Here is a 144,179-nt window from a genome sequence, read left to right on the forward strand (position 1 = left end):
CACAGTACATGTCAGTAGTTATACTTCCTTGTGTAATCACAGCTAGTTAGCCAAGTAATTAAAAGTTCTATGAACACTACCAATGTGATATACTATATATATATGTTAAAGTTCCTGTTAATTGTAGCAGAACACTTAGCTTACATAGATGCCATTATGGCCTGTTGAGTTTTTGTATATTGGCTACATTTTGCAAAAACATCTTTTAGTCAAGTGTTGAGACATATGTGCATACATCATGTGTTGAGATAGATGTATCATGTACGTACACATTGGAACAACACCTGCGTGATCTGACTGCGCGCCAACTAGTGTTATTGTTTTATATTCAATCTTTTGAAGATTTGCTGGAAGAATTATTTCGTGGTAACTTATACAACAAGGCGCATGTGGTGTATTAGTCTCTGAAGGCAGCCGAACCCTAGTTCTATTTTCTAAAGGAATAATAACTTTAGAAAATATATTTATGCGTTTCAAAAATATAACTATGAATTTCGAAAATGTGTTTGTTGCTGCCGCAATTCTAGAAGACCTAATTCTGACTTGAAACCCAAGCTATTTTACTGCTATAAATACGAAGACAAGCATATGGTTTCAAGCATCTAAAACCGTGTTTTTACAAAGCGTGTGTCTTAGGGTTTTAGAGTGTTAATTGTGAGTCTTTCTTGTATCTCATTGATGCAAGCTTAGGACCTGAGTTTATTGAGTTGTAATCGTGAACTTCTCCTAAGCTTTGAAGTACGGAGTTAGTTCTAGAGTTGTGTGTGATTTGCTCGTAAGCTTTTAAGCAAGAGTAAATCTTAGTTTCATAGGAGAGTGTCTCCACCATTGGTTCTCATTGTATTGATAACAACGCTGTCTGTGTTGTTAAGAGGGAATTGGGACGGGGTCTCATATCTAGAAGTTCCTAGGTAGAAGTTGCATTGGGTAGGGATTAAGTGAGGAGTTGTAAACGGGTGAGTTTAGCTTCGAATTAATACTGCTGATAGTGGACTCCATTCCTGGATTGGTATCCCCCAGAGTAGGTGACGTTACACTAAACTGGGTTAACAACTCTCTTGTGTTATTTATTTTACTGTCTTTGTTATTTGTGTTCTGTGTAAAGACAAGTGTTGATACACCTTGTTCAACACCTGTCTACTGCGTGACAGACAAGTGTTGACACACTTTGCGCAACACCTGTCTACTGTGTGCCAGGAATTTCATGGCCAATCACAGATCATTGCATCATTTCTCTAACTATCTCACTTTCTCTAGTATCCCTGACACTTTTAGGGATCAGTCCAACTGGCAGAATTTTATCGCAGCCTAAATAAAAATTAGGCTTGTATGGAAGCATCAATCAGAAGTCAAGGATCAACTGGCACAAAAGATTATGTTGTTACTTGTTTAAGGAGTTATGTAAGACTGTGATAACTGGTTCAGCATATTGGTGCCCAACAATTGCCAAACCAGCACAAGCATTGTATTTTCATACAATAGTAGGCAACATTTTTAGGATCTTTATATTCTACTTACTGTTACATAATTGACAACACCCTCTATGTTTGAAATCACACATATATATTGCACAACAAAAATTAGCATAAAGTTTGTATGCAGATAGTCCTTAATCAAGCACCATGGGAAATTAAGCGCATAATCAGACCACCAATCAACGTTTTTTGAATGGCTTACTAGGAGTTTAAGAGAATAGTCACCATCTCCAAAGACGGGATGCGATAGCCTGTTATGTCCTTCTCTTTGTCAAAGCTCTGCGAAAAAAGCAGATTGGAGATTTAAATGAAGTGCTTTAAAGAAACAGTTTGGATCCAATCCAACACATGGTATGAAAGATTAAGGAGCTAGAAACTGACACTACAAAAGTAATCACCTCATGGTACCAAGAGAACAAAGGAATGATTCCTAATGCACCCACAACCATCGGGTTTGTCTCTACTCCAATTCTCTTACATGCATCAAGTAACTTGTTAAACTTTTCAAGAGAATCAACCTGGAGAAAAAATAGCAAAATCTTTCTCAGAATACAAGGTACTGCAACAAAAATTATGGGAAAGACGATAGAAGCAAGTCTAGTGTCTAATATCATGTATAGCAAAACAGACAGACATGCACTAAGGGTATGTTTGATTGACTTATTTGAATTTTTCTACTGTCAAAAGCATTTTTTAGACTGTTTGGGAGGGCTTATGGAAACAGATTATGACACGTCCATAAGTTGTTTTAAGCTTATTTACATAAGCTCTCCAGGATAGCAGATAGCTAATGAAAAAGTTTATAAATTATATGAAAATAGTTTGACTTTAAATTATCTTGTTATATAAATAGCTTATTTAAACTATACTATAAATGCATAACTAAGCAGTTTATCCAAACATGACCAAGTTTTTTTTTTTTTGTGACAACCTAAGTTATATGTAATTTCAGGTTAAATTTTACCCAACAGAAAATCAGGATTCAGTGTAAAATATGAGGAAAATAGACCTAAAATAATGTTCATGGAATTAATGAAATATTATCATACAGCTTAACAAACATTTCCTTATTCATTTAGTTGTTCTGTCGGAAGCTGCTTTGATAGAAACCATGATCTGCCGACACCATTCAGATTAATAAAGTCACTAATCTTAATCTATAACTAAAGTTGATACCTTGAGTTTGCAGCTTCCCAGTTTAAAAATTAACAAATTATAAGGCGTTAGGTCAAGAGTTAATTTTTTAGAATAAACCACAACACAACCAAAGCCATATTTAATGAACAAGCTAGAATACATAAGCTTTTCAGAACCAAATTAAAAGCATCTATCATAAAACAATGGTTGCATAACTAATTGACATGGCAAATAAGTTTAACAGGATACGGCCGCAATTGTCTACTGTTGCAAGTCATATACACTCATTGTGTCTCAAACTATAATACATATATACAATCATGAACCGTGTGAAGAAGGTTACAGCCATCAACTTATCTATGCATTAGGTGTCAACAAGAATCAGTTATCCTAGAAGTTTTAGTTGTTAGGTGGAGGCACAGTCATAGTTTTTACTTTTTAGAGTAAACCCTCAACCCAATCCACCAAAGATAAAGGTGCTGCCAGCACATTAGTCTTTTTAAAACTGTTGTCACCAAATTAGTACCTCAAAGACTAAAGTAAAAGTATCACATATTTCACCAAATTGGTCTCTCCAAGATACAAAATTGTCACCAAATTAATTCTTTTTTGCATCATTTAAGTCCTCCATATGGATGCATTGGGCAACAATTATGTATCTTTGGGGAACTAGATGAAAATACTATAAAGCACAAGCACTAACACAATGAAACTTTAATCTTTAAGGAACTAATGGTGTTAAGAAGACTAATAAATTGAAAGCTTTTAAATCGCAGCAAAGATTGCAGTCAAATGTAGCTAATGTAGCCTTATTGCGGCCACATTGTGATAGTGGAGACATCAATAACCTTGATGTCAAGGGCCAAATCGCAAACAAATCAATATATTTAAAACCATGGACGATACCGTGATTTTCAAGAGACTTAATTGAGGGTTTACTCTATTATTATGCCTAAAAACTACGTGTCAAATAATCTACATAAAGCATGAATATGGACATCATGATTAGAGTACAATAACCTTACATAATTTTGTCCCTCGCGTCGACACCAAAGGTCATGATTACCAGGAACATAGAAAACATGCTCAAATCTTTCTCTCAAAAGAGACATTGTCACAATAAACATGTTATACGTCTCAGCAACATCACCAGCAACAATAAGTACATCATCCTTATAATTCACAGTTGACAAACACTCCACCCACTTCAAATTCTCATCATAATCAGTATGCAAATCCGAAACTACGAAAACACGCAACCCATCAGAGTTTCCTAAAGCCGAAGACAATATTTGTGGCCTACCACCAAGATCAAACCTTTTCATTCCATAACTGCAACTAACACTAACTTGTTTAGAGAAACATGAAGATTGATGATTATGAGGCTGTTGAGACAGTGTTAGAGAAAAAGGGCTAAACCTCACCACCATCAGCACAACCAAAAATCTCTAACCTACAATGATTCAAATTCAAGAAAAAAGTGCAACCAAGTTAAACAAATTGCAAAAGGGTAGTTGAAAATTGGAACTTAACAAACATCATAATTGAAAATTATGTTCAAGATTGGAACTTGAGTGAATACATTGAAAACATCGAAGAATATACTCAGAATCAAAACAAAACTAAATCAGAGTTGAGATAGAATACAAAAAAAAAAGGTACCTTTTTGTATATTGAACAATGATTTTGCGATAAATTACTCAAATTAATGATAATTTATCATGGGTCATGAATAAAATATGATTTTGAGAGGAGTAATTTGTATTAATTGCATACAAGATTGAAGAGCAAACCTTGAACCAGACATTATCCGTATATTATTGAAAACCAAGATTAATTGTTGTGAATTTTTATTGAACACTTTTTTTTCAAGCCTAATGTTAGAAAATTCATCTTAAATGTGAATAAGTGGAGTGTCCGGGATTCGAACTTGGCTCTGCACGTATAGTGCGATGTCCTTATCAACTGAACTAAATTCACATAAATACAAGATCCAGATATTATTGAACAGTTTTATGATATAAAATCTCAATCCAACATTAATACATTATTGAACAATGTAACATTACACCACATGACCAAGAGTACTCTACTATTTTATATAGAGAAAATTTGATCAGGAGGGAAGAACATATCTCGTGTATCTCACAAGTTATCTATAGATATCATTAATTATTAAATGATAAATGATGGTGAAAACATCATACCACTTTCAAAGTTACTGTGATATGATGTTTTATCGAATACTTTTTAATCTTGATTAACAATGAAATGCTATAGCATCTTTTTGTCAAAAACAAAAATGTAATATTTAAATATTCCTAACAAAATATTTAAAAAAACAACAAATCAAAATTTTGAGGTTTGGTTATTTGAAGCTCTGGGCGAAGGGTTGTGTTACCCTTGTTCAAGGTTGGCCTCGCTGACTAGCCACTATTTATATCCACGAACTAAATTTAATAGTGTTGAAATAGAATAGTGTCTTAAAAAGTTTCACATTATACAAGAGATGATCATAATATATATTTATAAGTGAAGATAATTTTTACCTACAAGTCAGTTTTTTAAGATTGCATTATTTTCCACCTAAAATTCTAAATGGATCCATATAAAAGATAAAGAACATAAAAATCTGAAATCGTATATACAACGAGTTATCCTACTTATAGAGCTAATTGTGCTAATTAACATCTTAACTTCTAAACCAACTTATTAACCTAAGTAACACAATATATTGTACTATTATTCTGCAACAGAAAACATAAAAATAGCCATGGTTGGTGTGTGCAAGTTTTCTACAATCCTTGGCATGAGTCAAAAAATAAAAATAAAAATAAATAAACCTCCACATGTCAAATTCCAGCAACTTGCAAGTAGTTATCCTTTGTTGGTCAACCTCGGATTTTCAGTTCTTGATACTAACAATGTGTACATTAACATTGTGTTTCCCATCATCATGATAATAAAACTTATAAAAAAAAAACTCAATGGCATTGTGTGTACACAATTTTTTTGTCCATGTTATTTTTCATATTTAATAGTTTGACTTAAATGTAATTTTCGTCTCATAGATTTCATAAATGTTTGATTTTGATCTTTTTTTTTTTTTTTTGAATCAAGGAAAACTTTGATTAATCAAAAAAACATCAAGTACATGGCAATCTCAAGGATTCAGCCCAAAATATCAATCATGGACAAAACAACCAAAAACTAGCCTATTTACATCATTAGTTTAGCTAGGTGTGTCCTTAACTTCCTATTTGTCCAACCTCTATACACTATATTATCAATTATTTTTTCATCAGTAAGCTGGTTCAGACCATTGTTGCCAACGCTGACAGCATTCCTATACCTCCAAATTTCATAAACACATTCAGTGAACGCAAGTTTTAGGATCTTAGCACGGCCACCCTTTCCCTTTGTTTGTTGAATAATCCAATCCACTTCGTGACGCCAACCCAAAGGATTGTGATCAACTTGTATCCACTGCAGGACTTTTCTCCAAATACCCTTTGTTTCACTGCAATTAAACATCAGGTGTTGTTGTGTTTCATCAGCATTGCAGAAGCAACATCGGGTTGTATCAATTGCTCCATGTTTGTGTAATCTGTCGCGAGTAGCCAACCTCTCATTACAAGCAAGCCAAAGGTTAACAAGAGCTCTAGGCCGGGCCACATTTCCATAGAACAAGGTTCTCCACACAACACTTTGAGCTCGATCATGAACTGCCATGTACATCTTTTTCATGCGAAATTTTGAGGCATTCAACATCTCTATCCACACTAGATTCTGATGGATACCATCGCGATGCTGCATAATAGCCTTCATAATCCAGGATGCGTTATCCGGGATGCAAACCTCCATAATCTGCTGATTTTGATCTTTAAGTTTCAATTATTCGATTTTAACTCCCATGAATTTCACAATTGCCCAATTTTCACCCCTTATTCTCCACAATTTCTCAATTTTAACTCACATATTTCAATTGCTCAATTTTGTCCCATAAATTTACCCCTTTTATATTTTCTGGTCCCGCTTTGACTTTTTATTATTTTTTTACGGAAGTTGACTTTTTGATTAAAAATTGCTTACATGACATTTTTCAGTATAGAAATGTATTAAATATATAAATGAAAATTTGTTTTTAATATAAATAGTTTCTAAAATTAGAAAAAAATTATATATACTCGGAAATTCATATCACTAAAGAGAACTTAGATAAAAAAATTTGAATTTATTGAAAATCTTCAATTTCAAATAATTTTTTTTTTATAAATTTAAGGGATTTAATTGCCTCACTTAGGGGTGTACATGGGTTGGGCAAATCCGGTCGATCCGGTCAAACCCACCCAATCCAACCCAAAAAAGTGGGTTGGGTCGGGCAAGTGAGTTGATATGGATTTCAAAAATGAAAAACCAATTAAAAAAGTCGAGTTTCGGGTAAAACCGGACCCAACCCAAAAAACCCACTAGTGCTATGTTTCTTGAATTTTTTTTATGAAAATACTAAAGATGTTTTCATTTGATTATTAAATATTTTTATATTGAAAATGAGTTATACTATTTTTTACGAAAATCAAAAAGATTGAATAATTTTTATGAACAAATATGATAATTTTTCGCATTATTGTACAAAAATTTTAAAAAATTGAATAATTTTCGTAAACAAATATAGTGATTCATGGTTTAGTCATTTGATATTAAAAAAAGCAAAAAAATCATTTGGATAACACGCTATCCAACCCGTAAATTAGTAGATTTACGCACAAAAAATGGGTGATTATTTTTTATAGTGAAAAAAAGTTACCCTATTTTTCAAGAAAATACATTGATTGAGTTATTTTTTATGAAAAAATATGATGATTCAACATTTAGATATTTAATATAAAAAAATAGAAAAATAATTTGGGTAACCCACAACCCAACCCAATCCAACCCGGAAATTAGTGGATTTACCCAACCCGGTCTAATGTTATAACGTTTGGTTATTTTACTAAACCCAACCCGAAGTACTATATGTGGTTTGAGTTTTGTTTTTGGCCAAACCCAACCCAATCCGGCCCACGTACACCCCTAACCTCACTCCTATAATTTAAAATCTCGAGTTTCTATTTGACGATATCCTTATCCATTGTTGGTATAGCTCCATATCATTATTTAAAAGATGTCATATGCTTTTGGTTTGTCCCAAGCTCATTAGTCATCACACAAAATGGTTGATGTAATGCAAAAACTTTTTTTTATAACTTTTAATGCAAAAATTTTATTGCACCATCAACGGGTATGAAAGTTATCCCTGCAACTGTGATCGGGGGACTGAAACCATTTGATACTAGAACTGACCCCGAATCAGATTAGGTAGTCCAGTGGACCGGATGGTGGTGAAAATAAAATAAAAAAAATATGAAAGTTAAGAGTAAATAACTGCATTTGATGTCCAATTAAAATTGCCCACATGCAATATATATATATATAACACCCGTCATAACTCAAAACCTTAAATACGTATACGCCTTCAAAGTCTTACATGAAAATGTTTAATAGAAAAATGGTATGAAAAAAAAAAAAAAATGGTATGAAAGTATATAATGTAAACATTTTTCATGACGTTATTGATCACCTAGTGGAAGTAAACATTAATTTTAGTCAATTTTTATCTTTACAATAAATATTTATTGTTGTATAAACATATGATTTCCTATTTTATATTTTTATCTACATATCTTCTAGTTACATTCACAACCAGTCAGATGTATTTTTATACAGTATCTAATACATAAAGATTTGTGAATTTGGAATGTTCAAATAACACTCTTTTCTAGATGGAGAATATTGGTAGGATAGGATAATTATGATTGGTTTATATTTAACCATGAGAGTTTTCTATGATCAAAGACCGATAAAGAATAAAGATGATTTTCAATGTGTTTCAAGTGTGAAACTAAGAATGAAATTTATGGTTCGGGTGATGAAAGTTAAGTGTCAAAATTATAGAGAATAAGGTTTAATATGTCTCCGGCTTTCAAAAAAGACAGTTTTCTTTGTATTGCATATGCGAGTCCTCAACTTAGCATACTCAAAGTCACTTTATATAGAATGCTACGATATGTCATATGTGCGGATCAAGACCCTAGATTTTCACATACGTGAATGGAACATGCAAATTGCACGTACGCGGGAGCATAATTCACACACACGAGTGTGAACATGCAAATTGTGCATACACGAGAGCACGCACGCACGTAACTTGACTAGAAAATATAATTTCTTTAAGAGAAATGTGTCTTTAAGGATATTGCAATGAACAAGAGGGCTAATTTGGGGAAAAAGGTTAAATCATGTTAGCCATTAATCACTAATAAACAATAATACCAAATTCTAATCTTTATCAAGTGAAGCAGAGCAAATAAAGTCAAATCAAGCACCATTAAAAAAATATAATATTCTTCATTAGCCAAATACTTCTTTATAACCAACAACTTTGCCAAATACACTTCATCTTGATGTACCAAAACCCAAGTGTGTAATGTTCAACAAAATATGCTTGAAAAAATAGCCAAGCATAAAATCAACATATATTAACTAGTATCAAAACAAAATTCACAAAAAATATGCTTCACCAAAATATACTTTGCCAAAATATGCTTTGTTATAGAACTTTTTTTGTGAATTTTGTTTTGATACTAACTAGTTATTGATTGAAGAAAATAATAAAGGATAAAAAGTATAATAAAGTAAGGGTAATGTTAACTTGTGCCCTAAGGGCACATGTTAAGCTACCTAAAAATAGAAATATAGCATTTAATGATACAAAGAATTTAATGTTTAGATAATTGAATACACCACAAGTACAATAAATTTTTTCCATATTTATCTTCTTAACATGTGCCCTTAAGGGCACAAGTTAACATTCTCCATAAAGTAATACAGTATATAGTAAATTACTACATTGTTATATCCGTGGAGCGGACAAGCTTGTCCATTATTATGATGATTCACCAAACCAAACCTAGCTCACTTATTGCTCTATAAATTGTAATTCACTCTTCCAACATTGGTCCATCCATTTTCATTATATATGTACTCTTCTGAGTTAACATTATTGATATCTATATCTTTGCTTTTTATCATTAATAATTATTTGAATTATATTGTAAGCCACCGGCCATGCTTTTTTCTTCTTCTTCTTCTTCCTTTATACTTCTATTTCTTCAATTCTTTGATATAACCTAACCTTCTATGTCTATGGCAATTCAATATTCATATTTAGGTTGGAGCTTCAAGATATCCATGATGAAAGAGCTTGTTTTGTGTCTTCTTGTGTTATTGACTAATGCAAGTTCTTCGTATGCTCGTTTATTATTGAACACAACCCAAGAAGAAGTCGTCGAATTTAGAGAGCAACATAGAAGAGCCATGCTTGCTAATGGACTTGGCCGGACACCCCCGATGGGGTAAGCATCTTTTTCTTCCTTTTTTTTTCATGAAATTTTCCATCTATTGATTTTTTTTGTTTTTTTGGTAAATCCTTTTATTGATTCTTTGAATGTACTAATAGAATATTTATGATCACCTATTGAAAAAAAATAGAATACTTATGATCTTCAATTAAATCATATAAGCTCTTTCCCTTGGGGGAACTTACTCTCTGGTCTCAAGTGTTTCGAGACACGAATTAAGTTGCAAATAGGTCGGCAAAGTTTGAAACCTCTATTGATCGTTCTACGCGGGAATTTTTATTATAATCACAAAGTCGTTTTAGATTTTGTCGTGGTTGACTCTTCAGCTGTCGTTTTCCGTCGCAGTCTTTTGGGTTGCTAGCCCTTTTGTTAAAATAAAAATAATCATATAAGCTCTATAATCTACAATTAGTGATTGCTTGAACATTTTTGAGCTAATGGAGATATTGATATTGCACGGAGAAGAGCGAATTAGATTAAGTGCAGTCACGTGTGAGTATAGTAAGGTGCAGTCAATATTTCAGAATCGTTCAGATCTTAAGACAATATTTTTACTTTTTATTTAATATTAAATTTTAAGATTGAAATCTGGAACGTCAAATTTTGATCAGACAACTACAAACTTGCGATTGCACCAGTTTTTTCACCCCACTCGAACCCAAAATTTAGGGTTTGAGATGAGATAAATTATTCAACAATGTATTAAAACATGAGACACATATTTATAATTGATCAATGATCAATTCTAATAGTGTTGGAAGAAAATTAAATCACTGAGAGATGAATGTGCCTAATCAAATAATTTTGTTATGAACAAAAAAATAGATGAAGAAGATCTGTATCAAATCTTGATATCTCTTATTTTATTTTTTTTTGAAAACAAGATATCTCTTATTCTTTAGCACAAATCTATAAAATATTATCTTCCTATATGTTGGATGACACCATTTCTTATACTACATCCAAGTTGGTGAGTTAAGTAGCACATGGTGTTGATGTAAGTGTTATCTTATGATGGTGGCATGTGTCTTGTAATTGATAAAGTTGCAATACATATTTTAGTTTTGTGTTTGAAGATTATTCATTCCTTGTTAAACTTAACCACCGACGGATATGAAAAGGACTTTGAGAACTTTATTCCACAAAATAATATGGTTCATGCTAGGAGTTATATACACCTATATATAGTGTATTGTTGGATATACATTGATTTCATCTAAACCAAAACTATAAGACATCAAATCAAAATAAAAACAATCTTTAGTTGGTTGGTTGGTTGGTTCTTGTTCCATAATTGTTTATTGCACTAACCCACATGTATTAATTCTTCTTTTTGTTTAACATGATTTAATTTATAAAGAAAAGTATATCATGATAATGCAAAGTTCAACAGGAAGATAATATTGATGATTAATATTTTTTTAATAAGATAAGGAAGATAAAAAAAAACTAAGGACTGACTACAGAGGAACATACTCCCTTTAAGTCTTTATCAAGAAGCAAATTAATACTAGGACTAATAACATCTAACATAGAAGGGAAAAAATTCGCTTGATGACCTTTTAATGCAAGAACATCGGCTAGGTGTTTACTTCACGATGACTAATTATTTTAGTTGGATACTATTAATCGGTTTGACCTACTATATCACTAAAAATACATTTAATATAATAGTAGTAATAAGACTTGATTAATTTGTTGGTCCCTTAAAGGCATTTTAGGTTTCACAATGGCCTCTTAAAGAAAAAAAATCTGGATTGATCCCTTAAAGACATCTCTGTTATTACATTCTTCTCTTTCGTTAATTTATCAACCACAAATGTATTAGGTGGACCAACATTGAAGGTGGTCCACCATATACCACAATATATTTTTTAATCTTAACAATTGAATCTTTTTGAAAGACAAACAACCATTAGATTTTACATGTCCACCAGATCCAAGAATGCACGATCACCAACAAATTTTTGTTTCAATTTCTTCATATACTTCCTCCATTCCCAACAAACCCAACCTTGGATTTCATCTTTACTTTCCAAATTCAATCTCATCAAACTCAACCTTATTGTTATTATTGATGATGGTGATGGAGTATGAGTGGTTGTGGCGGTTAGGTCAAAGAGACAAAAAAGGGAATTGAAGAGACAAATTGAGGAAGAAAATGATGATGAAAAATTGAGGAAGAAGATGAATTTTGGGTTTGTTTGAATGTTGATTGAAGATTTGAATATATTTTTTATGATGTTTACGAAAAAGATGAAGAAGAATGGAGGAAGAAGAGGAACAGTGTTTTTGTGCATCATTTAACGTTTTTTGTCAAAAATTAACGGAAAAGACCAAAATTACTAACGGAGATGTCTTTAAGGGACCAATCCGAACCTTTTTTTTCTTTAAGGGACCATTGTGAAACCTAAAATGTCTTTAAGGGGCCATTAAACTAATTAAGCCTTGAAATAATATTAAATGCTATTTTTTAAATAAAATGAAGCTACTCATTTTCAGTATTTAAGTGGACTTCACGTGTACACATCACTCATTTATAATTTTTTTAATAATAGTATCTAATAAGCACTCAATTCCTCCAACCCAACACCTCTTAAAAAAAATTCTAAATAGGTCCAACGAATAACACATCTCACCAATAACTCTACATCATTATAAATGGATCCCACAAAAATAATATAAGTATATAATTATTTATTGTAGAATCAGTAGGTACTTATTTGTGTTTTGCTCCAATGAGAATATTTATTAGATGCCGGTACTTAAAAAATACAATTGAAAATCATCTTGTTAATTCTTTTTTTTTTCTTCCCACTCATTTGACTACAGATAATAGATATTAGAAAAAAATTCTCTTCCCCCCACATTTCTTTTATTCTCCCTGAAATCCCAAATTTGCTCATGCATAAAAAGTTTGAAAAAAAAATTTCAAATTTTTTTCTAATATAAAATATTATTTTCCGGGCAAATTTTTTTCGAAAAATACATTCCAAACTTTCTTTACATGAACAAAATTGAAATTTCAGTGGGATAAAAGAAATGTAGGGTGGGAAGAGAATTTTTCCAACCTGCGACCCATAAAAGCTTTGCTATATAATTTCATTATATCGGAAAAATATCATTTGAGAGTTTTTTTCTTTTCTGCAGCATTGAAATTTCATATGTAAGTAAATATCCCTTTTTAAAAAAGAATATACTTCATTTAGCTTTAGCTGTACATTTCTTGCAAATATATGAATGACCAATTATTAATGTAAAAAATTAGGTGGAATAGCTGGAACCATTTCCAATGTGATATTACTGAGGACTTGATCAAAGAAACAGGTAACTTAACTATAAATTCTAAATTCACTAATAAAAGTTTTTTTTTTATTGTAATTGTAGACATTTTTTTCTATGACATATTTAATTTTATTTGTTACAGCTGATGCTATGGTGTCAACAGGCCTTGCTGATCTAGGTTATCAATATATTAACCTAGGTAAGACAATATTTTTTATTTTTTTTACGTATGTATTGTTTTGACAACATTATTGTTAATTTGTTATTATCATTATTTTTGTTATATTTCTATTTATTCTTCTATAAAATTTGTTCATAATTTATTTATAAAGAAATAGTATTGATGTATTTCTTTTTATTAACTTTCAGATGATTGTTGGGGTGAACTTAATCGAGATTCAAAGGTAATTTTTTCTTACTTTTGGATTGACCGGTAATATTAATATTTGAAAATTGCTTTTTAGACCCCCCCTATAATACCCCCAGACCCCATCTTGATCAGTTTGCCCTTAAAACCAATTCGGTAAGTGTAATACGAATTCGCTTACCTTCGTATCCTAGGTACCGAAATCACACAATAGATAATTTAGTGCATTTACTTATAGTTGAATCATGTAGTGCATGCCAGTAGAGTTCAAAACACCTATTCGACTCAATGAGTGCATGTTTAGCCATAAAATGTGGGTTCTTAAGCAACTCGAGAATCCTATTCAATATGTTGTGCAAGAGGCGAAGAGGGGGTTGGTGTGTGTTGTGAATGATGGTGGCAAGACAAAAAGCAGAAATACATTGAACGTGCTTATTATTTTGTTCTCCAACAAGAGCCTCAAAAATTGGACTAGCTAATAACACAAACACCTTATCTTCATTATTATTTTGATTACCCAATTTCAAAGCAAGAACTACAACTCCACACAACAATTCATAATAAGATACACAATAAAACAATACCCTTGAACCTAAAATTATATTTCAAGACATGATTTTCTTTAATTTGATCTCTTCTTTCTGAACCTGAACTTGATATTTCAGGACATGATTTTTTGTTTTAATTTGAGTTCTATTTTCTTCATCTTGTTGTTCTCGAATTTTGGTTTCCCCTGCTCTGTTCTTCTCCTTGTTGTTAACAGAATCGAAGCTTCGGAAGATAAAAACCGAATCGATGTGTTTTCTGGAGATAGAAGAGGAAAGGAAAAGGAAAAGGAAAAGTGTGATAGAAAGATGAAAGCTCTTCAATCCTTAGCAACAGATAAAAGTGGCTTCGGTTCCTATGATGATACTAAAAAAAAAATGAATTCGGGTTGTAGAACCCAAACTGAATTTAGGGGCATTTTGGGATTTGTGGGGGGTTTCAGAGCAACTAGGGAGGCCTAAAAAGAAATTTTCTTAATATTTTACGATTACATTAAACTTGAGATATCATCATTCAAGGAGTTGAGATCATTGTAACTTAATTCAAAAGACCCTGGTTCTCGATTAAAATCTAAGAAACAAGTAATGGTGTAATGTAACATCATTCTAGTCTAAAATCTAAGGTGCAAGTTGAGGAATTCTTACCTAGACACAACACTAAATAACACATGTTAGGCGCACACATATAACTTCAACATTAAATGATGTGACTAAATTATTTAATTTTTTTTTTTCATTTGTATTTGTGTATTTGGGGTTGTACCCAACTAATTTCTATTATAATTACAATTGACAATTTTAAAATGGTAGCAGGGTAATTTGGTTGCCAAATCATCAACATTCCCTTCAGGAATTAAGGCTCTTGCTGATTATGTACATAGCAAAGGTCTAAAGTTAGGGATCTATTCTGATGCAGGGTATTTATCACATGTTAAACTAAAACTTCAATTTTATTATGTCTATGACTTGCCAACCATTTTGACCTCTTAACAATTTCTCTGCAGAAATCTAACATGCAGTAAAAAAATGCCTGGATCACTAGGGTATGAAGATCAAGATGCAAAAACATTTGCTTCCTGGGTAATATGCATTCATATATATATATACACACACACACACTACCTCTAATCCTTAATATAAGAGAAAATTTACTTTTTAGATACATTGAGTAACTAATATATCTGACCTATTAAATACACCAGATGCATTAGTTACTCAATGTATATAAGTAAATTTTCGCTTATATTAAGAACCAGATGCATTATATTAATGTACATGCATATATACTATATGAATTTAATTAACATCAACTTTCATATTTACTTCAGGGAGTTGATTATTTGAAGTATGATAATTGTGATAATAATAATATAGACCCTAAAGAAAGGTACATATGTGGCTTTCAAATGCATAAAGAGACCAACTAAATGCTTAAAAAATCTATAATTCATGCATTTTGTAAAAATAGGTACCCGCGAATGAGTGAAGCTTTACTAAACTCGGGAAGGCCAATCTTCTTCTCTTTGTGTGAATGGTGAGTCAAATTGGTGATCCTGTTTCTCGTAGATGAAGGAGTTATCTATTTTGATAAACTTCACTTATTCTTTAAGGAATCACTATATTCATATAAAATGCAAGAGACATACAGTTTTTTCATGCTTAATTGCATTCTCAAACATAGGGGATCAGAAGACCCGGCAATATGGGGAAAAAGTGTAGGAAATAGTTGGAGAACAACAGGAGATATTGAAGATAAATGGGAGAGGTCAGAATCAATTATACGATTCACATTTATTTTTCTACAATGCAAATATCACATGAATCTAATTTGAGGAAGTTCATTATCTTGTACTCAATTTAGAACCTGGCAAATGTTTGCATCATATTCATGCTCTAATAAACACTTGACAATTTAGAACTATTCTGTTTCATTTCTTCTTTTTCTATTTGAGAAACATATCATACTTTCTCCGCAGTATGACAACTCGCGCAGATCAAAATAACAAATGGGCTTCTTACGCTGGACCTGGAGGTTGGAATGGTAATCCCACTAACAATATACTACATCTCTAGAACATATTTATCATGATAACACTTTTCAAGTACTCTAAATAACTGATTCTTTCACCAAAATAAGTAAAACAAACAACCTATTTACTGTCATACTGAAGAAATTAAACTTCAGATTCTGTTTTGTGGTGGACAGATCCTGATATGCTTGAAATTGGAAATGGAGGCATGACAACAGAAGAATATCGTGCCCATTTCAGCATATGGGCATTAGCTAAGGTAACTTGAAACAATTTTTTTAATACTTTCTGTTTAGATTACTCCATTTTCAATAATATCCTCGAAGAAATACATGTGCATCGTATAAGAACTACTTCATTTTTTATATATATAGGCTCCTTTATTGATTGGTTGTGACATTCGAGCACTGGATGACACCACAAAGGAACTACTAAGCAACTCAGAAGTAATTGCAGTAAACCAAGGTATGAACAAATTAAAAACCCTCTAATCTCTCTTAACAGTCAATGCTTTTAAGTTTTAATACTAATCACCTTGTGGTATCGCAGACAAACTAGGAGTTCAAGGGAAGAAGGTGAAAAGTAATGATGATTTGGAGGTTAGTGTCTGTTGTTCAATAAAACTAGGGATGAATTTCAGCATTTTTTTTTATAATACTTTTATATGTTGTCATGTAACTGCAAAACTATGATACAGCCACCAACCTAGTTCTAAAGTACAATTGTCTTGTCACACAAAAATATATGTTTCCTTGAAGATAAAATCACTTGTGCTAGTAATGTGAAATTTCTTTATAAACTTTTTGAAGCTATGTGTTTTTAGGGAAATCAAGGATACTCTTAGGTAGGAGATAATCTAAGATACTCTTAAGACTAGAAACAGATCCTAAGATATATACAAGAAAATGTGCAGGTTTGGGCAAGTCCTCTCAGTGGTAACAGGCTAGCAGTCGTTTTATGGAATAGGAGTTCATCGAAAGCAATGGTAACTGCAGCTTGGTCTGACCTAGATTTGGAACCAGGAACTTCGGTTGATGTAAGAGATTTATGGCTGGTGAGCGACATAGTTTGACTTATTTGGTTTTTTAAGATACTTGAATGTAGAACATCAAAGAACAAAGATGCCTATATGTTTTGAGTTTTTGACTATTTATATTGAATTTTGCAGCATTCAACACAATCATCAGTTTCAGGAGACATATCTGCTGAATTAGAATCACATGCTTGTAAGATGTATATCCTGACGCCCATCTAAGTTCTCAATATATTGAGAGGCAATCTACAATATAGAATGTTTAGTGGATATCCACATAGTTGAAATGTTCATCCATTCTTGATAGAGATTCAAATTCACTAATGTACTTATCAGTGTTTCAGTCACTATGTTTTTTTTATGGCTCAAGTAAATCATTCGATCCTTATGAGAGATTTAATTGCTTACCAAAATATTAGAAGCCTTCAGGAAGATAGATGGGACAGCCCCAAAATATGGAGCTCCTGTTCACAAACTTCAAGCTTTGTTTAAATCTCTAATACTGGATTTCCAGAATATTCCAATATTGCTCATTTCTATGCTCATTTCTTTTGGAAGAACCCTCATTCCAATGTTGCTGCAAAAAAAAAAACAGGACAAACCCACATGTAAATGCAAGCATTTTCCAAAGTAATGCCCTGCTCCGTTCACTGACCACATTGAAGAAAAAAACCTGAAAAAAGCCAAGCTGCTACATGTTTTTCTTGATCTACGGCAATATAGCAGATCGCTAAAGTAAACAAATAAACTCTATAGATGTATTTAAAAGGAATAGCACTTACACATGATTACTATATTAAGCAAAATAAGTATAGTTCCATCTGCACAAATAAAAAGGTTGCTAAAAGGATATTAATATGAGTTAGCACACTACACATTTTCTTATTTCTACGCGTTAGCACACTACACATTTTCTTATTTCTATATAAGACTCCATATTTCAGGGCTAAAATCTATAAAGCACAAACACTTCTCAAATTAGGAGTGTCCAGGTTCGACACCGACACGACACCAACACATATAATTACATTGAATTACGTCATTTTCTTAAATAATTCATGGTGTTGGCATGTCAGTGTCTCGGTCGTGTCCGTGTCTGTTGCGTTAAAAACACACTTAGAGCAAGTGTACTCTAGCGCAGAAGTAGTATAAAAGATTATCGTATCCACAGGGATTAATTAACAATTACCAAACTAGTTAAGATTGTTTATTATCTAGATGGACAAAGAGTTGAGTTGTTTATGATAACTAAAGAGAAAATAATGACGAGTACGAGTAAGAATAAGAATAAAAACGTGAAGTTGTAAACTAGTAGAGAGAGGCCTAGGGGTCATGGTTTCACTCGCAATCATTGATTCCCTATGTCTAGTTCCACTTGAATTCCATTATTTTAACTCAATTACCAATCCCTTTACTAAAACTATTAATCCGTTTGGTCATTCGTGATTAATATTCTTTTTTCCTAAATTAACCCTTGTTTGGTCATGCAAAGAGTTTAAATTCAAGAAAAGCATAAAGTGCAAAAAGGTTGAATGATTGGAAGACTAAGATTAAGGTTTGGTCATGCAATAATCTAAGTCTCATTTATCCTATAGGTCCACCAATTAACTGCAGTACGGTCGCTGATCAATCAATTGATTATAAACATTCATAGGTTGATCATTCCTAATCATGTGATAAAATCAATAGGATAAAATTAATTGAACTAAAAATAGAAATTCAAACAAGAAACTAGAACATAAAACTAAGACATAGTATAAGGAATTTCAATTACAAGATCTACCATAAACCCTAGAAGAGTATTTAGCTACATATAATCATGAAGAACACTAAAAGATTCATGAAATTAAGAGAAGAGAATAACCCAAAAATACTTCAATTGTTGTTGGTATTCTCCTCTATGTTCTTCAATCTCTGCCTCTCAAAAATTGTCTTCTATGTACAAAAGTGATTTTTTAATTGAAACCAAGAAGCTCTATTTATAGCTTCAGTTGCCGACTCTGTTCTTTGTTGATACAGGTCTCCAATTTCCTCATGCATTAAGTTTCTTTCTCCTTTAATCTTCACCGCCATAGACCACTTGTTCTTGAGCTGTCAGACCTTTTTAATTTGTAATCCCCTCTGGCTGATGTTGCCGCCTCAGTAACTTAATGTTAGCTTATTTCCTTCCAACTTGCATAACCTCCCTTTCATATAAATTGGGCCAGCGTGAGGTATTTTAATTGGGCCATTCATATCTACACAAATAACATAATAATATTAAGTAATATATATTTAAGTGATTAATATTAATAATTAGTAATATATATAATAATAATAGTTAGTAATAATAAATACTTAAGTGAAGCTAGTAATTTATATAATAATAAGTAATTATTTTAAAATACCACAAAAAGTATCTACATATAATACACTAAATTGGAGTTTATCAACTCCCCCACAGTTAACCTTTGCTTGTCCTCAAGCAAATTTCCTGGCTCAATACATTTTCAAAAAGGATAACAGAGATAGCCAATTGAGAGACCAAAAATTACAATCAACAATGACAGACAATATAAAATATATGGAATAGTCAAAAGGTTGCCCAATTAGAGTTTTATATGTCCATGAAGACTACCTTTAAATGAACAGGAGCTCTCTCTCACGATCTCTTTTAAGTGTTTAGGGACTTTGGAAAATAAGCACTCAAGTTTCCACAAAATGCACATTACCATAAGCTTGTAATTTGACCAAATCTCCACTAAATAGTCCATATGCATGCAAAAGATGGGGTCTTACGGGTTGTAACGGGGCCATGGTTAATTCGTGCAAGGTGGGATATAAGAAGAAATGGATAATCAAAGGGGTAAAAATACAAGAAACAAATAGCAACCTTTGAAACCAAAATGGAGCTCCTATATATACTTTTAACTGTTGCTTCAAACTCCAAATCAACCTCTCTTCCTTTCTTTTCTACAAAAGTGTGCTCTTTCAATTTTTTAATAATTTTTTTTTTCTTTCTATCATGCTCATAAAACAATTGAGCAACTCATACATGAAAATTCTTTTTTTTTTCTTCTTCTTTTCTTTTTGGACTTTTTGTTTTGCAATTCTCATTCTTTTGAAAGAAATGTTCACTATAACCACACAACCTACTTTTATTTCTTTCTTCCTATCCTGCATCATCATACATTTTTTTTTACTGTATCATGCACATCCAATTGAACATCTCAAATATAGGAAAATTTTCTTTTGAATAGTTACTCCACTTTCAATTTCAAATGGTTACCACAAAAAACAATATATTAATCATATCTAGGTACCAAGGAATAAATAATCAATAGGCTCAAAGTGGGCAACTAAGGATGATTTCAAAACAATAAAATTAAAGGCCAAAAGAAATACCTACAAAATGCCCCAACATTTTTCACATGATGCAGATCAATTTTCGCTTTGACACGGTCACAAGACAAGTTCTAGAATGTGACAAAATAGGAAACACACTCACACAAAACGAAGGGGGTTGCATTTATAATTCAAGATAAATCCCCTTGTAAAGGCTCAAATCTCACATATAGAAGTTGGTTCACAAAAAGATAGTCAAGACGGCACATTATGCTAATTATTAGCTACCTAAAGACAACCCCATTATATCAATTGAACAAGTCTGTCAAAAAATTTCAAAGGTCCTCAAAGGCATGATCTCTATTTTTCAAATGTTCAGCATAATTTCAATCAAAACAAGCCAGAAAAATGCAATCAACTAGAACCAGCAAATGTCAAGTGCCAAAATATAGATCCTCCCCCACACTAGTTCAAAGTATAGTCCTTAATGCAAATTATTCAACTAGGCAAAAAACTAAATAAGTGAGAGAGTAAAAGTGACTTCCCTGAGAGATCTTGTAGACCTTGCAAATCAAGGATGACTTTCCTAACAACAAAAACAAACAAGCATACCAACGTAATAAGGTTTATTAGAATAAACTAAAATATAAAACAATAAACACGGGTTGCCTCCCGCGAAGCGCTTATTTAACGTCCTGAGCTTGACGAGAGCCAAATAATCAATCAGGTGGCTCTCCAAGGGCAAATTTCACCTTTAATGCATTGCCCCTTCTTAACTTTCTAATCATGTGGTTCATATTATTCTTTCTTTTTCCATGTGGTGGATGAGCTTCAAAAAAAAGTGAAGTTTTCACTTCCACAACATCCGCCATTATGCTAGGATCCTGCAAAATAAGAGTCTTTTCCAAAGGGTCCTGCATCCTTAAATCACTAAAATTATTAGTAATAACCAGATTGTCAAAATAGGAAGAAATAAAATGAGAGAATTTTTCAACAGAATTTAAAGCTTTCAAAACATCATCTTCCTTACCATGCCTTAAGCTTACCTTTCCCTTTTGAACCTCAATTACCACATCACCAATGGTTACTAGAGTTTGACCCAAAATGATCGGGGCTTCTAGACTTTCTTTTTTGTCTTGAACCACAAGGTATTTTTCTTCACAATTGCTCTCTTCAGTAAGAGCTTGTTCACATCCTACTGATACAAGTCCCTCATGTTCAAGCTTTTCATTTAAGTCTACACCACTAATGAGAGTGACATTTTCGTATTCTTCCTCTTGCTTGGGCTCAACATGTGTGGATATTGAGTCTTGAGGTTTTTGAGATAACTCAGTAAGAGTGTTTTGGTTCAAGGTTGTAAGTGTCTCATTGACATATGGCTCTTCCGCTTGTTTTGGACACCAACGTCTCAAGCAAGGTGGTATGTAATTAATGTCCCTCTTGAAAGGGTGAGGATCATGTTGCTCCTGCGACCAACGTCGCAAGCAAGGTGGTATATAGTTAATGTCCCGCATGGGAGGGTGAGGATCATGTTGCTCCCCATTATGGACAATTTCACCATCATCCCATATACTTCTTGTCGGACATTTTTCACTTTCATGCCCCACTAAATCACAATGTTCACAAGGAAGAGAGGTATATATCTCACATTGTCTTTGAAGAATTTCCAATTTAGCTATTATAGCATCCAATTTAGCTTCTATGATGTAATCTCTCATTGTTTTTCTCTCAGCCATGACTTTTTCTTTTCCTGCAAAATACAATCAACTACAAACAGGCTCATGAGAGCAGGTGAGTACGCAGAAGTGATATTAAGAATGGAAAATAACAAAATAAATAGACAAAAACTGTACAATGTCTAAATTAATAAAAAAAATCTTTTTCGTCTAATATTGTTGAATTAATCCCCGGCAACGGCGCCAAAAACTTGTTGCGTTAAAAACACACTTAGAGCAAGTGTACTCTAGCGCAGAAGTAGTATAAAAGATTATCGTATCCACAGGGATTAATTAACAATTACCAAACTAGTTAAGATTGTTTATTATCTAGATGGACAAAGAGTTGAGTTGTTTATGATAACTAAAGAGAAAATAATGACGAGTACGAGTAAGAATAAGAATAAAAACGTGAAGTTGTAAACTAGTAGAGAGAGGCCTAGGGGTCATGGTTTCACTCGCAATCATTGATTCCCTATGTCTAGTTCCACTTGAATTCCATTATTTTAACTCAATTACCAATCCCTTTACTAAAACTATTAATCCGTTTGGTCATTCGTGATTAATATTCTTTTTTCCTAAATTAACCCTTGTTTGGTCATGCAAAGAGTTTAAATTCAAGAAAAGCATAAAGTGCAAAAAGGTTGAATGATTGGAAGACTAAGATTAAGGTTTGGTCATGCAATAATCTAAGTCTCATTTATCCTATAGGTCCACCAATTAACTGCAGTACGGTCGCTGATCAATCAATTGATTATAAACATTCATAGGTTGATCATTCCTAATCATGTGATAAAATCAATAGGATAAAATTAATTGAACTAAAAATAGAAATTCAAACAAGAAACTAGAACATAAAACTAAGACATAGTATAAGGAATTTCAATTACAAGATCTACCATAAACCCTAGAAGAGTATTTAGCTACATATAATCATGAAGAACACTAAAAGATTCATGAAATTAAGAGAAGAGAATAACCCAAAAATACTTCAATTGTTGTTGGTATTCTCCTCTATGTTCTTCAATCTCTGCCTCTCAAAAATTGTCTTCTATGTACAAAAGTGATTTTTTAATTGAAACCAAGAAGCTCTATTTATAGCTTCAGTTGCCGACTCTGTTCTTTGTTGATACAGGTCTCCAATTTCCTCATGCATTAAGTTTCTTTCTCCTTTAATCTTCACCGCCATAGACCACTTGTTCTTGAGCTGTCAGACCTTTTTAATTTGTAATCCCCTCTGGCTGATGTTGCCGCCTCAGTAACTTAATGTTAGCTTATTTCCTTCCAACTTGCATAACCTCCCTTTCATATAAATTGGGCCAGCGTGAGGTATTTTAATTGGGCCATTCATATCTACACAAATAACATAATAATATTAAGTAATATATATTTAAGTGATTAATATTAATAATTAGTAATATATATAATAATAATAGTTAGTAATAATAAATACTTAAGTGAAGCTAGTAATTTATATAATAATAAGTAATTATTTTAAAATACCACAAAAAGTATCTACATATAATACACTAAATTGGAGTTTATCAGTGTCTGTGCTTCATAGGTTAAAATACATTGGTATACGACGACCACAAGACTAACTGATTCATACTCCTTGTCTCAATCAATATTGAAATGAATTTTCAATTTCATCATAGGAAGCACCGAGATACAAACAAACAATGAAATTCTTAAATCTCGTTTCCAAATTCAATCATTTTCTCAATCAAATTCAGCTAGAGCAAGTGTAATACAATTAGTACAAACTGAACCCAACAACACTCTTATGACATCAATAATTTTCAAGTCCTACCAATTTCCCTAAACACACTTATCCAAAAGAAATGACAAAAGCCTTATTTCCATTGAGTGAAGCAACTACATAAATGAAATGATGAAACAATGTTGAAACATAAATATCATAATACCTAGTTTTAGTCTTACAACAGACCTCTTGAAATCATTTCACGAAGAAGTTTCTCTGCCTTATCATTTTCATCTTTATCAAATAGAGAACGGATAATAATTTCATACGTTGCGGCATTTGGAATGCAACTATTGTCTTTCATTTTTGATAGTATGGCCAATGCTTCATCAAGCAACCCATCGTTACAAAACCCATGGATCATAGTAGTATATGTATAGACATTAAGATTGTAGCCTTTGACCAGAAGATCCTCAAAAACCTTTTGAGCGTCATTCAATCTTCCACTTTTACACAATCCACCAATAAGAATAGTGTACGTGCACAGGTCTGGTTGAATACCCATATCTTTAATTTTGGTTAATAATGCAATTGCCTTGTCAACATGATGGTTTTTGCACAAAGCATCCAATATAGAATTGTAAGTAAACATATCAGGAGGTTGACCTCTATCATACATCTCATCGACAAGCTCCAAAGCATATGAGATTCTTCCCGATTTGCACAAACCATCAATAAGGGAATTGTAAGTTATCGTATCAGGAATAATTTCTCTACAAAGCATTTCATTGAAGAGATTGATGGCTTCATCTACCATTTTAATCTTACAAAATCCATTAATCATGATATTGTAGCTATGAACATCAGGAACCACTCCCATCTGAGCCATAGTGTTGAATATACCACTGGACTTGTTAATTTCTTTAAGTAAGCAATATCCATCCATTAAAGAGTTATAAGTAACAATATCAGGTTTAACACCTTTTCTGATCATGATAGCAAACACATTTTTAGCTTCTTTCACTTTTCCTTCCTTACAAAATGCATCAACCAACGTATTAAAGGTATAAATATTATGGTTGATGTTTTCCGATATCATTTTATTAAACAAATGAATTGCTTGTTTTAACCGACCCACGATGCAAAAGCCATTAATTAAAGTATTGTAAGTGAAAACATCAGGAGAAATTCTCTTAGCAATCATTTCAGAATATAAATGAAAAGCATGATTAACAAGTTTATCCTTGCACATACTATCAATAATTGCATTGTACATTACCACATCAGGCGGAGCCTGTTTCCCTTCAACTCGTCTCAGCAGTTGTAGGGCTGTTCTTGTTTGTCCAAGTTTACATAACCCATTGATCAAGGTCCCATAACTAACTTGATCTAACCGGAATCCCTGCGCTACGACCTTATCATGAAAGTTGAATGCTTTGTGGATCTGACCTTTGAGACAGAGACCCTTGATGAGTGTATTAAAGGTTATGACATTTGGATGAAAACCCTTTTTGAGAATGTTGGCAAATACAGAAAAGGAAAGAGAGATTTGACCTAATTGAGAAAAACAATTGATCAATATACTCAAAGTGACTAAATCTGAGGAAATTCCATTTAATTCCATCTGTCGATGAAGTGAAACAACAGTTGAGTAGTGATTGAGCTTGGCAAGGGAACCTAAAATTTTGTTAAATTGGAAGATGAGTGGTGTAGGATTCTTCTGATGGAGCATTTGATTGAATAAGGAAACGAGATTTCGTTGGTCGTGGAATTGAGAGTATAGTGTTGTTGTAGTTGAAGAGGAGAAGAATCGAATCAAATTAGGGTTTTCGAAATGAGGAGAAGCAGCAACATACTTACTCATACTCAAACTTGAAAACGACGACATTGTTTGTATGTTTGGTTTAAAATGAGAATAGATTAAGGATCATACTCATAGTCTCATACACGCTGCGTCTGCCACATCAAATGCTTTTCTGCATGTTCAATCACTATGGAATCGATTATACATGGCTAAATTGCTTAAATATTTTAGGTTTCACATCGGTCAAAAAGGTTCGATTTATTCCCTTAAAGACATCTCTGTCAGCTAAAAGGGTCCTTTCCGTTAATTTTTTTTTCAAAAAAACGTTAGTCTTTGTCGACTAAATTGGAAATGTCATACGGTGTAAGTGGTCCATCAAATGTCTTATTAATTTTTAAAATTTTGAACATTGATTTTTTTTTTGTTAGAAAGAAACTCATTGGATCTTGCAACACTATTGTATCTTACGGTGAACCATCAACACCTAGTTTATTTTAGGTTCATTAACCTTCTTTCGTCTCCTTCTCCATCTTCTTCGTGAAGATCTTAAACTCAGATCTTAAATCTACAGTTTTTCAAAACTCATATCCCTTTTCACATTGCTTACAAAATAGACACAAAAATTGTTTAGAATCCCAAATCCGGCAGCTTCTACAGTGTTCTCTCTTCTGCCGATCTCTTTCTCTCTCAAAGCTTCAAGCAAACAAATCATAATAGACTATCAAGCTTCAAGCAAACAAACAATAGTTGAAGAATATTGAATCAATAGTGTGTTTCAGAAATTGTAAACAAAAGGAAGCAAAATACAAGGAAAATATAGTAATTTGAAAATGAGTTGAAGAAAAAAATTAAATGGGTATGATAAAAAGTTATCGGAATGAAATCATGGGATGAGAAAAATTTGAAGTTGTGATGAGAATGGAAAGGAGGAGTTTTGTTTGTGGGTATGCAACCTGTTGGTGCACCTTACAAATTTGGGGGTTAAAATTAAGATGTGGGCGAAGTTTGGGATTTAGGGGTTTTTGTTTTGAGAATTGAAATTTTGATAAAAGCTAAGATTTTTATTATTTTAAAATTTATTTTCTGGATTTTCAATGATGAAGTTATGTAGAGTAGGATGAAGGAATGAAAGAAGAAGATGAAGGATGAAGAGCATGGTGGTGCACGGCTAGATCTGGTGGACATGCAAAATCTAATGGTTTACTTTTCTTTAAAAAATTCAATGGTTAAGATTAAAAAATGTATTGAAGTATATAGTGGACCACCTATAATGTTGGTCCACTTAATACATTTGGGGTTGACAAATTAACGGAATGGACTAATATAACAAACGGTCAATCTTTAAGGGACCAAACCGAAACTTTTTTTCTTTATGGGACCAATATGAAACTAAAAATATCTTTAAGGGACCAATATATACTAATTAAGCCCATTAGTTCGAGGTAGATGAAGGGGAGGGAGTAAGGGTTTTGACAAAGTCAACTCAACTTTGCTTTTCATTTTAAAACGGTTTATTTATAAGATTGGACAAGGGATTGGACAAAACTAAAGATTCTTGTCCCCACTGAATTATGGGATATAACTTTTTATTTTCTACACAAGTTGTCTAAAATAATATTTCATCCAATGTTAATTATAAGCAAAATTTACTTTTTAGATTTATATCTAGACTCAATTAAGGCCGTTGATTATTCAATGAATGTAAAAAGTGGAATTTACTTATAATTAAGGTTGGAAGGAGTAAAGGCCGTTGATATATCAATAGTCCCTGCAATTACACTCACTTTTGATATTAGTCGCTCTAAATTTATTTTAGACTTTTCATCCTTGCAACTTGGAACCAGATGAATATGTCAAGTCTTTTTGGTGTGGTGGGCTGGTGGCACACCAAAAAGACTCGTTATTTAATTTGTTATTTATATATTATTGTTTTATTTAACTAAAAAATTATAATTTGTCAAAAAAAAAAAAACTAAAAAATTATAAGCTGAGGCTAACAGATGAAGAACGCACAGCAAGAACATAAACCAGATGGACAACTTTAGTTAAAATATGTCCACAACTAGTAGCCTCACTTGAACCCGAATCGTCGTTGGTTTCCATGATCACTAGAATATTGTAACCATCGATGAGACTAACCTCGTAGTAACCGGGGGAGCGCCTTTCGTTGCGGTTGATTTCGCCGGAATCGCAGTCACCGTTTGAGCATCTTCCATTGTCGGAATCATCTAATTTACGACCGGTTGTTGCCCAGAATTTACCCGAGATTGGGACCAAAAGCAAAACATTTCCAAATTGCAAGATCAAAAGCCAACAAAAAAATGTATAGGGACTAGTACCAAAAGTGAGTGTAATTGCTAGTAGGGGCAGGGACGGAGACATGAGGGCAAGTATGGGCTGAGGCCCCCCCCTCTTGACATATTTTTTTTTCCATATACTTGTACTAGCAGGACACTCGTGCGTCCGCACGGGAGTCGCGGCGTTGCCGCTCATCACTTGGTAAGATGAAAAGATATAATATTTGGTAAAAAAAATAGAAAAAGAACAATGGTAAAACCATCACAAAAAAACTTTAGGTCTCCGTATTAATTTAGGAATATAAATATAGATAATGTAGAAATTATGAAGAAAAAAAATAGGCTACCTTATTAATATATTAGTAAAAACATAGGTGTTGAAAAATCACAAAAAAAAACTTATGTCCATGTATTAATATATGAGTATAAATATAGTCTCGTAAAAATTATTAAAAAATAGGCAATCATATTAAAATGTTAGTGAAAATATAGGATAGGTCTCGCCACAGTCATCAAAATAATTAGGTCATCGTATTAAATATGAGTATAACCAGAAAAATTGAAAAAAAAAATAGACAACTTAATTTTTATTTTATTTTTGTTTCAAACAACTTAATTAATATATAATTAAAAGTATAAGTCCCGTAGAAACCACACAAACACAAAAGTTTCCATATTAATATATGAGTTTAAATATAGGTCCCGCAGATGTTATAAAAGAATGGGCAAACTTATTAATATGAGTAAAACACATAGGTCCCCAGAAATTACACAAAAGATTAGGATCTCGTATTAATATATAATTATAAATATAAGTCTAAAAAAAATAGTAAAAAATTGAAAACTTCACTTGATAACATAAAATAGTAATTTATTGGGAAGTAGATTAAAAGATTAAAAAAATAGAAAGATATAATATTTGGTAAAAAAATAGAAAAAGAACAATGGTAAAACTATCACAAAAAAACCTTATGTCTCCGTATTAATATTTGAATATAAATGATAATGTAGAAATTATGGAAAAATAGGTTCTTATTAATATATTAATAAAAACACAGGCCTTGTAAAAACCACCAAAAAATTAGGTCTCTGTATTAAATATATGAGTATAAATATATCCTTTTAAAATTATTAAAAATAGGTAACCTTGTTAATATGTTAGTGAAAATATAGGTCTCACAAAAATCATCAAAATAATTAGGTCACCGTATTAAATATGAGTATAACCCGTAAAATTGTAAAACAAAATAGGCAACTTAATTAATATATAAATAAAAGTATAAGCCCCGTATAAATCACAAAAAAAAAGTTTCAATATTAATATATGAGTATTTTATAGGTTCCGTATATGTTATAAAAGAACGGACAAACGTATTAATCGTATTAATATGAGTAAAAAACATAGGTCTCGCATAAACCACATAGAAGATCAGGTTATCGTATATTAATATATGAGTATAAATTTAAGTTCACAAAAAATAGTTAAAAACTGTAAATTTTATTAATAAGAGTAAAAACATAGGCCCTGCGTACGTGTATGATATAAACTGTTGTTGTTTTGTTTGGCACATCTTGTGTCAACCAGGACTCATTATTAATAATAAAATTCATTTTAGTTTGTTCAAAAAAAAACACAGGCACCGCAGAAATCACACAAAAGATTATATCCTTCTGTTAATGTATTAGTATAAATATATGTCAAGAATGAGCAACCTTATTAATATATTAATAAAAAAAAATATGGCTCGTAAAAATGAACAAAATAATTAGGTCCTTGTATTAATATTTGATCTAGTATAACCCGTAAAATTATAAAAAAATAAACAACTTTATTAATATATGATTAAAATTATAAGTCTCGTACAAATAAAAAAAATGTTATCTTATTAATTGATGAGTATAAATATATATAGTCCTACATAAATTATTAAAGAACATGAAATCTTATTAATAAGAGGAAAAACATATGCCACTTTTTGCTTTTTCATAGCCGCCCCACAACAACAATATAGTAAACCCTATTTTTTGCTTTTTATTATTGTTCATCTTTCAATGAGGGGTGATTTTGGATCAATTTTGATCTAAAATCACCCCTTTTTGATTGTTTTCTATTTTTTTTATTTAAATAAGTGATTTTTCACACATTCTTATGTTTCATTTGAGTTTTCTTTTGTTGTTCTTGTCTGATGTTGTTTTAATCCCGTCTTAGTGCAGAGTTTTTTAGTCTTGAGTTCGCGTCTTGGTACGGTGTCCGGTTTAATTCCGTTGTAGTACAATGTTTGTTTTGTTCAGATTTGCAGATTTGCTCCGATTCAGATTCAGTGCAGATTCACACATACTCTACTTACTTGAATAAATGAATATTGTTTGTTGTTAGTCTAAAAAAAGAAAAACATAGGTCCCGTAGAATTCACACGAAAGATTATGTCCCCATATTAATATATGACTATAACTTGTAAAATTATAAAAAAATAAAAAAAAAAAAAACAACTTTACTAATATATGAGTAAAAATATAAGACCCGTAGATATATCCAAAAAAATTAGGTTCCCGTATTAATTTGAATATAACCCGTAAAATTATTTAAAAAAAATAGGCAACATAATATTTTAGTCCTTTTTTTTCTCCAATAATTTTCTTCCGCATAGAAAAATCTCATAAGAATGAAAGTCATATCTTTCTTATTATATCTTTCTTGTGTGATTTGTTTATGGTTTTGTTTCTCTGACTCTTTGTAAACTTTTGTAGTCTACCTCGATACGTCTTGTGTTTGGGAGGTTTTCTATGTTAATATATCTCATTTTGGTTTGTTAAAAAAAATATTAGTCCTTATATCAAAAACAAAAAATCTTTAAAAAAAAAAAACTTCTAAAAAATGTCATTTATTTTTCAACTATTTTCAACTTTGTATTTAATTTTTACTTTTTTTTTTAAACTAAATGTATCATTCACGCGCAACTGTAGAGAATAATCCTTTTGAGGTAACTGACAATTTTTATTATTTTTGTCTCACCATTTTTTTACGGGAGTTTTTCAGTTTTTCTCCCACCATATTCTTGTATTAAATTAATTAAATTTATTGAGTTGAACTACAAATTGAAAATTAACTTAATTAAATATTGGATTGAAGTCCATAAATCAAGTTGAGTGAATCTAAAATAACGAAACATAAACAATAAATGATAAAATTACACTAAAGAAAGGGTTGAACTCAAATAAAATATCATAAATAAATGGAAACAACACCATGTACCTCTATATTGTAAAAAAAAAACCATACATTTGTTGTCTTATTTGGTATAATGCACTTATGACGTTGAAATAAAGAATTTCATTGAATCTCTCCTTTTATTTGTACATTAATTTTACTCTCTTATTATAAAAAAGAAAAAATAAATAAACACTTCCCCTTTCTTCTTTTAACTTAACTCATGTTGATTATATGTTGGTTCCAAAAATATAACAAATTAATTCATATGGCTTAGTGGTAAATCTAATAAGAATTGTAAGTAAAAGGTTAAGGGTTCGATTTCTACTAAGAAATTTTTTAGCATTTTTCTACTAACGTTTTTTAATAAAGACACAAAATAACCGTGAATTGATTATGTGTCAAAAAATGAAAAAGGAGTAAATTAGGAATTTCATAGGTACTTTCTTTTCTTATATAGTAGATTATATGTTGGTTCCAAAAATATAACAAATTAATTCATATGGCTTAGTGGTAAATCTAATAAGAATTGTAAGTAAAAGGTTAAGGGTTTGATTTCTACTAAGAAATTTTTTAGCATTTTTCTACTAACGTTTTTTAATAAAGACACAAAATAACCCTGAATTGATTATGTGTCAAAAAATGAAAAAGGGGTAAATTAGGAATTTCATAGGTACTTTCTTTTCTTATATAGTAGATTATATGTTGGTTCCAAAAATATAACAAATTAATTCATATGGCTTAGTGGTAAATCTAATAAGAATTGTAAGTAAAAGGTTAAGGGTTTGATTTCTACTAAGAAATTTTTTAGCATTTTTCTACTAACGTTCTTTAATAAAGACACAAAATAACCCTGAATTGATTATGTGTCAAAAAATGAAAAAGGGATAAATTAGGAATTTCATAGGTACTTTATTTTCTTATATAGTAGATATATACGGTGAATTCTTCGGTACACGTATTATGTGGACGTGTACCGGTACATCGCTGAGTTGGCAAGCATTTAATGCATATTTTATTCCTTTATTAAGTTTTTTATTTTTAACACTATTTTTCAATATTTGCAAATGTATCCTTCACATTAATATAATCATCAATCATGTTCCACAATAAATCAAAGCATATCAAATCTTTCAACTTAGTTTTTTTTTTTTTTTTTAACAAGATTTAAATATTTTAATTCATGAGTTATTAAAATGGCTTTCAATATTTTCACGGTATGATTAAATTCATGGTCATATAAAATTTGTATCCTATATCCTTTATGCATGGTATCCTTCAATTTTTTTCCGAATAATTGTTTTAATATTATTAGTTTAATATTTATTTATCTTTTTTTTGTTTACATATTTATTTACCGTTTAACCATACATTTACTTTTTTTACAAAAAAAAATATAATTTTTAATGTGTATATATTTTATTGTAATACTATTAATTTTTAGTGGTTCGTAATATTTTATAGGATTAAATAAGTTTTTAGCCTCTGCAAAATTATTAAATTTAATTTTTCATATTCATAAAAAAATATTATATTTTCATCCATACTAAATTTTTATGCATGCAATTATATTGATGTTGTTAAGTTGATGTGTATTTATGATTATTTTGCAAATATGTATAGAACATTATAAGAAGTTTGTCCAAAAATAAGGAGCTCAAAATTTGATTTTTAGGTCAAAATATTTGTTACCTTTATCTTGATATTTTGATATAGAAAATTCATATTTAATTCATACTCGTTTTGAAAAATATTAAAGTTTTGAAATGAACTTTTTATATTGTTCTATTCTAGACATGCTTGATTGTTGAAATTTAAATTCATAAGTTATTGTTAGTCCAATTAGGTGATATTGAACGACTTGATTGAAAAAATTTGAATTCTTTATTGAATGTAAGTATAATTAGCTAGTTTACATATGAAATATGTTTCAAGTTGAATGGTTTGACGAATAAATTTTGATTTCTTTAGTCAGAATCGACATTATTAGTTGAGGCTTAGAAGTCATTTCTTATCAATTGAATTTCTTAAGTCATAGTTAATCTAATTAGTTGAGGTTTAACTGTTTGATTGTCGATATTTGAATTTTTAAGTGTTTCCCGTTCTAATTTGGTCAAATTGCACAGTTAACTTGACAATATTTGATCTCTCTAGTTCCTTTCAGTCTAGTTGGCTGTGACTTAATTACTATTTCATAATAACTAGATTTTTTGAGTAATAGTTACTCCAACAATATGAGATTAAATCGTCAGATTGTTGAAATTCAACTTCTTAAGTGTTTATTATCCCAATTAGGTCAAGTTGAACATATTGACTAAGATGAAGTGATTCCCTTAGTCATATGCAAGAAAACAAACTTGACTAGTATGCCTAAACAAATGAATACTATTTTCATTGGTCGGAAGCGACCTCAAGAGGGTTAGGTCAAACTCACTGAGCTTTAGTGTGTGCCATCAAGTTCAGTCAACCTTTCAGGGTGTGGAGGTCTTCTCCGAGATAGTAGCAGGGTTTGTCTAGTTAGTTATGTCTGCAAGCTTGGAACTTGTAATACGCTCAATGCGGAAATGTGGGGAATGTATATCGGTATGGATTTGGCTATGAGACAAAGAATTACGCACCTTCAAGTTGATAGTGACGCAAAGGTGCTAGTCCACATGGTAACAGGAAATTGCACCATTAAAGGAAACATTTCTACCTTGGTTCGGCATATTCGTGATCTAAAAAATTATGAACTGGCAGGTTCATATAAACCGTACTTGGCGTGAATGAAACAGATTGGCGGATTGACTAACTAACTTTAGTCTATCTCTAAACTTTTTTAATTTGCATGTTTTGGAGACTCCCTTAGAAATCTTTAGAGACTTCTTTTTGATGACATATATAGCTCTTGCAAGCCTTAGAATGTTCATTTAACTTTCTAATTTTCCGTTTTTCTTTTAGCCCCCTTTGTACACAAAAAAAATTATTTAAAAAATAGCAAAAAAAAAAAAAATTGACACAAAAGAGAGATTTGAACCCTTGACCACTAGTTAAAAAAGCATACAACATACCAACAAGACAAACAATCACTTTAGTACTTCATACCATTTGTTATTATTTTATATTAATTAATATTTTGTTATATATTGTTTTTTTTTTAAAAAAAAAAAAAAAAAAAAAAAACCTTACAACTAAACCGCCTATTCTGCCGTCAAGCGCAGGATGAAGAAAACAGAACACACTAAACCGCATCTCTAACCCTATTCTGCCGTCAAGCAGGATGAAGAAAACACAACACAATCTTTCAACTTTGATTTTCTTCAAAAATACTACCTCTAAACAAAAATTGACAAAATCTTTCAACTTTGATTTTCTTCAAAAATACTACCCTAACCCTTCTATATATAATCATGGTATCACCCCTACAAATTCACGCAACAAACACAGTGTATTTTCTTTCATTGAAATCGCTGTCACTGAATGGAGGACGGAGAAGCTTCCTTTACGTCACCATTATCTCACAAAAAGATGGTTTCTGACGTAAAAAAAGAGGAGCGTTATAAGGGAATATCGTTCGTAGATTTACTAGACAGGTATATGTTTGTTCTTTTTAAATGTGATTTTTTTTCGGTATATTATTATATGTATACTAGTTTCAGCTTTTGTTGCCTGCGTTTTTGTGTTTTGCTGTCTTGCTGCTTGGTGCTGTTGTTTTGGTTCTTTTTGTGGCCAGTTTGTGTCTTGCATCTGTTTTGTACTGACTTTTTCTCATTAATTGATATTTTAGCCTTTTTCTAAATAAATAAATCGACATGTATATTGTTGTTGAATTTGTTTGTAAAATCTGTATGTAAGCATCTACTTAAAATAAATTATTAAAACAAATTATTGAATGAACTTGTAGCCCACCAAAGAAGTTTTTGAAAACAGAGAAGGTTCTTGAAGAAGAAAATTTTGATCATTGGGATCCTTGTGCTAAAACAAGCCCGCCGATAACAAAGGAGGTTTTTAAAGAAGAAGAAAATTTTGATCATTGGGAGGTAATTAATTTATAACTTAAGTAATATTTACATATTTCACAAAGTGTTTGTCCATAGTTTTAAAAATTTTGCCAATTTGAATAGGACCAAACACAAGTGTCTATGGTGATAAAGTCAATTGATGACTTTAAGGAAACTATACTGACCATGTTAAGACAACCTGTGGAAAAGCTGGTAACACCTTTGACAAAGGAAAGTATTCGACCTTTGAAGAAGGAAAAACTTAGTAAAATCTTTTCACCATATGCCAAAGATGGCAACAAATATGTGCAAGTAACCACCACTCCGACAGGGTGCTACATCAAATCCAGCAAAACATTAGTTGGTCCGTCTATCCCCGATGTAAGTAATTTACCTCTGTGTTACTCGTTTGATATAACCATCATTCTTGGCATCCATTATTAACTCATTTTATTTGTCATGACATTTGTGAATGCAGTGGTTGTCTTCACTCTTTAAACCAAAGGAGATAATGAATCTAACCTCCGACCAATGTGCTATGGCATCTTACATATTTGGTCGTTCAACAGACGAGTTAGTCATACATTTCACATTGTATTAAAAAAAAATTTACTTAAAAAAATTCAACACTATGAGTGACATTAATTGTACATTTATCTATTAATTTTGCAGCAAAGAGGTTTTGATACAACCACGTGTACCATTCTGCGACGGTACAAGGAAGCTTCTAAGTGGTTTGAAGCCCACAAAGTTTCTTTACGGAGATGTAGCAATTTAACGTTTATTTTTTTCTTCTATTACACGCATTTGTAATTTAAATAGCTTAACGTTTTTTAATATAATATCCTCACGCTGTTTCAGATAATTGATCTAGTTGTATGTATGATGACTGATAAGGCAAAGAAAGGACTGATTGACCAAGGGTGTTGGTTTCTGCCATCGGTTTTCTCGGTACAATCTTCACACAATTTTTAAGTTATATTAGTATCGTTCACATATATCTGACTGTCACTGATAATATTTTCTATTATAGCAATATGTGATATCATGGAATGCACCAATACCCTCCCTGATAAAAAAATATCGCAAAAAATTTATGGGAGACCTTGGTATGATTTCAAAGGTAATTCACAAAACCATATTATTACCAGATGCATAAGTCTAATATATTACCTAAATATTAACTTGGAATGTATACAGATATTTCTACCGGTTCATGATGCTGAATACTTGCATTGGTTCCTGCTTGTGATTGACTTCAACAAAAAACAAGTGATTTATCTAGACTCACTTCCAAATCGTTCAGCCCGTCGCGGCAGGAATATAAGTATCAAGAAACTGGTAAGAAAAACATATACTTTTAATTCTATATGTAAGAATTCTTTATATCAAAAATTCAAATTTTATATCATATCACTTACACTTGTTGTTGCCTTTAGACTGTTTATATGGAGGAGTTACTCATGGATCCCGCTTTTCATGTGACCGGAACAAAACATACACCAAATGTATCTGAATTTAGCCTAGTCACTCCAAATGATTTGGGAGTGCAAGCAGATATGTCGTACGTAATACTAATTTAATTATATATGTATTTCCTTTACATCCTTTAATTGTCATCTAATGTAGAATTTTATGTTAGGAATGACTGTGGAGTTTGGGTCATTATGTGGATGAAGCAAATGGGAGAAAAAGAATATAAGATTGATGTATGACATACTTCCTTATTCAACTACTTTTATATTTTAACTTATTGGTAATTTTTTCTAATAAATTTTAAATTTATGTTTCAGGTGGATGATGGTACAAGACTAAGGATAGCATTAGATTTGATATTGGATCCTTCCAACGAATTGAAAGAGAAAGCTTTGGCTGCTGCAAAAAAAAAACCTTTGGCTGCTGCAAAAAAAAGAAGAGTTAAAGAATCCAACAGCTGCTGACTAAATTTTATACCACATGTTTTGTGGGATTTTGCAGTCTTACAATTTCTTTTAAAGTTCTGACTTATTTAGTTTCTACCAGGATGGATGGTTGACTAGTTTCTATTTTTTGGATATCTTATTTTGACTTTACGTTTTTATGTTTCCACCAACATGGATGGTTGACTAGTGTGATGAATGGATTTTTTTTATATCTTATTTTTTTTACTTATGTCTTTGCAAGCTAGTGTGATGAATTGATTTTTATTTTTATCATGAGGATCTTGTGTGAGATTGGTTGGATTTATGTTTTGTTTGGTGAACCGATCATCTTATATATGAATGTTATTGGTGTGTGATACTGTTAGATTATGACATGCTTTGACCAAGCAAAGGGTCATTATCATGGTGAAGAATGTAGGCTATATCTTATTCTGGTGTATTTTCTGTGAAATCATGTTATAGGCCTTGTTTAGATCTCTTATGGTCTTTATGTGATTAGTCAAATGCTTGGATTTTGGTCTGCCATAAATCTTGTTATATGGCAGTGATCTGCAATGTTCACAATTGATCATTGCTTTTGCAGCTCTGGTGCTCTGCTGGTTTTTTAAGTAGGCTTGATGTCCCAGTTTGCGCGTGTGCTTGTGGATTATATTCATTTGTTTTAAGGAGAGGTCACTATACATGGTTGGTCACTGTTCGTGAGTCGGAGAATAGGCTGCGGAGCTATTGTAGAAAAATAATAAATTAGAGATATTGTTTTACTTTCGCAAACTATTAGCAGGTGCTTTCACTAACAATTTAATTAAAAATCTGAATTTTCTAAGTCCAATACCATTGCCGTTCTGTTGACGCGTAAACGGTATTTCTATGTTCCTACTTTCGCAGGGAACTATTAGTTTTAAAAACAGAATTTTCAGAACAATAAAGCTATTCTCGTCATAAGTAAATAAGCGCGTAATTTTATATCAGTTCCATCGGTACGACGGTCCTCTCGTGAGCTACTCAGACATATTTAAACTAACAAGACATATTTAAACTAATAAACAAGCGTGAATTCATGGTATGCTTCATTGTTGAAACAGGGAGCAATTTTAAGTGAGAACTTTAAGTAGCGATGGAAGCATAAACCTGGTGACTGAAACTTTTCTTAAATAAACTTTATAAATTGAACCAACGAATCAAGTGAATAAATATTCCACCTTAAAACATTCTCTCTGTAACTTGATGTGCATACCATGAAACACATGAACAGTAACTGAATTGCAGAACACAGCCCCACAACAACAACAAGGACGCAAACCACGGCTTTGCTATTTTTATTAATAAATAAGTGTAGGCATAAGTTATGCCAAAGAGTACATAGCAAATACACTACTTAACAGTAATCCAAACCAATAACACCTTTCATAATCCAAACCAATAACTTAACATAATTGAAAACAAGTCTACACGGTTAAATTCCTATATATGGTCCTTTCAAAAGCCACAAAAATAGCATCATATAGGATACTTGTCCCATTGCTCGTGATTTGTGAATCAGGAATCGTCATTTCCACCTCCATTCCTAGCCTGCCTTTTTAGCCGAGTTCTCCACCTCCTCCATAAACTACATAAATTGAGGATAAATATTAGAGAGGGAAAACATATTTCACGAATTAAATATGAATGTTGCGTTTACTCACACGTGTATAACGAGGGAAATCATGTGTTCTGCTTTGTCGAAGAAAATTGTTGTCTACTGGTGGAAACTGGGGGAAAATTGGTGAACTTTGATTTGGATGAAATTGGGGGAAAATTGGTGAACTTTGATTTGGATGAAATTGGGGGAAAATTGGTGCACTTTGATTTGGAACAAATTGGGGAAAAATTGATGCACTTTGATTTCGAACCCCATTACATGTGGTGAAATAATCGGCACCATACCCTACACCATAGTTCCACGTTGCTTTCTGACGTTCCATTTTACTAGTGGGATTACCAAATACAAAACCATGTCTCATAACATTCTGAAACAAATAAGGACATAAGATAAACATAATATTATATCTAAATGAACTTTTATTCTCCTAAATTCTCTATAACAGATTACTTACGCTGTCAATATTGAATGAGTGATTTGGATTGACAAAAGCACTAGCCCCTGGAATGTCTTGTTCATTTGTATCTGACATGTTCTCCTTAGGTTTGTTGGACTTCTCTTTTTCAGCCTAACATCATGTCGTAAAAGTGTCAACAACCAGTAAGGCACATAATTTATATGAGATTCAATTGAAAGATAAACAAATAAAAATGTCACTTCACTTGTTTTGAATTAGCAACAGTGGCGCGTTTTCTCTTTTGTTTACTACCACGGTTGTTATGAGCAGCCTGCACTAATAGAATATATTAAAATTGAATACATATAACATGAACATATATAAAGCTAGATAACAATGATGATTGTATGCATGCCTCATTTATGTCATCATTGAGATTCTGGCTTAAGGACACCTGAGCATAAACCAAATATAGTAAAATTTATATTAATTACAAGGAATAGAACATAGCTAACTTTTTTAAAGTAAAAAAATTAACTAAGATAAATCACAATAACAAACTTACATTGAAATCCATCGACTCGTCATTAGGTTGGCCAGCTGAACCCTCACCCTCGACTTGATGTAGATCACCAGGTGCATCTCGTAACGGACATGTTTGTTTGTTGTGATTAGGTCGTTTACAACGAGTACAATATCTATTGCCGCGTGATTTTTTGTTCCTACGAGGGGCACCCTTGCTCTTGACGTTTTCGGGATCACCAATAACCGACGGATTGGCATTATTTTTATTATTTCCATCTTGATGCCTCCTTATTTTCTCAAGCAAATTGTGAAGTCCTTCTATAGCCTCTTTATAAGAACCATCATGTTTACAAGAAACTTCGCACAAAGTATTGAAAGCAGCAGACATAGCCCCACGACGAAACATGAACAACTTTTCAGAATCACATTCTTCGAAAGACGTAGTTGATGATATGTAGTCATTCTTTGCTGATTTAGTCCACCTCTTACAAATTAAACTTTTTGGAAACACATTAATATGCTCGTGCCTCATGGCACAAATAATGTGAGAACATGGAATTCCTTCGCGTTCAAACAAACTACAGTCACATGAAAATATATTTTCCACCTTATCAAGACGAACTGAAATATTCAAATTTGGATTGCAAAATCGATTCATCTTCAACGTGACATTATTACCAAGCTCAGTCCGTTCAATGACATTCAATGCACCTGCCCCTTCTATCTGTTTTTTAACTTCCCTAAACTTATTTCTTGTAAAGACCTTGGAAGCATCGATCTCAATCCCTTCTAAAGCATTTGTCAACACAGGCTCATAATATAACGAGTTGAAATCAGACAATAATTCATTATGTCTGTATTCTTTCACTGCTCTTTCAAAATTATGAATGAATTCAACAAGACTGTTTTTCTTTTCCACATACCCCTTGATAAATGAATTGATACCTTCACAACGAGATGTAGTCCTTATACCACAAACAAATTTGTCTCGCATGTACGCACTTGCCCACATTGTCTTCGTCTCGTAAACTTTTTTAACCCACTTGTGGTTTGATACATCACAATCATCGGTGATCCTCTTCCACTCAGTTTCAAATTTCTCAGGGAAATAATCAGCATACATCAATGAGTTAAACTCTTCCACAAACTTTGGACTCTTGACATTTTGAATAGCGTTTTGATGTAAATGCCAAGAACAAAGGCGATGAAATGCATTTGGAAATTCAACTCTAATAGCTTCCCTCATTGCACCATCGCCATCAGTAACAACTACTCTGGGATGTTTTTTAAACATTGCATCTGACAAGGTATTTAAAAGCCATTTATATGTCTCAGTTGTTTCATCAGAAATTAAAGCACACCCAAAAATTGTAGTTTCACCATGATGATTCAACCCACTGAAAATAACAAACGGCTTGTTGTACCTGTTCCTTTTGTAGGTTGTGTCAAATGCAAGCACGTCACCAAAACATTCAAAGTCAAATCGGCTAGTTCCATCTGACCAAAATAAATTTTGTAGACGACCATTGTCTATTGTAAACTTCGAATAAAACATCGGTTCATTATCAGCTTTAGACTGGAAATAACACAAAGCAGCAATAGCATCCCCATTTTCCCTTCTAGCCTTAGCTCCATTACTAAAGTAGTTATAGAGGTCTTTCTTGATGAATCCCAAACCTTCGTGACCACCTTTCTGAGCCATCATAAAACCCAAAATATGACATGTTCTAACTCCACATGTATGCAAGCCATCAGCGAGCGCTTTATCAGCTTCACTCAATCGACGATACTTAGGAATACAATGAACGAAACGTCGTGGAATTAACTCATGATTATGAACGGACTCAAATGTAACAACTCTCCAACGCTTAGTCTCAACATTATACGCCACATGAATCCGAGCACGACAATCTGTTCGAGTTATTGGCCTTGGCTCCCTGCGCCGGTTCACCCGCAACAAATGGCTTTTATGTCTCTGACCTCGTCTATTACAAACTAATTGGCGCTTAACAATATTCCCTTCCATATCAGATTCCTTAAAATCTTTTCTTACAGCAAACCCATGATATTCAGCATACATTTCATAAAAATCAACAACGTTTTGCTCTGATTCAAATTCCATCTCTCTTATATCATCATCTGTGAATTTATCTATAGGTGTGTAACCATCCAAATCATCTTCTCCTTCCTCGTCATGCATATCATTACCACTGTTCATTTCAACATCATCAGCATCTCTACCATTATCCATGTTTGCTTCACAATTTGGTAATCCTGATGAGTTTGTTGTCTGCACTACAAAAAATTATTTATCACTAAATCAAAAATGTTTTTTTTTAGCAGCATAAATAATGATATTATTAAGCCCAAAGCTCTTCACAATTTTTATTACAAGATTGGAAAAGAAAAAATTGAAATTATGTGTTTTTTATATATCAGTGAGATAAATCCAGCTTTTTATACATAATTGTTTGAAGAGAACATGGCGCTGGATGAAAACTAAGCATTTGGCACCATTAAAGAACACTATACCCTAACTATGTCATAACATGCAATCTTCAATAAGACAGTTGAAACTTGAAATTAATTGGAGAGCAAGATATAAAGTGCACAAGAGTGGTCTTCGTGGTCTTTGCAAATGCTTTCTCTTATCTGTATATCTATGTAGACTATGTTATTGCATGAATGAGACAAAAACCAGAGGTTGCTGGTCTGAGTAAGAAGGTTTAATTACCTGCTTTATATATTAATATGTACTAATATAGAACTAACAGGTGGATGGAATGAAGGGCCAGGATCCAGCAGCAGGCACCGCAGCAGAGGTTGCCGCTGCTGAGGATCCAAATCGCCGCTATGTCTGCTGCATAAACCTTTACCGTTGGATTAATCCAGTTGCCTAGATTAAAGATGATAATGTGTACTAAACCGCTCCTAAAAGCAAAAGAGATGATCCGTCAATCGGTGCACACGAAGACGCCAATCAGTGCATGACGGCAAAGACGAAGACGCCAATCGGTGCACAGCGGCGAACACACGAAGACGCCAATCGGTGCACGACGGCGAACATAGTCAAGTCGTACTCTATAGAGAATCCACTTTGCAAGTGGCTGTGCTGAAGTTTTCAAAGGACTATTGATTGACAACAGTCAAGATGGAAACTGTGTTACAAACCTATGCAGATACTGTAATAGCAGATCACTCTGGTTATATGGAATTTAAATAGGATATTTTGTATGGAATTCAGTGTTATATTAACAAAAATGCTTTAGAAGGAGGATTTCTACTGTATTGAAACTACCAACTACTAGTTTATTCCTGTCACATGGATATTGTGAATCATGGATTTTGTGTTTAACTGTTTATGTACCATGTTAAGTTTACTCTGCTAGGAAGCATCTGGTGTTATGTAACCAGTTATCTATCTCTGTGTTTGTTTCCCCGTTAAAAAAAGCCAAACCAAACTTCGGCTATTAGTTATGAAAGAAATTTTAATCTAAAAAAAAAAAAAAATGCATAAAAACAAACCGCTGGGAACATAACAGCAAGCACAAAAATCCAGCCAAACAAAAAGCTTATAACAAAGGAGGAGAACGCAGGAAAAACACTAAGGGGGTAACGGCAAAGGAGGACTACAAGTCACACAACAGCAAGTAGAAATTAGCGCTGCATACACTCCAACGGACACCAATTCCATTCATACAGTACTAAATCAACAATGTGAATTAATAAGAGAGTATGCAAATAACAAGGATCAACTATCATAACTTTCGGCAAGTTTCAAAATTTACAGTTTCATTGATTCAACCATTATAAATTTGATAAGCTATCATAACCCACTTAAGATAAAACATAATTTTGATGATGTAACTACATATACTTCAATTTACTAAACTAGGCGCATATATTGTGATACTAGAAAGAGGTAAGGTGTCGAATACTCACTCAAAGGTCGGTGGCGGCGGGGAACTCAGGTTACAGCGGCGACACGATAGTGATTCGGCGTGAAAACTCGTGTGATTTCGGTGAGAGCATGTGATGCGGCGGATCTCCCCTTTACAAAGCAAGTGAAACTAAGAAGAGAGAAGAAGACCAATTTCCCAAACTTTCAACAATCCTAAAAATAGAAGATTCAATAACAGAGAATTAAGACAACAAAACCCTAAAAAGCGGCGGTGAAAGAAGAACTACGCAGTGGAGAGAGGCAGCGCCGCCGCCGGGATGAGGCCAAAATTGGACAGAGTTTGTGTTTCAGAGAAATGTTTCCACCGTAAAAAAACCTTTGACAGAGAAAGAAATGTTTCAGCCTGTAACATTTATTTTTTTTGATGACTACTGTAACATGTTTTAACATTTTAAAATTACAATAATTTCCATGGTGTCATTTTGAAATTTTTGTAAATTAAAAGAGTAATTTGGAAAACTTATATCTAAATAAGTATTAAAATGACATGTTAAATTATGATTATATGTGGACGAATTAAATTTATACACATCAGCAGTGTACCGGTACACGTCCACATAATACGTGTACCGGAGTGTTCACCGATATATACACATATGATGTATGATATTTGATAATTAACCACCACCTGGCAAAATAATTGTAGAATCTGCGACCACCGCAAACTTTTTGTCTGTTTTTGTTTTAGTAATTATAACAATTAACTCCAAATCTCACAAAATTAGCCTTAATTTTCTCAACGTAATTAAGTTAGTTCTCATTGTCTGAACCTAATGTTTTGCAATTGTGAGATTAGCCGCCACACACTCAACAAGTCATAGCACAAGTCAAGCAAAACAACAGAAAACAAATAAGAAATCGATTCCGCCGTCATTCTATTTTATAGATCACTTGGTTGAGCAATTCAGGTAATTCATTCTATTCTTTTTCAATGATTTTCTTTTCAAATACTGCTATATTGTAAATCAATTTAAAGATTTTATGTGGCTTGGGCCCTTGGAGTATGCTCCTCTCAAGGTCTCAGGTTCGATTCCCACTGCTGCCAATTTCGGTGGGCATATCAACCAACTAATTTGATATTTCCATCTTCTAGTTTTGGTAATCATCGACGATACTTTCAAGCTTCTTGGTTCAAAAAAATTTCCAGTTGGTTAGAATATTCACCTCACAAGGATGCTGTATTTTGTTTACCTTGCTACTTGTTCAATAACAATCATGGTAATAGAAATGATGGAAGAAATGCTTTTGTAGAAGTGGGATTTATAAATTGGAAAATAGTCAATGATGGAAAGAAATGTGCATTTTTATCTCATGAAGGAGTTGGTCCTAATTCGTTGCATAGAAAGTGTTTGAAATTTTGTGATGATTTACTAGACCAATCTCAGCATATATTGAGAAAGTATTAGATAGACAAAGTGCTGAAATTATTGCAAACAATCGCTTACAGCTAAAGATTTCTATTATAGCGGTTCGATGGCTCACATTTCAAGCATGTTCTTTTAGGGGTGATAATGAAAGGGTTGACTCATTCAATAGAGGAAGTTTTATTGAGCTAATAAAGCTTGGCTTCTTGTGATCCAAATATTGATAAGGTTGTTCTTGGAAATGCTCCAAAGAATGCTCAATATTAGATGATCTTTGTCATGCTTTGCAACGTAAGAAACAAGATATATTGAATGCAATGTCTTTGGTTTCCACTACTAAAAGTATGATCCAAAGAATGAGGGAATCAAGTTGGGAAAGTTTTTCTAAGGAAGTGATATCATTTTGTGAAAAGCATGAAATCAATGTTCCTGATATGAATGTCTTATATGTTCCTAAAAGAGGTCAGGCTCGTCCAAATATTACAGTTGAACATTATTATCGAATTAATTTGTTCATTGCTACACTTGACACTCAATTACAGGAGCTTAATTGTCGATTTTGTGATAATACGGTGGAATTAATTAATTACTTTGAGTACATCTTTGGATCCAAGAGATCATTACAAATCATTCAATGTGGAGAAAATTTGTGAGTTGGCTATGAAATTTTATCCTGGTGATTTTACTGAACAAGAGAAGTTTCATCTTAAAATACAAGTTCAACACTTTGAACTTGATGTTCCTTTTCATTCTCAATTAAAAAATCTATCAACAATATCTGAGCTCTGTCAAGGACTGGTGAAAACAAGGAAGAACTTGACTTATCATTTGATTGATCGTTTAATTCGTTTGATATTAACTCTTCCTGTTTCAACTGCTACAAGCGAGAGATCATTTTCTGCTATGAAGATTGTGAAAAATAGGCTGAGAAACAAGATGGAAGATGAATTTCTAGCTAATTCTGTGATTACTTACAGCGAGAGAAGAATTGCTGAAAAGTTTGATACGGATTCAATTATTGATGAATTTTATGATATGGAGGAACGACGTGTACGCTTTAGATAAACAATGTGAGTATATTTAAGTTATATTACAATTATAATTTATTTAATATTTATTATTTAATTATTTCGGCCCCCGTATTATAAATTCCTGGATCCGTCCCTGAGTAGGGGTGTGAAAAAATTCCAAGTATCTTTAACCACACCATTAACCAAATCATATCCAATATTAATAACCAAATCCATTTTAGAAAACAAAAAAACCACACCAATCCAAGAACTCGGGACTCATTCCATTCATTTTTAAATGTCGTTTTAGCATAAAGATCTTCGATCAAGCGATTGGATCAGTTTGAATTAATTTGACTTAAAAAATATAAATTTTACATCCGGTCCAACTCAATTAACTTTTATCGAGTCGGGTAACGGGCTTGGTTAAAATCGGGCCAATCCGACCCGTGAACACTCCCTTTTAATAATTCACAAAGTTTCTTGTAATAAATGTCTTTTGTAAGATAAATCTTTTGGCAACTATGAGTTTGGCGAGTCAAAAGAATTAGCTTTTAGCTTTTATCTTAGAGCTTATAAGCTAAAAGACCTATTTGGTAACAGTCTTTTCAGAAAGAGCTTTTAGCTTATTTTACTGACTTATAGTTTTTTTTTTTCAGAAGCTATTTCAAGTAACTTCTGAGCTTATAACTTCCAGCTTTTCATTTTTTCTTCCTCTTTTACCCTTATTATTTTAACTAAAATCCACATTTACCCTTTATAATTTATTATCATTAGAATTTAAAATAAAACAAGTAAATACATGTTTTAACGTTGCTTCTTTTAACTGTAAAAAAAAAAGACGTTGCTTCTTTTAAAATCACATGTATATAGTATGTTTTAATGTTGTCTTATTATATATTTTCAAATATGAAGCCTAAAGCATATTATTTTTTTTATCAACGTACCTTACTATAATTTTTTTTAAAACAACGTACCTTACTATAATTAACCATTATATTATATTGTGAATATATTTTGTTGTTATTTTTTCATAAAATATATCAGCTGAAATGAAAATATTTTTTTTAAAAAAAAATTCAGCATATAAATATTAGTTTAATAATAATATTTGAAAGATATATTTATTGAATTAATAAACTAAAATATTGTACTAAAAAAAATAAAATAAACTTAAAATATTAAATTATAAGTATCTTAAATAGTATTAATTTGATAAAAAAATTTATTTAATTAAAGATGTTCTTTTATGTCATTTTATATTTATCAGTCAGTTGAACTGCTGATTTTACCAAATATGAAATTCTGGTACACAGTAGACAAGTGCTGTCCATGATGTTCAGACACTTATCGTAACACTTGTCTTAACAGAGAGAACAATAAAGCAGAGTATTAAAAACAGATACTGAAAAGCATAAACAACACACATAATTGTTAACACAGTTCAGCCTAACAGCCTAATCTGGGGGATACCAATCCAGGGGGAAATTCACTATCAGCAGTATTAATTCAGAGCTAAACTTCCCCGTTTACAACTCCTCACTTAATCCCTACCCAGTGCAACTTATACCTAGGAACTCCTAGATATGAGACCCCGTCTCACTCCCCTCAACCTCACAACCAGCAAGGATTTCATTAACAACAGAATGGAGACACTCTCCTTGATAAAGATGAAGACACACTTCAATGACATTAACACCTAGCCAACAACTAAGTTCACAATTTGGAGTTGCTTAAAAGCTTCCTCCAAGTACAATTCTCAACTCATTACCTACAGGTTTCTGAGTGAGGACATAGTGACCATCTCACAACCCGAGTGGTTCACTTTATACCAACTCTCCTAGAGAGTGGCTTAAAGACACGAAACCCTTAAAAGACTACATCTTTGCTATTCTATTTTTGCTTCCAGTTTCGGTGTATAAAACAGGGTTAGCAGCACCCTTTAAATAGCAGAGCCTCATGGGCTTTTCACAATGCTTCAGCTCCAAGAAATCTTCTAGATGCAAAATATATATTTTTACCAAATCTTTCTTTGCATCAAATATTCCTCCCATAAATATATTTGTTGTAAATATATTTTAAAATTAAATCTTCTTGAAGCACAAAGATTTATTTGAAATAAATCTTTTATATTTTCTGCCGCAATCTTCACAAGATATATTTTTGAAACAAATATTATATTTTCTAAAAGTTATTTTATTCCTTTAGAAAATAGAACTAGGGTTCGGCTGCCTTCAGAAACAATAGACCACGTGCGCCTTGTTGTGTAAGAAACCACGAAATAATTCTTCAATCAAATCTTCGAAAGATTGAATGTAAAATAATAAAACCAGCTGGCGCACAGTCAGACACACAGGTGTTGTTCCAATGTGTACGTACATCTGTCTCAACACTTGATGTATGCACATATGTCTCAACACTTGGCTAAAAGATGTTTTTGCAAAATGTAGCCAACATACAAAAACCCAACAAAATACTTCAATCAGCTTATCAGCAAGAAGCTATCAGCCGTCAACCATAAGCTATCAGCTAGCTTATTGGTCATAAGCTATTTTTGCCAAACAAAGCCTATGAGAATTTATGATATATGCAATGGGTAGGATATGGGTTTTTTTTATAAGCATGAGTAGAATACTATATTACTCATCTCATACCTACTGTTTAAACAAAATTGTACTCATCCCTAATTACATACCCACATTGGTAAGAACCTTTGTGCCCGTATTTATTTTTTATGGGTATTAACCATGACCTGCATTTTTTGCTAAAAATAAACTTTTTGTGCATCCATTAGTCTTCCACTTTTACACAATCCATCAATAAGAATATTATATGACATGTCTGGTTGAATACCCATATCTTTAATTTTTGTTAATAAAGCAATTGCCTTGTCAACAGGGTGATTTTTGCATAAAGCATCTAATATAGAACGATAACTAATTATATCAGGTGGTTGACCTCTATCATGCATCTCATTGACAAGCTCCAAACAGGGGCGGATTCAAACAGGGGCGGATCCAGACATTAATTTTCGGTGTGGCTAAATTTTTAAGGCATTATTGAAAAAATTCATCGTTATCTTAATAATTCAGTTAAACAACGAACAACATATAAAATTATTATTAATACAACGTGTGTATCTAGAAAAAGAACACTAACAAACCAACAATTCAGAAAATTTCTATTGAAAAAATAAAATTAACAAACTAACATATTATATCTAGAAAAGCACAAAAATTCTATTCGAAAAAAAGAAACAACTATAAATAATTGAATATATGTGAAATCATACATATTACTATATTGTTTGACACATCTCAAGATTCTACTTGGACCAAAATATATAGACCCAAAATTTTACTAGCTTATAGTTTACTTTTATAAACTAATTAAATTAGCTTATAACTTATTAATTTTTATTCCAAGTTTACCCATATCTTCTTACTTGAAAAAATTAAACCTATTGTTTTATGTCATTTCATATTTATATGCCACAATCGTTAATTTTATTCAATACTACGAATTCAAGTATTTTTTACAAACAAAGTTAAAGTTGATTATTATACAATTAAAGTATATAACTTAAAATAATACACTATGTATAACCAAAGAATTGAAATCATTAATAGTGGACTATAAACTAATATTTGCACTAATATTTAAACTAATATGTATCGAGAGACTTACAATCATTAATAATAAACTCTAAACTAATATTTACATCAATATTTGCATGAATATGTGTACAAAATAATTTAAAATTATTTATAAAATTATTATTATGTTTAAAAAATATTTGGGCTAGGCTGGTGTGGCCACACAGGTCAGCCCACGGCTCCAAAGCATATGAGATTCTTCCTGATTTGCAAAAACCATCAATAAGGGAATTGTAAGTTACCACATCAGGTATATTTTTCTGCAATGCATTTCATTGAAGAGATTCATGGCTTCATCTACCATTTTAATCTTACAAAATCCATTAATCATGATATTGAAGCTATGAACATCAGGAGCCACTGCCATCTGAGCCATAGTGTTGAATATACCAGTGGCCTTGTTAATTTCTTTAACTAAGCAATATCCATCCATTAAAGAGTTATAAGTAACAACATTAGGTTTAAGACCTTTTCTGATCATCATAGCAAACATATTTTTAGCTTCTTTCACTCTTTCTTCCTTACTAAATGCATCAACCAATATACTAAAGGTATAAATACTATGGTTGATGTTTTCAGATATCATTTTATTAAACAAATGATGCAAAAGCCATTAATTAAAGCATTGTAAGTAAAAACATCGGGAAAAACTTTCTTAGCAGTCATTTCAAAATATAAATCAAAAGCATGACTAACAAGTTTATCTTTGCACATACTATCAATAATCGTGTTGTACATTATCAAATTACACTAGTACAGAAAACACTTTTTACATCTGGCCAAAATCCCATTTTACATCTGAACCCAGTCAGAGGTAGACGTACAAGATGTAGTAAGTTTACGCTTTTTACATCTGACATTCGCCAGATGTAAAATTATCCCCTTTTACCTCTGTTCTCGTGTTTCAGCTGACCAATTTTTTTTTTATAATTAAATTGGACCTTTTACATCTGACCAAGTCACCAGATGTGAAATAGTAACTTTATTTAATTTTTTTTTTTCAAAATCCTGCGTTTTTTTTTTTATATTTTAAATCCTATTTTGTAATTAAAAAAAACCAAAATAGCATTACAATTCAACATTCAACCAAAATACAATTACATTCAACCAAGTCATTACAATTTAAATAAAATACCAAGTCTTACAATTCAAACAAATTACCAACTCATTCATCCAAAATGTTATAACATTCAAGCAAAATACAAGTCATTACAATTCAAAACATCATAATTAATGTGAATCCATTGTAACATCACACAAATTAACCTAGCTAGCTCCTAAGCCTCATCATCGGCAACATCATAATCTACCTCGGGATTGTATAGGTCAAGAAAACAAGTAGCTCAGCTGTTTCGCAATTCATACAGCTCCTCCTCGGTTAATGACGTGGGATCATCGAACACCTATACAATACATATTCATGATCAACTTATTCATACTACATGATCTAAAAAAAATGCAATAATCCGGACAAACAGAATGTAGGCAGCGACAAACAGCAGCAGTTCCCATGTACGACGTTCGGCGGAAAAAATAACAACAACAACTAATTAAGCAATTAAATACTTAAAAAACAAACTAAGTCCAATCCAACTCCTTCAACCTCATACAATTACACACATGTACAATTAAAATAAATCTTCCAGTCTTCTAACAACTACTCTCACTAATCACTAGTACTAATCAAAGTACATTTATATGCAGAATGCAAGAAACTACACAGCTAATGCAGGAAACTGCAGAAGTATAAGGGAAACTGCAGAAATTAGGCAAATACTTATATATGTAGAATGGGTCGTAGACACTAACGTTCGACCCGACTAATGCAGAATGCAGGAAATTGCAGAAAACCATATATGCAGAAAAAAAGCAGCAATCAAGACAAAAAATAATACCTCCATCCAATTCTTTGTAATACTAGCGGTGACAATGTCAAGCATGTTCTTCATTACATAATATCCACAGTCATTACCGTTAGGTTGTAGCCTTGTCTACATATAAACGACATTTAGTTAATACATAAATAAATATTAATCATGTGTTATGAACGTAAATAAATATTAAAATTTACACCACACTTACTTTGGGAAAAATCCATGTAGCCTTCTTTCTATTACCAAAAGTTGCCAATTGATGAACTTTAAAAGCACTAGAAAAATTTAAAAATCAACAAAGTTTTAATAGGCAGTAAGTGGACGAACAGAGGCAAACCAAAGGCAAACTAATTAAAATAATAACTTACTCTGTAAAAAAATTCCTCGCTGCCTCAGGTATCTTACGGTGTAATGAACGAAGACAAACTATAATATTGTCCTTAGGACACATAATTATTAATTGCCAATGCCCGCTGTACACGTGAAAGAATGAGGTGAATCAAAACATTGTAATGAGGTGATGAAAGAATGAATAGCAAGTGAAGTGAATCAAAACTAAAGGTTTAAATAAGAGTTTACTCCAAAAGATGTGGTGCTAAGTAGCACACTTTGTTTAGATCACGCAAATTATTTTGTATGTATTGTTTACCCGCCTTTTGAAGTGAAACTGGCTTTGATGCAAAACTCAATTGAACCGGGTCCAAAAATGCAAACAGATCTGAGTTTTTTGTGTCTATGGAAAGACGTTGCATATACCTGAATAGTAAAGAGAGAAAAAAAAAGACTTTTTAGTATATATATATATATATATATATATATATATATATATATAGCATCAACGAAAATGTACTTACGTGCACCAAAGCTGTAGAATTGAAAGGTCAAGCCAATTATCACCCACCAACAAGTCTTTCATAAACTTTGGCGACATCTTAAAATTGGTGACAATCTTATCATGTTCCAACTGTATGGGCAAATATGTTTTCCTTCTGACAATCATGCATAACAATTTTTGAACCGAGTCTACACCATTATCTAAGTCCTCTTTAATGTTTGTTGGTGCAGCAGAACAACTAGCTTTCATACTGTCATAGTTCCCTGCAACATGTTTTGGAGAAGAATCGTCAACCACTTGCTTTGTAGGGGAGGCGTTTTGAAAGAAACCGACAGACTTAAGAGTCTCCATCATTGTCTTTTGCATCAATTGACGCTCTTCAGCCATCTTTTCTTCAAATTCAGCTCTAATTTTTTCTTGGGTAAATGATCATTTACCCCCCTGCAAAATAAGTAAATTTTCGTTTACCCCCCTGCACAGATTTTTTTTCTGTTTACCCCCTTGCAAAAAATAGATTCCCTCATTTCGCCCCCTGGGTGTACAACAGGACAAGTGACTATGTAAACCTGTTGACGTGGCTTGTACATGTGGAAAAAATCATTTATATTTATTTTTTAAATTCCACGTCAGATAATATTTTTTAAAAAAAATAAAAAATAATTTTTTTCCTACAAAATAAAAAAAAAAATTCTGTTTTTTTCCCCAAAATTTTTTTAAAAAATTCCTACAAAAAAAAATTAATTTTTTTTTCATATAAATGATTTTAAAAAAATTTCCAACAAAAAAAAATTCCTCCCAAAATAAAAAAAAAAAAAGAATTTTCTTATTTTGCTCCCAAAATAAAGATTTACTCCGAAATAAAGTTTATTTCCGAAATAAAAATTTTAAAGATATATTTTTAAACTTTTTGAATTAAAAAAAACATAATCTTTATTTTTTAAAAATAAAACTTTATTTTTTGTTATTCTCTTTGAATTAAAAAAAATAGAAAAATTTCAAAAAAAATATAAAATAGAAAAACAAGTTTTATTGGTGTTTTCCTCTTCTATCAAAACCATTTGCCCTAAAACTAGAAAAATATAAAGAAGCAGAAGACAATAATGAAGTAGAAGATGATTTCGGCGATTGAAGAAGACGACGACGAATACAATCATGACGGTGGAAGCAAACGATTACGGCGAAGATTTTGTTTTTTTTAATTCAAAAAGATTTGAAAATAAATCTTTATTTTTGGAGTAAAATAAGAAAATTCGTTTTTTATTTTATTTTAGGAAAAAAATACTCAATAATTTTGTACGAAAAAAAAAAGTTATTTCTAGGAAATGTTTTTTAAAATTTTTTTAAAAAAAAACAAAATTCGTTTTTTAAATTTTGTAGGAAAAAAAATATTTTATTTTTATTTTTTGAAAAAAATAATATCTGACGTGGAATTTAAAAATAAATATAAATGATTTTTTTCCATGTGTACAAGCCACGTCAGCAAATTTGCACATTCACTTGTCCTGCTGTACACCCAGGGGGCGAAATGAGAGAATCTATTTTTTGCAGGGGGGTAAACAGAAAAAAAATTTGTGCAGGGGGGTAAACGAAAATTTCCTTATTTTGCAGGGGGGTAAATGATCATTTACCCTTTTTTCTTCTAGTTGTGAGAGCTGCTCAGCGACATTTGTATTCGATGATGACCGTGAAGCCCTTCCAAAATAATGTCATCCTTTGTCAAATCCATATCCAGACGAGCATTTATACCATCCTTTGTCTTGCCTGCAATGTTGAGAAGTGTTCCGATTACACTATCACATACATTTTTCTCCACATGCATCACATCAATACAATGTCTTACATCAAGACTGGACCAATATGGAAGATCAAAGAACACCGACCTCTTTTTCCATGAAATTTTCACATCAGACTTTTTTTCTTCCACATCAGACTTTTTTTTGCCCTTTTTTTGCCCTTTCCAACGTCCTTTCCAAAGACAACATTAATATCTCGTTGTAGTTCATAAACTTGCTCTCCGGTTAAGGGCTCCGGAGCAACACCATCCTCCGGGTGATCATTGAAAGCTTTCCGCAATCTACGATATGGATGATAACGGTTTAGAAATCTCCGATGCCCAAGATACACAGTTTTCTTTCCCTTTTTCAATTGTTTGAAATCTGTGTCTTTTGCACATATAGGACACGCTAAGTGCCCTTTAACGCTATACCCAGACAAATTGCCATACGCCGGAAAGTCATTGATGGTGCAAAACAACATGGCACGCATATTGAATTGTTATCCAGAATACGCATCAAAAACATCAACTCCTTGCTCCCACAACACTCTTAAATCATCAATTAGGGGACTTAGATAAACATCTATGTCATTTCCGGGTTGTCTTGGGCCCGAAATCATCATCGATAACATAATATATTTACGCTTCATGCACAACCAAGGAGATAGGTTGTAAATCATGAGCAGAACAGGCCATGAACTATGGTTAGTACTTTGATTGCCAAACGGATTCATTCCATCGGTAGCAAGTCCAAGTCTAAGGTTTCTCGACTCCTTGCCAAAATTTGGAAACAAAGAATCGATTTTCTTCCATTGCAAAGAATCAGCTACATGGCGAATTTGTCCATCACATTTTCTCTCGTCTACATGCCATCTAAGATTCTTTGCGTTATTTGCATTAACGAACAATCTCTTGAACCTTGGAATTATTGGTAGGTACCATACAACTTTCGCGGGAGAACCCTTTTTCGTCACCACATCATCACTAGAATCACCATCTTTCTTTTTGTAGCGTGACGCCATGCACTTCGGACAATGATCAGAGTTTGCAAACTCTTTTCTGTATAATATGCAATCATTTGGGCACACATGTATCCTTTCATACTCCAATCCCATTGGACATAATACTTTCTTCGCCTCGTAACACCGGTTTGGTATTACGTTACCTTCAGGAAGCATTTGTGTCAACAATTCAACAATTCGCTAAAACTTTTGTCAGTCCACCCATTCTTTGCCTTCAGATTAAACAACTTTAACACCACTGACAAACGTGTAAAATTTGTGCATCCCGGGGTACAAAGGTGTATCCTTGTCGCTGCACAACGTATCATGCACATGAGCCGTCTTAAACGAGTCTTCTCCGATATCACACATCATGTCTTCAAGACGATCATCCATATCTACACTAATGTTTTCGCTTTGGGACACACTACGGTTTGTTACTACTTCACCGTGCCATATCCATTTTGTATAATTTTGACAATCCCATTGCAAATGAGATGACTAATGATTTCGTCCTTATGAATTTCTAGTTTTTTATTTCCACAAAGAACACATGGACATCGAAAATGTACATTACTTTTAGGAGGAAGATTTTTTTCATCATTACTTTCGGGAGATGGAAGATTGATTTCAGCAAATCGAATAAATTCAATCACTCCCTGTTCAAACTCGGCACTTAATCTACTAGCTTTCATCCAACTACGATCCATACCTATGTTGTGAAATTAAGTTAAAACATGGTAACACCAACTAAAGCATTGGTTTCGTACCCGATGGGAAACCAATCACTTAGAATCAATTGCAGATGAAAAAAAACATAAATCAATTGCAGTAGAAACAATTCTAAGAGCTAAAACCAAGTAACAAACCACAAACCAAGTAAAATCACGAAAGAAATCACAAAGAAATCAAGTAACAAACCAAGTAACAAACCACGAAAAAATCAGAACAAAGAGAGATTTTGGAACCAACAAACTAAGACAGAACAGAGAACAGAAAACAAAACATTAGACTTTTTCCTTCTTCTATGCGTGAAAACAAATTCCTCACCACACACTTCCACCATAATCATCCCCATCTCCCATCAAAACCACATAACTACCACGTAACAATTCTAAGAGCTAAAACACAAAGAAATCACGAAAAGGAAAATATTTAAAAAGGATTAAAAAAGAAAGAAGAGTACCTGAATCGATGTGAGAGAGAAAGACAAGCTTCGATTCGTGAGAGTAGAGGCCGGAGAAAGGAGGACAAGCTTCGATTCGTGAGAGTAGAGGCCGGAGAAAGAAAGAGAAGCTTCGATTTGGAGTTAAGCTTCGATTTGGAGTTAGGGTTCGTGAGAGAGAGGACGACTGCGAGTGAGAGGACAGCGCTGGTGGTGAGTTGATTAAAGGTTGCGGAGGGTTCAATCTTGTCGCCGGTAGAGGACGGCGCTGAGGGTTTGCATCGCCGGTTCAATCTTGCGCAGGTGAGGGGTGAGGACGGTTGCTGCTGAGGGTTGCGTGTTGGTTGTTTTTTTTTTTGTCATCAGCGCTATTGCATTTTTTTTTGGCCTTGGGAGAGAGATATCACTATTAGCTTATTGTTCCAAAAATATTATTTTATTTTTTTTATTTAACCTGACGTTTTACATCTGTGGCTAAATATGGCCATATATATATATATATATATATATATATATATATGGGGTTTTCTAACTTAGACCCTAGTTAGGTCTAAGTTAGCAAGGTGCACCTTTTGAGTTGGACAAAAATACCCATTTTTTTTTTTTGAAACAATAGAGCAACTGGGGCATGTATGTAATTTGCATCATAAAAATACCTTTTTTTTTTTTTTGAAACAATAGAACAACTATTACATTTTTTAAATTTCTTCCAAATTTCGACCTCATTTTACGTGCGAATCGAACGCCGATTTCAAAAACTAATACCGGAAACCTTTGTAAAATTGAAAAACGATCAAAATTCATATAAGGAACGTCGAGTTTCGTTGAGTATTGAGGGAGATCGAACCGGGTCAAAAACCGGGTCGCACGACCCGTTTCTGCATAAAACGGGTGGGAGGGACGATGAACAGTGCGCGTCGCCCACGCCCACTCTCACCGGCGGCGCGTGGGGGCGCGTGCGGCCTCAGGGAGGCTCTATTTTTTTTTATGTTTTCATAATAAAATAGTAGATAATATTCTGGAAATTTTGGTATATTGTATTAAATTTTTGGAGACCCGAAACTATTTTTAGTTAATTAAATGAGTAAAAAGGTAATTAAAAATATTATAATTCCATAAAAAATTTCCAAAATTTTATGTAAAGTACTATGAATTATTTAGAACCCTCTTGTGTACCTCACTCTCCCTAGTTCAAGTCATGAAATTATTTTCACAAATTCCGCTGATTATTTAAAACCATTTAACAAATAATAATAATAATTTCATAGATTTGTACTCTGAAACCAATTGTTTTTTTATTTGTTTCTAATAAAATATTAGATAATATTCTGGAACTTTTGGTATATTTTATGAAATTTTTTGAGACCTGAAACTATTTTTCGTTAATTAAATGAGATAAAACGGTAATTAAAAACTATTGTTTGCTTCTGAAACCATTTAGCTGGAAGAATGGTTTCAGAGAGTTATACTGTGAAACCATTCTAGCAGTAAAATGGTTTCAGAAGCAAACAATTAAAAATCAACTCCCCTGAAACCATTCTATCAGTGAAATGGTTTCAAAGTACAACGCTCTGAAACCATTGTACCAGCTAAATGGTTTCAGAATGGTTTCAGAAGCAAACAATTAAGAAATTACTCACTGAAACCATTCTACCAGTAAAATGATTTCAGAGAGTTATACTGTGAAACCATTCTACCAGCTAAATGGTTTCACAGTATTATATAAAGATAATTAAAGGTAGTGAAAAATTGAGTTTTTTTTTGTGTCCAAATCAAACGAACCAAGTCTCTATTTGTAGACAAAAAAAAATTATGAATTTTGGTATAAAAATAAAAAAATAAAAAATTAATTTACAACGAAATAATTGAGTTTAAAGTATTAAATGAAAAAAAAAACACGCCAACCACCCAGCAGTTGACACGTGTCCTGCTTTTTAAAATGAAATTTTCTCTCTCCAGGCGCAGATCTAGTGTGGTGCACGCGCTGGCTTATCATGGAGATGGATGATCTGGACTGTCTGATTGATCCGACAGCCATGATGAGATCATCTCTTGGCCGTCTGATGGAAATTAACGGTCTGTAACGGTGGTCCTGCGGTAGGCGCGCGACACTGGATCAGCGCCAATATGTTTTTTTTTTTTTTTAAAAAAAGAAAGGGTATTTTTGTCCAACTCAAAATGTGCACCTTGCTAATTTAGACCCAACTGGGTCTAAATTAGCAGCCCCCTATATATATATATATATATTAGATAATTTTCACCATAATTACAAGATTGCCACCGCGTTTAGTTATGCTTCTGGTACATTGAAGTCAGATGTAAAAAGTCTTGTCTATTTATTTTTCACATCCGTGGACATTGAAACCAGATGAAAAGACTACTCCATATAGCGTTTTACATCTGACATATGCTCGTCAGATGTAAACCTCTTGTGTAATATGTCATATTTGTACTAGTGTTAGGCGGAACCAGTTTTCCTTCAACTCGTCTCAGCAACTGTAGGGCTGCTCTTGTTTGTCCAACTTTACATAAACCATTGATCAAAGTCCTGTAACTAACTTGATTCAATTGAAAGTAGGGACAAGAACCTGGATTGCATGCATTCGTTTTTTCAATGTAGTCATGCAGTCGGGCTACTTGTAGCCATCCGATCAAGATCGAACAGTTATAATTTAAAAACTTATTTATTGACTACATTTATTTAAAGTGACTGCACCAAAATTTCAACTGCACCTGATCCATTTCCCTGAAAGTAGTGATGTGTTGGTGATGCAATGAGAGAGTTTATCATTCTTATTGAGTTTGTTGAAAAGGGGAAGCGACCAATGAAAACAAAAGCAGCAGTAGCGTACCTTGAAAACAACGACATAGTTAGTGTGTTAGTGTTGTGTTGCGTTGGAATTGGAATTGGAATGAAGACTGAAGAGTCCTGAGTTGTTTGTTACTAACATCCAGGATGAGGTTGAGATTAAACAGGAGGGAATAATTTACTGCAGGCAATCTGTTCTAGGATGGATAAAAATATCTTGGATTGTTGGATCTATAAAAGTGATTTTTTTTAATTATAAATAATTTTTTTTTCTCTCTTCTAAAAAAATCTATTATTTTATAAGTTATTTTTAGAAGCTTTTTATTTTTAGCTGTTTTCTGATTATTTTTAGCTTTTGATTATTTTAAAAATTTATAACAAACAGATGCAAAATAATTAAAAGTGATTATTTTTATTAAAAAAGTGATTTTTTTTTTCTAAATTAAGCTATAACAAACGGCCTCTAATCTCTATAAAATGGGCGAGTTCTATCATGAAATAGTTGACGGTGCATCACTTATCAATAACCCTATAATAAATATGAATTTTATAAAATCTATTATTGGATTAAAAATTTATATTATATAGATCGTTTATATAAATTTTTAAAAAATTTGAAAATCATCTTATGTGTTATTGAAACCTACCAAGATTAACGGTATTCAATAAAAAAATCATAAACCATTAATCTTGATAGGTCTCAATAACACATCAAATGATTTAATTTTTTTTTAAAATTTGTATGAATGATCTATATGATATAAATTTTCGATCCAACGGTGGGTTTTCTAACATTTGTATTCGTATCCTAATATAAAAATTTTGCATTTAAAATAATATAAGAAATTTAATGCTTAAAAATAAAAACACACAAATTCCAAGAAATAATTTCTTTTTTTTAAAAAAAAACTTGGTATCCGGCCTTAGGACCGACTAATCCAATGGGACCAATCCCACCGCCCACTTGCGAGAGCCCCATTTAAAGCCAAAGTTTTTTTTTGCTCTGTATGAACTTAGCCCACCGAAATTGGCACCAGTGGGAATCGAACCTGAGACCTTGAGAGGAGCATACTCCAAGGACCCAAGCCAACACCACTCGACCAACCCCAAGTGGGTTCCAAGAAATAATTTCAATACTTGCTTCCTTGGTATTCTCCATAAATTTTTCTAAGAAACAATGCTAATTCAATCTTAAAAGACTATTGTAAAACAAATAATTAGAGGACACAAATATTATTACTCTTTTGCTGAATCCATTGAAACCTAAATATATTGTGTTCCCTGAGGGACAAGTTTTCATTCAAAGCCATTGGAAGCACTATTTGCAATATCTCTTTCAATTATGTGGATTAAGAGAAGAAGAAAAAAATCAATATATTAAAGTATAATAAAAAATAGAAGAAAAGTACAGATAGGAAAAAAAAAACTAATTTATTTTTCCTATTGACCAAAATGTAAAAAACACCCTTCTTTGAGTTGCACCTTTCAAACAAGATAACAATTCTTTGAGAATTGGCAAATTCTAAGTATTTTATCATTTGTCACCATTAAGATGATTAGAATGAGTTTGTGTCACTTTAATGTTCTCTGTTCTCCAAGAAGAGTCCACTTGTGGAAGTTGATATTCATCTGGTTTCAATGCCAAGGAAAATTCAGGCAATGTTGGAGCTGTCTCCATGATCCTGAAATTAAATTAAATTATAACATTTGTTTTCGTTAGTCCTCTTACTTCGTTAATTTTTGAGTAAATAGTCATTTTGAACCCTAAATGAGTAAAATGTTGTCACCATGCATCAAATTTACAAACACATTCTTAAGTGTCTCTTTTGTTTATCGACCAAAGTGACTAGTGGAAGACACATTTGGGGACTAACTATACACACATTTAGGTTTTATTTATTTATTTGGATACATTCAAAAGACTAATGTGACCGTGCCTCAAACAATTGAAGACTAAAATGGTTGTTTACTCTTTTTTCGTTAACTACAAGAATGATTAACCAATTGCTATTTAAGAAACAAGTTACTCATGAACACTGGAGTATTTACCTTTCGTGAGTGTATAGATCGCGATTTATTCGCACCTTGCTTGAAGTATCCTTAGGAATTTTTTCAGAGAGATACTTCATGGTCCCCCAAAGTGGTGGATTTCTGCATGATGATTACAAGTTAGATGGGGCAATAATACAGCACAAGACCAGCATTGTAAATTCTTTTCAAAAACTGTTAAGAGCTATTGTAGAAGAGAGGAATAAGGATATTTCCCGATCAAAATTGAACTGATATAATAAGTATTTCTTAAGTCGGTTTAAAATATGACTTAAAAACTCAAAACTTCTTTAAGTCACTAATATTAAGTCAGGTCCAGAATCAACTTAAAAATCATTTTTAACCGACTTATCAAGTGTTTTCTGCACTAGTCCTAGAATAACTAAGCAAAGTCTAGTCAAATATTGTTCCAGCCAAATTCGGTCTATAGCTGGAACAAATTTTGGCTAGAGTTTACTTGTCTCCCACTGAGCTCTGGATTATTAAGACCTCATCTCTTCTCTGAGAACCGGAAGATTAATAAAGTCATTATGGTAGAATGCACTTCATTTACTATAGGCAAAAGAACTTCATATGCCAATGCCAAATATATGTATTCTCTATACTATGGAGTTATGGACTCAAATTATTGATTATAAATCATTAAGGATCGACATTGGCATAAAATTTGTGCTACTAATCCAAATTAGGCTATTGTTTAAGCCATGCTAGAGTCCAATTTTTCCAATATTGCTTAACTAGAAACTTGATTCATAGTAAACTAAAGTATTACATAATGGAAAAAAAATGGTATTATAGTTTAGTATTTTTACATGCACAACACAATCACATAGATTTCATTTGCATTTCAGGTTCATTATTATCCCCTACTTTTGTCATCCACATTCGCGCAGTTAGCAGAAAGTAAAAACCTGTTTTCTGAAGACAAATCATGTCATAGAAGTGTGTAAAGGGGAAGACAATAGATAACCTTGACAATGGAGGAGACGTGTTGAATGCGTCACACAATTTCTTGCTTTCTTTGAAATATTCATCTGCTGCTTGCAAAGCAGCTACTGCCATCCCATGAGACTTCTCTGTATTTCCCTCATCAAGAATCAAACCATGATAATAATATGCTGCAGCCTGGTAACATACCATTACAACAAACATTTTCACAACATCATTCATATAACTTGCTTTTGTTGAATCCCTCTCTTATACTCATTCCTGAATTACGTATGAATATGCTAAATTTACAGTAAGATTCAATCCCCTCAACTTCGCAATTTGACACATAAACTCCGTATTTAAAATCGCAGATGTAGTCCATGAGGTGTCAATTTAGTAGTAAGAGTCTGGCTTTATAACCTTAAGCGGTAGTATTCAAATCCCTTTAGGACGGTTGTAAATGTAGAGGAAAATAGATTATTAAACCAATTTATACTTTCATCTGAATTTATTTGCAGTAGAAAATCAATAATTCAGAAAATTTTGTCTGTAATAATACTACTATATGCAGAAGACATAATAACCGAATACCAAGATGTAAATAACGGAGGGGAAAAGCATATACCTTAGCTTCAACATATTTCCATTTGACAAGAAGGTGATGTTTTTCGCCCCAACCATTTGATAGCGGAAGGTTCATAATGTTATCTTGAGCCTATAAAACCAAAGGTGTAATCAAGGAAATGTATGTAACAGAAAATGCACACATGTTAAACACATAAAATCAGCTTATAGAAAAGAAAAAACATGTCTAAGGACAAAATAATACAATCCAGGTCCAAGGGGAACCAAGTCACCTGTTGCCAACATTTCAACATCTCGCATGCAAGTCTACGCTTCACTGCAAGAGTTGCTTTAGCACTATCAATCGCCATTCCAAGTTGTATATCTACACCCTAGAAAAGTAATTAAAAGCTAATAAATAAACATCGAAAATGGATGTGAACAAGATTATCAGTATCTAGTATCTAAACATTAAATATATTCATCTTTTCCTAGTGAAAGATTCACCAAACAAACTAATTTTTTCGAATCACAGCATTGAGAAAATTTTATGGTGGACAAAGAATGCAATGTCAATATTCAATGTTTTCAGTGTTGAGGTAACAATTTTTTATCTCCATGGAAAACATGCGCATGATATTACGATAGATGCATTATTATACTCCCTAGCAATGCTAAATCAACAGTCGGCGTACTCAAACTAACTCTGTGAGAAGAATAACTAAACAAATTCTGCTCGTTAGAGAAACACGTTAGCTATATCCATCGAGCAGAAACAAGACAAATGACGTACACTTGATGAGTCCGGATAAAAGAAACATCAATACCTGTCCTAACGCTTGTAGAGATTGTGCTCGGAGAACTCCTTCTGCTAGGTCAACTGGTAAGTTTCTCCTAAATCAAAACCAAAGTAATACACATCAAAGAAATGAAGAAAATTGTTTAGATTCAACAAAACAAAAAATATGACGATCAATTCGTTGCATAGATTAGATAATGTACAAACCTGAGTTCTGCAGGTAGCTGTGGAAGAACATGTTTGACAGCACAATCAAGATATCCAGAAGCCTTTAAGAAGATATCAATAGAAGTTCGTCTGTTTTCTGTTAGCAGATACCAAAAGCTGAACTTCATATAATTGGATTTGGACAAAAATGGAAGGAAAAAAAAAAAGACAGAACCTATAAACTTATTTTTTTCAGTTTAATTTGACTATTGTGACAAATTAGTAATTACTAGTCATTAAAATGTACGTGCACACATACAGAAGAAACAAGATTATTTCGAGTGTAAAGCAACACAATTTTGAACAAGAGGTTCTCCTAGCTTGATTGTTGCACGTATTCGCACCCATAAAAGCATGAGCATTGCACCAGTTTGTGGATAATGCAATTGCGTTTGACCACATTTCTATTAATGTGCACCACTCCAAATTTCTCACTGATCTAAAAGTTTGTTATGTTGAAATTACAATTCTGTCTGCACCAGTTAAATCTTTGCATATTTCTCAACTTGAATCGATTATACAACAATCATTGCTGCGATTTCATTTTTCTGCGTCTGTCTTGGTATTGTTTCAGCACCAGATCAGACACCTGCTTTGTATGCATGGTGCATAGTTGCATGTGAAATTCCTTGGTTCTCCTCTGCCGGATTTCACTCCTCAATCTCGATCTTTCTCACAAGCTCTCGCAGATTCTTATGATATTCAGCTCACGCCATAGCCTATGTGAATGGTGATTCCTTGAGCATCGAAATTTCTCAAGATGAATACATTCATGGTATTGAAGGATGCATGGAAGATTGATCACGAGAAAAGATGATAAACCACTCACAGCAAAGGATCTTGAAGCTAAAACTCGTGTCTCTTTGGAAACCTTTAAGTCAATGGAAGTTGATTTCTCTTGGAAGAGGTTTCTTTGATTTTCAATTCTCCTCAACTGAAGACAAGAGGAAGGCTTGGTCTGTTGGTGCATGGAATCTATGCTTATCCAAATGGTCCTCCGGTTTCAATACCGTGTGGCAGCTGCAACCTTATGTTCAGGTTTGGATTCATATCGTGGATTTGTCACAGGAATATTGGCGACTTAAAACATTGTTTGAAATAGGCAGTGCCATTGGTACACAATTATCCTTGGATGATGCAATGCAACCAAGAACCGTTTTTTGGCCATTATGCAAGGATTCGTATTGATATGGATTTATCAGGTAGGACTTTGATGAAATAATAGTGGAAAGAGAGGGGATATGCTTTCTATGTTTAAGGTGTTTATGAACGACTACCCTCTTATTGCATTCATTGTGAGACAATTAGGCATTCAGTTGTTAACTGTAAAAAACTGCACCCTCAGATTGGAAAAAATAATAGGGCAGGCAAGAATGATCCTAAGCACACCAAAGAAAATCCAACCGTAAACGAGGCTTGGAGAATGAAATTCCGGCACGCAGTGGACACAATGCTACAGATGATGCTACAGCATGTGGTGTAGCATCACAAACGCTGAATAAAATAAAGCGATAAATAGCAGAATAATAAATAACACAGATCGTTTGTTAACCCAGTTCAGTGCAACGTCACCTACTCTGGGGGATACCAATCCAGGAATGAATCCACTATAATAGCTCTAGTTCAAAGCCCTCGACCAACACCCGGTACTTGACTTATCACCTAGACACTACCCGTGCAATCCTACCTAAGAACCTCTTAGATAATGAGACCCCGTCCCAAATTCCCTCTAATCAACACGTACCATGTTGCTGTCAATAATAATAATCAAGATGGAGACACTCTCCTAGAAACTAGACCACACTCTTGCTTAAAAGCTTATGAGTGAATCACACACACTAACTCCGTGCTTAAAAGCTTAGGAGCAGCTTACAATAAACAACACAAACCCAGTCCTAAACTTGCATCAGAACGATACAAGAAAAGCTCACAAAAGACACACACACTAAACCTTAAAACGCACGCTTTTATGAAATACAAGGTTTAGAAAATCGCAAGTTCAATAGCCTTGAGGCTTCACATATTTATAGTCTTCAATTGTCTTGATGGGCAAGTTAGGTCTTCAGACTTGTACAGCTGTGAGAATTGCGGCCAAACCTAGATTAAAATTGAAAATATGTTTTGTGTTGTACCAAACAAAAAAAATCGAACAAAAATATAATATAATTATATTTTTGTTTTTAATAACTTTCCTTAGGCCGACTTGGACAATTCTTGTGCAGTAAGTCTCGTCTTGCATATACACACGTGCTGGAATTAATATTTGAAGCAAATCTTGAACGAGATTGACAGAAAAAATTCTGCACTTAAAACAGAGCATCAGGATGCTGTACGAGGATGCTGCAGCATCTTTGTCCAGCATCTGGCAAAGTTGGCTTTTACAAAATGTAGCCAAACACAAAACCCAACAATCTCCCCCTTTGGCAAATTTTGGCTAAAACAACTTTGGCCCAGTGCATGGAGAGATACTGTCTAGACTTTCCTTCGAGTCAACATAAACACACAACTAGGAAAGAAAGTAGAACAATGCTAGGCTATTTAAACTTTCCTTCAAGTCAACATGAGCACACAACTAGGAAAGAAAGTAAAATTTCATCAGATGAAAAGATAGCTAGCACGTAAGCATCAGAGGCATGCAACAGCGGAACATAACACATCTTAGCCTCAAAGTACAGATAGAGAGAAATAAACTCTCACATAGTGGATTCAAGATCGGAGAAATAAACTCCTTAAAATTTTAGCAACGCCACAGAGAATAGGAAAAATAAATTCCTATATAAGCATGCATATTAAAAGTAGTAGAAAAATAAATTCTACCTACTCCCCCTCAATTTATGCATAAACATTCACTCCCCCTCAAAACATGCATATCACATAAAACATGCTATACTAGATGCTATAGCATTTTTCATCACATCATGCACAACAGATATTACTCCCCCTTTTTAGCCATAAATTCTGACAAATAAAGTCAGTATCACACAGTAGGAGCAGAACTTCCACAGAGTTATCAGATCATAGTGAAACATAGAGTGCAGAGAGAATCAGAGCATAAGAACTCATAAAGTGCATATACAAACCATCAGGGCATAGAAAACCTGGAGTATCGAACCCAAAGACATGGATTTATGCATGTTACAATCCAGAGAGCATCAGGGCGTAGCCCACAAAATTAAAATCCAAAAGGACATGCAAATAAAGCATAAGCAGGTCACATAGAAGGACTTGCGTCAGAGTCCTCCTCCTCTACCTCAGTATCACCACCTGCATTACCATCAAGAACACCAGGACTGACATTGGAGAACACCTTGAGGTCAACAATCATTTGCTTTATAGGCAAAACATCAGTTGACTGATTGACAGATGATGCAGCACAGTCTGCAGCATGTGTACCCTCAAACAGTCTAAAATCAAAAGATAAATCACAACCTCTCTTACTAGAAACACCAGCCTCAGTACAAATGCCAGGATGTTGAGCTAGAATAAAATCACACATCAGTGTAGGGAAAACTATAGGCATTTTCACAGCACATGACTTACCATGCAGAACAGTTTCATCAAGAATATGGAAACCAAGGTCAAGAGGTGATCTGGTCCCTACAACATTTATAAACCGAGCCAAACTTAAATTCCTTTCCACAGCAAGCCTTCTTTTTATCACAAATTTCCACCTGTCAACATTTTCAAAACGATGAAAGGAAATGTTGTCAATGGGTACAGGAGATACATCTTGAGGGATCCTCTTTTTCTTCACAGACTTCTTTGAGGATGCTGCAAGCGATGCAGTAGCATGTTGGTCTTCCTCAAACTCTGAATCACTAGAGGAAATAGTCTTCCTCCTCAAAAGCTTCTTCTTTGGCTCAGAGGGCCCAGTAATCTTACTCCACTGTCTTTTAAGACCATAGATTTTCTTTTCCTTGGTAGTCTTGACAGGAACATTAGAAACAGCTACACCTTTACTAGCATTGCTCCTTAACCTCCTAGTACTAGAAGCAGGAGTCCTCTCAGTAAGGTTGAGATTGTCCACATAAATAACATTTGAATCTTTCTCAGCAGATTCATCAACATTCAAAGGAACAGACATAGTTTTACCACTATCATCAACATAAGGGATCACATAGATATCATGAACAAAAACATTATCAGTAGTAGTTGCTTCAGAACCCTTTTCTTTGTCAGGAACAATAACATCATCTGGAGACTCGGGTATCACAATGTTATCCAAATTTTCCCGTGCTGCAAATGTTGTAGCATTATGTGCAGCATCTTTCTCAGGAACACTCTTCTTGACATGTTCCAACACAGAGTCATCTTTGACCTCAGTTGGAGCGCTAATATCATTACCAACAAATGTTAAACACAACAGGGGAGAACACCACGTAACTTTCTCTAACAAATACTTTCTCACTACAAGAAACATCCTTATCATCAACAAACACACAATTCTTACCAAATCTTCAGATGTTTCAACATTACCCATAACAGCGTGCATTACTAAATAAATTGAAGAGAAAACTGCACGCCACACTTGCAATAATTGCTATAACTCTTCAGATAGGCAAACACCAAGTTTGCCTCGTAATTTTTCAAATTGAACTGCATATAGAGCCTTAGTAAAATTATCAGCAAATTTTTCTTTAGTAGCAATATTCTCAAGAGTCACAATGCCTTCTTCAACTATCTCAGGAGCATCATCATGTGGGAGAGATGTTGTAGCAGCATCTGCAGCATCTAGCACAATTCCTTCTAGTGTATCATTTATTACCACATTTATTGATTTCATCATAGATTTGGTTATCAAGCAGGTTGACACATTAGCTTCTTCTTGAGGAACCCATAAATAACAATTGTCCTTTGATCTAACACCTTTCATTAACAAGTCACCCTTGTCATTTGTAACTAAACATTCAGACTTAGTGAATTTTACCTTCATGCCTTGATCACATAATTGACTGATGCTGATCAGATTAGCAGTCAATCCTTTTACTAATAAAACATTATCAAGTTTAGGCAAGCTATTGTTGCTTAGCTTTCCTATACCCACAATCTCTCCTTTTGCTCCATCACCAAAGGTTGCAAAGGTAGTCGGGTAGGATTTCAAGTCAACTAGAAATTTGTTAATGCCAGTCATATGTCTAGAACAACCACTATCAAAATACCAGTTTTCTCTTGATGATGCACTAAATGATGTGTGAGCAATTAAGCTAGCTACCTTATTCTCGGGTAGAATTACATCACTAGTCTTCATATCCATACTTTTAGGTTTCCATTCTTTCCGAGTTGGAATAGTCATAGGAGGTGGTTTAGGTTGAGAGTTTATGTCAGGATACCCATATAGTTTGTAACAGAAAGGTCTTATGTGCCCTTTTCTTCCACAGTGATGACATATCCAAGAGCGTCGTTTACCCTTATACCTGGTTCCATGATGCTGCTTAGGATGCTGCAGCGTCTTTCTAAGCATCCTTGTACTTTGTGTTTCTTTTGGATGTGTATACATGAGATCGGGATTATAGCCTCTGTGCTTGTTGACATTTTCATAGCTAAGCCCAATATGTTTAGGCTTTCGAACATTTTTCTCTAAAATTTCTTCTAGTTGACCATCAGCTTTATGAAGTTTATCAAGGTGATCATCATCTTTATACAACATATCAGAGAATTTTCTTAAACGCCAAATGTCAGCATTTAATTTTTCTATGACTTCCTTAGCTTCATCAAGATCAGAGGTTAAATAATTTACCTTCTTCTGGAGCTCATCCATCTTTGACATATTTTCAATTTTCTCTGCCTTCATTTGATTGATGGTTACCTTTTGTTTCTCGATAACTCTGCATATTTCTTCACTCTTGAAATAGAGTTCTCTGTAGGAATCAGCAAGTTCTTCGTAGGTTACCTCTCCATCACAAGAATCATTATCACAGTCATACTTTCCTGTAAAGGCCATCACCCGTTTTGCTGTATCGTCATCACATTCTCTTTCAGAATTTTTATCAGAATAAGTGGGTGACATTCCCTCTTTTTTAATTTTTAAAAACGTAGGACACTCATCTTTGACATGACCATAACCCTCACAATCATGACATTGAACTCCTTTGCCTTTGTTTGGTCTTGAATTTCTGTCCATCATCTTCAAGACTTTGTTGAATTCCCTACCAAGACGCACAATTGCATCTAAAATACTTTCATCAGTCTCCATGTCACTCTGCACTTCTTCATCATCAGCATTGGAGACAAAAGCAATGTTCTTGTTCTTCTTTTTAGTTCTTTCATTTGTAGCCACTTCGTATGTTTGCAATGATCCAACCAGCTCATCCAACTTCATCTCAGAGATATCTTTGGCTTCTTCTATTGCAGTAACTTTGATATCAAATTTCTTAGGAAGAGACCTAAGCATTTTTCTTACTAATTTCTCTTCAGATATCTTTTCTCCCAAGGCATCAAATTGATTATCATAGTCAAGTATAGTCATGTGAAACTCCTGAATGGTTTCATAATCCCTCATTCTAAGATTTTCAAACTGAGTAGTGAGAATTTGTAATCTAGACATTTTTACCTTAGAGGTACCTTCATGAACAGTTTCGAGAATCTTCCAAGCTTCTTTTGCAGAGACACATTTTTTTATGAGTCTAAAGATGTGTTTGTCCACCCCATTGTATAATGCATACAATGCTCTTGAGTTTGCTAGAGCAAGCGCATCTTCTTCTTTAGACCATTCCTCCACAGGTTTCAATTCAAGTGTTGACTTTCCTTCTTTGTCTACAATTACAGGGGGGTCCCATCCTTTCAGAACAGCTTTCCAAGTTTTGCTATCCATGGATTTCAAGAAAGCCATCATTCGTGATTTCCAATAATCATAATTGGAACCATCTAGAAGAGGTGGTCTGGTGACAAATCCTCCTTCCTTGTCCATATTGCCAGAAAGTATCTTCCCTGGAGCTCACCCAAAATAGAGCAGGGTGCCTGCTCTGATGCCAATTGAAATTCCGGCACGCAGTGGACACAATGCTACAGATGATGCTACAGCATGTGGTGTAGCATCACAAACGCTGAATAAAATAAAGCGATAAATAGCAGAATAATAAATAACACAGATCGTTTGTTAACCCAGTTCAGTGCAACGTCACCTACTCTGGGGGATACCAATCCAGGAATGAATCCACTATAATAGCTCTAGTTCAAAGCCCTCGACCAACACCCGGTACTTGACTTATCACCTAGACACTACCCGTGCAATCCTACCTAAGAACCTCTTAGATAATGAGACCCCGTCCCAAATTCCCTCTAATCAACACGTACCATGTTGCTGTCAATAATAATAATCAAGATGGAGACACTCTCCTAGAAACTAGACCACACTCTTGCTTAAAAGCTTATGAGTGAATCACACACACTAACTCCGTGCTTAAAAGCTTAGGAGCAGCTTACAATAAACAACACAAACCCAGTCCTAAACTTGCATCAGAACGATACAAGAAAGGCTCACAAAAGACACACACACTAAACCTTAAAACGCACGCTTTTATGAAATACAAGGTTTAGAAAATCGCAAGTTCAATAGCCTTGAGGCTTCACATATTTATAGTCTTCAATTGTCTTGATGGGCAAGTTAGGTCTTCAGACTTGTACAGCTGTGAGAATTGCGGCCAAACCTAGATTAAAATTGAAAATATGTTTTGTGTTGTACCAAACAAAAAAAATCGAACAAAAATATAATATAATTATATTTTTGTTTTTAATAACTTTCCTTAGGCCGACTTGGACAATTCTTGTGCAGTAAGTCTCGTCTTGCATATACACACGTGCTGGAATTAATATTTGAAGCAAATCTTGAACGAGATTGACAGAAAAAATTCTGCACTTAAAACAGAGCATCAGGATGCTGTACGAGGATGCTGCAGCATCTTTGTCCAGCATCTGGCAAAGTTGGCTTTTACAAAATGTAGCCAAACACAAAACCCAACAGAGAACATGATCAAAATCATGAGATGCAACATGAGGAACATGATCAGCATGAGATGTAGAATGATAACAATGGTAATCATGAGTAGAATGATGACCGTGTGAGATGCAAAATGATAACCATGATAATCATAATATGCAAAATGATGATCATGAACTCGGGAACTTGAGAAATGAAGCATGAGGAACAACCTCAGCAAGAGGATCATCATGATGAACAGTTACACCATGAGATGCAGTTTGAGAATCAAACTCATCAGGATTCACTGATTCAAATGGAGCTTGCTTCAGGTAATAACATTGAAGTTTCAGGTTTTGTGGTCTTTTTCTCCTAGTTTATCTAAAAAAATGTCAACATATATTTCGCGGTATTACTTAGTACTTACCGTCCGATACTTTCTGCTGATGACCATCACTGGATGATCTTGGAAGCAGCAACAAATTAGCCCGTGACAGTAGTAACATTGCCATCAAATGCAAAACCGACAACACCTCATACCAAGCATTAGACATGGTTGTTTCCTGTAAAGAGTGCTCAAAAGTAGTCGGAGAAAATTGATCAGCATTCTTCGGAATACAAAGTACCTTCCAAATTAAATCCAGAAACATGTATGAAATTAAGAAGTTACCTACCTCTTTATCATCCTCTTGATTCATCCAAACAAATTGTACTTTGTATTGTAAATGGCTTCCTACACCATAAATATAGTTAATAATCAACACTTGTCTTAAAAAGAGCATACATCAACCACAGGAATCTAGCGCAAGTGGTTGGTGTGCAGAGTGTGCAAGTAAATCTCGAGGTACTCAGTTCGATTCTTACTGATAAAAAAATAACATATGCATACATCATGTACTAAATACTCATGGACTAAAACAAACTTTACCGTCTTTAACTAATCCCAGAAGAACCGGCAAGTAATCTTCAAGAGCCTGCAGAAGAGTAGCCAGCGTCGAACCACCTGAAGACGAAATCAAACGACACCAATGCATCAATAAACTGACCAAACTTATTTATCATAAAATAATTTTACTTTTGCTTAAAAAACTAACCATGTTGAGTAACACTTTTTCTTTTTGTTCTTGTAATTGTTGGACCTTCTTGGCTAGCTATTACAACTATACGCGTTCTAAGAGCAGATAGCCGTTCAATTAAATTCTTCGATAAATAATCACCAAGTGATTGAATAAAATCAACAGGTTTCGGAATTCTTAAACCAGGAACATATACTGAAACTTCTCCGATACTCCCTGGCCGCCTTCTATTTCCACAAGAATCCTTTGGAGTTGACCCTATGCATCCCATGTCTGAAAATCTTACTATACCTTCTAAATGCAGATACAAATAAGTTACAATAAATCACTCCAAGAATCTCTATTTCAAAGGATATAATGAATAACTCTAACATCAAGTTATGTAAACTTAACAATAAAATTAATCTCAATCACTCATACATGTTTATTCATTTTGTTGAAGTATTGTGATTTTAAAGAACACTTACATGGAAACTAAGAGATTAAGACTAAAAAAGCACTAACATGACTAATTAAATGTCAAGTTGCCAACCAACAAAAAGTGGTATTAGGTTACTCACGAGAAGCATTACATTTAACTTGTAATGGCACCCTCCATTCTCCACATCATTACTTTATAATAAAAACAAACAAATATTTTATTCATTAGCATTATTTATATACCCTTTATTGGGCTCTTGTCATCGTCAGCATTAATGATTGTCACTTGTTCATCCACTCCTTACTAAGCTAAAAAGCTACTGTTGTGAATTCTTTAATAATCACACCAATAATCTTGATGTGTGGAGCAAATCGAATAAGCAATCAAAACGTGGAAATAGCAATAATAATCACGAACAAAAGATAAGTAATAAAACTGTAAGAACACGAAGCAATTGTTTACCCAGTTCAGTCAAAACCGACCTACTCTGGGGGAGAGAGCCACTCTCCGTTCCACTATCAATGAAAATCTTGATTACAACGATTCAATACAAAAGAGTTGCAAGAATTAGACTTCAATCCTAATTCTACCCTTTTCCCAAATCTCTTCCCGTGACCAAGAGATTTCAATGATAAGTGATTACAAGATGAAAGAATCAACACCCAAAACCTAGAGATGAACCAAGAGTAACCCTCTTAACCCTAGCCGCCGTTTTGGTGAAAGAAACCCTCAAAACTTGTTCTAAAAAAACAGAAAACGTGACCCTTTAAATACCCTGCAGCGATTTCCGCCCGAGGCGCAGCTTTTTCCGCCTGAGGCGTAATTTCCGCCTGAAACACCAAAATTTCCGCCTGGGGCGCCAAAACAGAGAGCCCCCTTTTTCCTGCTTCAAATTTCCGCCCGAAACACAGGTTTTTCCGCCCGGGGCGGAAAACAGCAGACTAGTGTTGTTTTTTCACGTTTTCAAGGCAAATTTGCAACAATCTCCACCTTGCCTTTAAAACGATGGTGATGCCAACTTCCCATCAACCACCGTGCTGCTCTCTCCACTTGTTTACACCATACCCTCTTCGGCCCCCGGAGTCTACCTCTCCGTACTCCCGAAAAATGCTTGCCTCCAATTGCCCTTGGATTTTTAGGACAATACACAAGGTAAACCATACCCTCTTCAAACCCCGGATTGTAGCTTTCCGTACTCTTGAAGATATGCTTGCCTCCAACCAACCTTGGAATTTTTAGGTGGTTTCACAAGCTGCAACCTCAAACTCTCCTTGTGTCCAACTACCTCCAGCAGTCTAACAAGTTACCAAGCTTGATCACCGTTGCTTCCACACAAGGTCTTCATAGCCATACCACTTTGGTGTACCTCCACCTCAAACCGAGATTCCTCCACCAAAGCCTTAAACCGGTATATCCACCATGTCTTCCACCTTGTAACGTAAAACTTTTCAACTACTCCGAAACACACATCAAGTCATTGTTAGTCTCCAACACTTCCCGGTTTAGTTCCACCACCTAGTAAACTTCATTTCACTAGTACAACTAAAACCAACCAATGTCACTAACAACCAACCGAAGTTTCACAACTTATCCACACCATGAGAATCACAACTAGTAACAAAGCTCAAGAACAATACCTCGCATTGTGTGAAAGAAATTCAACCATACCTTGAACCTTATAAGCTTTCCCGTCGCCAAGATGAACAAACTCCACCTTCAACTAGCTCTAGGGCTTCAAAGTACTCCTTCCTCAAAACACATGTGATCGGAGCATCCAAAGTCCATGACTTCAACTCCATTGATTGCCAACTTCACCACACTAGCACATCCGCATTCTCACAGTAATAAAGTTGTTTCGAACGTAATCCTGAGTATTATTACCACCGCCTCTCCAGGCTGATGTTGAGTATTATTACCACCGCCTCTCCAGGCTGATGTTGAGTATTATTACCACCGCCTCTCCAGGCTGATGTTGAGTATTATTCCACCGCCTCTCCAGGCTGATGTTGAGTATTATTCCACCGCCTCTCCAGGCTGATGTTGAGTATTATTCCACCGCCTCTCCAGGCTGATGTTGAGTATTATTCCACCGCCTCTCCAGGCTGATCAGCAAGCTATGAGTGTCAACTGGTGACTATGAGTGCTCCCGCACTCTCATAGCCTTCCTCCTCATCAACGGCAACATGAGCTGACGAACTACCGCTGCCCCTTCTCTGAGGACAGTCCTTCTTGAAGTGACCCGGATCCTGACAATAGAAGCATCTGAACCTGCCACCATTATCACCTTTTGGCCTAGACTTTGACCCATATTTCTTCCCCTTTCCTCTACCGTCGTTCTCACTTCTATCCCTCATCACATTTAACCCTTCCGCACTATCATCAACCCTCAAGTCTCTCAACTTTGTCAACTCCTTGGTCCTCAAAGCTGATTGAACTTCATCCAATGTGATAGTACCTTCTTTGCCATAAAGCAACGCATCCTTGAGATTTTCAAGTGATTTGGGTAAAGCACACAACAAATGAAAGGCCTTGTCCTCGTCTTCCAAATTCACGTCAATGTTCGCCAAGTCGTCAATGATCTTGTTGAACTCTGAAAGTTGCTCCACCACAGGCTTGTTCTCCACCATTCGAAAGAAAAACAACCGTTCTTTCAAACACTGCTTATGTGCCAAAGACTTCGTCATATACAATGCATCCAACTTGGTCCACATAGCCGCCGCAGTTTTTTCTTTAGCTACTTCCCTCAACACATTATCCGCGAGGCACAAGATAATGACACTCAAAGCCTTATCATTCATCTCGCTCTTTTCTGCGTTCGAGAGAGTATTTGGCATATTCGATATGCCCAACAATGCTTCAACACACTTTTGTTGTGTTAATATTGCCCGTACCTTCACCTTCCATAAACCGAAGTCATTTTTACCGGTGAACTTCTCAATCTCCCACTTAGAACCCATGATACTTAATTCGTTTGATCCTTTGCCCCACGGTGGGCGCCAATTGTTGTGAATTCTTTAATAATCACACCAATAATCTTGATGTGTGGAGCAAATCGAATAAGCAATCAAAACGTGGAAATAGCAATAATAATCACGAACAAAAGATAAGTAATAAAACTGTAAGAACACGAAGCAATTGTTTACCCAGTTCAGTCAAAACCGACCTACTCTGGGGGAGAGAGCCACTCTCCGTTCCACTATCAATGAAAATCTTGATTACAACGATTCAATACAAAAGAGTTGCAAGAATTAGACTTCAATCCTAATTCTACCCTTTTCCCAAATCTCTTCCCGTGACCAAGAGATTTCAATGATAAGTGATTACAAGATGAAAGAATCAACACCCAAAACCTAGAGATGAACCAAGAGTAACCCTCTTAACCCTAGCCGCCGTTTTGGTGAAAGAAACCCTCAAAACTTGTTCTAAAAAAACAGAAAACGTGACCCTTTAAATACCCTGCAGCGATTTCCGCCCGAGGCGCAGCTTTTACCGCCTGAGGCGTAATTTCCGCCTGAAACACCAAAATTTCCGCCTGGGGCGCCAAAACAGAGAGCCCCCTTTTTCCTGCTTCAAATTTCCGCCCGAAACACAGGTTTTTCCGCCCGGGGCGGAAAACAGCAGACTAGTGTTGTTTTTTCACGTTTTCAAGGCAAATTTGCAACAGCTACGTAATAATCTGATTCACAGGTGATTGATGCTGGACTTGATAGGGAGAATCACTGTTCGATCCTCCGCAATTGTGATTGGAAGGAGAGCTGAAATTACTTACTGTCATAACTGACCCCAAACCAGTTTATGGAGATGTATGTTTTCATAAGCCCTCTCAAGCAGAGTCAGTAGTGTTTATAATCAAGAGGAGTGCTAGCAACACACTCTTTAACAAACACACTCCAACACACTCTCTTTTATTGGTTGAAATTCACATGGGTCCCATAAAATTTATATGGGTCCACATTTTTTTATGGGACCCATGTGAATTTCAACCAATAAAAAAGAGTGTGTTAGAGTGTGTTTGTTAAAGAGTGTGTTGCTAGCATTATTCTTATATCAATACATAATAAAAAAAATAAGACAATCCAACCATAACCTTAATCTAATATGTAAAATTAAGCACCATTTAACAAACAAACCTTGTCCTTTGCCTTGGTTGTTGACTAGTCAAGTCAAAAGTTATGGTTTTTTCTGCACATAAAATTCACTGGTTGGGACTTAAATTTAAAAAAGAAAATTTAAAAAATAGAGATAAAAAGAAATAACATCACAAGAACAGCATGAGATATGACAAGTGATGTCCGTGTCAATGTTTAATTAATTAATTATGCCAACAAGACAAGAAAAAAAAGTTCAATAAATTATTAAACCAATGCTTACACGGTTATAACAACACTTAAAAGGTGGCTTCAAGTAATAAGTTTATAGATTTGTCAAAAAAAAAAAAGTAATAAGTTTATAGATTGTATATTTCATGAAGAAAAGAGATGAAATTCAGCAAAGAAGGACAATATTGAGGAAAGGGTATCCAAAAAGAAATCCAAAAGAACTAAACAAGCAACAATTGGAGAAACACGATTTATTTATCTCTTTGGTGTGCCAATTCATAAAACAACTTGCCTTTTGGCAGCTTCACAAACAAAATAAAAAAATTTATGGTTTAATTACATTTTTAGTCCCTTATTTTACAAGATCCATGATTTTTTTCATTTTTGGTCCCCCATTAATCAACGGGTAGGAAAATAGAGGATCAAAATAGAGGGGCAAGAATGTTTAATTTTAAAATAGAGGGACCAAAATCGTGGAACTTGTAAAATAGGAGGACAAAAAATGTAATGAAGCCCACAAATTAAATATGTTTTTATTTCTTCAAAATATATTAATTTTTATTTTTTAGTCATTTTAAAAAATTTGGTTTAAATTTTGATCCTCGAAATTTTTTATTTTCAATTTAATTCCTATTTTTTATTTTCAATGTAAGAAAAAGTTCCATACTATGTTCAAAATAATTTTTTGTGATAACATATTATTAAACTTTAAAATATAATTAGTTTAACAATATTACTATTTTTCAAGTAATCTAGTGACTAAAATTCCCCCTTTAAGATGAATAAATAGAGTGTTCGGAGTTCATATGGACGGTGACTTACATGTCACGTCAGCATATGAGGTAAGACACGCCGACATGACATGTGAGTCATTATCCACGTGTGCGTTGACTTGGTCAAAATCAATTGGGGTTTACCATTTGCAAAATGGTAAAGTTAGGGTGCCAAAAGTGCTATTATGAAAGTTATAAGGGCAAAATCGTAAGTTTGTGAAAGTTTGGGGGTCAAAAGTGCAATTTAGCCTTTTAATTTTATTTTTTTTTGAAAGGTTGAGATCCACACTTCATTCCCTCTAGTGAAATTGTGACTGCTGCGAACATGCAGAACTAGATGGTTCCTCTGGTGGGGATGATGAGTTTAGGTACAAAGGTGAAGAGTACATCTAAAAAAATTAGCACTCCAACGTTGAATTAGTAACAACTTACGATGAATGTGTATGAAATGTGTTTACCAACTGATTTGAATAATCGTCTTGTGGGTTCCACTGTATGAGTGAAACGATAAATACATATCTCATGACAGATGTCATTTATCCTCTAGGGGCAGTGCAACATAAAAATATGATGGACAATGTATCATGAGAGTGATGCGCCAACTCATTGTGTCATGTAAGCAATTTTTAACGTCAACCAAAGTGACCGATATATATTACATACTCCTTCCGGTCTCGAATATAAGCAACAAAACAAAAAAATTGAAGGTCTCAAATATAAGCAAAAGTCTATCACATTTATTATGTTTATTATCAATATTCCATGTTTACCCTTAATGATTACACTGTTTTCACGGTTTTCAACAAAAGATAAAGATAAAAGTGGAAATGTGGTAGTTTTTGTTCTTATGATTCAATGCACTTTGTCCACTTTTTTAAAGGGTGTGTGTTTTTTTTTTTTTTTTTTAAATTTTTGCTTATACATAAGACTAGCGGGAGTATATATATGAAAAAAAATGTATTTTTCTTTCGAGTAGAGACCACAATAAAAGCTAACCAATTTTTTTTTCTTTCCTTTTTCATATCAATTTTGAAATTGCTAGCAACATAAATATCTTATGCCCCCCCCAAAAAAAAAATACTATATCTTACCAAAAAAAAAACATAAATTAAAATTAAATATATAGGAACATATTTTGAATACACATTCTTACCAAAAAAATATTTTGAATACACATTACACACCATTTCCCTCGTCAACAAAGCAACCTCGGCTAGGGTTTCAACTCAGTCAGGTAACCGTTCTTTCTCAAAACCACCGTTTCCTTCAATTTGTTTTCCAATTTCATTTCTTGCACTGATTTCAATTTCCTACAGTTTTCCTGCTGCATTGTTGTTAATTTTGTTGCTGAAGAATGGATCCAAAAGTGTGTAATGAATCAGTGAAGAACGATGCTTCAGATTTCAAGCACGAGAAGATTCTACACACAGTTGATAAATCAATTGCATGTCCCACTCCAGATAAGAAGACTGAACAATTACCCATCAAATTCAAGCATCCCAAAACCCAGCTTCCAGAAAAGTATGAACTGTTGAACCCTAATTAAATTCAACAATTTTCCAATTTTTAAAGAAATTGTTTGATTTTTGAAATTCCATTTTTTTTTTTTTTTGAATTTATGTATTTTTTTTAATACAGGTACAAGACCATTGCTGATTTGTTTAGTCATATGAGTTGTGCACTTAGATTGCTGCATCTGCGGAAAAAGTCTCCAACTTTTCAAAATATTTGCAACAAGGTTGAAATTCTTGCCAAAAGGTGATTGTTTTGTTTTGAAATTCCCCCAAATTAATTAATGGAGTATTTTGATATTTTTCCTCTAGTTAAAATAATCTTTATATGTGTATGAGTGAATGAGTTTGCGTGTAAGTGCATCAGTGTTGTCAAATAGTGAATATAGTGGCACTACAATGTAGAATAATTTTAACAACCACTTTTGTTCTGCGATACACAATTTTATTCTGATGCCTATGGCAGTGCTATACCACTGTAATGTAGCGGAATTTGAACCAAATGCTATTTTTCGCGATGCACGATTGACCACATTAAAATGCACCATATGCAGATAAATTTAAGACTTTAGAGGATCCATTTCTTTTGATTTATGGATTAAGGTAGTGATTGTAGTGTTTTTTTTTTCTTCAGAAATTTCTCCTATGCTCATCTAGCGCAGATGAAGTATATACTTCCTGAAGGTATAGAAATTGAAAAGGTGGTTGTTGTTGAAAAGAGGAGCTTGTGTATGAAGCCGGATTTGAAGATCACCTTAGTATTTGAAGTTCTAGATGATCACTCTGAACAGTCTGCTTATATGGCTCTTGGACGATATTTTAATTCCAGGCTGATTAATTTTTTTAATCAGCATCCCGAGGTAACAGTTTTTATTGTAGAGTCTTGCTCTTGTTAGTAATTTTCTGTATTTAAAGGAGTGGTTTACATTATCTTAACAGTGGTGTACGGGATCTTATTCAATTGTTAGCTTTGATTTGGATTGTTAATTTAGATGCTTCGAGTCTGCAGTCTGCAGTCTTGACTCCAATCTGAGGGAGTTATGGAACTTCATTCGTTGTGTCTGAGTTATACATCGGACAAGGTTCAACATAATCAATGTAATACTGTCATTTTTTGGTATCATAGTCCCGGTTGTGGAATTCAAGATTATTACTTGTAGTGGTGGCATACAATATATCATTCCCTGCATATAGTACTCTGCTGTAATTTATGATTCCATATGGTAGGTTAGTTGAAAATGTATTATTGATGATAATAGGAAACTATTATTTAAGATTTAGTTGAAAACGGGTTGATGATTATGAGAAAGTATATGGGATTTTGAGGCTACCGGTTAAGCTTACTTTTTTGTAACTCCTTTTCCTTGTGTCAGACTTAGCTATATTTATTTTTGTGCTTAGTTAAGTTGACAAAATTTGAGGGACGTGAGAGTGAGCTAAGGTCTCAGGTTCGATTCTCTCTGGTGCCAATTTGGGTGGGCTAATTTAGCTTAAAAAAAAAAGTTGACAAAATTTGAATGTTTGACTTGTGCAAAAGAATGGTTTTGTTTCATTACTTTGATTTTAATTTATTTTTTTGGCTTTTTATTGTGGATATAAGGGTACTGATATTCCAGAAGCCACACTACCAGAGCCCTTTAGCCAGAAAGCTTGTAACTTGATTTTCAAAGATGGACCTGTAAATCTGTCAACGGAACTTTCATCGACTTGCAGTGAAGTTGAACTGTCGCTAAACAACTTACATTTGAGTCCATCTTTTAGAAGACATTTTTCTCAGAAGAATGTTACTGACCAGACTGAGCAAGTTCAGTACTTTTCAACATCTAAAAACTCGCTGTCATCCCATGAATCCGACTGCCTAGACAACCAAGAAAGTGAAAGCACATGGCAGAAAGAACGTACACAATTGTCTGATTGTGTCAGTAATCTTAATGCAGAAAAAGGCAAGCAGAAGGAATCACACTCAATGTGTTTTCAACCAAATGTTATTAATACACCAGTACATAAGATCTCCCCTCCATGTTCTGAAAGCCCTGATTGGAAAATTGTCTCCGGTACTGATAGTTTGTTGACACAAACACCTGCACTGTCAGCACCTGAGAGATTGGTGCTTGGTTCTGATGTTAAGCTTCAAAAAATGACTGGTCAAAAGTCTACTTCCTGTTTTAAGCCTGCAAAAAGAGTGCTTGACTTTTCACTCACAGAAGGCAGTGATGATTTGGACAATAGAGTAGACATGTCAAAACCTAGCCGAGGATGTTCTGAGGATTTCAAATCTTTTGATTCTGCTTCCCTACTTCAGGAGGTATGCTCATCTTGTTTTGGTTTTAATTTGGACTTATTCTTAAAACATACTTTGATATTCACTCATTATTCTATTTTGTACCTTTCAAAATCTATTCTCTCCTTTTGTCAAAAAAGAAAAAACTATCCTTGCCGGAGAACTCATCCGTATTTCATGTTAAATTCTAACTTGTTGGTGGGACACTCGTCAATCATATATTTAAGAGGGTTTCCTTGCAAATGTTTATTGAAAAAGTCATTTTCTCACATGAAAGTAATGGCTTTCTTGTTAATTGTTTCTCAATGCAGGTACAAGAGAACCTATATATTGGTTTGGATGCATCAGATGACAATTCTTCATCATTGGTGGAACTGGTTAATGTGATTGACTCTATATTTAGTTCTGTCAAAAGAACTTCAATCACAAAAGAGGAGCTCCTGCAAAAGATAATGATGAACTGTTTAGATTTTGTCGAGATTAGTATGTTCTAATTCTATTTATTATTATGCACACGATTTCTTACTAATGAACAGCATAGCTAACTTATTTTTTCCTCCCAATAGGCGAAGCTGAAGAGCAGATCGAGATTTTGGAAAAGATTGTACCGGATTGGATTTGCAAGAAGTTGGTTTCTTCTGGAGACACTATGTACTGGTGGGTCTCTTTATTTTTATGATTAAACCTTTGTGCTTTTAGATTAGCAGTCTCTTTTAGGGATGTGGAAATTTGAATCAGACTTAACATGAAATTCTGGCCTTCATTGAGAGGAGGGAACACTGAATTCTGAATCTATCACTGATATAATGGAATAGCAGAAATTTTGATGGCATTAGTTAGTGCTGTTGTGAGCCAAAATCCTCTGGCATTTAAGTTCTTATACTTACAGTTTATAAAACCTGTAACTTTTGCAGCGTCAAGAATGCGGTAGATTTGGAGTCAGTTCGATCAAGACTTCTCAGTAATGTGACCAAAGGAGATGAGTGAAAGTTTTTTGTTGAATACTAATGTTATTTATGGTATTGCAAATGATTGTTGGTAATGATGTGCATTGTATGGTAATTGTTGGTTGGATCTTTGCACTCGTTGTTTTGGTTACCATAAGCTATAGTGAGGGGGGATTAAGACATCATATCATATACACAGCCAAGTGTGAAAAGTTCATGTCCCTATATTATTTATATGTAGTGTAATTTTGTACAACACTAATTCGATATTTATTCGAACTTAAATTTTCTTTATTCTTGAACAAACTGGAAGGCCGTTGCTTCCAGCTCTAGGTCAAATTGTTTATCATGTTTAGTCAATTCATATAGATATTAAAAGTGATAAAGAAAACATCTAAACTAAGTTAAGTCTACATAAATCTAGAAGTACTATATGCATACATGACAAGCTAATGAATGAATGAGTAATACTATATGCATTACTTGACAAGCTAATGAATGAATGAGTAGTAACGGCGCCTTCTAGCATGGAAAAGGCTCCTAGGTCTCCCACCATGGGAAAGGACCTTTTAACCTGCATTTGTAGGTGAAACAGGTTATAATAATATAATATTAAGTTATGTTATTTACAGAATTACCACATATGACATATTTATGAAAACTGCCCAAAACAAACTAAAATTTTAATTTAAACACAAACTGAAAATATTGGGTTTTTTTTTTCTTTTAAATTTCTTCTTTATTTTGCAAGTTGACATTGACACGTGGCAACATGTTAGTCGATTAAGAATCAAAGTAATGTCGGGAACTAAAACAAAACAAAAAAATACAGTATATTTTTAGGGATGAAAACGTGTGATTTTTTTTTTACGAATGTGATTTTTTTTTTATAGGGACGAAAAAAATTGTTAATTCTATAGAGACGAAAAACATATTTAACCATTAACCTAAAAAGTCTAAATTAGAAGATGAGTTGACCTAAAAAATCTAACGAGATTCAATCCAATATCACAAATCTTAATTAATAGAATAATTGATCTAAAAATTCTTAGCTGGGTTAAATTTGATATAATAAATCTTAATTATTCAAATGATTTACCTAAAAACGTTTAACGATGTTCAATCCACTATAATATATCTTAATTAGTAGAATAATTCACCTCAAAAGTCTTAACTAGGTTCAACGCAATATAAAAATCTAAATTAGTATTGTTGATGAATTGACTTGAATAAAATAAAATTAACCCACTTGGGTTGGTCTGGTGGTATTGACTTGAGATATGGAAATGTGCTCCTCCTTAAGATCTCAGGTTTGATTCTCAATTAGTAAAATAATTGACCTAAAAATTATTAGTTAGGTTAAATCCAGTATAATAAGTCTTAATTAATTCAATAATTTACCTAAAAACCTAAATGTGTTCAATCTGGTGTCAAATTTCTTAATTAGTAGAATAATTGACCTAAAAAGTATGCACTAGGTTAACTTCTTCAAAATAAGTCTTAATAATCCAATGATTTACTTAAAAAGTCTTAACATGGTTCAATCCGGTCTAATAAATCTTAATCAGTCCGATAATTTACTTAAAAAGTCTTAATGATGTTTAACCCGGTATCATAAGTCTTATTTAGTATAATAATTGACCTAAAAATTCTTAGCTAGGTTTAACGTAGTATAAAAAGTCTAAATTAATAAAAAAAATAAAAAGTCTAACGTGATTCAATCTTGTATAAGAAGTTTTAATTAATCGAATAATTGATTTAAAAAGTCTTAATTAGGTTCTACGCAGTATAAAAAGTCTAAATTAGTATACGAATTGACCTAAAAATTATTAACGAGGTTAAATTCGGTATAATAAGTTTTTTTATAGTTTATAATTAACCTAAAAAGTCTTAACTAGATTCAACACGGTATAAAAAGTATAAATTAGTATACAATTGACCTAAAAAATTTAACGAGGTTAATCCTGGTATAATAAGTTTTTAACGGTCTAGTAATTAACCTAAAAAATCTTAACTAGATTCAACACAGGTAAATTAAATTATGTCCCTTTTTTAATCCTCGTGGGTAAATTAAAAAATGTAAGTTAGTATTTCATCATAATTTTTTTTAAAACTCGGTATCCAGCATAAGGACCGAGTAATCCGAGAGAACCAATCTCACTGCCCACTTGCGGGGGTCTCGTTTAAATTAAAGCCATCATTTTTGTTTTACTCTGTATGAACTAATTAAGCCAAAATTATGTTTTTTTCTTTATAATTTGCTTTTTTTACACAGATAATCATGAATCTAACAACATTTCCATATGATTCAACATTTTTTCTACATTTAAAACAATTATAATCTGAGATCCAAATTTTAAAAGAACAAGCAAAACTCAAATTTTAAGAATCAAAACATCTTCAGATTCAAATATTCAACAAAACCCAGAATGTTAAATATGAAATGAAAGAAATTTAGAGATTTCTAGAAGAAGAATAATGATGATTGGATATATGAACTAACGTCCCGCCCATCCTCTGTCTCCGTCGAAACCGTTCTTTTTCTTTGTCAAAATCGAAATAAAGAGACAAGTTTTTTTTTCTTTTTCCGGGTAAATAGTATTTTTCCCTTGTAATGTTATTGAGTTTTGTTTTACCCTATATATATATTTAAAAAAAATTGATCACCCCTCGTAATGTCAAGATTCTTCTCTTTTATCATTGGACAACTTGGACTATGACTAGATGATATGGCATGCCATGTGGCTTTTATTTCATTTTTTATTTATTTTCCATGTGGTAATAATAATTTTTTATAATTGATTTAAAAAAAACAATTTAACAAATTAAAAGAAAAATAGAAAACAAAATAGAATGAACACGGATACACTGAAAATTCCAACAACTTCATCAACAACAACACCTTTCTTCTTTCCCTCAGATTTCTTCATCATCTCAAAAACCTTTGTATCTGGACTTTGTTTCTTAAATCCCGTGGGTTGGATAAATTTCTGGACTTTAATTTCTGCAACCCCAACACTAAACTAAAGCAACAATGATGGTTCCCAGATTCGAAGAAAGTTGGTGTATTGGTTGTGTTTGCAAACTCAGATTCGATTTTGATAGATCTGTGCGGCGACGGTGGTGTCTCCCTTATTCTTCGGTGGAAACTCCTGCACCGTCGCTAGAGATTTGGCCATCGTCATTCTCTCTCTCCGATTCTATTCTCGTCGACTGTGTAGCTGGGTTTAAGTGGAGCTTGTAGAAGGTGGTGCAGTTTGAAACCGTCGCACCACCACCACCAGCACGAGCAAGAGATCTAGGAACCTTACCCATTGTGAAGAATTTGTGATTATTTTTCTCGCTTCAATTCGATTTGCAGCAGCTATAAGATTAAACCTTCAAATTAAAGGATTTTAATAAAAGACATGTTATATGCAGCAAATTCAAATAGTATCAAACCCAAAAGATTAATTTTTTTTACATAATACTAATTTCTGGGTTTTTGAAATTTAAAATGATGATACTGTTGGGAATAATGTCTAAATATTTTTTTTTGAAAGATTTTATATTTAAATATAGTTTTATATTTATATTTGAAATAAAATAATATTAGGGTTTATGATTTATATTTCTGTTAGAATATTTAAGATTTGTTTAGAATTTATTATAGGATTAGTTTCATTTTTTTTTCAATATTTGATTTGTTTTTATGTAGCTCTATATATAGAGCCATAAGCATGATGAATAAAACATGAACTTTAGTTTTCTTCATATAACCCTATACTTGGGGAGAGTTTTCTCTCTAAAATCACATCCTACCAAATTCCGCAATACCAAAAATACAAAAAACCATATCAGTGGCATCAGAGCGCTAAGGTTCAGATATGTGAAGATGGAAGAAGATGATGAAGACGAAGAAAAAGAAGAAACCATGAAATCAACAACCCATAACCTTGATTGCATCTTTATTATGAAGATGTGAAAAAGAAGAGAAAAACAATCCATAGCCAAAAACCATAACCATAACCTATACCTTTCATACGTTATATGCGAGATGGTTTCATGTATTATATAACCCATAACCATAAAAAAATACATGAAAAAAGCTCAAGTCTCATATGAAGTTGTAGAAAAACCATAATCATAACCTGCATTTTTCATATGTTATATGCGAGATAGTTTCATGTATTATATAACCCATAATCATAACAAATACATGAAAAAAGCTCAAGTCTCATATGAAGATGTAGAAAATAACAACATCCATGGGTAACATCCTATTGTTACAAGAAACATACTCATTCGTAAAGAATGTAGATGAATAAAAGAAGACAACAACAACAAAAACAAAAATCAACATGAATCTCACGCTGGATACAAGACAAAGATATTCAGTTGAGGATGAGTGTTAAAAAAAACCCGGTTTTTCAGCGCAAATCTCAGATCAGATACAACAAAAAGATATTCAGTCAAGGAGGAGTGTTGGGAATAATGCCTAAATATCTTTTTTGGAAGATTTTATATTTAAATATAGTTTTATATTTATATTTGAAATAAAATAATATTAGGGTTTATGATTTATATTTCTGTTAGAATATTTAAGATTTGTTTAGAATTTATTATAGGATTAGTTTCTTTTTTTTTTCAATATTTGATTTGTTTTTATGTAGCTCTATATATAGAGCCATAAGCATGATGAATAAAACATGAACTTTAGTTTTCTTCATATAACCCTATACTTGGGGAGAGTTTTCTCTCTAAAATCACATCCTACCAAATTCCGCAATACCAAAAACACAAAAAACCATATCAGATACAAGGTGTGGATATATGTTTTTTTTGTTTTATTTTAAAATTATTAGGATGAAAATTGAATAATAGAAAATATAAGGGTTATATTGGTCATGGACAAATTTTAATAACTAAAAAACAAGTGGACATTATTATAAATAAAATTTAACTTGAAGAACATTGCACCTTCAGATTTCCAGTAATTCATCCTGTCCACTCATTGTTTTATTAATAAATCTGATGGTTAAAAGGTCCTTTCCCATGATGGGAGACTTAGGTCCCTTTCCCATGCTAGCCTTCGCCATGAGTAACACTAGTAGTAATGACACGGTATATACAATTATATATAAAATAATGTAGGAAAACTTTTATTTCATTCAGTAGATAGAATTCCTCAAGAATGCTTACTTCAGAGGTATTCTTGCATAGACACAAGACATATAGGCACAAATTTAGGGGCACACACATGAATTTAAAAAATTAAAAGAAAAATAAAATAGTCACATCAATCAATATCACTTTAATTATTTTTTCTTTAATTTATATACATCGTTGTGAATGTGTCTAAATGAAATTTATTTGTGCTTGTGCCTATAAGAGAATTCCTCAAGAATGCTTACTTCAGAATTGATACAATCATAAAACTCCTCAGACAGCAATGGGAAAAACAGTACCAACCTTGGCAACATACATTTCAGAAGATGCTAATGCACTTTCTTCAGATTTGACAACAACGAAGCTTAATTGGATAATCAAAGTGACATAGGGGTCATTTGAAATTTGAATCGAACAACCGGCAAAAGTTTTAAATCACATGTTACTTAAACCTTGATATAAATTAAAGCAAATAACTTTATTTTGTTCTTACAATAACATTAACATACATTCCCGTTGTCCCTAATTCAGTGTTTTAAAAACCGGACTGGACCGGCCGGTTGAACTGGTTGAACCACGAATCGGAGGGGTCACCGGTCTGGTCTGAATGTTGGACCGTGTATGTTATTGAACCGGTCAAAACGGGTGAACCGGCAGTTTTGAAAACCGGCGGTTTGAATGTTTTTTTTTTTTCCTTTACCTAAGTCACAAAACGACGCCGTTTTATAATTTAAAAAAAAAACGAAGAAGAAGAAGAAGAAGGAAGAAATAGAAAGAAACAGAGCATAGTATACCAAAAAAATAAAATAAAGAAACAGAGCAGAGGCATGGTGTGGATCGTTGAGAAGCTACGAAGGATAAAATATATTTCTGATTACCTTTCAAATAAATATTTATTAACAATTTGATGCATAACAAGGAAATAATAAAGAAAGGGAGAACAGATGGAAGGCAAAAATGAGAGGATAATATTCTGCGTATTTTTTATATTATAAGCTTGTATACATAAGCAAACTCTAAACCCTAATTTGTTTTCCCTGTTTTCCCTCCATTTTATCTTGCAATTTTTATTAAAAAATAATACAATTTTGTCTTCACTAGGATTCGAACCCGCAACCTTTCAATGCAAGGCAATATTTCCAACCATTATGGCAAGTATACCAATTATGATTAAAATTATGTGCAATAATTGCTAAGCACCATCAATTTTAAAAGTATATCATATCAAAATTATTATTATTCATCACGAAATATTTTTATGTCTTTCCTGATCAATGATTTTTTTTTCTACCGGATCATAAATTTAGAGAATAATTATCATGTGAGATTTGGAAAGTTATTATCACGTGTAATTTGGAAAGTTATTATCAAACTCAATTCTACTAAATCAATTTTTTTTTGCAATACAACCAAACACAACCATAATCATATCACTAATCACATTCATTATTTTGTTTTTAATATTGCAGATTTAATATTAACCGATGATTAATTGATATAATATGCACTAGCAGACCAATTGTGATTTAAATTATGTCCACAAAGTGTTAAGCTCCATCAACTTTCATAGGAAAGATTTCATACGACAATTAAGCACCATCAATTTTCATTGCACAATTTAAACAATTAAAAACCGATAATCTCTTATATTATAAGCTTGCTAACATAAGCTAACCCTAAACCAAATTTTTTTCCCCTCATTTTCTCTTTCTTTTTATTGCAGCTTTATATTAAAAATATACAGATTTGTCATCGAACCTGCACCTCTTACTTACAATAAAACCTTTCAACCGCTAAAACATGTGCTTCAATTATGAAAGAATTTAGGAATACTAATATGTTAACCCTGTTTTCAATAAATTTGAACGGCGGAATTAATCACAATTTTTATTTATTTATGGATGTCTACTTAAGTTTATGTTCTTGATTACGTCTTTAATTTTTTTTTTTAACCTTTAATTATCATCAATTTTTTAACCTTTAGTTATAAGAAATTTTTTTTTAATAAGTAAACAAAACGATGAAGTTCAAAAATTATTTAAAAAATATATAAAATATAAAATAAGCACATAAACAAATATAGAATAATTAGTCCATGAAATTTTCTATACTACTCTTATTGAAAATGCTCTTAGAATTTTTGTATTTTATTTTTTATTGTTATATATTACACCTAATTAGACCCATGCGGTGCATGGGTCAAAGTTCTAGTTAAGAGAATAAGAGGAGGCAACAGCAGGAAGAAAGAGAAAACATGTTGTTTCCATCAAAATTTTAGGGTTTTTTAATATAATCTAAGGAGTATATTGGGCCTTCATAATAGCAACCTGTTTTCTTTCTATATTGGGCCAATAACTTTGATAAATTAAATTCATAAATTAATAGTACCTATTATACAATTATATTAGAATTGAATGAGTCAATGAGCCTTACAAGATTATCAAAAAATGATAAAGACTAATAAATTATAATAATTAGTTTCTATATGGACTATGTCAAAAAAAAAAAAAATTCTATATGGATCAAACTTATATACGGTTCCATATACACAGTTTTTATTGTGCTAGATATATAGGAAAATTATTTTTATTTAAAAATATTTTTTTTTTCTTTTTTTAATTAAAAAATATAAATAACTATCTTTTTGTGAGAGGAACAGGAAAAACAACATTTAAAGAAATGCATATAAGTTTTGTACTTTCTATAGATAATTACCTATTATAATCAATATAAAAAAATACCTATTATACCTATTATAATAAATATTAATTTTTTTTCCTATGTTTTTTGTGTGTTTAATAACTCTACTAATACGTTTTTTAGACAAGAAAATTGCAATTTTGTTATCATAATTTATTACTATGTCAATTGTTAAACTCTATAAATTTATGTTATTGTTTAAAACTTATTTTGATTTCTATTTTGTACTATTTTAATGTGTGATGACAATGTTTAAGATTTAAATTTAAGAACTTGTGACATTATGAGTTTATGAAATTTTTAAATTTTCATACTTTTTATGATTTTTTTTTAACTATAGTCTATATATAGACCGGTTCAATAACTATATAGAGATCAATTCATTTCATCGGTTTAATCCGTTTTAATCCGGTTTATCATGCGGTTCGACCAGTGACTTAGTAGTTCGACCAATGAACCAGTGACCCAGTGTCCTCGCCGGTTCGACGATCGGTCCGGTTTTTAAAACACTGCCCTAATTACAAGTCTTTTTAAATAAACTTTTTGTTTCTAAACAAAACTATCATGACTGCTTCTTAAGCATCTCATAAAAGTTAAGTTTTTAGATTAATGGAATGATTCATGTATTTGGTCTAAAATAAAACATTCCATGAATTTAAAAAGCAAACTTTCTCTTATAATAAGGACTAGAGGGAGTATGTGTTAGACACCCTCACACAAACAAGATACAATTAAAGATAAAAGAAATAAAATAATGTTGATCGATGTGATTATATTATTTTTTTAATTTTTTGGATTTGTGTGTGCCCAAATATATATTATTTTGGTTTGTGCCTAACCTATTTTGACACCTTTGATATCTATATATTTATATACTAGAACTTTGACTCGTACGGTGTACGGGTCTAATTAGCCTAATATGTAATAATATCTGAGCTTAAATACACATTTGGTCTCTTGCGTTTATTTTAAACTTTAATTTGGTCCATTACATTTAAAAAATATCAGTTTGGTCCCTTACGTTTTTACCGTTTGCATTAGTTAGACCTTTCCGTCATTTTGTCACATGTGGCAGCTGGTTTGCATATGTGGAGAGACACGTGAACACTTGTACACACTGACACGTGTATAGTTCAAACGGTGTTAGTGACAAAACTTGAAACCTATTGGTGAAGGAGTATATAATAGTATGACAATGGTTCTTATTCGTTTCAATATATAATGTTTTTTTACAGAAAAAAAAAACAAAATCATGATAATATTTTTAAATTAATACATTTTTTACGAATATTTTGTTTAAATTAATACATTTTTTTACGAATTTTTTTTACCTGATTCGTTAGGTTAAAAAAGTCTAGGGTCTGACGTATTAAAAGACAACTGGCGTATTAATTTAAAATACAAATGTATCAATAATAGAAAGATACTAATTGAAACGTGACAATAATTGGCGTATCAATTAACTTCTGAAAATAAACGACATTAAATATATTAATTAAATTCTAAGGTAAGAAATATGAAAATATAAATGTGCCAATAATATAAATATAGTAATTGAAACATGACAATAATATTTTCGTAGCGAACAATTCAAAAATAATTGGAATAGTTTAAATTATTTTGAATACAATATTCATTATATATTATACCTTAACGTATTCGTTTTATAATGTTCAATCTAAATTTTTTGCTAATATTTTGAACAATTCTAAATTATTTTGAATTATGTAAGCATTGCATCTTCGGCTTGTTGTTCTCGTTCTCCAATGATGCGACAATAACGTGAACATTGCAAATTATTTTATTATATTTTTTTACTAACGTGATGTTGCCCTGGTGCGGGTACGGTACCGGTATCCGATACGGGTACCAGTGCGGGGTACGTCATTTTTAGAAAAATTAAGGTATGGGTACGTCCTTATATATTTTTTTAATATAATTATATGTATCAAATAATATTATTGTATTATTAAAACAAATAATTAAACATAAACAATATCACATCACACTTTAAAAGTAATTTAAATTGTTCGAAATATCAAAATATGAAATTAAAAAGCAATTAGCTCAAAATGAGTCAATTGTTTCCCTCTTCATCATCATTAAAAAGAGCGACCTCTAGTTAGGTTCGCCGCGAGAAAGACTAGCAATTTCAAGAATATCAACTATATATTAAATAAATCTCATTCATCTCTACGAATATCCCACATTTTTATTGCACTTTCATTGTAAGTATTACTATTTCTTTTTCTCGAGAGAAGACGAAGATTGGTATGAATAAAAACTAGATCTTCATCTCTCTTTGAATTGAGCATATTCCTTTTCAATGAATGGGTGAATAATTTCAGCGGCTACTTTGTTATTGTTTTTTAGCAGTAGTTGCTACTTTTATATTATAAACAAATAAAAAACCTAAATCTTCGTATAAAAAAAAAACTAATAAAAGAAAAAGGAGAAAGAAAAACTGTGTTTTTTTGGATTGGTGTACCATGCGTGTACCACAGATGTACCACGCGCGTACCCATTGCAAAAAACAAAAACAAAAAAACTAGGTACGGCGCCGGTGCGTACCGGGGGAGTACCATACGCGTACCGGTACCCAGTACGTACCCGATACCGGTACTCTGTCTAAAATGGAGTACCCATGCAACATAGCGTGACAATAATGTTCATTCTAGATTTTTATTATATATTTTTTAATAATGATGTGTTGTAATCAAATAATGATGAACGTAATAAATTAAAAATATATGGACATGATTTATTTCGTTAAACTTAGATTTTTATTATATATTTTTGAGCTAGTATATGTTGTACAAAAAAAAAGATAATAAAAGATTTTTGTTATATATTTTTTTCATAATAATGTGTTTCGTTAAACGGTTGAGATTAGAAGAAGATTAATGGGACCACGTAAAAAAAAGAATGAAATATGGTATTAATTGGAATATCTAGGGTTTCATATTATAAGAAAGAATGACATATGATATTATTTTGGGCTCTTATTATTTTTATTTCTATGGTCTTTTTATGCTTCTTATATGGCCCAATTTCAAACTATTTATATGGTCTTTTTTTTTATTATTTTTATGGCTATTTTTTTACAATATATTTGTGCTATTTTTTTATAGGATACATTTGTGACTTTTAAAACCTATAAACAATATTAATTTATTTGTATATGATATTCTTTATATAGAAATTTATTTATTTATTATTATTATTATTAGTGGTATATAACCGTGTTTTATAGAATTTATGGCATTTTTTTATGAAATTTTCGATTTTTTTATGATTTTTTTAAAGACTGAGTTATCAGATTTGACTGGTTTAATAACTATATAGTTTTATTATAGAGACCGGTTCATTCCACCGGTTTAATTCGGTTATCTGGTTTGTCATGCGGTTCAATTAGTGACCCAGTGATTCAATGACCGGTTCGATTTTTAAAACACTGCTTAGCATAGAGTCTAAAGGATTGAATTACTAACCATAATACACCAAATACCAAAATCATTGGTCATGAAACTTGTTAGCAACGTGTTGCTAACCACAATACACCAAATACCAAAATCCTTGGTCACAACACGTTGCTAACAAGATTCATACTTCATGTACCTTTGTCCAATTTTTTTTCTAATATTGATATTGTTGCAACAATCTTAACAATTCATTAATTTTTCCCCTCTCTCTTCTTAAGTGTTTATTTTTTCTCTTTGAAATTTACCAACTATTAAATTAAAAGAGAGAGAACATAAGAGAAAAAAATTAGAGATGATACAAATCCAAGAATATAACATATCCCTCAACCCCTACTTTTTTTCTTTTGTTCATCCACCAAGGAGGGGTGGTTTTAGGATAATTTTTTTTATCTAAAATCACCCCTCTCAATTGTTTTTTCTTTCCTTTTCATTTAAATAAGTGATTATCCACACAGATTTGCTGCTTCGTTTTTTGTCTTTTTAGCTTGTCGTCGTCTTGTGCGGCGTTGTGTTTGGCGTCGTCTTGTGCGGCGTTTGTTCGTGGTTCATTTTAGTACAATATTTCGTTGATTCAAATTGACATATCTACCTCAACTCATTACAGATCTTATGAAGAATTGGACGTCAACGTTGCAGATCCGAGGGTATGAAGATTACAGTTACTTTTATTTTGTCATATTTGTAGGCACTTTCATGATGCCGATGTATGCTATTAACCTAGATGCTGCAAGATTGTTTGTAGATTCACCTTTTTCAGTTTTTAGCAATATTGAATTTGTAATGATCGATGTACTTTCAATTTGAATGAATGAATCCATATTTTTAGTAAAAAGAAAAACATATCCTTGGACCTTTGCTAGCAAGTGCCCTCATAAAACTCGTTAAAGATTCTTTTTAAAAAGAAATTATTTATTTCTTTTTGAATAGATGATAACAAGAGACAAAGAAGAAGTAACATAATTTATGTCTCGGTTCCCCAGCTCGATAAGGTTTTGGTGGAATCATTAGAAACACTTTTGATCACTATTTGGCAGGGTTTTCTGGTTACATTCAAGGGTCTTATGATATCTTGTATGCTGAACTTTATTCTATCTACAAGGGCCTCTTGTTGGCCATAAACACGGGCATTGACGAACTTGTCTGCTATTCAGATTCTTTACACTGTATTAACCTCATAAAAGGTCCCCAAGTTAAGTTTCATATGCATGCAGTTTTGATCCAGGACATAAAGGATTTGATTTCCCGGAGTAATGTTTCCCTGTGTCACACTCTTAGAGAAGGTATTCAATGCGCAAACTTCTTCGCAAAGTTAGGAGCCTCCACTGATGTTGATTTCATTAGTCATGACTGTCCTTCGGAAGGCGTTCAAGATTTGTTCAAGAACGATGCTCTAGGAACTTTATTCCTGAGAGACTAGTCTTTCTTTTTTGTCTTTTTTTTTATTTTTTTTATTTTTCCTTTTACTATTTAGCTTTCTTACCAAAAAAAAAAAATTATGTGATTGTTTAGACGTACCAGAAAAGAGTGAGAGAACATATTGAAGTGGAAGAAATAGTCACAAGAAAGGGGGGTTGAATTGTGACCCATTTAAAAATAATCCTGCACTCTACAAAAATTTTGATTTTTTTGGAAAAAAGTTCCCGATTTTTCCGGAAAAAAGTTTCCGATCTTTTTTTGGGAAAAGTTCTTCTATATTTTTTCGAAAAAAAATGTTCCCGATCTTTTCAGAATTTTTTTTTTGATTTCCGATAAAAACAATTCCAGAGTTTTTTCTGGATTTTTTTTTTATATTTTATGGGGAAAAAAAGTTTCAAATATTTTTCAATTTTTTTTTTTGATTTTTTTCAGGAAAAAATGTTCCCGATTTTTTCGGGGAAAAAAATTTAAAAAATTGGTTTAAAACCAGTTTTTCAATAATAAACTGATTTTTATTAAAAAAAACCAGTTTTAAATCAGTTATATGAAACTAAACCGATTTAAAGATGTAAACCTGTTTTAAACTGATTATGAATCGAAGTGTAACTGATTTTAAAAATAAACTGGTTTTTCTTGAACTGAACCATATACCATTTACTCCCTCCGTCCCATTTTAAATGACCTTTTTTGACTTTGATTTGTTCCAAAATAAATGACCTATACAACTTTCAAAGCCATTTTTTTCCAATTTTACCCTTTTATGTGGGCTCCTGTTTATGTGTGGCATACTCAATCAATTTAATCATTACTACCAGTAATGAAAAGGGTAAGGGCAGTTTAGTAATTGTACAACTCTCTCATTTATTTATGTATTTTTCTCAAAGTGTGTGAAATGGTCAAATAAATCATTTAAAATGAGACGGAGTGAGTATATGGTTTAGTTTAGTGCAGTTGATGATTTGACATGATTTGACTCTAGTAGACTATATACTGAAATTTCCTTCAAAAAAAAAAAGACTATATACTGAAAAGTCCACACATTGCTGCTATTCATAGTTTCATCAAAGTCCACACATTTCTGTGTAATGAAGCCACAAAGAGAAGAGGGTCTAGAAGCAGCTAATGAGTCAGCAAATCAGAGAAAGGGCCCACAAAATATGTATGAAAAGGATATTGCTAACAACCACGCGGAAACGGCGGAAGCGAAGGCACCTCACAAAGGAATAAGGACACGTACACCACATAGCATGTGGAAAGAATATGTGAAGGCATGAATCAATTATATATACTGCAGTAGTGATATTTTGTATGTATGTGATTGTTGTTGTTGCTACTTCTCTCCCTAAACTCTCTATTCACATCTGGTTTTCTATTGTATGCCAACTGTTTGTTAAAAGTCCTAATACAATTATCCTTATTCTCTCTTCCTTTTCTATATTACTTGCTAGAACTATAGCATTGGTGCTTTCATCACACCATGGCTCAAGATAAAGCAAATATGACCCAAACAGAGAACAAGCGCAACAAAGAAGAGATGATGTTATTCCAGGCCGAAATACTTGAACGTATGGAAAGATTGGAAGCTGGAACCGCAGAAAAGTTTGATAAGGTCTATGCTGCGCTTGACGTCCTCATCGAACAATCACCAAGGAAGCAGAACCATGGTGCTGGACTCAATAACAGACCTCCGTTTCAGGTACGAAATGTGAAACTCGAATTTCCTCGTTTTGACGGCACTAACGTGCATGAATGGATCTTCCGTGCTGAACAATTTTTCGATTATTATGATACACCGGATCTGGATCGTTTAACCATATCATCGGTTCATCTTGACAAAGATGTGGTACCATGGTATCAAATGGTTCAACGATCTCACCCATTCACTTCATGGATTGAGTTTACGCGCGCTCTTGAGCTTGATTTTGGACCTTCCGTTTATGATTGTCCTCGCGCAACTCTTTTCAAATTGACTCAAACTGGGACTGTGGCTGAATATTACTTGAAATTCACATCGTTAGCAAATCGTGTTTATGGTTTAAGTAAGATGCTTTAATTGACTGCTTTGTGAGTGGCTTGAATAATGAGATTCGTCGTGATGTGTTGATTCACACACCCTCCTCCATTGTTAAGGTTGTGTCCCTGGCTAAAGTGTATGAAGAGAAATATGCATCAAATCCAAACCACAAAAAAACCAATACAACCAACTACTCCACCAACAAACCGTTCACCAACAAGCCAGAAACAATAACTATAGATTCAGCCCCCTTCCTCAACACACCCCCTACAAGACCAATGAGTCAATTTCAAAAAAATCCCAATATCAAAAGAATATCCCGAGCTGAAAGGCAAGTCAGACGAGACAAAGGCCTTTGCTATTGGTGTGATGAGAAATTCTCATTTACACATAAGTGTCCCAATAGACAATTGATGTTATTGCAATGCGATGACAGTGATGAAGACCAAATGCTTGATGTTAAGACTCAACCACCAGACATAACTACAAATAGCCCTGACACCAACTTACCTGAACACCACCTTTCCTTAAATGCCATGAAGGGTACCAGCAACATGGGTGTGTTACGTTTTTCAGGCTCCATTGAGCAAATTAAGGTTCAAGTCTTAATTGATGGAGGGAGCTCTGACAATTTTCTTCAGCCAAGAATTGCCAAATTCCTCAAGTTACATATTGAGCCAGGACCAACATTCAGAGTATTGGTTGGTAATGGTGAAATTATGACTGCCAAAGGGGTGATTAAGCAATTACCACTTGAAATACAGGGACACCAACTTGAGATACCAGTTTTCCTATTACCTGTTGCAGGAGCTGATCTGATATTAGGTGCTTCATGGTTAGCAACATTAGGGCCACATGTTGCTGATTATGCATCTTTAACACTGAAGTTCTTTTTGGAAGGTAAATTTGTGACATTGGTGGGAGAACCTGAGGCCAGACCCTCATCAGCTCAGCTTCATCACTTTAAGAGACTCCACACCACTAATGCTATTGCAAAATGCTTCACAGTCCAGTGGCTAAAATCTACTGAAGCTGCAGATATTTTCAAAGAATTGCCCACCAACATTGAACCTGAGATTGCTATGCTACTCCATACTTACAAGGAACTGTTCCAGCCACCATCTGCCTTACCCCCCAGCAGAGCTCATAATCATAGCATTCCTTTAATGGAGGGAGCTAATCCAGTTAAAGTTAAACCCTATAGATACCCTCACAGTCAGAAAGAACAAATTGAGAAAATGGTCCAGGATATGCTGCAACAAGGTATCATACAGCCAAGCACTAGTCCATTCTCCTCACCAATAGTGTTGGTGAAAAAGAAGGATGGAACATGGAGGTTTTGTACTGATTATAGGGCTTTGAATGCTATCACTATTAAAGATTGTTTTCCAATCCCCACCGTGGATGAACTCTTAGATGAATTGTTTGGAGCAAAGTACTTTTCAAAGTTGGACTTAAGGTCAGGATATCACCAAATATTGCTTCAGCCACAAGATAGATACAAGACAGCATTTAGAACACATCATGGGCACTATGAATGGTTGGTAATGCCATTTGGACTAACCAATGCACCTGCAACTTTTCAAAGTTTGATGAATCACATTTTCCAACATGTTTTGAGAAAATATGTTTTAGTATTTTTTGATGATATCTTGATATATAGCAGTTCTTGGCAAGATCACTTGAAGCATTTAGATGTTGTTCTTAGAGTTTTACAAGAGAATACATTATTTATCAAACTGTCCAAATGCTCTTTTGGAGTTTCAGAAATAGAATACTTGGGCCATATGGTCACAGGTCAAGGAGTTTCTATGGACAAGGACAAAATCCAAGTTGTGTTGAGTTGGCCTACTCCAAAGAATGTTAAGCAATTGAGAGGATTTTTGGGTCTCACTGGCTACTACAGAAGATTCATTAAATCTTATGCTAAAATAGCTGCTCCCTTGACGGATTTGCTAAAAAAAGAAAGCTATATGTGGAATGATCAAGCAGAGATAGCTTTTCAGCAACTTAAGGGTGCAGCGACCTCTGCACCAGTACTTGCATTACCAAATTTCCACAAACCATTCATATTAGAAACTGATGCTTCTGGTGTGGGAATAGGTGCAGTGTTACATCAAGATAATCACCCTATTGCTTATTTTTCAAAAAAATTAGTGCCCGGGAATCAAAAGAAATCTGCTTATTTTAGAGAAATGCTTCCCATAGCTGAAGCAATAGCAAAGTTCAGACACTATTTGCTTGGTCATAAGTTCATAATTCGCACAGATCAAAAAAGTTTGAGGACCTTAATGGACCAGTCATTACAGACACCTGAACAACAAGAGTGGCTACACAAATTTTTGGGGTATGATTTTTCTATTGAATACAAGCCAGGCAAAGAGAATCTTGCAGCTGATGCTTTATCAAGATTGATGACAATGGCTTGGTCAGAACCACATTGCAATTTCATTCAACAAGTTAAGATAACATTACAACAGGATGCTGCTTTGCTTGAAATTATGCAAAAATGTACACAAGGCCAAGCTCCAGCACATTATACACTGAAAGAGGGGCTACTGCACTGGAAGCACAGAATTGTGATTCCTTCCACTACTGCATTGGTACAACAAGTACTTTATGAGTTTCACACATCACCTATTGGGGGTCATGCTGGAATTACAAGAACATTGGCTAGAATTAAGTCTCAATTTTATTGGCCTGCTATAAAAAAAGATGTTTTGGACTATGTGCAAAACTGTCTGGTGTGTCAGCAAGCCAAAACAACAAATACCTTGCCTGCAGGATTGTTGCAACCACTCCCTATACCATCACAGGTGTGGGAAGACATAGCTATGGACTTTATTACAGGTTTACCTCTTTCTTTCGGGTACACTGTTATTATGGTCATAGTGGACAGGTTAACAAAATATGCCCATTTTATTCCCATGAAAACTAATTACAATAGTAAATCAGTAGCTGAGGCATTTATGCATAATATAGTGAAATTACATGGCATGCCAAAATCTATAGTGTCTGATAGAGACAAGGTATTTACAAGTACATTCTGGCAACACTTATTCAAATTACAAAGTACAAGCTTGGCAATGTCTTCTGCTTATCATCCTCAATCTGATGGGCAATCTGAGGTGCTTAATAAAGCAGTAGAATTATTTATGAGGTGCTTCACTTTTCACAATCCTAAGGTATGGTATAAAGCTTTATCATGGGCAGAGTTCTATTACAACACCTCATTACAAACCAGCATTGGTATGACTCCATTTAAGACTCTTTATGGGAGAGACCCACCTACATTGATAAGATATGAACCTCAGGGTAGTGACCCCCCAACACTTCAAGAGGAGTTGATGGAGAGGGATAGAATTTTACAACAATTGAAAGCAAATTTACAAAAAGCACAGCAGTATATGAAGAAACAAGCTGGCAAACATAGAGCTGATGTGAATTTTCAAGTTGGAGAGTTAGTATTGGTGAAGCTGCAGCCTTACAGACAACAATCAGTGGCTTTAAGGAAGAATCAAAAGCTGGGAATGCGTTATTTTGGACCTTTTGAGATCATAGCTCGTGTGGGGAATGTAGCCTACAAACTCAAGTTGCCGGATCATGCTAAAATCCATCCTGTCTTTCACATATCTCAGCTGAAACCATTCAAAGGACCTTTGCAAGATCAATATCTGCCTTTGCCTCTGACCATGTCTGACAGTGGTCCTATTATAAATCCTATAAAGGTGTTGCAAGCTAGGACTGTTATCAAAGGCAACCAAACAGTTCACCAAGTCTTAATTCAATGGGATCAACATGCTGTGTCTGAAGCTACATGGGAAGCAATTGATGACTTGCAACAGAAGTTTCCTTCTTTCAACCTTGAGGACAAGGTTAATTTTAATGGGGAGGGTATTGTAATGAAGCCACAAAGAGAAGAGGGTCTAGAAGCAGCTAATGAGTCAGCAAATCAGAGAAAGGGCCCACAAAATATGTATGAAAAGGATATTGCTAACAACCACGCGGAAACGGCGGAAGCGAAGGCACCTCGCAAAGGAATAAGGACACGTACACCACATAGCATGTGGAAAGAATATGTGAAGGCATGAATCAATTATATATACTGCAGTAGTGATATTTTGTATGTATGTGATTGGTGTTGTTGCTACTTCTCTCCCTAAACTCTCTATTCACATCTGGTTTTCTATTGTATGCCAACTGTTTGTTAAAAGTCCTAATACAATTATCCTTATTCTCTCTTCCTTTTCTATATTACTTGCTAGAACTATAGCATTGGTGCTTTCATCACACCATGGCTCAAGATAAAGCAAATATGACCCAAACAGAGAACAAGCGCAACAAAGAAGAGATGATGTTATTCCAGGCCGAAATACTTGAACGTATGGAAAGATTGGAAGCTAGAACCGCAGAAAAGTTTGATAAGGTCTATGCTGCGCTTGACGTCCTCATCGAACAATCACCAAGGAAGCAGAACCATGGTGCTGGACTCAATAACAGACCTCCGTTTCAGGTACGAAATGTGAAACTCGAATTTCCCCATTTTGACGGCACTAACGTGCATGAATGGATCTTCCGTGCTGAACAATTTTTCGATTATTATGATACACCGGATCTGGATCGTTTAACCATATCATCGGTTCATCTTGACAAAGATGTGGTACCATGGTATCAAATGGTTCAATGATCTCACCCATTCACTTCATGGATTGAGTTTACGCGCGCTCTTGAGCTTGATTTTGGACCTTCCGTTTATGACTGTCCTCGCGCAACTCTTTTCAAATTGACTCAAACTGGGACTGTGGCTGAATATTACTTGAAATTCACATCGTTAGCAAATCGTGTTTATGGTTTAAGTAACGATGCTTTAATTGACTGCTTTGTGAGTGGCTTGAATAATGAGATTCGTCGTGATGTGTTGATTCACACACCCTCCTCCATTGTTAAGGTTGTGTCCCTGGCTAAAGTGTATGAAGAGAAATATGCATCAAATCCAAACCACAAAAAAACCAATACAACCAACTACTCCACCAACAAACCGTTCACCAACAAGCCAAAAACAATAACTAGAGATTCAGCCCCCATCCTCAACACACCCCCTACAAGACCAATGAGTCAATTTCAAAAAAATCCCAATATCAAAAGAATATCCCCAGCTGAAAGGCAAGTCAGACGAGACAAAGGCCTTTGCTATTGGTGTGATGAGAAATTCTCATTTACACATAAGTGTCCCAATAGACAATTGATGTTATTGCAATGCGATGACAGTGATGAAGACCAAATGCTTGGTGTTAAGACTCAACGACCAGACATAACTACAAATAGCCCTGACACCAACTTACCTGAACACCACCTTTCCTTAAATGCCATGAAGGGTACCAGCAACATGGGTGTGTTACGTTTTTCAGGCTCCATTGAGCAAATTAAGGTTCAAGTCTTAATTGATGGAGGGAGCTCTGACAATTTTCTTCAGCCAAGAATTGCCAAATTCCTCAAGTTACCTGTTGAGCCAGGACCAACATTCAGAGTATTGGTTGGTAATGGTGAAATTATGACTGCCGAAGGGGTGATTAAGCAATTACCACTTGAAATACAGGGACACCAACTTGAGATACCAGTTTTCTTATTACCTGTTGCAGGAGCTGATGTGATATTAGGTGCTTCATGGTTAGCAACATTAGGGCCACATGTTGCTGATTATGCATCTTTAACACTGAAGTTCTTTTTGGAAGGTAAATTTGTGACATTGGTGGGAGAACCTGAGGCCAGACCCTCATTAGCTCAGCTTCATCACTTTAAGAGACTCCACACCACTAATGCTATTGCAGAATGCTTCACAGTCCAGTGGCTAAAATCTACTGAAGCTGCAGATATTTTCAAAGAATTGCCCACCAACATTGAACCTGAGATTGCTATGCTACTCCATACTTACAAGGAACTGTTCCAGCCACCATCTGCCTTACCCCCCAGCAGAGCTCATAATCATAGCATTCCTTTAATGGAGGGAGCTAATCCAGTTAAAGTTAAACCCTATAGATACCCTCACAGTCAGAAAGAACAAATTGAGAAAATGGTCCAGGATATGCTGCAACAAGGTATCATACAGCCAAGCACTAGTCCATTCTCCTCACCAATAGTGTTGGTGAAAAAGAAGGATGGAACATGGAGGTTTTGTACTGATTATAGGGCTTTGAATGCTACTATTAAAGATTGTTTTCCAATCCCCACCGTGGATGAACTCTTAGATGAATTGTTTGGAGCAAAGTACTTTTCAAAGTTGGACTTAAGGTCAGGATATCACCAAATATTGCTTCAGCCACAAGATAGATACAAGACAGCATTTAGAACACATCATGGGCACTATGAATGGTTGGTAATGCCATTTGGACTAACCAATGCACCTGCAACTTTTCAAAGTTTGATGAATCACATTTTCCAACATGTTTTGAGAAAATATGTTTTAGTATTTTTTGATGATATCTTGATATATAGCAGTTCTTGGCAAGATCACTTGAAGCATTTAGATGTTGTTCTTAGAGTTTTACAAGAGAATACATTATTTATCAAACTGTCCAAATGCTCTTTTGGAGTTTCAGAAATAGAATACTTGGGCCATATGGTCACAGGTCAAGGAGTTTCTATGGACAAGGACAAAATCCAAGTTGTGTTGAGTTGGCCTACTCCAAAGAATGTTAAGCAATTGAGAGGATTTTTGGGTCTCACTGGCTACTACAGAAGATTCATTAAATCTTATGCTAAAATAGCTGCTCCCTTGACGGATTTGCTAAAAAAAGAAAGCTATATGTGGAATGATCAAGCAGAGATAGCTTTTCAGCAACTTAAGGGTGCAGCGACCTCTGCACCAGTACTTGCATTACCAAATTTCCACAAACCATTCATATTAGAAACTGATGCTTCTGGTGTGGGAATAGGTGCAGTGTTACATCAAGATAATCACCCTATTGCTTATTTTTCAAAAAAATTAGTGCCCGGGAATCAAAAGAAATCTGCTTATTTTAGAGAAATGCTTGCCATAGCTGAAGCAATAGCAAAGTTCAGACACTATTTGCTTGGTCATAAGTTCATAATTCGCACAGATCAAAAAAGTTTGAGGACCTTAATGGACTAGTCATTACAGACACCTGAACAACAAGAGTGGCTACACAAATTTTTGGGGTATGATTTTTCTATTGAATACAAGCCAGGCAAAGAGAATCTTGCAGCTGATGCTTTATCAAGATTGATGACAATGGCTTGGTCAGAACCACATTGCAATTTCATTCAACAAGTTAAGATAGCATTACAACAGGATGCTGCTTTGCTTGAAATTATGCAAAAATGTACACAAGGCCAAGCTCCAGCACATTATACACTGAAAGAGGGGCTACTGCACTGGAAGCACAGAATTGTGATTCCTTCCACTACTGCATTGGTACAACAAGTACTTTATGAGTTTCACACATCACCTATTGGGGGTCATGCTGGAATTACAAGAACATTGGCTAGAATTAAGTCTCAATTTTATTGGCCTGCTATAAAAAAAGATGTTTTGGACTATGTGCAAAACTGTCTGGTGTGTCAGCAAGCCAAAACAACAAATACCTTGCCTGCAGGATTGTTGCAACCACTCCCTATACCATCACAGGTGTGGGAAGACATAGCTATGGACTTTATTACAGGTTTACCTCTTTCTTTCGGGTACACTGTTATTATGGTCATAGTGGACAGGTTAACAAAATATGCCCATTTTATTCCCATGAAAACTAATTACAATAGTAAATCAGTAGCTGAGGCATTTATGCATAATATAGTGAAATTACATGGCATGCCAAAATCTATAGTGTCTGATAGAGACAAGGTATTTACAAGTACATTCTGGCAACACTTATTCAAATTACAAAGTACAAGCTTGGCAATGTCTTCTGCTTATCATCCTCAATCTGATGGGCAATCTGAGGTGCTTAATAAAGCAGTAGAATTATTTCTGAGGTGCTTCACTTTTCACAATCCTAAGGTATGGTATAAAGCTTTATCATGGGCAGAGTTCTATTACAACACCTCATTACAAACCAGCATTGGTATGACTCCATTTAAGGCTCTTTATGGGAGAGACCCACCTACATTGATAAGATATGAACCTCAGGGTAGTGACCCCCCAACACTTCAAGAGGAGTTGATGGAGAGGGATAGAATTTTACAACAATTGAAAGCAAATTTACAAAAAGCACAGCAGTATATGAAGAAACAAGCTGACAAACATAGAGCTGATGTGAATTTTCAAGTTGGAGAGTTAGTATTGGTGAAGCTGCAGCCTTACAGACAACAATCAGTGGCTTTAAGGAAGAATCAAAAGCTGGGAATGCGTTATTTTGGACCTTTTGAGATCATAGCTCGTGTGGGGAATGTAGCCTACAAACTCAAGTTGCCGGATCATGCTAAAATCCATCCTGTCTTTCACATATCTCAGCTGAAACCATTCAAAGGACCTTTGCAAGATCAATATCTGCCTTTGCCTCTGACCATGTCTGACAGTGGTCCTATTATAAATCCTATAAAGGTGTTGCAAGCTAGGACTGTTATCAAAGGCAACCAAACAGTTCACCAAGTCTTAATTCAATGGGATCAACATGCTGTGTCTGAAGCTACATGGGAAGCAATTGATGACTTGCAACAAAAGTTTCCTTCTTTCAACCTTGAGGACAAGGTTAATTTTAATGGGGAGGGTATTGTAATGAAGCCACAAAGAGAAGAGGGTCTAGAAGCAGCTAATGAGTCAGCAAATCAGAGAAAGGGCCCACAAAATATGTATGAAAAGGATATTGCTAACAACCACGCGGAAACGGCGGAAGCGAAGGCACCTCGCAAAGGAATAAGGACACGTACACCACATAGCATGTGGAAAGAATATGTGAAGGCATGAATCAATTATACATACTGCAGTAGTGATATTTTGTATGTATGTGATTGGTGTTGTTGCTACTTCTCTCCCTAAACTCTCTATTCACATCTGGTTTTCTATTGTATGCCTGTTTGTTAAAAGTCCTAATACAATTATCCTTATTCTCTCTTCCTTTTCTATATTACTTGCTAGAACTATAGCATTCAGCTATTCATAGTTTCATCAAAGTTTATGTCAAAAAAAATAGTTTCATCAAAGTAACTGTCAAAAAATAATTTTTTAGGTTTTATACTCATGGCTTCCCTCATCGATCGATTCAAATACGATGTTTTCCTCAGCTTCCGAGGCGAAGATACCCGCCACGATTTCACCGGAAATCTCTGGAAAGCACTTCAAGACAGAGGAATCAACACTTTCATTGACGACGAGGAGCTTCGCAAAGGGGAAGAAATCACACCATCACTCATCAAAGCTATTGAAGACTCCAACATGGGCATCATTGTACTTTCCAAGAACTATGCATCTTCTTCCTTTTGCTTACAAGAACTTTTCACTATCCTCGCTTGTATCAAAGATAAAGGTCGCTGTGTCTGGCCGGTTTTTTATGAAGTGGATCCTTCTGATGTAAGAAAACTGAAAAGGAGTTATGGAGAAGCGATGGTTGAGCATGAAAAGGGGTCCAGTAGCAACATAGTTCTGTTGCAGAAATGGAAGAATGCTTTACATCAAGTTGCTAATTTGTCTGGCTTTCATTTCAAAAAGGGGTATATATTTTATTTTCATTTATGTAATTATTTCAGTTTTTGCTATGATAAGAGTGTTAGAATTAATAGATAATACTTGTTTTTGGTTTTGTGGTGACAAAATTGAGTTTGAATAATGAGGTATTTTGTCTAAAAGTTAGTTGAATGTAAAATTATTTTATGTTTGGAAACATTCATGTTAAACTGAGCTCAACAATAATTTTCAAAAGGCTAAAATTAATTGTAGAAGCAAAAACTCCAAACTTACATATGTGGTTATATTCAATCACTTCTATCTTTAAAATGATTATCTGGTGTCTACGCACTTACTAGTGTTTGTCATATTATGATAAATAAGTGTCAAAGTGTAGACATGATGCACTAGAATGACTTCATGCAAACTTAACTTCTATTCTTGGGCAGGGATGATTATGAACATGTTTTTATTGGGAAGATAGTTGAACGAGTCTCAAGGGAGATTATGCCTGTTACTTTACCTGTTCCTGATTATATAGTTGGATTCAAGTACCAAAAGCAAATTGTAACATCACTTTTGAATGTTGGGTCTGATGATAGATTCCACATGGTAGGGATCCATGGCATTGGTGGAATAGGGAAAACCACTCTTGCCCTAGAAGTTTATAATTTGATTGTCCGTCAATTTGAAGGTTCCTGTTTTCTTGAAAAAGTCAGAGAAAATTCAGATAAAAATGGACTGATATATCTCCAAAAGATCCTTCTGTCTGAAATTGTTGGAGATAAGAAAATTAAGATAACAAGTGTTAGACAAGGAATTTCCATATTACAGCAAAGGCTCCACCAAAAGAAGGTTCTTTTACTTCTAGACGATGTTGACAATGAGGAGCAATTACAGGCTATTGCTGGAAGATCTGATTGGTTTGGTCCAGGCAGTAGAGTCATCATCACGACTCGGGACAAAAGGTTGCTAACATGTCATGGGGTTGAATGTACATATGAGGTGAAGGGGTTGAATGACAAAGATGCTTTTGAGTTGGTTAGATGGAAAGCTTTTAAAAATGAATTTAGTCCAAGCTATAACGATTTTTTATTAGTACAAAAGCATACCAGAAAATTGACTGCGAACAAATTGCTTAGATCGAAAACTTTAAAGACTGAAAAAGTTATTTCAGGTTATGTGCATATTTTAGAACGTGCTGTAACCTATGCTTCTGGCCTTCCACTCGCTTTGGAAGTCATCGGTTGTCACTTTTTTAATAAGACAATAGAGCAATGTAAATGTGCACTAGATCGTTATGAAAAGATTCCTGATAAAAAGATCCAAAGGATACTACAACTGAGCTTTGATGCTTTGCAGGAAGAAGAGAAGTTTGTTTTTCTTGACATTGCCTGTTGCTTCAAAGGATATAAATTGACAAGGGTCGAACAAATACTTCATGCTCATCATGGTGATGCCATGAGAGATCACATTAGTGTGTTAGTGGAAAAATCTCTCATAAAAATAAGTGAGTCTGATATTGTGACATTGCATGATTTGATAGAGGAAATGGGGAAAGAAATTGTTAGACGAGAATCACCGGACCCTGGAAAACGCAGTAGGTTATGGGCCTCTGAAGATATAATTCAAGTTTTAGAAGAAAATACGGTGAGTAATAATGATATGGATGGTTTGCCTTTTCATCTTTAACTTTGATTAATGTTAAATTCTATAAATAGGTGTGTAGAAGTTCCAACATATATGTACATGTCTTTTGGTTGATTTGTGCTTTCACATGTTAAAAGGGAACAAGTAAAATTGAAATTATATATCCAAACTCCCGGATTGAAGTAGAATGGGATGGAGAGGCTTTCAAGAAGATGGAAAACCTCAGAACTCTAATTATTAAGGATGGCAAATTTACTGAAAGTCCCAAACATCTTCCGAATAGTCTAAGAATACTCCAACTCCAACATAGTCTATGTCTGTCATGGGATTTACCATCTGAGTTTTATCCAAGGAAACTTACCATATGCAATATTTCCACTAAGTCTACATTATTCACGCAGGTAAGTCTGATGAATTTATTTTCCCATCGTATATTAGTGAATCCACTTTCATTTATTTCTTATTTATTTGATAGTTCTTATCATTTTATTTCTGCAGAAGTTCAAGAATATAATGGTTTTAAATTTTGATCGCCATGAATTTTTAACCCGGATACCAAATGTATCTGGTCTCGTAAATTTAGAAGAATTTTCATTTCAAGATTGTGTGAATTTAATCACAGTCGATGACTCCGTTGGGTTGCTGGGTAAACTTAAAACCTTGAGAGCTATGTGTTGCATCAATCTTAGGAGGATTCCGCCTCTCAAGTTGGCTTCTCTAGAAGAACTCGATCTTTCAATGTGTTCTTGTCTTGAGAGTTTTCCACCTGTGGTATGGTTGCTGGGTAAACTTAAAACCATGAGCCTTAGAAGGTGCATCAAGCTAAGGAGTATTCCACCTCTTAAGTTGACTTCGCTAGAAAAACTCGATCTTTCACATTGTGTTAGTCTAGAGAATTTTCCACTTGTGGTGGATAGTTTTCTTGGAAAAGTTAAGACCCTGCTTGTTCAAAGTTGTCACAATCTCATGAGTATTCCACCTCTCAAGTTGGATTCACTAGAAAAACTAGACCTTTCTTATTGTTTTAATCTCAAGAGTTTTCCAATTGTGGTAGATGGTTTGTTGGATAAACTTAAATTCTTGAGCATTGAACGTTGCATCATGCTTAGGAGTATCCCACCGCTCAGGTTGACTTCTTTGGAACAGTTCAATCTTTCATATTGTCTAAGTCTAGAGAGTTTTCCAGAAATATTAGGAGAAATGAGAAATATAACACAACTTCACTTGGATGGTACTCCCATAAAAGAATTGCCATTTCCATTTCAAAATCGTACTCAACCTCAAACATTATATCCATGTACCTGTGGAATTGTTTACTTACCAAGTAGAGTTTATGCAATGTCAAAACTGGTTGAACTTACCATCCAGAGAGAAGAAAAACTGTGCCCAATGCAATCTTCACATGTAGAATGTCTCTGTCTCACAAATTGCATACTTTCAGATGAGTTTCTCTCAACAGGTCTCATGTTATTTGCTAATGTGAAAGAATTACACCTAACTAAAAATCAATTCACAGTTGTTCCTAAATCTATTGAAAAATGTCATTTTTTATGGAGGCTTGTCTTGGATAACTGTGAGGAACTTCAGGAAATTAAAGGGATTCCTCCATGCTTAAAAACATTATCTGCTTTGAACTGCAAATCGTTGACTACTTCGTGTAAAATTAAATTACTAAATCAGGTTATGATTTTGTTTTTGTAATCGTAATTTATATGATATGATAATTGATATTCTTTTTGATATAATTAAACTTACATTTATTTACGGATGACTTACAGGAATTACATGAGGCTGGAAACACTTGGTTCTGTTTTCCACGAGCGAAGATTCCAGAGTGGTTTGACCACCATTGCTTGGCAGGATTGTCAATTTCTTTCTGGTTTCGAAACAAGTTTCCTGCCATAGCTCTTTGTGTTATTTCTCCATCGACGTTGGATGATTCTCGGCGTCTTGTAAGAGTGATCATCAATGGCAATACATTTTTCTATGAAAGTGATGATAAAAGACATAAGTCACCGGCAAAAATGTATCATTTACATCTTTTTCATATGAAAATGGAAAACTTCAATGATAACATCGACAAAGCTTTTTTTGAAAATAAGTGGAACCATGCAGAGGTTGACTTTGGATTCCCATTCATGAATAGCGGAATCCATGTATTGAAAGAGAAAAGTAGCATGAACGATGTTAGATTCACCAAACCAGAGAATGATGCCTGATATTGAGCTCACTCTTTAAAAACACAACACTGAGTCATTGGTATCAAGAAATGATTCTTATGTGGTGAGATTTCATTATGTCGAAAGCAATCCTATAGAGCTATGATTACTCGTTTGGGAAAACCAACCAAAAGGTCCAAAACCATGCTGATTTTGTATATGGCATTAGAATATCCATAGGTTGTTCTGCAAAAGAACTCCAATCTCAAAAATGGAAGCTCTTGCAAAAGAAATTATGAACGGTTTGTATTTTGTTAAGATTAATATCCATTGGTTCTTGTTAATTGTGGTTATTAAACTGAGTAGCTAACTAATCTTCTAATTACGATAGGAGGAGCTGAAGAACATATTTGTTTCTGGAGATGTTGTGCTACACTCTGTAAGAAGTTCATTCCTTTTGGAGATATTTTATACTGGTAGATTTTTGTATTAGTCTCTTTCTGTTTACAGTTGATTAGATTTATATATTAGTCTCTTAGTAGTGAAATTAGATCATTTTAGTATCTTCAATCAGATGAGTTATTTTGAACAAGTATTGCTTGTTGCTAGTATGAAAGGGAAATAAAATGATCTCTTAAATAACAATTCCTTCTCTACTTTTACCCCACTCATATCTGTTTACCCTTCTTCACTCTTCAGTTTTTGCACTCATATCTATCCGTTTTTTCTATTGCGCAATGTGGATGCCTCTTTTTCCGCTCGACATAACAGATTGGGGATTGATGTATGTTTGACAGATGCGATGAGGATATTTATTGGTGCCAAAACCATCTGGTTGCAACTTATCCTGGCCGTAGAAGTTGGGGAAGTTATTGGTCTGTTGGTAGTGATGGTCCTTTTAATTTGCAAGTTCATGATTATGCAGAATTAGGGGATATTCTTTCTCGTTGTAGTCCAATTATGTGGTTAATTTGTACCGCCTCCGTCACACAATGTGTGAGCCAATTTAATTATATGCACTATTCACATGTCTTGCTTTAACTCTATTTTTCTACTAATGAATAAAAACAAATATTAGCATATAAGATGCGGTTGGATTCATCTCGATGAGTATTTTCAAAACATCAAATTTTTATAATTTTTACTATTATACAATTAAAAATATTAATTATCAAAGTTATGAATTGACATACGTGAAGCAGTAAACTGGCTCATTCATTTTGGGATGGAGGAGGGAGTAAAAACTTTGATGTATAGATTCCTTGATTTTTACTACCATATAAGAATAATCCTTGAATAAAATACATTAGCCTTCTCTCATATTACAGGGCAAAACTATATAGGAAAAAGATCAACCAAAATTGAGATGGTTTCTCTCCCAACCCCCCTCAATTCTTTTCTACTCCCTGAATTTCCGTTTTTGTCCCTGGGGGTACTGCGGTTTATACGAACCGAAATAAGCTGACATTCTGATAAATTTCGGTAACCACTTACCGAAATCTGGGACATTTCGGTTCGCAGGTACCGAAACAATTATTTCGGTAAACTTCTACCGAAAATGGCCTAATTCCAGCGACCAACGTACCGAAATCTATGACATTTCGGTTCGCAGATACCGAACAAACTGACGTTCGTTTTTTGTGTACCGAAAACGTTAATGTTCGGTTTGCAGTTACCGAAATGGTCTAATATTTGGCTTCGGTGAATACGAACCGAAGTTTTTTGGCAAAAATGTTTCAAACCGCAAGTGGCAAACTTGGATTTTTAGGGGGTAGAAAAGAATTGAGGGGGGTTGGGAGAGAAACCATCCAAAATTGATAGTCATTGGAGTATTTACTTTTGGGTTCGCATTTTTATGGTAAGGCCTACACTATCCTTTAATAACTTGCATTGACGACGACTACTGTTGATAATGGATGTTTTCTAACTAGACTTCCAAGTCCTACCTTTATACCTCCATCTCTTATTTTCCATCTCTCTTATTTTTGTAGGAATATATATATATATATATATATATATATATATATATATATATATATATATATATATATATATATATATATATAGGGGAGGGATCAAATTACACCGGTGTAACATTCGCTCAATAACGCTTTATCGAATATAAATTTTACAAAATCTATCGTTAGATTGAAAGCTAATATCGAATAGACCATCTATGTTAAATTTTACAAAAATCTAAAATCGTTTGATATGTTATTGAGACCGATGAAGATTAATGGTTTATGCGTTTTTATTGAATATCATTAATGATGTAGGAGGATTTCTTCTGTATTTTATTATTTTAGTTAGATTTAGTTCTATTATATTTTAGGTTGATTCCTTATTTTTATATTTCACCTAGGTTAGTTATTTTTATATTTTAGGTAGATTTGTAATTTTTATTTAGCTAGGTTTGTTGTTTTTATTTTTACAATCTTTAGGAGATTTGTTAATTTTATTTGTCACTCTTATTTAAGCTAAATTATTGTAGCCTTGAAGGCAACTTTTTGATTCAATAAAAATTCAGAGATTTTTCTCAAATTTGGTGGATTCCAAATTACTGTTTCGGTGGACTCCGAAACCCTATTTTGACAAGTTTGTGTTTGCGGCTTGTCTTTATCCATTAGGTTTAGCGTTTTGCTAACCTAGCGCTTCCGTACTGCGTCAAAATAGGTTAGCAAAACGCTAAACCTAATGGATAAAGACAAGCCGCAAACACAAACTTGTCAAAATAGGGTTTCGGAGTCCACGGAAACAGTAATTTGGAATCCACCAAATTTGAGAAAAATCTCTGAATTTTTATTGAATCAAAAAGTTGCCTTCAAGGCTACAATAATTTAGCTTAAATAAGAGTGACAAATAAAATTAACAAATCTCCTAAAGATTGTAAAAATAAAAACAACAAACCTAGCTAAATAAAAATTACAAATCTACCTAAAATATAAAAATAACTAACCTAGGTGAAATATAAAAATAAGGAATCAACCTAAAATATAATAGAACTAAATCTAACTAAAATAATAAAATACAGAAGAAATCCTCCTACATCAGTCTCCTCTACCTCAAAAGAACTCGACCCTGAGTTCTCGTCTTGATAAAGAGCTTCCTTTGCAGGTTGACTCCTCCAATGAACAAGAGACCACCCTCCTGGATCCCATTGAATTAAGTGAGAGGACCTGTCTCGTGTCAACACATCCAAATAACCACCGGGGTTCCATTGCTCAAAGATAGAACACAGAATTTGAAATTTATCACAAAAGGGTATTTGACCCAACTTAGTTAACATGTTTGAGCTATGCAGCGGTTTTGCTGAGATGGAAGTCGCCGCCTGCATCCTAGTGTCCGGAGGTTCTAGTGGCGGTGAGGTTGTTGCCGGATTTCGAACAAATACATCTGGCTTAAACGGAGCCGCCACAGGTAGGTCGACATCAAGTTGTGGATCACCAGACTTGCACAAGACATTTTTTTTTATCCTAGTTGGATTCTCTTCACCTCCCTCTTCGGACACAACTTCCTCATCCTCTGAACTCGAGTCATCAGTAGATGGGTTGTTGCGGTTGTTGTCGCCGTTTCTGTTGTTGTTATTGTTTCTATTGCTGTTGTAGTTTCGGTTGTTGTTGGATAACGTTGTCACCTGTGTTGTCAGAGCTGTGATGGCCGCGGTTAAAGCCGTCATGGCACCGTAAAACTCTGCTTTCGTCACCGGTTGATCTCCCATCTGATCACGTTAGAAAAGAACAGGAGAAACCTGCTCTGATACCAACTGACGCAGATCGGAAGCGCTAGGTTAGCAAAACGCTAAACCTAATGGATAAAGACAAGCCGCAAACACAAACTTGTCAAAATAGGGTTTCGGAGTCCACCGAAACAGTAATTTGGAATCCACCAAATTTGAGAAAAATCTCTGAATTTTTATTGAATCAAAAAGTTGCCTTCAAGGCTACAATAATTTAGCTTAAATAAGAGTGACAAATAAAATTAACAAATCTCCTAAAGATTGTAAAAATAAAAACAACAAACCTAGCTAAATAAAAATTACAAATCTACCTAAAATATAAAAATAACTAACCTAGGTGAAATATAAAAATAAGGAATCAACCTAAAATATAATAGAACTAAATCTAACTAAAATAATAAAATACAGAAGAAATCCTCCTACATCAATTAATCTTGACCTATCTCAAAAACATATCAAACGATTTTAGATTTTTATAAAACTTAACATAGATGATCTATACGATATAAATTTTCAATCAAACGGTGGATTTTTTAAAATTTGTATTCGTTAAAGCGTTATTGAGCGGTGTAACATTACTCAAATGTTACATTGGTGTAATTTGATCTCTCCCTATATATATATTCTAAAGCTATACTTTTTTTATAAAGCGAAGGACATTTAAATATCAGTGGACAACTTTCTGAAATTACTGCTACTGAGGATGATGGTATGGAGCTGAAAAAAAGAAAACGTATAAAAGGAGGACCAAGCAACAACAGTGCCACACATATGCATATAGAGGAAGCAGGAACTAATGTTATGAATTATGAGTTAGATAGTGAAAACAGTGGGATGAATGTTGTAATGAATTTGAAAAATAACCCTTTGTATGATGTCTCTGTTGTATCGGCAGGACCTGGAAACCAGGCCTGCCGGGAGAAATGAGTATAATAAGCTGGAACTGTCGAGGCCTGGGAAACCTGAGCGCAGTTCCAAAATTTAAATTCCTGCTCCGGTATTATAAGCCGGATATTATCTTTTTATGTGAGACACTAGTCCACAAGAATAAAATTGATGAATTACGTTATTTGTTGGGTTTTGAGAACTGTTTTGCTGTTGATAGAGAAGGTCAAGGAGGTGGTTTAGCACTCCTTTGGCGGTCCTCCATACAATGTAATATTACAAATTTTTCTTCAAATCATATCAATGTTGAAATTACAGATACTCAAAGAGGCATGTGGAGACTCACAAGATTCTACGGCTACCCAGAAGGAGCGCGGAGATGTGACTCTTGGAACTTTATTCGCAGATTAGCTCAGGATTCCCACCTCCCTTGGTGCATTATTGGGGACTTTAACGATATCCTGTCAGTTAATGAGAAGAAGGGTAGAAATGAGAGGCCTAATTGGCTAATAGACGGTTTTCGGCAAGCTATTATAGATGCTGGTTTGTTAGATGTTCATATGGAAGGGTACCCCTTCACTTGGTTCAAGAGTCTCGGTACGCCGCGTGCAGTGGAAGAAAGGCTAGACCGAGCTTTAGCTAATGGTTCTTGGTTCCAAATGTTTCCTTATGCTAAGGTTGAGAACTTAGTGGCGCCTGCCTCAGATCATTATCCTATCCTTCTTGATCGTGATCCTGCTGTAAGATCATGTCGGCCGCAGCGCAAATTCAAATTTGAAAATGCGTGGTGTTTGGAGTCTAGTTTAGACGATGTTGTGTATCATTGCTGGTACAACTACTCCGATAAAACCATTGTGCCGAAACTCGAAGCCTGCGCAGATGAGCTTTCTGATTGGAGCAGAAGTCATTGCCATAAACGTAGATATGAGATCGAAGAGTGCCGAAGAAAATTACTGCAAGTTAGGGAACAAGGAGGAGATAACAATGCTAACTATATAGGTGCGCTGCATAAAAGAATGACACACCTGCTGGTTCAAGAAGATATGTTTTGGCGTCAACGTGCTAAAACACACTGGTATAGAGATGGGGATCTTAACACTCGGTTCTTTCATGCGTCAGCCACATCCAGGAAGAAGGTAAACCGCATGTCGTACTTGGAGGACGATAGTGGGAGAAGAATTAGTGATAACTCTGGTATGTGTGAATTGGCAACAAATTATTTTAGTAATTTATTTCAAAAGCAGCATAGTGTTCGTGACCCTGTGATTGATGTTATCCCCACTACCATTCTTGACTCTGATAACGAGTATCTCACAGCCCCGTTTACTATAGCAGAATTTAGAGAAGCTTTATTCTCTATGAAATCGGAGAAGTGTCCTGGACCCGATGGCTTTAATCCAGGCTTCTATCAACACTTTTGGAATTTATGTAGCCATGATATCTTTACAGAATGTTGTTCTTGGCTTAATACAGGTCAATTGTAACACCCTAACCCGTACTACCCTTAAAAACGTAATTTTAAAAACTTTTCAACAAGCGTAAAGGCAGAGTGCCACGCGGTAATTAAAACACAAGCATACACACAGAGCATCATGAAAATTTAACATGAAAAGCAACAGCGGATTCCAATAAAACCAAGCATGCATATATATACATATATATATACATAAGCCATATTCATCCCTAAGGATGTCACTTATACAAGAACTAGCATAACCAAAAGGTGACACCGATATACGATGAAATCCAAGCGTAACCCCGACTCGATGTTACATTACCAGAGCATTCACTATTTACAAACTCTAGTCAAAAGCTAGTACTAAGAGGAGTAATCTATACTAAGTCTCCTCACCAAAAAGGTATCTTCAACACCCAGCTAATACCGCAGTCTAAACGTCGGCACAGTCCTCAGCCTGAATATCTGAACCCCCAAAGGTCCAGCAAATAACACAAAGCAGAGAGTTAGAAAACATAATCGCATATCATACGAGCATAAGAAAAGTCTTACACTTTCGAACTACATCATACATATTCTAACTCACGTCAAAACATCGCACTAAACAATTATCAATTAATAAGGTTCAACACCATTCAACCAAATAATGTCACTTACCATTTATCAAATATATGCGCATTTACCCTAAGGTATCTAATGCCAATTAATTCACTGTCATGCCATCCCTAGACATAACTAAATGCATGTGGTACCAAGATGTCTCACCAACGGTGGACCAAGAACAGTTTTATATCATGCTGGATATGTCGGAACTTACCGAACCATCTTATCTCCCTTGGATAAGCCAAAACAGTTTTATATCCTGTTGGATAGCAGCTCTGGACTCATGGATTCATCTAATCCGATCCTCGGCTTCATTATGGACACATAATCCATTTTCGTTATTGGAACCCAAGTTTCCAATGTTCACATACAATCATGAATGCATGTATGCATACACATATCAACCATATGATATTCTCTAGCTCGAAGCTACTCTTTTATGAATGCGGGAACACAATCCTAACACATTCACTTAACATTGCAAATTAATGCCAAAAACATAACATTGCTCACTTTAAGCTACACTTATTGCATACACGTTTATCAATCATATAACGATTAACAATAAGCATTAACAGTATCAACATGTATCAACAATCATGTAAGAATACTCCTAAACCATGTTCCAAGTGCCTAATCACACTTACAAACATCAACAAGAATTGCTGTCACAGAGGCCTTCGCTAAGCGAAGCCTTAGCGAGACTTGGCGAACCACACCAGGAAGTAACCTGCTCATGGCGAGCATTGGCGAGCTTCAACGAACTATTCGCTGAGCGAAGGCTTAGCGAGCCTCAGCGAACATCACCAGAGAATCACCTGCTCAAGGCGAGACTTGGCGAGATCCAGCGAACCTGTTCGCTACAGCGAACTCCTGGTCGCTTAGCGAACCACACCAGAACAGAATATCTGTTCTTGAGTTATCTAAGGCGGTTTAACCTCAAATCAACTCAAAAATTCATCTAAACATGTTATAAATTCATATAAACAGCCATTCCAAACATATATGGTATCAAGGAACATTAATCATCCCTTCCAAACATCCAAATACCTCTAACAATCAAAATCATGGCAATTACTTGAGTTTTAAGTAACTTTCTCAAACTTTTCAAAAATGATCCAAACACATACATATTCATCATGAAATCAAACTAGTGATTAACACATACAAAGTGATGATGAAAAACATCAGACTCACATACAAAAGCTTAATCAAAGTCTAAAAGAAATTGAGTGGGAGAGTTCGGGAACGGAGACATAGACAATCTCCCCCCTCCTTGTCACTCAAGAATCATGAATTCTAATCTCTTACCTTAAGCAAAGATGATGATTCAAGCCTTCTCTTGCTCAAGCTTTCTCTCTTGATCCAAACCCTAGCTTAGCTCTTATGGTTTTGCTCTTGCTCTACTCACTCAAAACTCAAGAAATGAAGTTATGATACTATTCATAAGTTGGACTTGCTACTTATACTACTTCTCATGTGTCATGAACCAAGCCCAAGTGGCTTAGGCCCATGCCTCTCACGCCCATTAAAGCCCAAAACAAGGTTCTCGCGCCTAATAACTTACGATCGGCTAAATAATTATTCGTCGCTCACTAAAATAATAAAAGCCAATTAATAAATAAAATAACATTTAATAAAATATACGAATACGAAAAATGGGTCGTTACAATCCTACCCCCCTTAAAAGAATTTCGCCCTCGAAATTACCTAGAAACAGATCGGGATAAGAATCTCTCATCTTGCTTTCCAACTCCCACGTCGCATTCTCACCAGCCGGTCCTCCCCACACGACTTTCACAGATGCAATCTCTTTGTTTCTCAACCTCTTCACTTCTCTTCCTTCGATTCTCAAAGGCACAGTCTCAATGGTCAAGTCATCCCTCACTTGAACATCGTCCGATTCAATCACGTGTGTCGGATCAGACACATACTTGCGCAACTGTGATACATGAAAAACATCGTGCAAATTCGCCAATGATGGCGGTAATGCAATCCTATACGCAACTTTCCCAACTCGCTTCAAAATCTCAAACGGCCCAATAAACCTCGATGTTAACTTCCTTGACTTCAACGCACGTCCTACTCCAGTAGTCGATTTAACTCGTAGGAATACATGATCCCCCTCTTGGAATTCAATGTCCTTCCTCCTCTTATCATGATAACTCTTCTGTCGACTCTGAGATGCTTTCATCTTCTCACGAATCATCCGAATCTTCTCTGTTGTTTCTTGTACAATCTCTGGTCCAAGAATTGCACCTTCTCCAGTTTCATACCAACACAGAGGTGTCCTACACCTTCTCCCATACAAAGCCTCAAACGGTGCCATTCCGATACTAGAATGGTAACTGTTGTTGTATGTAAACTCTACCAACGGTAAACAAGAATCCCAATTCACGTTTTGCTCCAAAACACAAGCCCTCAACAAATCCTCTAAGGATTGTATCGTCCTCTCCGACTGACCATCTGTCTGAGGATGATACGCTGAACTCAACCTCAACTTCGTTCCTAAAGCTTCTTGCAAGCTTTCCCAAAATCTGGAAGTAAATCTCGGATCTCTATCCGAAATAATACTTGTTGGAATACCATGTAGCCTCACAATCTGCTCCACATAAATCTCGGCCAACTTAGGCACCAAAGTACCTTTCCTGATAGCAATGAAGTGAGCACACTTCGTCAGACGATCTACCACTACCCAAATCACCTCGTTACCTTTCTTGGTCTTCGGTAAACCTCCCACAAAATCCATTGCAATGCTATCCCATTTCCATTCGGGTATAAACATTGGTTGCAACAAACCAAACGGCTTCTGATGCTCAATCTTCGATTTCTGACAAGTCAAGCATGAATAAACAAATTCAGAAATTTGCCTCTTCATTCCCGGCCACCAAAATAACTTCCTCAAATCCTGATACATCTTGGTTACTCCAGGATGTATACTCAAACCACTTCTGTGACCTTCTTCCATGATCATTCTTTTCAATTCGGGTACATCCGGTACACAAACTCTTCCTTGAAATCTCATGACTCCACTTTCGTCAATCTTGATATTGGTCTCCTTACCTTCATTGATGAGTACCATCTTCTCCATCAATCTCTTATCCGATTTCTGGCGTTCTTTAATATCTTCAAGAAAAGGATTCGTCAACTTTAACATTCCTAGCTTCACACTTGTAGAAGTAACCTCGCACACAAGACTCAAGTCTCGGAATTCTTCAATCAACTCTAACTCTCTCACCATCAATGATGACATATGCAAAGTTTTCCTACTTAATGCATCGGCCACCACATTGGCTTTTCCGGGGTGATAACTCAATTCAAAATCGTAGTCCTTTAAGAATTCGAGCCATCTTCGTTGCCTCATATTCAACTCCCTCTGGTCGAATAAGTACTTCAGACTCTTGTGATCGCTGAAAACTTCAAACCTCGATCCATACAAGTAGTGTCTCCACACTTTCAAAGTAAACACCACTGCGGCTAACTCCAAATCATGCGTCGGATAGTTCCTCTCGTGAACCTTCAGTTGTCTTGAAGCATATGCTACCACATTACCCCCTTGCATAAGCACTCCACCAAGTCCTAACTTCGAAGCATCGCAATACACGACGAACGACTCTTTGGCATCAGGTAAAATCAACACGGGTGCAGTAGTCAATCTTCTCTTGAGCTCTTGGAAACTCTTCTCACAAATACCATCCCAAACAAACGCTTGATCTTTCCTCGTCAACTTGGTTAACGGCAAAGCCAATTTCGAAAAACCTTCGATGAATCTTCTATAATAACCGGCTAACCCAAGGAAACTTCTAATCTCTGAAACAGATTCCGGCGTTCCCCACTGTGACACAGCGTCAACCTTCGCAGGATCTACCGCGATTCCTCCACTTGAAATTATATGCCCTAGGAAACTCACCTCTTTCATCCAAAATTCACACTTAGACAACTTGGCATACAACTTCTTCTCCTTCAAGACTTGCAAAACAATCCTCAAGTGCTCTTCGTGCTCTTCCTCGGATTTTGAGTAAATCAAAATGTCGTCGATGAACACCACCACGAATCTATCCAAAAATGAATGGAAAATTCGGTTCATATACTCCATGAAAACTCCAGGTGCATTGGTCACACCAAACGGCATAACTGAATACTCGTAGTGCCCATACCTCGTCCTAAATGCAGTCTTAGGTATGTCTTCCGTCTTTACTCTAATCTGATGGTATCCAGATCTCAAATCTATCTTACTAAACACACAAGCTCCAACTAGTTGATCCATCAAATCATCTATCCTTGGAAGTGGATATTTATTCTTGATCGTCACTTTGTTCAACTGACGATAGTCTATACATAATCTCATGCTTCCATCTTTCTTCTTTACAAGCAATACCGGCGCTCCCCACGGCGAAACACTCGGTCGAACAAACCTCTTCTCAAGCAGCTCTTCAAGTTGCTTCTTCAATTCATTCAACTCTGACGCTGACATTCGATACGGCGCCATCGATATCGGACTAGTTCCAGGTACTAGGTCGATAGAAAACTCTACCTCTCGCTTTGGAGGCACGTCAGATATATCATCCGGAAACACATCTGGGAATTCACAAACGATCGGTAACTCTTCTATCTTAACTCCTCCTTCGAGTTTCAATGATGCAAACATCATGAACATCTCGGCATGTTCTTTCAATGCTTCCGATACTTCCTTCCCGCTCATCAAATGCAAGTTCTCCTCCGGCTTCGGAAAAACAACGGCCTTCTCACGACAGTTGATATGAATTCGATTAAAGATTAACCAATTCATACCAAAAATCACATCCATACCACTAAGTGGAATACACACTAAATCCATACCAAAATGCCTACCAAAAATGGTTACGGGGCAGTTACGACATACTTGTCGGGTAATCACTGAACCATTAGCAGGAGTTTCTATTTCCATCCTACCCGTCATATCCGTTAAAGGAATACTAAGACGCTTCACACAATCCAAAGAAATAAAAGAATGCGTCGCTCCCGTATCTATAATCGCAATTAAAGGAGTGTTATAGATGAAACACGTACCTCTAATGAGATTGTCCTCAAGGCTAGCATCCTCTCCACTCAAAGCAAACACCTTGCCCATCAACTTCTTGGGCTTCTTACAAGTCGGACTCTTGTGGCCTTCCTCACCACAGTTGAAACACACCACCTTTGTCCTACAAACCTCGGTCTTGTGGCCTAGCTTTCCACAATTCTTACACCTATCTCCTTTCTTGGGGCAATCATAAGACATATGACCCCTTTCTCCACAGTTGTAACAACTTCCATTCACCGGCTTCTTACCACCACTGGTATTACCCCTACCGCGGTTATCATAAGGTTTTCCGCGCTCTTGTCCTTTCCCTTTTCGGTCATTCGCAGCCTTGTAGTAGTTCACCTTAGCTCTACCATCTTCATCACAAATCCTACTCTTGTTCACAAGGGTCGCAAAGTCCCTTATCTGTGAAAATCCAATCATATGCTTAATGTCTGGACGTAGACCACTTTCAAACTTCACGCACTTGTCGTTCTCCGCTTCCATAGTGTTGTAATGCGGGCTAAACGCACACAAAGTCTCAAACTTGACGGCATAGTCAGCTACCGTCATATTTCCCTGTTTCAATTCCATGAATTCCACCACCTTCTTATTCTTCACATCCACAGGAAAATACTTAACCAAAAATTCTCTTTTAAACATTGCCCATGGTATAGCCATACCACCGGGTCCTAGCCTCAACTTGGCATTCTTCCACCACACATTCGCTTCCTCACGCAACACATATGTTCCAAGGGTTGTCTTCCCTTCCTCGGAACAATCCATTGCTTCAAAAATTATCTCAAGTTCCTCCAACCACTTATGAGCTCCATCCGGGTTGTAACCTCCGGTAAATGTTGGCGGTTTCTGCTTCATGAACCTTTCCAACCTCATCTCTACCTCTCTTCCAGGTTGATGATCTCTAACCACAATGTTGGTAAGTGCGGCCAAAGCTTCCGCAATCTGAGCATTCGTCCTCGCAGCAGCCATGATTCCTGAACGAATCACAACTAGACGTTAGAAAGTACTAACAGTGTTCCCTACACATGCTCATACGGGGAAAAGAAAAGTCCTAATTGGTTCACACGAACCGACCTGCTCTGATACCACTATTGTAACACCCTAACCCGTACTACCCTTAAAAACGTAATTTTAAAAACTTTTCAACAAGCGTAAAGGCAGAGTGCCACGCGGTAATTAAAACACAAGCATACACACAGAGCATCATGAAAATTTAACATGAAAAGCAACAGCGGATTCCAATAAAACCAAGCATGCATATATATACATATATATATACATAAGCCATATTCATCCCTAAGGATGTCACTTATACAAGAACTAGCATAACCAAAAGGTGACACCGATATACGATGAAATCCAAGCGTAACCCCGACTCGATGTTACATTACCAGAGCATTCACTATTTACAAACTCTAGTCAAAAGCTAGTACTAAGAGGAGTAATCTATACTAAGTCTCCTCACCAAAAAGGTATCTTCAACACCCAGCTAATACCGCAGTCTAAACGTCGGCACAGTCCTCAGCCTGAATATCTGAACCCCCAAAGGTCCAGCAAATAACACAAAGCAGAGAGTTAGAAAACATAATCGCATATCATACGAGCATAAGAAAAGTCTTACACTTTCGAACTACATCATACATATTCTAACTCACGTCAAAACATCGCACTAAACAATTATCAATTAATAAGGTTCAACACCATTCAACCAAATAATGTCACTTACCATTTATCAAATATATGCGCATTTACCCTAAGGTATCTAATGCCAATTAATTCACTGTCATGCCATCCCTAGACATAACTAAATGCATGTGGTACCAAGATGTCTCACCAACGGTGGACCAAGAACAGTTTTATATCATGCTGGATATGTCGGAACTTACCGAACCATCTTATCTCCCTTGGATAAGCCAAAACAGTTTTATATCCTGTTGGATAGCAGCTCTGGACTCATGGATTCATCTAATCCGATCCTCGGCTTCATTATGGACACATAATCCATTTTCGTTATTGGAACCCAAGTTTCCAATGTTCACATACAATCATGAATGCATGTATGCATACACATATCAACCATATGATATTCTCTAGCTCGAAGCTACTCTTTTATGAATGCGGGAACACAATCCTAACACATTCACTTAACATTGCAAATTAATGCCAAAAACATAACATTGCTCACTTTAAGCTACACTTATTGCATACACGTTTATCAATCATATAACGATTAACAATAAGCATTAACAGTATCAACATGTATCAACAATCATGTAAGAATACTCCTAAACCATGTTCCAAGTGCCTAATCACACTTACAAACATCAACAAGAATTGCTGTCACAGAGGCCTTCGCTAAGCGAAGCCTTAGCGAGACTTGGCGAACCACACCAGGAAGTAACCTGCTCATGGCGAGCATTGGCGAGCTTCAACGAACTATTCGCTGAGCGAAGGCTTAGCGAGCCTCAGCGAACATCACCAGAGAATCACCTGCTCAAGGCGAGACTTGGCGAGATCCAGCGAACCTGTTCGCTACAGCGAACTCCTGGTCGCTTAGCGAACCACACCAGAACAGAATATCTGTTCTTGAGTTATCTAAGGCGGTTTAACCTCAAATCAACTCAAAAATTCATCTAAACATGTTATAAATTCATATAAACAGCCATTCCAAACATATATGGTATCAAGGAACATTAATCATCCCTTCCAAACATCCAAATACCTCTAACAATCAAAATCATGGCAATTACTTGAGTTTTAAGTAACTTTCTCAAACTTTTCAAAAATGATCCAAACACATACATATTCATCATGAAATCAAACTAGTGATTAACACATACAAAGTGATGATGAAAAACATCAGACTCACATACAAAAGCTTAATCAAAGTCTAAAAGAAATTGAGTGGGAGAGTTCGGGAACGGAGACATAGACAATCTCCCCCCTCCTTGTCACTCAAGAATCATGAATTCTAATCTCTTACCTTAAGCAAAGATGATGATTCAAGCCTTCTCTTGCTCAAGCTTTCTCTCTTGATCCAAACCCTAGCTTAGCTCTTATGGTTTTGCTCTTGCTCTACTCACTCAAAACTCAAGAAATGAAGTTATGATACTATTCATAAGTTGGACTTGCTACTTATACTACTTCTCATGTGTCATGAACCAAGCCCAAGTGGCTTAGGCCCATGCCTCTCACGCCCATTAAAGCCCAAAACAAGGTTCTCGCGCCTAATAACTTACGATCGGCTAAATAATTATTCGTCGCTCACTAAAATAATAAAAGCCAATTAATAAATAAAATAACATTTAATAAAATATACGAATACGAAAAATGGGTCGTTACATCAATTCCCTGTCACCCTCAATATGACCAATATTGCCCTCATTCCTAAAGGAGAAGAACAGAAAACTATGAAAGATTGGAGACCAATCTCCCTCTGTAATGTTATCTACAAGATTGTGTCCAAAGTCCTCGCTAATAGGCTTAAGAAAGTTCTTAACAAGTGTATTTCAGATAACCAATCTGCCTTTGTTCCGGAGAGGTCTATCCTTGATAATGCGATGGTTGCCATTGAAATTGTACACTTCATGAAATCTAAAACCAGAGGCAAGATAGGTAATGTTGCTCTAAAGCTTGACATCAGTAAAGCTTATGACCGTATTGATTGGACATATCTTGAGGAGGTGATGATTAAGATGGGCTTCTCACAACAATGGGTTAGGTGGGTTATGATGTGTGTCGAATCAGTAGATTACTCTGTGATTGTGAATGAAGAGATGGTTGGTCTTATCATTCCGGGACGTGGACTTCGACAGGGAGACCCTTTATCTCCATACCTCTTTATTATTTGTGCAGAAGGGCTCTCAGCTCTTATTAGAGAGGCAGAAGGGCGTGGTGAGATACATGGAACTAAAATTTGCACGAATGCACCAATTATATCTCACCTCTTATTTGCCGATGACTGTTTTTTGTTCTTCAGGGCTAATGAACATGAAGCTCACACAATGAAAAATATTCTGGTAACTTACGAAGCAGCATCTGGTCAAGCCATTAGCCTCCCTAAGTCAGAAATTTTTTGCAGCAGGAACGTCCCGCAAACAGTCAAAAACAGAATGACCAACATTTTAGGTGTGCAAGCTGTGTTAGGCACAGGTAAATATCTTGGACTACCTTCTATGGTTGGTAGAAGCAAGAAGGCCACATTTAACTTCATCAAGGATAGAGTATGGCGGAAGATCAACTCATGGAGCAGTAAATGTCTCTCAAAAGCGGGACGTGAAGTCCTTATTAAATCGGTCTTGCAAGCTATCCCTTCTTACGTTATGAGCATTTTTCTTATTCCGACTTCACTCATCGATTCTATTGAAAAAATGATGAATTCTTTTTGGTGGGGACATGGTGGTGCAAATAATAGGGGTATTCATTGGCTGTCTTGGGAGAAGTTATCGGTTCATAAAAATAGCGGAGGGATGGGTTTTAAGGACCTTACGACGTTCAACCTTGCTATGCTGGGTAAACAAGGGTTGAAATTTCATGCAAATCCCAATAGTCTTGTCTCTCGCTTGTTTAAGGCCAGGTATTTCCCTCACAATAATTTTTTAGCATCCTCTATTGGACATAATCCGAGCTTTGTGTGGAGGAGTATTCATAAGGCTAAATTTCTTGTTCGAGCTGGATCCCGATGGTGCATAGGCCCAGGGGCTGATATCCCTATTTTAGGTGAACCATGGCTAAAAAATGGAGAGTGCATTTCAATAGCTAATAATAATAATAATAATGTACAGCTTCTCCAACATGCAACAGTAGAGTATCTTATTGATAGCTCAACAAAAGAATGGAACCGTGATATAGTTAATACTTTATTTGATCAAGTGACAGCAGATGCTATTTTTAAAACACCACTTGTTGAACAAGTTCACTCGGATAAGTTGGTGTGGAAAGCAGAGAAGAATGGTATTTACTCGGTTAGAAGTGCGTATCGTCTTTGTGTTGAGGAGCTTATAGACATCTCTCATCTTAAAAGACCGGGCTGTTGGTCTAGCATTTGGAGATTGAAGGTTCCTCCAAAGGTCAAAAATCTTGTGTGGCGAATATGTCGGGGATGCTTCCCAACTCGCGCGCGACTTAGAGATAAAGGAGTTCAATGTCCACCGAACTGTGTTGTGTGTGACGATAATTATGAAGATACTGTTCACATTTTATTTACATGTCCTTTGTCTATCCAAGTTTGGAGTGCGAGTGGCCTCTGGAATAGAATTGAAGGTGCTGTTAACACAACTAGTACCGCATCAGAAACCATTTTTCTGCTACTGCAGCAGCTAAATTTGCAAGAAAGTGCTCGGATGGCGGCAATTATGTGGAGTTTATGGAAACACAGAAACCTCAAACTCTGGCAAAACACTACAGCGACATGTGCTCAAATAGTAGAAAAAGCTATGCAACTGCTTGATGCGTGGGTGCAGGCCAATAGCAGTAACATGTTAACACCGAATTCTGCAGATATGGCAGCAACAGAACATGGTAATTCGGCCGAATCCAGCAGAAGCACGGTCGGGCTGATGACGTGTAAGTGGGAGAAACCGACACAAGGGAGGTACAAGTGTAACATTGACGCGTCGTTCACGACTCAATTTAATCGAGTGGGTATTGGCATGTGCATCCGCGACGACGAAGGTAGATTTGTGCTCGCAAAAACCATATGGAAATCACCGATATGTAATGTGGATTTAGGCGAGGCGCTCGGTCTTTTGCATGCTATCCGGTGGATTCAAAATCTGCAAATTGATAATGTGGACTTTGCTATGGATGCCAAAAATGTTGTTGATCAATTTCATAATGAAGGGAGTGTTTTAACAGAGGTGGGGGATGTGGTAGAGGAATGCAAACGTCTATTTAGTTTATATTTTGAAAACTCTCGTGTTGAGTTTACTAAGAGACAAGCGAATGAGGTAGCTCATGCTCTTGCAAGGGTAGCCCCATCTCTAGCTAGCTCTAATATTTTCATTGATGTACCAACATGTATTCGTGATTTAGTTATGAATGAAATGCTATAAGCAACCTTTATGTCAAAAAAAAATATCAGTGGACAAGACCAAGACAGGTTTTGCCTCATTCAAGACATATGTTAATGATTTAAATAAGAAAATATTTTATTAAGATTTGATCATTTAATTTAACTTTTAAATTTTTTATTAATTCAAATGCACAAACTTAAAATTTTTTTTATTACTATTTTTAAATTCTTAACGTGTCTTAATTGCTTGAAGCAAATACTTTTATGCATACCTCTTCAGGTTGATCTAGACTATACTATCTCAAAAATACTCACTTGAAAGAGACGAAGAATCGTAAGAACGTATTTGATGTCCTATTTAATATTCTTTAAACTTGTTTTGATAATGATTGTTTTTTTAAACTAATCCTATATAAATATATTCAAACAAGGAAACGCTGATGTACTCCAATTTTGTTTGGCTTTCTTTTATGGATGGACCGCAAGGAATCTTCATCTTTTAACCAAATTTATTTATTTATTGCTCCTATTCCATCCAAATTGTCAAAAATGCGTTCACACTGGGAAGTTTCATATATAGGCTAAACAGTAAACAAATAACATTAATGTATATAGTATTTAATGAATTTTTAAATTATCCATCTGCCCATAAATAACCACTTTGATGTCGCAACTAGTCTTGGAGATTCAGAACTTGCATATTTCATCATAGTCATTGGGATAAGCTTTCTTCACTTCATAGTTCATATGGCTTCTGTCGCTCATAAATTTTTGTACGATGTGTTCCTTAGTTTCAGAGGCGAGGATACTCGTCATTGTTTCACCGGCAATCTCTGGAAAGCTCTTAATCACAATGGACTCCGAACTTTCATGGATGACGAGGAGCTTCGAAAAGGGGATGAAATCACAAAATCACTTCTCCAGGCAATTGAAGACTCCAAAATCGCCATTGTTGTCCTCTCTGAGAATTACGCTTCTTCCTCCTTTTGTTTAGAAGAACTCTCTAAGATCCTTGATTCAATGAAAGATAAGGCAGATTGTTCCATTTTGCCGATTTTTTATAAGGTGGATCCTTCTGATATACGAAAGTTACAAAAGACTTATGGAGAAGCAATGGCTAAACATATGGCCAACTCCAATCCAAACTTAGATAAATGGAAGGCGTCTCTTGATCAAGTTGCTAGTTTGTGCGGCTCTCATTACAAGAAAGGGTATGTTCTGTACTATTATCTCCTTTGTTTTTTCATTACTAGTTTATTGGAGATATTGAAGAATGCTCTAAAAATGCCGTATTTTAATATATATGCATGCGCACTAGGATTTTTGTGCCTTAAAAAATTTCATCTCAATTTACCTTTGTAATATTAGTTTCCTTTTATTTTAGTCCCTTTTTAGACATGTCATTTTTAAAAATTTACATGGCATGCATATTATGACTTCATGCAAGTGATATTGGCTCACTTTTTTTATTTGATTCCTCAACAGAAAAAAAAAAAAAACAAAATTGTTGTAGGAATAAAATCAAAATCCTTTCGTTTCATTTCAATTTACCTTTGTAACATTAGATTCCTTTTATTTTAGTCCATTATTTAGACATTTTTGGACTTTATATTTGTTAAGCATTCCCTTATGAATTAGAACCTCAATAGCGTCTTTCAACTGGATGCATTCCCCATTATTATTGTCGTAGCCCTTATGCAACCTGTAGTATTTTGGCTTGTCCGCCTTAGGGCGTTCTTTTCTGAATCTGTGGAATTCCATGGAACCCAGCATTCGCATAATCTTGGAAGATGCGCTCGCGGGTCGTTTTCAAAGGAGTGTATTTCCTTGTACCTGGTCGAGTTTCTATCCTTTGTTCATTTTCCTTATTTTTTCTTGTCGACTTCGCCTTTCTCCTGGGATCTGTGCAGTATCCTATTTGTCTCTACTATCTCTTTGTATTGTAAGTATCTTTTGGCCTTTTCTAATAATTGACTGAAGTTCGCCGGCTCCTTGACCCCAACAATTTCCACGAACTTCGACCCCCCTTCTAGAGCTCTTGGCAGAGCAATATCTCTTCATCTTGTCGTCGGCTCCTTTTCCAACACATCCTCATCGTTGAACATTTTGATGTAGCTTCTCAAGGATTCATCGAACAAATAAGTTAAGACCAAAAGTCCAATTTAGCCAAAATTTTATTAGCTAACAACGAGGGACACAATGCTAATATCACATCCGATATAGTGTACAAAAAAGTTTTTCGTAATTTATAACATCTCATTGATTGTGTTTTATACGATTCATTGATTGTGACCCGTGCATACAATAGTTTAGTTTTATAGAAATGTTATTATTATATTAATATTGGTGTTTTAAAAATATTCACATTTTAAAATTTTATCATATTGAATCTATATATCAATTACAAACCAACAAAACATAAATATTTGATATAAAAACATAAAGAGCCCGTTTGTATTGACTTATTTTTGTGATTATGCAAAACAGTTTATGCAAATATATAAGCTTTTAAGTATTGCTCATAAGATGTGTCAAAAAAAAAAGTATTGCTCATAAGCTTGTCAAGGTAGTTTATGAAAAAACAGCTTATGAAGATACATTTTTTATTAGTGAGAACTTATCAATTAACATAAAAACTTATTTATTTGCTTAAACTATTTTTCTTAAACTAAAATATAAGTTAACCTAAACGGGATCTAAATCTACAACAAACTCATACATTTACACGGTCTTTTTATAGGTATGTAATGAAAGAAACATACTCAATGTTTTCAAGGTTTGATATTTTTACAACCCGTCTAATATGTACATAGTTAAACTAAACTTCTTAGTTAGCTAGTATAGTTATACATTTTTTTAATTATTTTAATTTAATAAAATATAGTACAGTATATGTTATAATTCTACATAGTATCATTTTATTTACTTTCCAAACAATGAAATAGAAAATTTGTTCCATTCCATTATGTTATAAAATATCCGTATAATAGAATAATTAAGATCTCTGTTCTATTCAGCTAAATGTTTGATACCTGACTAAAAGTTTCAATATTTGCTCCTAAGTGTAAGTTGATTTTTGGCTTTTTTTAACTTAAAAAAAGTTACACAAATCCCTAAATAAACGGGTAAAAATCGCGCACAATCGAGATGCATGTACTTGAAAAACAGACATATGCACTGGAATGATCTCTTTTCTCTTTATTGGACAGGGACATGTATGAGTATGTGTTTATTGGGAAGATTGTTGAAGAAGTCTTAAAAAAGATAACACTTGGTATTACCTTACATGTTGGTGATTACCTAGTTGGGTTGGAGCCTCAAAAACAACGATTAATTTCGCTTTTAAATGTTGGCTCTGATGATACAGCCCACATGGTTGGGATCCATGGAATTGGTGGAATAGGGAAAACCACTCTTGCTCTAGAAGTTTATAACTCGACTGTCCATCAATTTCAATGTTCATGTTTTCTTAAAGTCAGAGAAAATTATCACAAAAATGGATTGGTACTCCAAAAGATCCTTCTGTCTCAAATTGTTGAAAAGAACATTGAGATAAATAGTGTTGAAGAAGGAATTTCAATATTACAAAAAATTCTCAGTAAAAATAAAGTTCTTTTGCTTCTTGATGATGTTGACAATGAGAAGCAATTACAGGCTATTGCTGGAAAACCTAATTGGTTTGGTCTTGGCAGTAGAGTCATCATCACAACTCGGAACCAAAGGTTGCTAACATTGCATGGGGTTGAAGCTGAACATACATATGAGGTGAAGGAGTTGAATGACAAAGATGCTTTTGAGTTGGTTAGATGGAATGCTTTTAAAAATGAAAAGACCGACAGAGTTTTTTCAGGTTATGCGCATGTTTTAGATCGTGCCGTAGCATATGCTTCCGGTCTTCCACTCGCTTTGGAAGTCATAGGTTCTCACTTTTCTAATAGGACAATAGAGGAATGTAAATGTGCACTAGATCAATGTGAAAGGGTTCTTGATGAAAAGATCCAAATGACATTACAATTGAGCTTTGATGATTTGAAGAAAGAAGAGAAGATTGTTTTTCTTGACATTGCCTGTTGCTTGAAAGGATATAAATTGACAACAGTTGAACAAATACTTCGTGCTCATCATGGTTATAGCATTAGAAATCATATTAATGTGTTAGTGGAAAAATCTCTCATAAAAATAAGTGAGTTTGGTAATGTGACATTACATGATTTGATAGAGGATATGGGGAAGGATATTGTTAGACAAGAATCACCGAATCCTGGGGAACGCAGTAGGTTATGGGACTCTGATGATATAGAGGAAGTTTTAGAAGAAAATAAGGTTAGTTATAATTATGATATGGATATATGGTATGGTTTTTCATCTTTAACTTTGATTAATGTTACTAATGCTCTGTGCATTATTAATGTTAATTCTAGGTTTCAAGTTTTGAATCCTCTAGGTGTCAATTTTCTGTTTTGGGTCAGTCCATACATACATTGCTCTAACTTAAATTGTGTCCACACAATGTTATTATTTGTAAAACGTCACATTATTACAAGTAAATTGGATCCACACAATGTTATTAATTGTCACATTATTACAAGTAATCCTCTCTGCATTTTTTACCATTGCTTGGTTTACTTATATTTTTTACCATTATAATTTTTAAAGATCTTTAAATACACCTGGGATAAAGTTATATCATGTATTCGGTTAATTTATCCTTTTTGTTATTGTTTATAGGAAGCAAGTAAAATTGGAATCATATATGTGAACAATTGGATTAAAGTTAAACAGGATGGAAAAGCTTTCAACAAGATGGAAAATCTCAAAACACTACTTATTGATAAACGGGGTCATTTTTATGGAAGTCTCAAACATCTTCCAAATAGTCTAAGAGTACTGGATTGTCGATCATCATATTTCACAATACAAGCGGTAACTGTAAGTGTAACATTATATCTCTATCTCTAATCTTTTATATTAATTAATCCTGTTTAATATATTCATATATTTCTTATTTATTTACATTTTTTTCTATTTCCATCCATTTTTTTTGCAGAAGTTCCAAAATATGAGAGTTTTAAATTTTGATCGCAAGGGAGGTGTATTAGAAATACACGACCTAGCTAATCTCCCAAATTTAGAAGAAATTTCAATTGAAAATGGTCATTGTGATTTTACAATTGCATATAAATCAGTTTGTTTTTTGAGTAAACTTAAAATCTTGAGAATTATAAGGTGCAGAGACATCAAAAGTGTTCCACCACTCGATTGCCCTTCCCTGATAGAACTCGATCTTTCATATTGTGCTAATCTAGAAAGTTTTCCTCTCACGGTGAATGGATTTGGTGGACAACTTAAAATTTTGAGGCTTATAAACTGCAGAAAAATCAAAATTATTCCACTTATCATGTTAGATTCTCTAGAAGAACTCAATCTTAGAGGTTGCACCAATCTAAAGACTATTCCACCTCTCAAGTTGGCTTCTTTCGAAGAACTCGATCTTTCATACTGTACTAGACTTGAGAGTTTTCCACATGTGGTGGACGGATCTCTTGGAAAACTTAAAACCCTGCTTCTTACAAATTGTCACAATCTCAAGAGTATTCCACCTATCAAGTTGGATTCGCTAGAAAAGGTTGACTTTTCAAATTGTCATTTGCTTGAGAGATACTCCATTCTTGGAAATCTTAATTTATCAAAAAGACTATTGATGTTTGCTAATGTGAAAGAATTACACCTCACTAAAAATCGCATCACGGTTCTTCCTAAATCTATCAAGGAATTTAAGTTTTTATCGAGGCTTGTCTTGGACGATTGTAAGGAACTTCAGGAAATTCAAGAGATTCCTGCATCCTTAAAAAGTTTATCTGCACTAAACTGCCAAGCGTTGACTTCGTCATGTAAAACCAAATTACTGAATCAGGTTATGATTTAATTTGTAATGTAATTGATATTCTTCTTGATATTGTTAAACTCACATTAATTATATCTTTATGACTAACAGAAATTACATGAGGCTGGAAACACTTGGTTCCGCTTGCCACGAGCAAAGATTCCAGAGTGGTTCGATCAGCAATGGTCGGAAGGATTGTTAATTTCTTTTTGGTTTCGTAACAAGTTTCCCACCATAATTCTTTGTGTTGTTTCTCCATTGACATGGAACGATGGACCACATAGTGCAAGAGTGATCATCAATGGCAATACATTTTTCATTATGCATGGTTTGAATATACGTCGCTCATCAACTCGAGATACATATCATTTGCATCTTTTTCATTTGCTAATGGAAAATTTCAATGATAAAATGGACAATGCACTTTTCGAAAATAAGTGGAACTATGCAGAGGTTGACTTTGGATTCCCATTCATGTATAGTGGTATCCATGTATTGAAAGACAAAAGTAGCATGGAGGATATTCAATTTTTCAACCCAGAGATTGAATTGTACTAATATTGTGTTCACTCGGGTGTTGAAGTAAGTTTATCATTCATTTTACCCAAATTGTCATAAATTTTTCTCCTTGTAGTGTTGTAGGATGTTAATTTGTTTCTTAATTTTATGATATATTCTTCTATATATTCACCAAATCACAATTATAGGTTGGAATTACGACGACAAAATCATAAAGTGCATTTAGAGAGGTAGTCTCAAATTAGATCTCTACAGTGTACAGAATGGAGTATCCATGTTTCATAAATTTACAATTCTACCAGCTACATGCATCACAAAATATATCTTATTGAGCATATAGACTTTTAAGGTAACATGATCTAGTGTTTGTGTTGGAAATTTCCTTGAAAAACAATGATCAGAAACTGTGGTACTGCTGCCTTTTGCGCATGATACTCAGCTTTTTGGGGTATGAGGCGCAGCTGGGGGATGGATTGTTGTCATTTGCGCCCCAGGCGCCAGTTTTCTGAGCCTCATGCGCAAAACTCTGCTATATATGCTGTCATGTTGTTGTTCAGCCGAAACAGGAGAGAGAAAGTGAGATTTTGAAGGGTTTTTCATCACCATTGAGGCTAGATACTAGGAGGGTTGCTTCTAGGGTTTATGGGTTGGTAATCATTTTCTTTCATCTTGTAATCATTATCATTGAATCTCTTGGTCACTGGAAGAGATTCGGGAAAATGGTAGAATTTAGGAAAACTCTAAATTCTTGCAACTCTTTGTATTTGAATCTTTAATTTGTAATAAAGAACAAGTTTGATAGTGGAACGGAGAGTGACTCTCTCCCCCAGAGTTGGTTGGTTTTAACCGAACTGGGTAAACAATTTCGTGTCTCTTTATCGCTTTATTGTTTTCGCTTTTGTGTGATTTAATTGCTCATTCATTTTGTTTGGTTGTTTCAATTCATTTGTCCCACACACTAATGATTTATTGGTGTGGTTTTCTTCGGATTCACAACAGTTTGTCTTAGGTGTTACAAAAAGGAAATGGAAGAAAGGGTAAACAAATATGAGAGGGGAATATTATAGAAGAAATGGTTATTGAAGAGATCATTTTTGCACAAATTTAGTTGGCTTGCTTAATTTCAATCTCAATTTTGTACACTGTGGAGAGCTCACTTTATTTCCCTTTAAAAGTGGACATGATGAAACCGTAACAGAACAAATTATTGCCGAAATAATGTCTTAGTCAATTTTCTTTTTCGATTATGCTTCGTCGTTGATCAATGGATTTTAATACACATTTTATAGTATTTCAGTTTGTTTTTGTAAAAGTGTGTTATGTCTAATAATTATTTTTGGTCACATTTGTGGTCGAAATCTCCTCACAAATGAAGATTAAAGCCAACAAACAAGAGATTAGTTTAATTAATAATAATTATTGGGGTGCTGCTAAGGGTAGGGGGTGGCTGTGGAGTGCCAACATAGTTGAGATGTCACCTCCATCAAGTGATGTTTTTGTTTTTAAAAAAACAAACAAGAGATTAGTATACATTTGCTTAGATTTATAGTTTTTTTTTTTTTTGCAATTTCTTTCTTCGCATTGGTTCAGTTCGCTAGTTAACTAGCGATCCATGTATTAGGTTGTTCATAGGTTAACTAAAGAACATACCGATGTTGATGTTGTGATGATTTTTGCTGATTCTGTTTGCTTTGATGCATATTTGTTGATCCTGTGTTTTTTAATGTGTAGCTAAGAGGGAATAAAGAATCAGCCACCACATGAGCCTAGGGGGTAGATGAGCCACATCAAGAGGAGGAGCAAGACGAGAAGCAGAAGGATGTTGAGATGCATGAGGTTCCTGAGCCAGAGGAGGAGGCTCAGAAAAGCAGGATCTGCTGATGTCGTTAGGATGTTGAGCACCAGCTGCTGCTCACAAGTGTGTGCCTTGTAAAATGCATTTTCTGAGTTGAGAATTAATCTTGAATGCTTTCTTAGTTTTAATAATTGTTGATACTTTTGTGTATAATATTTTTGCTTTTGGCCATCTACACTTGGTACAATCTTCAATGAATTTTCAATTTACTTTATCGCAAGTTTTTTATTGAATTTTTTCTTTTGAAATTGATTTCTATCCTGTATCTCGATTTCTCAATGCAGGTAGCAGAGAACCTTGGCTGAAAAATCTTCTTAAACCCCCATGATTCACAGAGATGCAAAATATTCATGTGTGGAGACTGGAGATCGAAAATGAACTGCATGAAAGTTATGAGCTAGAAGAATAGATCAAATGCATTCAAGCTCACACATTTTCTTTTGAATCAGAAGAGAACATAGTTATCAGAAAAGAGATATCCTTTAGGAAGAAAAGTCCCTTAAGCTCATGTGCATCATTTGGCAAGCATAGTGGAAGAAGGGTAAACAGATCTGAGTGGGGTAAAAGTGGAGAGGGAATTGTTATTGAGGAGACCATTTAATGTGCAAAAAAATTAATGGATAGCCTAATATCAATTTTGTACACTTTTAGAGAGAGCTAACTCTATTTCCCTTTCTTCCCAAGTTAAGGACTGCAGAATTGGGGGGGGGCTATTGTTTCTTGTCTTTAAATCATGTTAATAACTTGTAATAACCACATCCAAACTTACGCCCTTCACCCTAAATTTTACTCATCAAGAAATTATGTTGATAGTTAATTAAGTTTTGATATGTACAGTTTTAAATTGCCGTTGCCGTTGCTATTGCTATTGCTATTGCGGATGCAGTTGTGGTTGTAGTCTATGCAATTGCAGTCATTGTACTTGCTGCGAGGCGCAATACACCTGTTATGGCGTGAAATCCTTTTAACTTTTCACAAATAGAGGTTGGGAATAGGCTAGGTCGAGCTAGGCTTTGCCAAACCTGAACCTGACCTGTCAAAAAATCAAAGGTCTGAGTCTGGCATGTGGCCTATCATAGGCTTATCTTCTAGCCCCGAGTCTGGTATTTTTAAAGCCTAATGTGGCATGTTAGCTTGTTTAAAAGCCTATTTCGCATGAACATATTTAAATAAATAATTATATTTATTTTTAAATATACTTATAAACTAATAAACCAATGTCCTTTTGATATTTAATATGATATTTTAGAGAATTTGATATCATCATATTTCAATTCTAATTTATAATAATACATTTATATATGTGAAAAACTAATGTAGAATAATAAACTTAAACTACTGAAAGATTTATCTTAATATTAGTAAAAAATTTAATATATAAATAATAATACTAGTAAAAATATTATTCATATTAATTTAAATTAATAGGCCGGCCTAGTAAGCTAAAAGGTTTTTTTAATGGTCTGCAGTCTGACTTTTTTTTTTTTGAACCACATCTGCAGTCTGACTTATTTAACTAAATAGGCTTATAAAAAAGTTTTTGTCTGCTCTATTTAAAGAAATAGGCTGACCTGAGCCTATTTAGGCTAGGCCATAGGCCCCTGTAGACCGGTCTGGCCTATTCCAACACAAACTATATAAAATGATACTATTATGCAACTATACTATTTACCAACCATTGCAGATAGAGCTGTCAAAACGGGCGGCCCGACCAATTTCAGGCCGGCCCGGTCGGGCTTCGGGCTTAGTCGGGCCGGGCTAAAAAGCCCGGATAAAAAACGGGCTACCAAAATTAGTGCCCGAGCCCGGCCCGGTACGGGTAGTCGGGCTTTCGGGCGGCCCGGTTTATCTTTTTTTTTTTTACTTTTAGTGCTCAAACTCAACTATATAAATAGCATTAATAATTCTCGCGCGTCCTATTTTTTACTCATCCGCTATAAATATTATATAATTCGCGCACGCCGTATTTTTACTCATCCCCTATCTACGAGTTTCTCGCGCGCCCTATTTTTACTCATCCACTACCTACGAGTTTCTCGCGCCCTATTTTTACGCATCCGCTACTTACGAGTTTCTCGCGCGTCATATTTTTACTCATCCGCTACCTAGGACTTTATCGCGCGCCCTATTTTTACTCATCCGCTACTACGAGTTTCTCGCGCGCCCTATTTTTATTCATCCACTAGGTACGAGTTTCTCGCGCGCCCTATTTTTACTCATCCACTACCTACGAGTTTCTCGCGCCCTATTTTTACGCATCCGCTACTTACGAGTTTCTCGCGCGTCATATTTTTACTCATCTGCTACCTACGACTTTCTCGCGCGCCCTATTTTTACTCATCCGCTACGTACGAGTTTCTCGCGCGCCCTATTTTTATTCATCCCCTACGTACGAGTTTCTCGCACGTCCTATTTTTACTCATCCGCTACCTACGAGTTTCTTGGGTGCCCTATTTTTACTCCTGCTACTTAAGTAGCGGACGGTATTTTATAATTTATATTACAAACTAATTTCAAATCATCCGAAAACAAATTATTTATATTTATATTTTATTTTATTTTTAATTTTATTTTTTTCGGGCTTGCGGGCCGCCCGCGGCCCATTCGGGCTAGCCCATATTTTAATCGGGCTTTGTCGGGCTGGGCTAAAAAGCCCGGAAATAATTCGGGCTATGATTTTCAAGACCCGAGCCCGGGAAAAAATCGGGTTTGCGGGCTAGCCCATTTTGACAGCTCTAATTGCAGAGTTGCAGTTTGTTCTATAGGTACTAATATGAATGTGCTTAAAGTACACGGTTGAGAGATCGTTAAAAGTAAGATTTTTCATTAGATTTGAAGCAAATTAAGATTTGAGGTTCATGGATTTTACTTTTTGGTGAAAATTTTGAAAGAACGTGTCCAAAATCGTCTAATGCGGTCATACATGTGAATGAAAATCACACCCCTATTGTGGAGTCTACCGCATCAGCAATACTACAGGCGCAATTGCCAATCCGAACTGCAATTTAAAACATGTAACCATCATCTACTAATTAAGCATAAACTCTAAAATTAAAATCTTCAATTCTCATTAAACCCTAAGTTTATCAAACTTGAATTTATTTCGATGTTAATGAAATATTTCAAAACCATCACATGTATTCATGTTTCAAAACCTTCATTATATTACAAATTATTATGTTCATAAGTTCATATATAAAAGACAAATATGGAAAATGCTAAACAGTACCCCCGAGACACTCTTTAAGAGCATCTCTAATGATGATACCACTTTGGGTATCATACATTAATAACAAGTGGTTCCTAAATGCCATATAATATTTATGCAACTCATACATATTTTGCTCCAATGGTGATACCACTTTTTTAATATCATATATTAATAACAAGTAGTCCCTTTTATATTTATTTTTTTTATTTTGTCTAAATACAAATAAAAATTATTTAATTGAATAAATACATAGATAAATAAAAAAAAGAGGATTTCGGAAGTTGTTACCTGTAGGAAATTGATTTTGGAGCAAATTCATGTAAGCTTGAATATTTTAATTTTTATTATACAAATTAAATTAGAAATATCATCAAATTAACATCCAACTGCAAGAAGAAAAAAAATCTATTTTGCACTGTTGTGGAAGAAAAGAAATTGAATGAAAACTTATGAAATGAAAGGTGCCAAAGAAATAAAACCTTCCTATATTAAAAAAAGAAAATCAAGATCAACAAACATTGAATGTCAACGGTAATATTTGTGACATATATGGAAGCTATTCAATTGAATTTATATACAAAAGAATAATAGTAACAATAATAATAACATTAAATTGATGATACGGTACCTTATTTAAGGTACTAGTATCATCAATTTTGATACCCTATGTGTCACGCATGGAACTCCAATGATAAAAAAAAAGGTACTGTATCATTAGCTTATGAAACTCTCTTAGATACCCTTATTGGAGATGCTCTAAGCATCTTAAATAGTAAATTTTTTTAAAAATTTTATGGGAATATGTGAAGTCAATGCATTGGGAGTTGAAATGTTTAACATTTTAGATAAATTATTTTCTTAAATAGAATGTTTAAAGAGTGCTTCAGGCACTGTTTAGCAATACCCTAGGTTGATAAGTTCAACATGAACAACTGAATATATAAATCAACTAGTCACCATGCCCGTGCGTTCGCACGGGTCAACAATTATAGATCAATAATATTATATCTATTTTGACTAATAAACAAAGTAATTCATACGCGTAGAAATCAAAATATTTATTGTCTATTTTATTTCTACCAACTTACATAAATATGAAAGTACAAACAATCCTACAAATTATGGAAAATTTCTTTATAAACGACATTTGAAGTGGTATTTGTAAGGTTGCCGTCATCATCAACGATTAAAATCTTCAAACTATTTCTCGATGTGACTCTTGACACAACAGCGTATAACTGACCATGCGAAAATACTGATTGCGAAAGATACGCTCCAACATTTTTCAGTGACTGACCATGACTCTTGTTAATAGTCATGGCAAATGAAACAGCGATAGGAAACTGCCGACGTTGAATCCCATGGTAGACACATTTATCTTTTTTTTTTTTAATAAATTAGATAGAGAAAAAGTTACCTCCAAAACTGCAATGCAAATTAGGGTTAACCTAATTGCATATTACAACCATTATATATTATGTTATATATAAGAAGGATTAGATAGTGAAAAAGTTCCTTCCAAAACTGCAAATACAAATTAGGGTTAACCTAATTGCATATTACAACCATTATATATAAGAAGGATGAACAAATTAATTCCGCAAGATTTATTTCCAATCGTAAAGTTTCGATAAGGTTAACACCTGGAGGACGTAATTTTAATCACAATTGGTTTACATGTCATAGTGGTTGAAAAACTTTATTCACAGCAAGTGATCTCGGGTTTGAATTCCATGGTAGACACATTTCGTTTTGTTGTTAATAAATTAGATAGTGAAAAAGTTCCCACCAAAACTGCAATCATTTGTTGCATTGTATACGAGATATTGAACTATTCAAAAAGTAAACATTTTTGGATAATAAAATTTTGGAAGTAAATAAAAATTCAATATAACTCGTAATAACCAACCTATACCCGAACAAATTGAAGATGTAAATAGTCGAAATTGATTCCAAATTAAATAATTATTTGCTAAACGGTGCCCCCGAGGCACTTTTTAAGCATTCTATTTAAGGAAATAATTTATCTAAAATGTTAAACATTTCAATTCTCAATGCGTTGACTTCACTCATTTCCATAAAATTTTAACAAAAACTTACTATATTTAAGATACTTAAAGAGTGTCCCGAGGACACTATTTAGCATTTTCCTTATAATAATTTTTAGGTGAATTCTTCGGTACACGTATTATGTGGACGTGTACCGGTACACCGCTGAGGTGGCAAGCATTTAATGCATATTTTATTCCTTTATTAAGTTTTTTATTTTTAACACTATTTTTCAATAATTGCAAATGTATCCTTCACATTAATATAATCATCAATCATGTTCCACAATAAATCAAAGCATATCAAATCTTTCAACCTAGTAATTTTTTTATTTTAACAAGATTTAAATATTTTAATTCATGAGTTATTAAAATGGCCTTCAATATTTTCACGGTATGATTAAATTCATGGTCATATAAAATTTGTATCCTATATCCTTTATGCATGGTATCCTTCAATTTTTTCCGAATAATTGTTTTAATATTATTAGTTTAATATTTATTTATCTTTTTTTTTTGTTTACATATTTATTTATCGTTTAACCATACATTTACTTTTTTTACAAAAAAAAAATATAATTTTTAATGTGGATATATTTTATTGTAATACTATTAATTTTTAGTGGTTCGTAATATTTTATAGGGTTAAATAAGTTTTTAGCCTCTGCAAAATTATTAAATTTAATTTTTCATCTTCATAAAAAAATATTATATTTTCATCCATACTAAATTTTTATGCATGCAATTATATTGATGTTGTTAAGTTGATGTGTATTTATGATTATTTTGCAAATATATATAGAACATTATAAAAAGTTTGTCCAAAAATAAGGAGCTCAAAATTTGATTTTTAGGTCAAAATATTTGTTACTTTTATCTTGATATTTTGATATAGAAAATTCATATTTAATTCATACTCGTTTTGAAAAATACTAAAGTTTTGAAATGAACTTTTTATATTGTTCTATTCTAGACATGCTTGATTGTCGAAATTTAAATTCATAAGTTATTGTTAGTCCAATTAGGTGATATTGAACGACTTGATTGAAAAAAATTGAATTCCTTATTGAATGTAAGTATAATTAGCTAGTTTACATATGAAATTTGTTTCAAGTTGAATGGTTTGACAAAATTTTTTTGATTTCTTTAGTCACAATCAACATTATTAGTAGAGGCTTAGAAGTCATTTCTTATCAATTGAATTTCTTAAGTCATAGTTAATCTAATTAGTTGAGGTTTAACTGTTTGATTGTCGATATTTGAATTCTTAAGTGTTTCCTGTTCTAATTTGGTCAAATTGCACAGTTAACTTGACAATATTTGATCTCTCTAGTTCCTTTCAGTCTAGTTGGCTGTGACTTAATTACCATTTCATAATAACTAGATTTTTTGAGTAATAGTTACTCCAACAATATGAGATTAAATCGTCAGATTGTTGAAATTCAACTTCTTAAGTGTTTATTATCTCAATTAGGTCAAATTGAACATATTGACTAAGATGAAGTGATTCCCTTAGTCATATGCAAGAAAACAAACTTGACTAGTATGCCTAAACAAATGAATACTATTTTCATTGGTTGGAAGCGATCTCGAGAGGGTTGGGTCAAACTCACTGAGCTTTAGTGTGTGCCAT

At 34.1% G+C, this 144,179-nt stretch overlaps 12 protein-coding genes and 1 pseudogene across 22 annotated transcripts in view; 6 read left to right on the forward strand and 7 right to left on the reverse strand.

Annotated features, from left to right (window-relative positions):
* Positions 1 to 4,446, reverse strand: part of LOC123909742 (acyl-carrier-protein phosphodiesterase PptH-like) — a 7,547-nt gene extending 3,101 nt beyond the window's left edge. Inside the window, exons 1-4 of one of the 2 annotated variants that reach the window (XM_045960622.1) lie at positions 4,275 to 4,446; positions 3,638 to 4,065; positions 1,874 to 1,993; positions 1,701 to 1,754 (exon numbers count right to left, since the gene is read on the reverse strand). In XM_045960622.1, the coding sequence (XP_045816578.1) occupies positions 1,701 to 1,754; positions 1,874 to 1,993; positions 3,638 to 4,042 (579 nt within the window). In that variant the 5' untranslated portion in view covers positions 4,043 to 4,065; positions 4,275 to 4,446. Of the gene's footprint in view, positions 1 to 1,700; positions 1,755 to 1,873; positions 1,994 to 3,637; positions 4,066 to 4,194; positions 4,251 to 4,274 lie in introns of those variants that run through there. The other variant, XM_045960623.1, reaches the window with a different exon arrangement.
* Positions 4,447 to 5,831: 1,385 nt separating this feature from the next.
* On the reverse strand, positions 5,832 to 6,476 carry LOC123905094. Its single transcript, XM_045954733.1, has one exon. The coding sequence runs from the start codon at positions 6,474 to 6,476 to the stop codon at positions 5,832 to 5,834; it is 645 nt and encodes a 214-aa protein (XP_045810689.1).
* Positions 6,477 to 9,673: 3,197 nt separating this feature from the next.
* LOC123909610 (alpha-galactosidase-like) lies at positions 9,674 to 17,725 on the forward strand. Of its 2 annotated transcripts, XM_045960483.1 has the most exons (16): positions 9,674 to 9,765; positions 9,883 to 10,066; positions 13,341 to 13,399; positions 13,500 to 13,556; positions 13,727 to 13,761; positions 15,083 to 15,186; positions 15,274 to 15,349; positions 15,598 to 15,656; positions 15,738 to 15,803; positions 15,951 to 16,034; positions 16,246 to 16,310; positions 16,476 to 16,558; positions 16,674 to 16,764; positions 16,849 to 16,898; positions 17,213 to 17,353; positions 17,468 to 17,725. In XM_045960483.1, the coding sequence occupies exons 2-16, from the start codon at positions 9,903 to 9,905 to the stop codon at positions 17,552 to 17,554; spliced, it is 1,221 nt and encodes a 406-aa protein (XP_045816439.1). In that variant the 5' UTR covers positions 9,674 to 9,765; positions 9,883 to 9,902; the 3' UTR covers positions 17,555 to 17,725. The 2 variants fall into 2 exon arrangements, with proteins under 2 accessions (XP_045816439.1, XP_045816438.1); XM_045960482.1 differs by having other exon boundaries at positions 9,756 to 10,066.
* Positions 17,726 to 17,780: 55 nt separating this feature from the next.
* On the reverse strand, positions 17,781 to 26,049 carry LOC123909607 (pentatricopeptide repeat-containing protein At1g12300, mitochondrial-like). 2 transcript variants are annotated; one of them, XM_045960476.1, is made up of 2 exons: positions 24,300 to 26,049; positions 17,781 to 17,909 (listed from the first exon to the last, which is right to left on the reverse strand). In XM_045960476.1, the coding sequence occupies exon 1, from the start codon at positions 25,962 to 25,964 to the stop codon at positions 24,312 to 24,314; it is 1,653 nt and encodes a 550-aa protein (XP_045816432.1). In that variant the 5' UTR covers positions 25,965 to 26,049; the 3' UTR covers positions 17,781 to 17,909; positions 24,300 to 24,311. The 2 variants fall into 2 exon arrangements, with proteins under 2 accessions (XP_045816432.1, XP_045816431.1); XM_045960475.1 differs by having other exon boundaries at positions 17,802 to 17,909; positions 24,323 to 26,049.
* An 8,547-nt stretch (positions 26,050 to 34,596) lies between these two features.
* On the forward strand, positions 34,597 to 37,503 carry LOC123909608. 2 transcript variants are annotated; one of them, XM_045960478.1, is made up of 11 exons: positions 34,597 to 34,957; positions 35,269 to 35,404; positions 35,489 to 35,746; positions 35,844 to 35,938; positions 36,038 to 36,131; positions 36,227 to 36,316; positions 36,399 to 36,488; positions 36,566 to 36,706; positions 36,805 to 36,929; positions 37,008 to 37,074; positions 37,159 to 37,503. In XM_045960478.1, the coding sequence occupies exons 1-11, from the start codon at positions 34,845 to 34,847 to the stop codon at positions 37,303 to 37,305; spliced, it is 1,356 nt and encodes a 451-aa protein (XP_045816434.1). In that variant the 5' UTR covers positions 34,597 to 34,844; the 3' UTR covers positions 37,306 to 37,503. The 2 variants fall into 2 exon arrangements, with proteins under 2 accessions (XP_045816434.1, XP_045816435.1); XM_045960479.1 differs by lacking the exon at positions 37,008 to 37,074 and having other exon boundaries at positions 37,159 to 37,316.
* A 1,075-nt stretch (positions 37,504 to 38,578) lies between these two features.
* On the reverse strand, positions 38,579 to 44,249 carry LOC123909605 (protein FAR1-RELATED SEQUENCE 5-like). Of its 4 annotated transcripts, none has more exons than XM_045960472.1 (7): positions 43,791 to 44,249; positions 39,889 to 42,138; positions 39,739 to 39,777; positions 39,589 to 39,654; positions 39,381 to 39,494; positions 38,970 to 39,293; positions 38,579 to 38,893 (listed from the first exon to the last, which is right to left on the reverse strand). In XM_045960472.1, exons 2-7 carry the CDS (start codon positions 42,097 to 42,099, stop codon positions 38,852 to 38,854), a joined length of 2,796 nt encoding a protein of 931 aa, XP_045816428.1. In that variant the 5' UTR covers positions 42,100 to 42,138; positions 43,791 to 44,249; the 3' UTR covers positions 38,579 to 38,851. The 4 variants fall into 4 exon arrangements, with proteins under 4 accessions (XP_045816428.1, XP_045816429.1, XP_045816430.1 ...); XM_045960473.1 differs by having other exon boundaries at positions 39,889 to 42,143; positions 43,791 to 44,189; XM_045960474.1 differs by lacking the exon at positions 39,739 to 39,777 and having other exon boundaries at positions 43,791 to 44,175.
* A 4,698-nt stretch (positions 44,250 to 48,947) lies between these two features.
* On the reverse strand, positions 48,948 to 50,428 carry LOC123905095 (pentatricopeptide repeat-containing protein At1g63400-like; the record flags this gene model as incomplete). Its single annotated transcript, XM_045954734.1, has 3 exons — positions 48,948 to 49,166; positions 50,013 to 50,049; positions 50,109 to 50,428. Coding segments are annotated over 3 exons (576 nt in total), but the record flags the coding sequence as incomplete, so codon positions are not given.
* Positions 50,429 to 50,902: 474 nt separating this feature from the next.
* On the reverse strand, positions 50,903 to 52,935 carry LOC123905096. Its single transcript, XM_045954735.1, has 6 exons — positions 52,568 to 52,935; positions 52,293 to 52,469; positions 52,082 to 52,186; positions 51,922 to 51,988; positions 51,735 to 51,830; positions 50,903 to 51,242 (listed from the first exon to the last, which is right to left on the reverse strand). Exons 1-6 carry the CDS (start codon positions 52,933 to 52,935, stop codon positions 51,183 to 51,185), a joined length of 873 nt encoding a protein of 290 aa, XP_045810691.1. The 3' UTR covers positions 50,903 to 51,182.
* Positions 52,936 to 60,505: 7,570 nt separating this feature from the next.
* On the reverse strand, positions 60,506 to 73,441 carry LOC123909609. 2 transcript variants are annotated; one of them, XM_045960481.1, is made up of 12 exons: positions 73,305 to 73,441; positions 72,856 to 73,131; positions 72,690 to 72,764; positions 72,436 to 72,494; positions 72,189 to 72,324; positions 63,847 to 63,943; positions 63,668 to 63,734; positions 63,134 to 63,232; positions 62,902 to 62,991; positions 62,317 to 62,471; positions 61,347 to 61,448; positions 60,506 to 60,979 (listed from the first exon to the last, which is right to left on the reverse strand). In XM_045960481.1, the coding sequence occupies exons 2-12, from the start codon at positions 73,106 to 73,108 to the stop codon at positions 60,832 to 60,834; spliced, it is 1,281 nt and encodes a 426-aa protein (XP_045816437.1). In that variant the 5' UTR covers positions 73,109 to 73,131; positions 73,305 to 73,441; the 3' UTR covers positions 60,506 to 60,831. The 2 variants fall into 2 exon arrangements, with proteins under 2 accessions (XP_045816437.1, XP_045816436.1); XM_045960480.1 differs by having other exon boundaries at positions 60,545 to 60,979; positions 72,856 to 73,128; positions 73,305 to 73,439.
* Positions 73,442 to 79,495: 6,054 nt separating this feature from the next.
* LOC123911259 (CDT1-like protein b) lies at positions 79,496 to 83,383 on the forward strand. Of its 2 annotated transcripts, none has more exons than XM_045962638.1 (8): positions 79,496 to 79,584; positions 79,667 to 79,871; positions 79,989 to 80,108; positions 80,496 to 80,721; positions 81,462 to 82,166; positions 82,454 to 82,625; positions 82,709 to 82,799; positions 83,057 to 83,383. In XM_045962638.1, the coding sequence occupies exons 2-8, from the start codon at positions 79,705 to 79,707 to the stop codon at positions 83,127 to 83,129; spliced, it is 1,554 nt and encodes a 517-aa protein (XP_045818594.1). In that variant the 5' UTR covers positions 79,496 to 79,584; positions 79,667 to 79,704; the 3' UTR covers positions 83,130 to 83,383. The 2 variants fall into 2 exon arrangements, with proteins under 2 accessions (XP_045818594.1, XP_045818595.1); XM_045962639.1 differs by having other exon boundaries at positions 79,546 to 79,584; positions 79,704 to 79,871.
* Positions 83,384 to 106,746: 23,363 nt separating this feature from the next.
* LOC123907944 (disease resistance protein RUN1-like) lies at positions 106,747 to 112,375 on the forward strand. 2 transcript variants are annotated; one of them, XM_045958425.1, is made up of 7 exons: positions 106,747 to 107,512; positions 107,915 to 109,115; positions 109,253 to 109,516; positions 109,614 to 110,795; positions 110,894 to 111,576; positions 111,666 to 111,750; positions 112,072 to 112,375. In XM_045958425.1, the coding sequence occupies exons 1-5, from the start codon at positions 107,043 to 107,045 to the stop codon at positions 111,332 to 111,334; spliced, it is 3,558 nt and encodes a 1,185-aa protein (XP_045814381.1). In that variant the 5' UTR covers positions 106,747 to 107,042; the 3' UTR covers positions 111,335 to 111,576; positions 111,666 to 111,750; positions 112,072 to 112,375. The 2 variants fall into 2 exon arrangements, with proteins under 2 accessions (XP_045814381.1, XP_045814380.1); XM_045958424.1 differs by having other exon boundaries at positions 106,808 to 107,512; positions 111,666 to 111,713.
* A 17,231-nt stretch (positions 112,376 to 129,606) lies between these two features.
* On the forward strand, positions 129,607 to 136,422 carry LOC123911142 (annotated as a pseudogene).
* A 7,611-nt stretch (positions 136,423 to 144,033) lies between these two features.
* LOC123909543 overlaps positions 144,034 to 144,179 on the forward strand; it is a 2,031-nt gene continuing 1,885 nt past the window's right edge. The window contains exon 1 of the mRNA XM_045960403.1: positions 144,034 to 144,179. This exon is cut by the window's right edge and continues 1,059 nt beyond it. The gene's annotated coding sequence lies outside the window, so the exon portion shown is untranslated.

Source organism: Trifolium pratense, linkage group LG2 (genome assembly GCF_020283565.1).
Source record: "Trifolium pratense cultivar HEN17-A07 linkage group LG2, ARS_RC_1.1, whole genome shotgun sequence".
In the NCBI taxonomy this organism is placed as follows: Eukaryota; Viridiplantae; Streptophyta; class Magnoliopsida; order Fabales; family Fabaceae; genus Trifolium; species Trifolium pratense.

What these genes read in the sequence shown, in the direction of transcription:
- LOC123909605 (XM_045960473.1), bottom strand. An exon ending in ACTCATTCAATATTGACAGC is followed by an intron (nt 39,294 to 39,380) that starts GTAAGTAATCTG and finishes TATTTGTTTCAG; the next exon opens with AATGTTATGAGACATGGTTT. An exon ending in ATTTCCCTCGTTATACACGT is followed by an intron (nt 38,894 to 38,969) that starts GTGAGTAAACGC and finishes CAATTTATGTAG; the next exon opens with TTTATGGAGGAGGTGGAGAA.
- LOC123909610 (XM_045960482.1), top strand. Translation starts at nt 9,852, where the DNA reads ATGTCTATGGCAATTCAATATTCATATTTAGGTTGGAGCTTCAAGATA. An exon ending in AATATAGACCCTAAAGAAAG is followed by an intron (nt 15,657 to 15,737) that starts GTACATATGTGG and finishes TTGTAAAAATAG; the next exon opens with GTACCCGCGAATGAGTGAAG. An exon ending in TTCTTCTCTTTGTGTGAATG is followed by an intron (nt 15,804 to 15,950) that starts GTGAGTCAAATT and finishes TCTCAAACATAG; the next exon opens with GGGATCAGAAGACCCGGCAA.
- LOC123911259 (XM_045962638.1), top strand. Translation starts at nt 79,705, where the DNA reads ATGGATCCAAAAGTGTGTAATGAATCAGTGAAGAACGATGCTTCAGAT. An exon ending in AAAACCCAGCTTCCAGAAAA is followed by an intron (nt 79,872 to 79,988) that starts GTATGAACTGTT and finishes TTTTTAATACAG; the next exon opens with GTACAAGACCATTGCTGATT. An exon ending in TCTGGAGACACTATGTACTG is followed by an intron (nt 82,800 to 83,056) that starts GTGGGTCTCTTT and finishes TAACTTTTGCAG; the next exon opens with CGTCAAGAATGCGGTAGATT.
- LOC123905096 (XM_045954735.1), bottom strand. Translation starts at nt 52,935, where the DNA reads ATGGCTGAAGAGCGTCAATTGATGCAAAAGACAATGATGGAGACTCTT. An exon ending in ATTCTACAGCTTTGGTGCAC is followed by an intron (nt 52,470 to 52,567) that starts GTAAGTACATTT and finishes TTTACTATTCAG; the next exon opens with GTATATGCAACGTCTTTCCA. An exon ending in TTACAAAGAATTGGATGGAG is followed by an intron (nt 51,243 to 51,734) that starts GTATTATTTTTT and finishes TGTATTGTATAG; the next exon opens with GTGTTCGATGATCCCACGTC.
- LOC123909608 (XM_045960478.1), top strand. Translation starts at nt 34,845, where the DNA reads ATGGAGGACGGAGAAGCTTCCTTTACGTCACCATTATCTCACAAAAAG. An exon ending in TTGGTCCGTCTATCCCCGAT is followed by an intron (nt 35,747 to 35,843) that starts GTAAGTAATTTA and finishes TTGTGAATGCAG; the next exon opens with TGGTTGTCTTCACTCTTTAA. An exon ending in CAAAGTTTCTTTACGGAGAT is followed by an intron (nt 36,132 to 36,226) that starts GTAGCAATTTAA and finishes ACGCTGTTTCAG; the next exon opens with ATAATTGATCTAGTTGTATG.
- LOC123909607 (XM_045960475.1), bottom strand. Translation starts at nt 25,964, where the DNA reads ATGTCGTCGTTTTCAAGTTTGAGTATGAGTAAGTATGTTGCTGCTTCT.
- LOC123905094 (XM_045954733.1), bottom strand. Translation starts at nt 6,476, where the DNA reads ATGGAGGTTTGCATCCCGGATAACGCATCCTGGATTATGAAGGCTATT.
- LOC123907944 (XM_045958425.1), top strand. Translation starts at nt 107,043, where the DNA reads ATGGCTTCCCTCATCGATCGATTCAAATACGATGTTTTCCTCAGCTTC. An exon ending in AAGTTTTAGAAGAAAATACG is followed by an intron (nt 109,116 to 109,252) that starts GTGAGTAATAAT and finishes ACATGTTAAAAG; the next exon opens with GGAACAAGTAAAATTGAAAT. An exon ending in AAATTAAATTACTAAATCAG is followed by an intron (nt 110,796 to 110,893) that starts GTTATGATTTTG and finishes GATGACTTACAG; the next exon opens with GAATTACATGAGGCTGGAAA.
- LOC123909609 (XM_045960481.1), bottom strand. Translation starts at nt 73,108, where the DNA reads ATGGGATGCATAGGGTCAACTCCAAAGGATTCTTGTGGAAATAGAAGG. An exon ending in CAGCTACCTGCAGAACTCAG is followed by an intron (nt 63,735 to 63,846) that starts GTTTGTACATTA and finishes GTTTTGATTTAG; the next exon opens with GAGAAACTTACCAGTTGACC. An exon ending in CTCTACAAGCGTTAGGACAG is followed by an intron (nt 63,233 to 63,667) that starts GTATTGATGTTT and finishes TTACTTTTCTAG; the next exon opens with GGTGTAGATATACAACTTGG.